This window comes from Gobio gobio (genome assembly GCF_949357685.1).
Source record: "Gobio gobio genome assembly, chromosome: 4".
NCBI lineage: Eukaryota > Metazoa > Chordata > Actinopteri > Cypriniformes > Gobionidae > Gobio > Gobio gobio.
The window spans coordinates 9,146,659-9,290,837 of record NC_137100.1 but is presented as its reverse complement, the minus strand read 5'-3'; the positions used below and the strand labels follow the sequence as shown (position 1 = coordinate 9,290,837).

At 38.7% G+C, this 144,179-nt stretch overlaps 2 protein-coding genes across 2 annotated transcripts; one reads left to right on the top strand and one right to left on the bottom strand.

Moving 5' to 3' along the window:
• Nucleotides 1-56,754: 56,754 nt before the first annotated feature.
• On the top strand, nt 56,755-132,071 carry LOC307124699 (serine/threonine-protein kinase PAK 3). Its single transcript, XM_079814108.1, has 16 exons — nt 56,755-56,985; nt 98,771-98,961; nt 103,482-103,582; nt 105,478-105,631; nt 106,746-106,783; nt 111,385-111,447; nt 114,319-114,471; nt 115,858-116,032; nt 119,284-119,347; nt 122,141-122,189; nt 122,276-122,388; nt 123,372-123,489; nt 123,591-123,690; nt 124,739-124,935; nt 126,270-126,407; nt 130,717-132,071. Exons 2-16 carry the CDS (start codon nt 98,793-98,795, stop codon nt 130,804-130,806), a joined length of 1,722 nt encoding a protein of 573 aa, XP_079670234.1. The 5' UTR covers nt 56,755-56,985; nt 98,771-98,792; the 3' UTR covers nt 130,807-132,071.
• LOC307124806 (uncharacterized protein) lies at nt 78,088-85,039 on the bottom strand (the record flags this gene model as incomplete). The annotated part of the gene is made up of 2 exons (XM_079814254.1): nt 84,916-85,039; nt 78,088-84,766 (listed from the first exon to the last, which is right to left on the bottom strand). Exon 2 carries the CDS (start codon nt 84,067-84,069, stop codon nt 78,088-78,090), a length of 5,982 nt encoding a protein of 1,993 aa, XP_079670380.1. The 5' UTR covers nt 84,070-84,766; nt 84,916-85,039.
• Nucleotides 132,072-144,179: the final 12,108 nt, after the last annotated feature.

Sequence of the window (144,179 nt, the reverse complement as noted above, 5' to 3'; positions counted from 1 at the left end):
GTGGGGATTTTAACATGGGGGATGGAATTTTATGGATGAAAACAAAAATTTGGATGACGGAAGGACTACCTGAGTTTTATAGGGAAATTTTAAGTGCATGGGGGAAAATTTTAACGAAAATTGTGTACAATCCACAAGGGAGAGAAAACATTTTAAATCAACCTCTGTTCTTAAATAATAACATTTTAACCCTTTAAAACCTAAGGGTATTTTTACAATTAATTTTCCGCCTGGTGTTATTTACTAAAAAAGCTTGTAAAACATCAACCCTGTTGTGCACAGACAATTGACACACCTCTTTTTTTCAAGACAAGTTGCTCTGTCAGTATATTTGTGTTGCATTGATGTCACCTGAATGTAAAATAAGTTATGGGACCATAAAGACAAATGAAAACATAAAACGGAAATTGAATCACTCAAATATTTATTGAAAACACACACAAATAAATAAAAGCTAAGCATATTTCCTCTGGAAAACAGTTTGTTCAAGTCTTTAGAGTCCTGGAACTCAGGAATAAACATGATAACTTATACAGAACCAAAACTATTTACATTTTTCCAAAAAAAGTCCAGGCGCTTTTGGCCTCTCTGGATTTTGGATATTTACTGGTGCCAAGCCTCAAAACAGTTCCTATCAGGAACTTCTCCTCAAACTTTCTCCTCAAACTTTTTCCTCAAACTTTCTCCACAAAACTACTAAAAACTGCAGCGCGTCTCTCTCTCTCTATCCTCAACACTAGCCGTGCGTCTCTCTCTCTTCACAATAAAAGAGCTGTGGTTCATGCGTAATGACGCACACCAACGTGGATGACGGATCAGCCTGTCATTGGTCAAACCCTCATCCAAAATGGCAGCTAGCATCGCGCTAGCGGCAAAAATTACGGAAAATTTATAAATTATGGACATCAAGTGGATATATCTTGGATGTAAGCGTTTTGATTTATTGCTGAACAACTCCAAAAAGATGCACATGTTCCAGGCTGGATAGAAAACCTTCTGTAAAGGCTACAAAGACACCAAAGACACCCCCGTGATGGCTAGCTCGTTAGCTTTTCTGCTGGAAAAAACGGTAAGAAAATCGATAAAAGTTTCATGAAATAATATAGATATTTATCGGAGGTGCCGTGTGACGTCGTGGGCGATGCCGTCGGGCTCTGAGGGTTAAAAGAAGAGAAAGAGATATTTTTTAAGAAATGGATGGATGTGGGGATAACTAGAGTAAGAGATGTTCTGTATGAGTTTAAAGAGGGGTTTTTACCAGTGCAATATATTGTGGATGCAATGGAAATGGCAAAAGAAGAGTACCGTAAACAAGAATTAACAAATAAATATGAAATCATTAAGAAAGCAATACCAGAAGAGTGGATTAAAAGAATAGAGACTATGGAAGAAGAGAAAACAGAGAAAAACATTTATGTGAAACTGGGGGAAAAACTGTAGGATTTTAAAGAATGCACTGTAAAAATGTTCTATTGTGTTTTTAGAGATGGTGTTTTCTAAAGAGCCAATTGTAAATAAGTACTGGGTGGAACATTTCAAAGATTTAAAAGAAGAGTGTATATGGCGAAACATGAGAGGGAGATGTGTGGAAACAAAACTGGAATGTTTGGAGTATTTTATAAGACATAAAGTGGTTTTTACAGAGTCTATTTTAAGTAAAATTGGGTTAGAAAAAAGTGCGTTGTGTAAAGTGTGCCAGGAAAAGGAGGAGGGGATTTTACATATGTTTTTATATTGTAAGGAATTGGGGGAATTTTTAAGGAAGTGTAAATGTGTGATCGAAGATTTGACTGAGAAGTGGGATGAAAATGAACAGAGTGGTGATGTTTGGTTGGGAAAAGGAGTGTCGAAACAAAAAGTTTATAAATCTGTGGGTAATGTTAATGAAAAGTGCAATATGGGAGAGAAGAATTGTGGCTAAAAAGGAAAAAATTGTGTTGGATGTTTGGAATGTGTTGAGGAGGAAAACAGAAGTGTATATGGGGAGACTGTATGTGTATTTTAAATGTGAAAATATGTTGGATGCATTTTATAAAGTCTTCACTTCACATGTTTGCTGTGTTTTAAGAGATCTAATGTGGAGTTTGCCGGGGAGTGAAGGAGATTCCTGAAGTAATGTTGGTAAATGTATGATGTATGATGTATTTATTATTTGAAATGTGGTGTAAAGGTGATTGTATAAGAGAAAATTACATTTGTTTTGTATTATTTATTGTATTATTTATTGTATTTTATTGATTGAAAATTTTTAATAAAAAAAAATAAATAAAAAAAAATCAACCTTCGGAGCTGAGGATTGTGGGTTCGAGTCCCATCTGGGTCATTTATGGATAAGGCATCAGCCTTCGGAGCCGAGGATAGTTGGTTCAAGTCCTCTCTGGGTCATTAATGGATAAGGCATCAGCCTTCGGAGCTGAGGATTGTGGGTTTGAGTCTCATCTGGGTCATTTATGGATGAGGCATCAGCCTTCGGAGCTGAGGATTGTGGGTTTGAGTCCTATCTGGGTCATTTATGGATAAGGCATCAGCGTTCGGAGCCGAGGATTGTTGGTTCAAGTCCTCTCTGGGTCATTAATGGATAAGGCATCAGCCTTCGGAGCTGAGGATTGTGGGTTTGAGTCTCTTCTGGGTCATTAATGGATAAGGCATCAGCCTTCGGAGCTGAGGATTGTGGGTTTGAGTCTCTTCTGGGTCATTTATGGATAAGGCATCAGCCTTCGGAGCCGAGGATTGTTGGTTCAAGTCTTATCTTGGTCATCCGAGTCTCTGCAGAATACCAGTTGCAGGAGGACATGCAAGTCATAGTCTTAGAGTTTAAAAATATGATTTAATGCTTTGACAGAAGTATTCTAGTGCAGAAGTACCAATTAATCTAAATTGTTGTTGTCTCTGTGGCCCAGTGGCCTAATGGATAAGGCATCAACCTTCGGAGCTGAGTATTGTGGGTTCGAGTTCCATCTGGGTCATTGGAGTCTCTGCAGAAAACCAGTTGCAGGAGGACATGCAAGTCATAGTCTTATGCTGCGTTCACACCAAACACGAATTGAGCGTCAAAATCGCGTCTACCGCGTCTAGTTTCACGCGCGAACATTTTGAATAAGGCATCAGCCTTCGGAGCAGAGGATTGTTGGTTCGAGTCCCATCTGGGTCATTTATGGATAAGGCATCAGCCTTCGGAGCCGAGGATTGTTGGTTCAAGTCTTATCTGGGTCATCCGAGTCTCTGCAGAAAACCAGTTGCAGGAGGACATGCAAGTCATAGTCTTAGGCTGCGTTCGAAACCGCATACTTCCCTACTATATAGTATGTAAAAAGCAGTAGGCAAGAGAATAGTATGTCCGAATCCATAGTATTCATAAAAGAGTAGGCGAGAACTACCAGGGTTTTGGACTATTTCTCGCGAGATTCGGACATGCGCATACTGATGTTGCGTTCGAATATGCCTACTTACCTACTATATAGTAGGCGAAAACAGTACGTGAAAGGAGAAGTATGTTCGAAACCTCAGTAATCATAAAAGAGTAGGCGAGAAATTCCCGGATGGCCTACTGATTCCGCCCAGATTGTGAAGCACCCATCGTCGGATACTTTTCTATCCCTGCCTTCCCATGAAGCCACAGGAAAGGATACGTCAGGCGGAGAAAAGCGAATCAAATGTGAGTATTACAAACCAAAATCACGGTTCCTTGTGTTAAAAATTGCATTTGTTGGACTACTGTAGAGTAACGTTAAACTGTTGAATTGTTGAAAGTGTAAAGACGACAGACAGTATAGTGTAGTTGTGATTGGGCTGTAAAAACACGTTTTATTATGAATGAGCTCCAGTAACACACACACACACACACACACACACACGTCTCCAAAGTGGATTTACATAAACGATATACTTAAATATAAAGATGCTTACTAAATGTTTATTTAACATCTGACAGGAACATTTTCGATAAGTAGGCTATTGCAGATGACATCACAGCATGAAATAGACATCTGATCAGAGTGATGTGTGTGTGTGTGTGTGTGTGTGTGTGTGTGTGTGTGTGTGTGTGTGTGTGTGTGTGTGTGTGTGTGTGTGTGTGTGTGTGTGTGTGTGTGTGTGTGTGTGCGCTATAATGTAGAGTTCACTGTGGTCAACACTGCTTACTTTACATGAACGTCAGTAATGTTAATAGATCTACATAAAGTAACTAAACATAAGTTATCTTTTTTATTTGTCCATTATACTGTTGATGTATTGAGGAACATTAAAGGGTAACTAAACCCCTGCTCAGAGCTTAACTCCACCCACTGGCAATTTTCAAAAAATGCTGGAAAAGTGGGCAGAGCCCGGCGGACATAGAGGGGACGAACCGAGGGCGGGGCTGAGCGGAGGGCGTGCACCTGAGACCCGCAGGGACGGGTTGATTGACAGCTGTCAGACTCGCGAGTCGCAAAGATGGAGAATGACTGGAGTGACGCCAGCTTTGCAACAGAGCGGTCATTCTCCTACCTTCACCTGAAGTGGAGGAGGGTGGATTGTCTGTAGACATAAACCCGGAGCCTTATCAATGCGAGCCGCTGCTCAAACTGCGTTAACTCCCGATGCCGACGATGCTAGTGAAGCAGCCGCGCAAGAGAACCGACCTAATCTATCTGCGTCCGCGGCAACCACTTGCGTGTCAGGGTTTGAAAGCGCGTCTCATGTATGAAAATTATCTGTACACATGACGGGCGGCAATAAAATCGCAAGAAAAGCCTGACGTGTACTGACAACTTCATTATTTAACCGTATTTTCTTCAATACAATGTTAAAGCATGTGTCAAGTGAGTTTCATTCATAATGTTTCCACTTCATGTAATATGACAGTTCATACTGGAGTAAAGCCGTTCTCATCATGTGATTGGGGGAAACATTTCTGAGGGCGTGGTGAGCTCGTGCCAGGGGCGCGGATAGTGAGCCGTTGGAGGTACCATCCTACGTCACGATGTACCACAACGTCCAATAGGAAAATTCAACTGCAGTAGCCACCGTTCAACCTTAAGAGGGCAGAACTTTGGCGGTTTTACACCATATTTTATAGAATTAAAACACTTTATACTCAAATGTCAAAACATTTACTCGAATCAATGAACAGCATTAATAAAGCCCCAGTATTACAGATCATTAACTAAAAAAAGTTGGTTTAGGGTTTAGTTACCCTTTAACACATCAGCAACTACCTCAACATTTAAGGCTATTGAGCACATAAACTTTTAAGCTTTTATCAAGGTGTTGTTTAAGATACAGGTAACATGAAAGTTGTCTGATGTTACAGAGGCAGAAGAGCACGTGTGTGTTTATCTGGTGGAGACTGGAGAGAGGGTGATGAAGGAAGGCTGCCATCAAAGGCTTTGAGTATACTACAGAAATGAATAAAACATACATTTAAATCTTAAGTTGTATTTTATTTTAATTTCAAACAGAGTTATTTCAGCACTTTTCTGATTCTTGATGTCTGTGCATTTGCTGCAGAGCTTCTGTGGTTGAGCCTTGCTCAAGGACACACTGGTGGTGACGGCTGCGGAGATCCAAGCAGAAACCTTCTGCTTATCAGTTCAGTGTTTAGCCCACTACACCACAAAAGTCATAAAGCTACAATACAAGTAGCATGTAATTGTAAAAATATTAAATCAAATATGGCAAGAAATGGGATGCTGACAAAATGAATTGTAAAATGTTTTAATTAGTCATGGTGATGGAGAGCAGGCACACGGATGTTTGGAGCAGACATCAGCAGTCAGATTGTCCCGCAAATGTTCTCACACTCTTGCTTCAAGGTTGTGGGGTTCAGAAGGGACAGGAGGGACAGGAGGGACATGATGGACGGCTGGACAGGCGAAGGTGTTCACGGTGGTCAACTGCTTCATCAAGCTGTGTTGAGATGGCAGCAGATGTGGGGTTCACCGTCTGTAAATGTGTGATGGTTTGTTAGAACAATACGTTTGAATAAAGCTTTGTTTCATGGTGACTTATTAATTTGTGATGTTTACTTTTATTCATTCTTTTACTCATTAATTCATGTTTCCTACATTGTTGTCGGTAAATAAAATACTTTATTAACTCATGCATTTATTCATTGCTTGACTGAAAATTGGTATTCACATCGGCTGCATTTGTCTAGTGTGTATTCATGCATCGCTATGTCATATGACAACAAGTTGCATTTTGCTTGTTTTACTAAAACAATATAATTTTCAGTAAAAAAAAAAAGTAATATAATTAAGTATTGGTCAGCATTTGTTATTATTATTATTGTAAGTGTTTTAGTGGGCTAGCAATGCAATTCATTCTGGGGTCATCTTAATTTTGAATAGTGATAACTTACATTTTAAGAGTATAAAATCAACAGTGTTCTCCCAAGGTGAGATCTTCGAGCAGCTGAAAGAGGTCGTCGTTGCAGACTCTGAGGGAAACCGCACAGGTCGGGCTGTGGAGTTATTGATGCTTTGAGCTGTTACTGCACCTGTCACTCATAGGCCTATCTTTTATTTTATAATTACATGGTTGTAATACAATCCTAATAATAAAACAAATATCATGGGTTTGCATACATTATATACAAAGAAAAAACAATAACAAGGTTAGATATCTTTGAATAATTCATCATAATGCAATTAAATTTTATTTCATAAGCTTGAGGGATAAAACAGGAGTTAAATTTAAAAAGAAAAAGGAAAATATAAAGGAGATTTAGGCCAATTTTTCTTGTGAATGAAATGTTTTGCATATAAAATAAAGAAATTAACAACATATTTAAGAGATCACGATTGTGGGTTTTGGTAAGGATAAAACTGGGTCAGATTAGTAGGGTTAATATCACAAAATAAATGGGCAGCTGTTTCTTCAACAAGCCCACAAAATTAGCAAGCTTAATCAATATTAAGATATTTATAGATCGATGAATTAAACCTGTCACTCGTCTTTCAAGTTGTTGCGCTTGAGATAACGTCGTAGGTCACATGATAACGTCAACATGGCGCATAAAGTGCGGATCGCATTCATACTTAACGAGATCAGGCAATATAGTACCTACTCTTTTAGAGCTCGTTAAGTAAGTACTTATTGAAAATGAGTACCTACTCAATGAGTATGCGGTTTCGAACGCAGCCTTAGAGTTTAAAAATATGATTTAATGCTTTAACAGTAGTATTCTAGTGCAGAAGTACCAATTATTCTAAGTTGTTGTTGTGTCTGTGGCCCAGTGGCCTAATGGATAAGGCATCAGCCTTCGGAGCTGAGGATTGTGGGTTCGAGTCCCATCTGGGTCATTTATGGATATGACATCAGCCTTCGGAGCTGAGGATTGTGGGTTCGAGTCCTATCTGGGTCATTTATAGATAAGGCATCAGTCTTCAGAGCTGAGGATTGTGGGTTCGAGTCCCATCTGGGTCATTTATGGATAAAGCATCAGCCTTCAGAGCTGAGGATTGTGGGTTTGAGTCTCATCTGGGTCATCCGAGTCTCTGCTGAAAACCAGTTGCAGGAGGACATGCAAGTCATAGTCTTAGAGTTTAAATGCTTAAACTAAGTTGCTTAACTTCTAAGTTGTTGCTGTGGCCTTCGGAGCTGAGGATTGTGGGTTCCAGTCCCATCTGGGTCATCTATGGATAAGGCATCAGCCTTCGGAGCCGAGGATTGTTGGTTCAAGTCTTATCTGGGTCATCCGAGTCTCTGCAGAAAACCAGTTGCAGGAGGACATGCAAGTCATAGTCTTATAGTTATAGAAAATATGATTTAATGCTTTGACAGTAGTATTCTAGTGCAGAAGTACCAATTAATCTAAATTGTTGTTGTGTCTGTGGCCCAGTGGCCTAATGGATAAGGCATCAACCTTCGGAGCTGAGGATTGTGGGTTCGAGTCCCATCTGGGTCATTCGAGTCTCTGCAACCTTTTGGTGAACCAATGGGCTGGAAAGCCTCAGTGGTTCAGGAAGCCTCATTTGGCCATCACTACTGTCATGTAATTTCCCATAGATGTAATGCCATTCCATTTTGTATATATATAGATTTTTATATAATTCTAATTGTAACAGAGTTCGATATGAGTGAGGAAGGAAGAAGGCAGGGTCGGCTTAACGGAGACTCGGAAGACTTTTATTTTCTCACAGTTCACACGCTCTCTTAACACAGCACACGCTCACAGGCGTTTCACAAATAACTCAAAACTTTCTCCAGTATCGTCCAGTGACTCGCCAGAGCTCTCTTTGTCCGTGCGTGTGTCCCTGAGTCTCCTGTCGGTCTCTCTCCCTGAAGCACTCTTCCTGGAGGCTTATATCCCGTCTCTCCACGCCCATTACTGGAACAAGACACAGGTGTTCATTATTTGCACTTGACCCACTTACTGCATACTTGTCTGCTGACTCTGGCTGCGTCCCAATTCGCATACTATCCGTACTAAATAGTATTCGAAAAAAGAATTAGTATGTCCCAAATCTTAGTATGTTGAAAAAAGTATTCCAAAGATTCGCGGATGGTTTACTATTTCCGGTCATAATTCGAAGTGCAGATCGATGCGCACTCTAACGGCTGATATTGCCCACAACCCATTGCGAGATGGACGAGGATTCGATTAGAACTACAATCGCGGATAAAAAGTGTTTAAAAAACTACAAACATGACGGTTACGCGAGTCTGACGGTTAAGTGGAGAGGATTAGATAAAGTGGTTTGAGTGAGCAATTATCAGTATTTAACCTGACGAAAAGATATTTATTCAATATTATCCACATTATATTTCTCCTTCAGCAGCATTGAGAACTTTTGTAATGATACGTTTGGCCATTAACTTTGCAAACACAAGAGAGGAGTCTCTGCATTAAAGACCCACGAAAGGCAGATCAACGAGCGACTACATTTCTCTCCGATATGGTAGGAAATTAAATTGAAAGTGGGGGATTTGAACTGTGACGATGATTGACAGGGCAGTTTAAACGGTGACGGGACGCACGTAACAGAGTCCGTTAAAGATGACGAAGTAGTATGTCCCAAAGCTTGCATACTCTTCTGCTACACACTCAAAAGTATGTACTTTTTCTTCACAAAAAGAGTACATACTTTTAGGACGTAGTATAAGTAGGCGAATTGGGACGCAGCCTCTCTCTCCCGTCACAGACCTCGCTAAACTACGCCCCTCCCGGCACACTAATATAAGATAAACAATTTCAACAATAAAAATAACATTAAAATTCACATGGTTCACATGACTAATAACGTCAAAAGTCAAATGTTTAAACACTAAAACCAATATCGGGGATCCTACGTTTAACTGTACACTCAATTTCAAAATATTTAGAAGGAAAAAATCTGCCTAGATAGAGATTGAGTGATGCAGAATGTAATATAGGCTAATTAATATATTTTGTTATCAATTACTTATAATAATTATTTGTAGAGCATTCAATGCTAAATTAATATATTCATTGTCTGTAGTCGCTAGTATGTTGATCTATCTCTAGGGATATCATTTGCATAAATGTATTTATTTAGTTTTTTCATTGTATTAATATTATCTGACATGGTCCCAGACAGTTTGTGCCTTTCTTGGACATTGGGATGTTTTAACAGTCAAAACTTTTTTTTTTACTATTTATCATTTTTCTTCTTTTTGCCTTCTTCATTTATTAAATCTCTAACAATATAAAAATTATGTCCACATATTTTAGTATAACTTATAATCTGTCATGTACAGCAAGTGAGGGAGAAAAATAATATATTTGATTGATTCATGAATGAATAAATGCCAAATCGCTTTTACAGAACAATGAAACAAATAACAGAAGACTATATACAAGAAAAAAATAAAGACAATAGCTATATATATTTTCAGTCTATTTGTATTCATAAAGGACTAAATTAAACAAATTAATCAAACAATAATAATAATACATAGGTTATATAGGCTATTTAAAACCCTTGTTGCTTAAATAAAGTTTAAATACACTAAAGCTACTGGTTTAAAAATCACAGAATAATTTGTCTAACGAAACACAACCATTTTTATCTATTCATTCTATCTTTAACTCAGCATTACAGTTTACATTAAATACAACATGCGTGTTAAAAACATCCAATTCCGTGCATGCATCGGACATCAACTACATATTTGATTAATCAAGTACGTAATCACTAGGGGTGTAACGATACACCAATACCACGGTTCGGTTCATGTCACGGTTTTGGAGCCACGGTTCGTTTCAGTTCTGTTTGCTGTGGAGTCATGGTTCATGGCGTGCACCAGCAATAATAACACTAGATTCACTTTTAACTTAATAATAAGTACAGCAATAATTTAACTTTATACATTGGCTTCATGTTTTCTTTAGAGCAGTTAGCATGCCTGAGTAAAATGAAATAAATTAAATGTCTGCACTGTAGACTAGTCAGAAATAATCTACTCATTTTACCATTTACCATAATGTAAAAAAAAAAGTACATTTATTTCATAAAAATTGATGAGACACACAAGTAATGTCACACTGTAGCCTACTTAACAAACACATTAATTGTAGGAATATGACTAATACTGATAAATAAATAGGCCTATAAGTTAAAGATATTAAAAAGCAGTTTTTGTAAATACTATAAAGTAGCCACCACACTAATTAAAAAATAAACAAAATAACAAAGTTAAAGTGGCATTTTGTGGTTATGGAAACAACAGTTACCATGGCGATTACACAATACTTCATGAACTGTTAATGAAACATGAAAACTGCTCCTGATAAACAGAATGCACCCCATAACTGCATGCAAATCCTTCTCAATTCACACAGGTCGAACCAGTTACGTGATTTATTGGTACTTTACTTTTATTTCATGAATTACAAATTGACATCGTAACGTTGCATGCTCGTAGTTTTTTTCTCTTGCGCTTATAATATACGGCGTGATAGGAGTGTGCGCTACGAGCACAGTATAACGGCTGACAGGACAGGAAAGCGGTTTTCTGAAGTGAGAGAGATTTTTTATTTTGTAACAAGTTACGAAAATGACGATGTTGCTGGGACTCCAAGGTAGCATTTTGCCTACCTGGCTAAATTTTGCCCTTGCACCATGGAACTTGAGCGATCACCCAAGTCACATGACATAATTACTATTTAATCTAATGTCAAGGAAGAAAACATTTATTTTGTGGCATAAGGTGAAGTGAGAGCTGTGCTGGGGCAGCAGGGGGAGGAGCGCGTTCGGTTCGACATGAGAGTATCGCGTTTTTTTGGTTCGGTTTGAATATCGTTACACCCCTAGTCCTCACGCTACAATTTGCCAGCATTACCCTCCACAGTTAATTTTTACCCGCATTTGGTGGGTTGGCGGGTGTTAATTTCAAACCATATACAGTATATTAGTGCTGTGAAAATGATATATATATATATATATATATATATATATATATATATATATATATATATATATATATATACTGTATATATATTAGTGCTGTGAATCGATAAAAAAAAAAAAAAAAAAATTAATCGCATTTGTTCTGTAATTAATCATGATTAATCGCAATTAAAACGTTTTTCATATTTTGATATTGTAATAATTTCAGTTACTCTCCAAATTAATGGAGAAACAATTTAAAGACAGCATATTTTAAATATTTGTTGTAATGGCATATTTTTATGAATGGCCAGTATCACTGATACTAATGTCTCTATGAAACATCAATGACATTACATTACAGTATAACTGAAAGCTACCAATTTCCACATTTATTAGGCTTTAAAAAGTAACTTTTAATTTAATTGAACTTAAAACAATCTTTACAAAAACCCATTATAATAAATGTTATATTTACCCATGACCTTCCCTGTTAGACATAGCCTATACAGAAATTGAATAAAGTTATCAACACCTTTCTTAACTGCATAAATAATAAATTAAATATAGATTAATCATCATTAAAGCTAAAAAAATGTCTGTTCCCATTGTTCTTTAATGAACATTAATGACAGACATCATCAGTGCTGCAGTCACTTTAAGATCGGCCGCTGCCGAACATGACCCAGATCTGATGCGCTGTCCCGCGCATCTCATTTCAAGTTCATTATTTAACTAATATAAGACTCCTATTATGAGAATACTCAACATAACTGGCATTTTGGCAAAATTCTGTTGTGTTGTTATTTTTTGTTTAAGAGCGAAAGATAACTCGATGTGTGCACGAGACTGGCACGCGTGTGTGTGTGTCAGGGTGTTCTTTGATTAGCTCCCTAGCTTGGTGAATCAGAATATCATGTACATGAATGTGGCCGACTCCCTGATCAGTGCCCTGACTACTGAACTAGGGAGCAGACTGAGACGCACCCACACAGACAGGACACTGACATACAGCGCGTTCTCTTCTGTCTTGTCGCGCTTAAATGGTTTAAAAGCATTTACATGAATAAGAGCGTGATCATATAATGTAACGCTGGTCAAAAATGGATATAAAAACGGACGCTGCGTAAATTGCGTTAAATATTTTTAATGCATTAAACTGAAAAAATTAATCGCCCACGTTAACGCGTTAATTTGCCCAGCACTAATATATATATATATATATATATATATAAATATATTTACAGTTCTGGGATTGAATATAGCCAATCAGTATTTATATGGGGATGATTAGGTGGCCATGATGATGGATAGAGGCCAATGGGCAAATTTGGCCAGGATGCCAGGGTTACACCCCTTCTCTTTTCAAAGGACATTGTGGAATTTTTAATGACCACAGAGTCGGGACCTCGGTTTAACGTCTAATCCAAAGGACAGTGCTGTTTGACAGTATACTGTCCCCATCACTATATTGGGGCCCACACAGCCCACAGGGTGAGCATCCCCTGCTGGCCTCAGTAACACCTCTTCCAGCAGCTACTTACTTTTCCCAGGAGGTCTCCCATCCAGGTCTTGGGCTACAGGGTGATAGCTGCTGGCTGTGTATGTATGCCCCAGGAATTTACCCAATACCGGTTGAGACACCAGCTGGCTTGTCATCCACAGCAGTGTAATCAAATGGACAATGGGTCATATTCCGTTTCAATATGACAGGAACTTCTAGGCGCCCATGAATATTTCCATCAGAGTACATTTCTCCACTTCTGCAACCTGAAACAACACAGAATTCAGATTAATGAATAAATTAGGGATGTGAAGCGATTAAAATTTTTCATCAAATTAATTGTACGATGTGGCAATTAATCTAATTAAATCACAAATTAAATTTGGCTGAGAAATTACTCCCAAAAGATAAGTTAAAGTCATTATTATGCTTTGTTCACACCAAACGCGAATAGAGCGTCAAGAGCGAGTGGTTTCAATGTTAAGTCAATGGAAAGGCGCGTTGACGCGCATCTGGAGGTCCTGCGGCGCGAGAGACGCGTTTCCACCTTAGACGCGATACGCGCGTTACGTGCGAATTGTGCTTTTTGTGCATTCACGCGTTTGAAGCGAATTCGTGTCTGATGCCCGAGTTGAAAAATGTGAACTTTGGCGTCAATTTGCGCGTTAACCAATCAGGAGCCTGCTCGCTGCGGTCACGTGGTGAAGTGATGTGATGAGAAACAATAGTAGTATTTTTAAATAATGCAGGGTGTCATAAAAGGTAGTTTTAAGACATTTTCAGGTGAGAATGTAGTTGTTTAAATGTCAAAATATGTGGTTTATTTATAAAGAGAGCGCCTATTTAAAAAAAAAAATTATCTTGTGTTTTTGGAGTTCTGAGATCCAGGCGATCACCGGGCACTCAGCGCTCATTAACCCCGGCGAGAGCAGCCTTTCCTTTTGGGTGAACTATACCTTTAATGTTTTTTTTTTTATTATTATGTGAATAAATTATTATTATATATAATTATAATTATTATACTCTAAATAAGAAACTAAAAATGCCAGTAGGTGGCGGTAAAAGAGTCATTCATTCATTCGATTCGTTCAAATGACTGATTCATTCAGGAGTGAGGTAAATGGTTCTCTTTATGAAAATGGATGCTGGTTTGTTGGTCCAGCATTGGAAGCTGGGTTGCTGGTCCAGTATGGGATGCTGGTTTGTTGGTCCAGCATGGGATGCTGGTTTGTTGGTCCAGCATGGGATGCTGGTTTGTTGGTCCAGCATGGGATGCTGGTTTGTTGGTCCAGCATGGGATGCTGGTTTGTTGGTCCAGCATGGGATGCTGGTTTGTTGGTCCAGCATGGGATGCTGGTTGGCTGGTACAACATGGGATGCTGGTTTGGAGAAAGATGGGAGAGACATCTGATTATTACCTTAAACTTCACAAATATCAACAAGACCATCATTTATTAAGCCACTAGGCTCAGATGTTCCCTTCCTCCATTGTTGCTTTGTTCTATCTAGTGAGATCTAGTCAGAATTACAATTCAAGTTGTGAAAGCACCACAAGATTTATCTGATTCATATTAATTGAATAGAGGAGCTTTTAAATATTCAAGTCACACTATAGGACTAGTCATAAACTTTTTTTTGTATAAAATATACACCTTTACCTTACACATATATACAAATGTAAATTAAATCTTGCTGAATGTTGAAAATGCCTGTTATTTACAAAGTGCACATTAAAGTCAATGTAAAGCAAAAACCACTGAACTGCTGATTAAAGACTGCTTCATGCCTGAGTAAGAACAAACGTTGTTTCAAAAGTGTCTGTCTGTGTGTGTTGTACGTATGTTAGGCTAATGGTACCAGACAGACCCATAATTGTTCTGTTGTAAAGGTGCAGTGTGTGAATTTTAGCTGCATCTAGCAGTGAGGTTGTGAATTGCAACCGTCCACGGTTCACCCCTCCCTTCAGAAACACATAGAGAAGCTACAGTGGCTGACACAGGACAAAGATGTCATCGTCTGAGACAGCAGAGAGTAGCTAGCGTTCTGTAGAGCAGTTTGTCCGTTTAGGGCTACTGCAGAAAAATGGCGCCTTCACTGTAAGGGGACTTACGGTGTATGTCGATAGAAATGGCTCATTCTAAGGAAATAAAAACATAACGGTTCATTATGTAAGGTCTTTATACACCACGGAAAACATAGTTATGTATATTATATTGCATTTCTGTCAGTAAATCCTCATAAATACTACACACTGCACCTTTAAACCATTTGTGGAGACTGACTTTCTCCAGTTCAATCCGCTTCTTTGGGTCGTTCTGCAGACAACAGCAAATAAAATCACAGCATTCTGTGGAGAAAAATGTGAGAGACGTCTGATTATTACCTTAAACTTCACAAATATCAACAAGACCATCATTTATTAAGCCATTAGGCTCAGACGTTGCTTTTCCTGCATTGTTGCTTTGTTCTAGTAAGATTCATAAATAAAATTGTTCATTGCTGAAATAAAAATCTCACCTTGCGAGAAGCCATCTTTGGTCCAACTGTTTTCTTTGTTCATCTTGTCCATGTCTATTCTTCTTGGAAAGTTTCCCCCGCACAGCATGACAAACAAAAGTATTCCCAATGACCACACGGTTGCCGGTTCCGCGTGATACCTGTCATGGATCCAATATTCCGGGGGGCAGTACAATTTTGTGCCTGGAGGAAAAAGATGTCTTATTTGTAATTTTCCGTTAACACAGCATTTTGACTCAAATATTCATTACCAAGCTAGAAATAAATGTATGCTAATTGATTCACAACGGTGGATCAAATTTTTAACTTTGAGTAATCATATATACCAGCATAGGATGTGTAACCCGCGTGGGTTAGGGTTTCACCGCATCCAAAGTCAATCAATTTCACTTCTAAAGTGTCAGGGTTAAGCAGCAGGTTTTCCGGCTTAATATCGCGGTGGAAAACACCACGGCGGCAGCATGATAGAGCAGCGAATGTTGTTTGCCGCATTATAAGCCGTGCCAAATCTTCATCCAGGATGCCCATGTAGCTCCTTAAAAATTCATTCAAGGGCTGACATGGCATGGGCCGCTCCAGCACCATAATGTAGCGGTCAGCCTCGTCCTTCCAGTCCAGAAGCTGAATGATCTGAGGAATCCTGGGCTCTTTATTTGCAACCATATGCAGAGCGACCTCCAGAGGAACAGGTCTGGAATAACCGTCCTGGAAAAAACACAGTTGTTATGAGAAGTAGAGGGATATAGAATTTAGACCAGTCCTGGACAAACTGTTGACAGTCGTAGTTTGTCTATTGAAAAAACATTTATAGTCTGTTATTAATGATAATATGAGATGTATGAAATTGAAAACAGTGACTGAGAGGAAAAACATATAACCCTTTTCCACCAAGGCAGTTTGAGTGCTAGTTCGGAGCCAGAGCCTAATTTCAAATCGGTTCTTTGTCTTTCCACACCCAAAGCACCAGCTCTGAACCAGGAAAAGTGGTGCTTAAGTAGCACCAAAACATTGCTGGTCTAGAAGTAAGAATCGCTTGCGCCAGGGGCTGGGGGCGGGGTTACCGTGACCAACAAGACGAACACAAATTTGTGACCGCAATTTTAGAAATAGCAGCTAATCGAGCTAATAGCCGCTTGATTGTAATCAAATTACGGCGAGCTACACGAATGCATTGTATTTGCTGTGTTTTGATGCCGATGTAGGATCGTAAAGCCATGTGCATCAATAATAACGCAATGTTCTCCATTGTTGATGGAAGGCTTGTTCGAGATGCATCGGCGCTGCGCAGACCGATCACCGTATGACATCAAAGTACAGCGAGAGCATTCGACTCCTTATGCTTTTGAATCGCTCTGGCGGTAATTTGATGTCATACGCTCATCGTCTGTGCAGCGCCGAACAAGCCTGGTGTGTTTGTGTTTCCCGCTGCCTCGCTAGCGTTGCTGAGAAAGATGAGACGTATACAGTGACGTAAGACTGGCTCTGTGGGGACTCTCTAGCCCGTGAAAAGGCAAACCGGTTCTTAGAAGGCTCGTCAGTCGAACCAACTCCTGAACTAGCACCCGGTTCAGGCTGGTGGAAAAGGGTTTAGAGAGAGCACAGACTACTTACAACGCTGACATATTTTGCATGCACTTTGGAGGCAAATTTCACCGCCACCTGATGAAAAAAAAGAAAAGAAAATGGATTTGCGTTAGAATTGTTTACTAGGATTATTTATTAATTCATTTGTTCAAAGTTCACATATTTCAATCATTAAACCTGAACAGACATGTATAGTTTCATGAATAAAATGTATGTAGTTATGTAGAGCATAACTGACTATTTTAACAGGGTTGACATTTAAAATGCACTAAATAGTGAATATAACACACACTAAAGCCCTATTCAGACGGTAATTGTTTCTCTTGGGGTCATAAGGTATTTTCATCATTGACAGGGGCTAGTCTGTGATTTTATTGCCGTCCAAATCCAGAATGTCAGTGTTTTTCTCCTCCCACCACCCGCGTAAAAATCCCCGGCCGAATTACCTACTGTTTTTTGACAAACACCAAGGTCGTGTGGTAATTGAATTGCCATCCGAATCCACATCTCCGAGTTTTCAAGAATATATCACTTCAAAATTCAGTTTATATCCTTTTTGACCATGCAGAGCACCGTACGGTTGCGCTAATTTGGATGCATTTCAAAGATCTAGACTAGTTTTATTACTGAAATGCTGGCAAGTATTTACAAGAGCAATGTAAATGATGAAAAGTATTTTCATCACCGCTCAAAAAATAAAAATAAAAGTACGTAAACATTTGAAATGGGCCGTTACTACGGCAGCAATTATATATGTTAAAATAACCAAGCAGCATTATGATTACCTCATGTAAATAAGAGGGTGTCTTAACTTATTTCCGCTCATTTCCATGTGGAATAAAATGACATCCTTTATTTAGATTTACAATACAAGACAGAAAACCATTTTAACTATAATGTGCGTTATATATAGGCTATATTCCTATTTTAAACAGTAATAATTATTAAATTAAATATGCATTTATTATTATTATTCCAAGAATATGACACTTTATTTAGAGCATACAATCGTGTTATTGACCACGTGAGCAGCGCGTTCCCAGTATCACAAAACTTGCTCCTACACCGTGAATAAATCACCATCCGAATGCACAAGTTTTATCACTGAGGTGGCATGCAAATTTATTTTTACGGACTTCCATGTGAGAAACAATTACCGTCCGAATAGGGCTTAAGAGTGCTTATAATAAGAGAGAGCCAGACGAGTATAACACAAGAATAATAATTATCTAGATAGATATTGTAAGTAATGAAAATTGATACCTGAAGGTTATCTTTCAAACGAGTCGCTACATGAACAGCTCCAAAGCCTCCTTCACCCAGTTGATAGCCGATTTCATAGCAGCAGGAACTGATCTCTGTTAAAAGAAAAATAAGAGATGTTAACATGAAATATCAAGCAGTGACAGCACCTACTTTATCTAAAACTATTTCAACAAGATTTGTCTGATTCATATATTAAAGCTGCACTACGTAACTTTCTTGTGCTCAAAATTGACTACATTTATATAATGAGCGAGTACATCATGAATCCATTTCCCAAACCGTGGTTTTGTCTTATTCTGAATCACTATGGTACACATATAATAAGTGTTTATATTCTGACTATTTAAGTCTGGTTAGGGTTGCACCGCTGCGGCACAGTACCTCGTCATAGACATAAACAGAGACAAGTAGCTCCGGCTACAATGTTCTTCCGCAAGACAGTCGCTAGAGCGTCTCTTGAGATCAGAGGAGTGAGGTTTACTCACACAACGACTACTAGCCGGCCTCCGTTACACATATACACAAATTTAAATTAAATCTTGAATGTGAAAAGAAAGTTAATTTCTGTGTTATTTATCAACTGCCCTTAAATAAAGCATGTTTTAAAGTTAATTTAAAGTATAAACCATTGAACAGCTGATTTAAGAGAGTGTGTGTGTGTGTGAGTTGGGATATGTTAGGGTTTTGTTAACAAACTAACCCAGAATTTGTCTCTTATCATCCAGCTGCTGGCTCAACCGCGGTGCCACAGTGTCCTCTGGTAATATGTGGCAGACATTGTCTTCAGGGTCAGCAGTGATAGGTTCCTCTGCAGTGGGGAGGACTTCAGGGTCACTGGTAATAGGTTCATCTGCAGTAGGGAGGACTTCAGGGTCACCAGTGTTAGGTTCCTCTGCAGTAGGGAGGACTTCAGGGTCACTGGTGATAGGTTCCTCTGCACTAGGGAGGACATCAGGGTCACTGGTTATAGGTTGCACTGCACTAGGGAGGACATCAGGGTCACTGGTGATAGGTTCCTCTGCAGTAGGGAGGACTTCAGGGTCACTGTAGATAAGTTCCTCTGCACTAGAGAGGACATCAGGGTCACTGTTGATAAGTTCCTCTGCACTACGGAGGACTTCAGGATCACTGGTGATAGGTTCCTCTGCAGTATTGAAGACTTCAGGGTCAGCAGTGATATCCTGATAAGAAGGCTCGCCTAAAGAGGGTAATGACATCAAAATTACCGTATTAATAAAAAACTCATAATTACTTCAGCTATGGCTCTAAATTTTTGACTGTCCTCCAAAAAACCTTTAAACATAAAAATAAATGTAGAGCCAGTGCAGACTCCAATAAACAAAACGTTACATATTGTAATAACACAAACATCTCATTTACCATCATAACTCTGGTCGACGTTTTCATCTGGACCAGAGTGGGTTTTTTTCCTTTTTGTCTGGAAAAAAGCGTACAATCCTAGTAAAGTGAACAGCATTTTGGAGGCTAGCTCAGTGCCTAGGCTACCGTAGACCGCAAGATGTGAAGTGAGATCAACGGGTTTGTTATTTATCTGTGCTGATTTGTCGTGTACAGATAAAAATGCTGTAATATTGGCAAGTATATTGCGCAGTAAATTATGTATTTAAAATGCAAGCAAAGTTGTTGTGACTCAAGTATGAATCAAGCGAGAAAAACGAGAAACACTACAATGAGAAGCAATCAACAGTAAGTTATGCAGACTGAGCACAGTTAAGACTTTTTATACCTGGCTACTGTGACGTCACGTTCTAAATGACATTCCAATGTTGCAGAGAATTTTCAACACGAAAGGTCCATTCTGCGCTGTGGGAGGGGCTTCTGCGAAGCCGCTAAACTCGTGTCCATTATGGAACTTATGAGGAGCAGAATAAAACAGATTTATTTAAGAAATCATCATACCACGCTGTCTGCTGGTGGATCAAAACTTTATTATTTTAAATAAGTGTATTAAATTAATTCACAATATGTACACATTCATTATTAATCTTATGCCTTATTATCCAGCTTATATGATAAAAACGGATTCGTTAATGTTTCTTGTCCTTTCACGTTGAAAGGTACTATTTATTACCATACATCTATTTTCAAATCAAAATAGCGAAATTAGACAAATGCTTATTAGTTTGCCAGTTTATTTATGACGGTCGTTTGACCTTTCCGCCCTAAAACAGTTGTCAAATATGAAATGTTTAGCTACTTAACATCTATTTCGCACTTTATGGGCGTTTACCGAGCAAGCAGCTTCTGTGAACATAGTCAGATTGGGTCGACGATTTCCAGCCCAAAAGCTCACCAAAACCCGCACAAAACGTTAACTGCCAAAATAATATGATCGGATTTTATTACCATGTCAATCATGTTTCATAAGCGCCATTTTTATCTCCTTAAAACAAAATAATGATGATAAAATAGAATGAATTTTCCAGGTAACTTAAACGAATCAAAACAGTGCAAATACATTAAAGAGAATTAGCAAATATTGTCTAAACGACAATCAAGAAATGAACCGATGACTTTAAACCTCGGAAAAACACATATGCGTTATTACACGTCAATAATAAGCCAATTTAAGTGCCCAAAAAGTGATCGAAATAAGCCACAAAATTAGCAGGCATTTCACAATACACGTACCACAGCCAAAATGGGTCATTCATTTACACACAAATAAGAAGAATGCTTGTTGCGCATTAATTTCAGACAGAAGTAATTATGTCTTTCGTGAAATACATATTGTATAACATAACGCAGCATAGCAGTCAAATCTGATTTTGATTCAAACCTCTTTTAACAACAGGAAGAGTAGAGTGCAGTCTGGACGGTTTAAAACTTGTTCCAGTGTCGATGGACGTCCCATAACTGTGCTCTCGGGGTTAGTATAGGCCTGCCTATTTATAAAGAGCCTTCGCGTCATCTCCCACCACATGTGTAATCCATGTTTTGAGAGTTGGGTAACTCTCCCTCTCTTTTAGAGGTAGATATAATTTACTGTGTATTTTTTCACTTTGGCATAGCGATCACTTCAATATTCCGGCGCTAAAAACTAAGTCATGATTGAATAATCACAATATCACATCTGCCTGCTGATCGATGATTGGGTGCTCGTCGTGGGCGATGTCAACCAGCCAGCACTGTGTGTGTGTGTGTGTGTTAGTAACTTTGAGTCAACACAAAATGAATGAATCGCTCTCTGAGACAACCCGTTGTTCTCGAGTCCTATTAAAGATTCGTTCAAAATGAACGGCACATTTCACTAAAAATATCACATTACTTGTTTCATAGACAAAATAATTAAGGAGATTTTACATGATTTATTCAGGTAGATTCCGTTAAAAACAAGCCTTAAAAACTACTCAAAATATTAGGCCTATGTGCATTGTTACCATACTTTACCATACTTTACTGTACATTTTTTACAGTGTGTGAATTATTTAATCACATTACAATCTTATCTGGGGGAGAGCGGGGCACGATTCACCCGTGACAGTGCCCCTGATTACCACCAGAGGGCACTCCACCCCGAACTGTCATTCCATCAAAGACTATACCCATAATCTAATAATCTATACTAAAAATGCTGATGTGTCAAATACTTATTTTATATATATATATATAAACATGTTTTTTGCATGACAGATTTGACAAAAGCTTGAGCTGACAGCATAGCTTGTGATAGGACACAGATGTAAATTTATAGATAGGCTATTTAACAATATCTATAAAACTTTCTTCAACCAAACAGTTTTAATGGGTGAAATGTAAATATTATTACTGAGTTAGAACTATATTTTTATTTAAATTAAAGAGTACTCTATTTAGATCACCACATGTAGGTAAAACATAATATTCTTTCTGTTTGGGACAGAAACAAGATTGCAAACAGAAACAGTACTATTTTTCTTACCCCATTGGCAGATCATTTTGCTTGTTTTAAGCAAAAGCTCACTTCAATTTCATTTTATTTCCCAGAAAACAAGAAAACATGACTTGTCATTTAACTTATCTAGTAAATGCATCTTGATTTGATAATTTTTAGATATATTTAGACTAGAAACAGGACAAAAAAACTAAATAAGAGCATTTTTTGCAGTGCACACACAGCAAAAAGTAAAAAAACATTATTTCTATATCTAGAATGGCTTTATGGTATTTAGTGTATAAACATATATATTAGATATTACATTTCTGACAAATTACCAAGATTACAGTTAGTGTTACCAGTAAATACATGATAAAAAGGGGTGTAACGGTACACAAAACTGACGGTTTGGTACGTACCTCGGTTTTGAAGTCACGGTTCGGTACGGGTTCGGTACAGCAGTTTTACAAAATTGCTTTTTATTTATTTTTATTAAACAGTGGTTTACTGAAAAATGTATTGAATATATTGCTGTAAAATATATAGGGAACCTTTGCTTGCACATTACTATTAAAGGTTAACTAAAGAGCCCAAACTATTAGCCTAAATTCAGTTGCTATTTATTTTTAGATATAATAATTAACACTCATATAACACATTGTATGCCAACATGTAAACTTCTCATAAGTTTTTGCAATAACTTCTAAATCGAATTATAAAATATTTTTTTCTCCAATTCGTTGTTGAAATATAACATTAATCATTTTAGCCTACACAGTGGCTGTCATTTTCATGACAGATTTATTTAAACATACATGAAATAATCAAGACATCACTTAACAGGTTAAGTAGAATATAATGACTATATAGGCTAATATAGGCCTAGTGCATATATTTAGTGAAAGAGTTGATTTCTCTAGTGCAGTTCCCAAACTGGGGTGCGCAGACTGACCACCGGGGGTGTGCAAGAGAATGTTTGTAACGGCAGAAAAATTGTCTCTTTTTAATTTTTACGTATTTAACTTAGGTAAACTTCACATGTCAGAGTATTATTGATAAATAAACATTTCACATTACAAGCTGTAGTAAATTACTAATATTTCCATGTCATTTTACCATTTTACAAGCGCGTCTGCATCCCCCCGCCCTTTTCATTTTAGGTGCTATAGTGATCATTCATTCATTCATTTTTTCGCTTACTACTTTCATCAAAATGGACACCTGGTTAAAAACTGGCACTTTAAAGTAATCAAGGGACAGTGAGCCATCTATTCTACATCGCCATTATCTGTGGATATATGCCATGGCTGTGAATATATGAAGAAACCTGATCAACGGACTCGGAAGATAATGAATGGGGTGAAGAACAGAGACGGGAACAGAGAAACGCAGCGTTTCCATTATAGATTTACGCAAAACTTTTGCGATATTTTCTAAAAGTCGATAAAAAAATATTATGCTGTTATGATGTTATGCGACTAAAACTATTTCTTTTTCCTCTCGTGATAAGTCATTCCAAAAATTATACCACATATGTTATTAGGTTTATGTATATCCCAGCCACCGCACTAGCCATTATTTTGAATGGAAGGAGACGTGTGTGTTATCATTGGTGGCAAGGAAAGCACCTTATACTTGAGCGGCACATGTTTCTCCCTCATATCTGCTTCAAGGTCTAGATAAATTGTGTCATTTCTTTGTTTAGAATCCAATATTCCTGTAATTCTTTTGTCTTTTATGAGTTTAATAAAGAACTCTGCCTCGTCTTCTGTCCAAACATACCACGCCATCTGTAACAAATGATCGACTTTTACATACGCCAGGTAATTGTGACGCATTGCTGCCACATATAGAGAAGAGCGAAATTTTTGAATTTGCATGGTAGTAACTCAAAGGTTTTTTTTTACCACTTCGTTATTTTGGCTTGGAATTTTGTTTGTTGGAAATATAAACTGTTTTTAGAAATGCTTTTAAAATGAAAAACTTAAAATATATTTTTGAAATGAAGACAGCGTTTGGAGTGGAGTGCATGCAAAATAATCTGTTCCCTGAATCCCTTTGTTGTTATTGTGAATGTAAAATAAAAAAATAAAAGTAGACAATTTACTGTTTATATCTTGCACTTATCTGTATGGCTAAAAATAATGGAGTATTGTGAGTTCTTTCCGCTGTCATAAAGGAAAAAATCTATCAAAAGGCGCTGATGCCTTCGTCAGACAGAGGGTTAAAGAAAACGTAGCTTATATAGTTTCATAGTTATGCTATGTTTCAATTTCATATGTTGATTATGAAAAGTGAGCAGCATGAGTAAGGCTACATAATCAGATGCGCAAATGTCTGGAGACATGGAGTGGGGTCAGACATGATTTTGAGCACTTCACTGAGTTTTGTTTTCAAGCAAGTCTTTCTTTAAAATTAATTTAGTTTTGTATAAATTGTATTTTAATTTTTATCAATGTTTCATCAACTATTTACCTGTATATTTAATAAATAAGAAGCAAACCAAGATCTTTGCTAATGGATTGATGTGCGTAACTGGCGTGTTTCCTCTGCCTCCGAGTAAGGCTGAAACTATAGCGTCTTTCTGTTTTTAATACATTTCTTGAATATATGTCTTAATTACAGTAGGCCTATAGATCCATTACCCCAAATTTTGATGATTTGTGTCCAAACATGCAGGCCCATCCATCTCACTAAAAAGTGTACGAAGCAATAGTATTTATAAATATATATATATATATATATATATATATATATATATATATATATATATATATATATATATATATATATATATATATATATATATATATATATATATATATATATATATATAATTTTATTCTTTTTTCACGTGACCGCTTCCCTGTTCAGTGTCTCGCAACATATACAACATTACAGTCGTATTATTGACTGCATGTTGTAATATATTTATTATTATAAAATCATCAGATGTGCAATAAACATTTGCTATGCCTATCCGTTCTGAATAACCCAATGTGTCCAGGCTTCATATGAAAATCAATTATACTAGCTAAAAATCTGAACTAAACAAACATTAAAAAACTACTCACGCCGAGGTTGTTTGTAAGGAAGGTTGTGAATTAACCATAGACTGTAAAGGAATTAACTAATTTCTGTATCCAACCATAGACGTATCCACCACGGCTATCACGTCACGTGACAAAAGAACGAGACCCGAGAGATGAACTGTTTCTGCATTCAGCCTATGGGGACTTGAACGACTCGAATGAGAAGATTCGAGAGATGACCAAATCTTTTCTGTTTCCGGTGACTGCATAGCCTTGCCTATGGGGCTGGGACTTGATGAACGAATCAATTCTGTTTCCTGTACAGAACATATGGGATGTTGCGCATGAACAGTGGACACACAAATCGGATGTGAACCGTTGTGATACACAGTGTGGACATCAATCATTTTAGATCAGGGGCCCGTTCTTCGTACGTCGCCAACTCAGTTAGCTGGATTTTATTGTTGACGATTTGACATGATCTTGGATTGTTTGGTTCTTCGAAGCTCATCTTGAACTTGCTGTCATAGTAACATGTCCGTAAGCTTAAACCTGCTTGGGAGCAGGCTTATTTCATGTAAACAGGATTAGATTGCATCTTGAGGTGATACTTAAAGGTCCCATGGCATGAAATTTTCATTTTATGAGGTTTTTCAACATTAATATGAGTTCCCCTAGCCTGAATATTGTCCCCAAGTGGATAGAAATGTTGATCGGTGTAAAACCGAGTTCTGGCTGTCTCTCTCTGCCTTTGAGAAAATGACAGGCCAGACTAGCCAATCCTGAAGTCTCCTGGTTTGACGTCCAAGCAGGCACGGTTTCCTCCCTTTCCTCCGCCCAGAGAATCTGGCACGCCCATGCAAACGCTCGTCGAGAGATCATTGCATCATTGCTTGTGAATGAGTGAACGCTGGCAGTTTCTCAGTGTTTGGATGTACAAATGAAAACAGAAGTCTTTTTTCAGTTCCTTCTGATCTGTGATCAGTGATTTCTGATGTGTAGCTAATTATTTATTATTCGTGCACACAATGCGGCTTCTCTCTCTCCAGACAGAACGGTGTTTTCGTGTTTTATATCTTGTGAGTCTGTGTTTTTGTACGTCCTCGTCGCGTCTATCGGTTCTAAAATGTGCATACAGTCATGAGTTTCTGCTCAACATCAGCAGAGATAAACCTCACACACGCCGAAGCTCGGCCTTCAACATCCCCGACCCACAGTACTGCATCTGGCCCACAGCGGAGGCACCAAACGCGGCGTGAGATTAAGCAGAAGGGGGGTAAGCTTGAGCATATCTGGGCTAGCCAGCCTAGCCCCACAATAAACTGGATTACATCCGATTACTGCTGTTGTGTCTTTGTTTGCGCTGTGTACTCAACGCGCGTCACTGACGCTTTTATTTTATTTTAAAAATAATGCTATTATCAACACTTACTTTTAACTCGTTCATCTCGACAGCTGTAATGGTACTTTGCATGTGTTACAAAGTTGGTAGAATAATGATGAAGAGACGGACTCGGTGTGACTGTTTATTCAGAACTCTCAGATACAAACACAATAAACTCGCGCTGACTGACAGCGCTCTCATAACTCAGTAGTTACTATAAATAACTTTGTTAGCAATCGCTGAGCTCAGTCTCTGATACATTAGTGATGTCCGGTTCGCGAACGATCTTTCTTTTGAACCAGTTCTTTTTAGTGAACCGAATCAGTTCACCAAATCGGACTGAATCGTTCTAAACGGTTCGCGTCTCCAGTCAGCGCTGATCCATAATTTACTAAAGTTACTAACTTTCTGACATGAGTGACAGTCCCTCCGACTAGAAATAGACTAATAACCTAAAGTATATGCTGTAACTAAAACAGTTCAGACATGCTGAGAACTGATGTGAAGTGAACTCAGGTCCATCCGTCTCCCTGGCAGACTCGTGCCTGCTCGTGCCTCGATAAACCACGCCCCCTCCGCTCATATAAAATGCAAAGATGTCAGCCAATCACAACAGTGGGTGTTTTTACTGAAGTCTCACAGCAGACACGCCTCTTGAAGCAGGGCATTCAGCCACAGGGCAAACAGCAATATAGAAAAAATGCCTTTTATTTCTAAATTATGACATTTTATGATGTAAAAGTCATACTAACAATATAAGTACAGCTCAGGAAACATTATAAAATAATAGAAAAATGCCATGCCATGGGACCTTTAAAATCTGTCCCAGCCACTGCTATTTTATTACAAGAGTGCATTACTGAACCAGGGGCAATAATAATAATTTTAAATAATAATATAAAAATGTTATATTGTATATGTATATGAGAATGTATAATGTTGTGTATAATACTATAGACACAGCCACTTGATTGAGCGATTTATTTGTGATGGAATAATTACTTTATATAATTTTGTTTTTATTGGTTTACACACATGTTGTACAGTTAATCTGAGCCGTGCATTAAGTGATCACGGATATTATGGGAGTGGCTTGATGCAGCGCAAGAGAGGATAATTTGATCTTGACCCATAAGAAACTTAAATACTGTCACGTAACAAATCTGCTTCAAATTGAATAAAAAATTAAATTACAACATTGAAATAAAAATGTAAAGGGTGTACAAATACTGTATAAAATCGTGAATATAAATAATTGGTAATCATGTAAAAAAAAAAAAAAACATTTATCATTTATCTATTATAACTTGTATGTTGGTTTGGTCGTTTGGCTGTTTCCTTATAAAGGTTCAGAAATTTGTGGGGGTTTTTTTTGTGTAATTTGTCAAGTTTTTTGCCAGGTGGCTTTTTACTTATATGATGTCATTACGTTGCTGTCTTGATGCCAGCCAATCGCTGCATTGCTGATCGTGGTTTCGAGTATCGATGCATCTGCCCTCTTCAGGGAAAAAAAGAACGCTCAGTAATCTTAGATCATTTAATCCAGATATTTTAATCCAATCCGCAAATTCGTTTGAAGAACCAAATTAGCCAGAGATCAGTTATCATGATTAAAATATCTGGGATCTGACAAATCATCTTAGATGTATTAAGTGAGGTACGAAGAACGGGCCCCAGATTTCAATCAGATACACAAATAATCAGATTTGGACTGGCAGTCGGAAAATAGCCAAAGACAAACTGAACGTGGTCGTGACAACATGCAGTAAGGTGAACCACTTTCTCTCCATACTTCACACACATGTAGAAAAATGTGTGCTACATTCAGTGTTGGGCACGTTACTTTAAAAAAGTAATTAGTTATAGTTACTAGTTACTTCTTACAAATAGTAACTGAGTTAGTAACTGAGTTACATCATTATAAAAGTAACTAATTACCAGGGAAAGTAATTACTGCGTTACTTTTTTTTTTTTCCAAATGTTCAAATATGTCAAACTTGGATGCCCCCAATATTAGATATGTTAAATGAATGAATTGGACACTAAATAGAATAAATTATTATTATAAAACATTGTACATCAATGTGCACTATTGTAATGTTGCTGTGGGACAATGTGAGAGACACCTATCAAATTCAATGGATTATTATAAATATTATCAGTAGGCCTACTATAGTGTAAATATTGTGTAAATATTATCAGTACTATACTTTCCTTTGGTAGTGGAGCTCACGTTATAACCTGGGTTTTTAGCCGCTAATTTTGTGGCATATGATGATGTGAGGCGCTTCAGAATCACTTCCACCGGCGTGGAGAGACTCTTTCTTCCTGGGCATAAGTTGCACGTTACTTAAAGGTCCCATTCCGCATGATCCCATTGTTCAAACTTTAGTTAGTGTGTAATGTTGCTGTTAGAGCATAAATAATACCTGTAAAATTATAAAGCTCAAAGTTCAATGCCAAGCGAGATATTTTATTTAACAGAAGTTCCCTTTCAAAGCCTACAGTGAACGGCTGGCTTGGACTACATCCTGGTACTTCCTTCTTTAATTACGTCAGTAGAGCAGTAGAACAGACTAACCTCCGCCCACAAAGAAACGCGAAAAAGGGGGCGCGGTCTTGTTGCTGTCCCACGTGGAGAAGCGGACGTGTCGCGTGGAGAAAAGGAACTGTTGCGTTGAGTGTGTTTATCGCCATGTCGTCGAGACGCTGTTATTTTCATCCAGGAGTCAAATCACCTTTGTTTGGCTTTCCCAGGGACGCTGTAGAGATTATTGAACGCATACATCTCTCCGTTAAGAGGCGTGACCTTTCCAACATGCGCTAAGCTGCTGTCGAATCACAACACAGGAACTGCTGGCACCTGCGCTAAGCTGCGGTCGAATTACAACACGGTAAGCGCTTGCACAATCAGAACTCGTTACGTGTTTCTGAAGGAGGGACTTCATAGAAAGAGGAAATCACCAGCCGTTTTTAGGACAGTGAAAACAGCGGTACACAGATAAGTACATTGTATGAAAAATACTGTGTTTTTTTACACGCGAAACATGAACACATGTTATATTGCACACTGTAAACACAATCAAAGCTTCAAAAAAACACGAAGAACGGGACCTTTAAATATTCTTACCTTTCACCTCAACGAGGGAAAAGTAGCGCTTATACTTCCAATTTGCAAAAGCTATTTTTGAAGTCGTTGGACCATCGCTGAATGTGCATATGCGTGTGCGTCATAGGTGTGTGTGTGTGTGTGTGTGTGTGTGTGAACCATAGACCGTGAAAAAAATAGGTGTGAACTCAACCTATCAACTTCAACCTTGTCTCCCACCCACCAATCATCATCAGTTATGTGTACCACCGCACCCACCCCCAACACGCATGACTGGTGCGCGTGCACACGCACACACACACACACACACACACACACACACTCACGTTGCAGGTCCGACTGACAGAGAGCCTGTTCGGATGAAAAGCGCTTCAGTGAGCTCAATAGGGCTCGGGCGCTGCGTTGCATTCTGGGACGTGGCGGCCATGTTGATGGCCTCGCGAATGTAAACATACAGCAAATCGAACGAGGAGAAGCAGAGTTGGGAGAAAGAAAAACTATGTTAAAATCCCGAAAAGGATGTGGAATTTACCGGGATACGTTAAATAGGGAAGCCAGGGACCGGTATATGGACAAAATTGGAACTATTAACGGTTTGGATTTATATGAAATTTGCAGTTCACAAATGGATGGGTTCAGGAGCTGCAGACCATGAAGCCTATGTAACGTTAACCTTTTACCTTGAAGCATTCTGCACCGTTCTGTGTTCTCGGGTTGCACTACTTGCAAATAAACACTGAAAAATATCTGATTGTGTGACACTTCTTGCTTTTGCACATTATACGGTTATTGCGATTGTGTGACACTTCTTGCTTTTGCACATTATATTGATTTAAGTATATTTATTTTGAAGATTGTGGGTATGGATGCAACAGACACTTATGGCTGTTTTTAATGCACATTTATTTTATTTCAACGCTAGGGCTCATGTTTGTCAGAGCACAACATACATACACAATCTTATAGAAGAATGTCATGTCTTCGTCCTTGCTTGGCAACACCATGTGAATCGGTACTTTATCTGACAAAATAGTGTACTTGTTGCGGACGGTTACAATCACCCTTTCCACGTGAATTCGGAGGTGGGCATTTTTTCTTGTGCTCCCCACATCTCTTGCATCAGCTGACAGCGTTCTTTTGTGAAAGCAGGGATCTTTACCTCGGCACACATAAGTCCCACACTGTCCTTTATGTCAAAGCCGCGATCAGCCAACACCATATCCCCAGGTAACAGTTTGTCTTACAGCCGCGATCCAAGCGAGCCGACGACTCAGTTAATCCATTTTCGAACTTTTTCCCATGGCGATTATGTGATCTAGTGTTACACCCCACAATGCAGCAACGGTTTACCATGGTTTCCAATTATAACGCCAAATTAAGACACACGACTGAGAGGGAGCACGTCTATAAACAGTGCGCAGTAGTCCGAGTAGCAGCAAATGAGGCCATCAACATGGCCGCCACGCAAAGTAATGACGTCATACGCCCGAGCCCTATTATAGTAACGCGACTAACGCCGCATTTTTTTCCCTCAGTAACGCTAACGGCGTTGTAACGGGAGAAACAGTAATTCGTTTGATTACTCGTTACTGAAAAAAATAATTCCGTTAGTAACGCCGTTTATCTGTAACGCCGTTATTCCCATCACTGGCTACATTGCAGTGTATCAGTTACTTATGCTATGTATTAAAAATAGTTGTTTTCTTATGTAACTTAGCAGAGAGCGTGCATGCTCTCTCTCTCTCAAACACACACACACACATACACAAACGAACACACACACACACACACACACATTCAGCACGCATACCCAGAGAGAAAAAGTGACTCCGCATTGGTAACCACAAATAATTGTTGCAAAATAAAAGTTTAGGTCCTAGGTTTAAACCTCTTCTTTCTTGTTAGCTTGTTTCTGTTAAAATGACAGAAAACATTTTGAATCATCCGCAATGTTTTTAAAAACTGAACATTGCTGCCCATTTGACTGAACATTTTTGTTTTTGACAACCTAATAAAGTTCCAAGTTACGTCTCAGAATGTGAATTTCTTGTTTGTATTTTCACCATTGTAACAACATAAAATATCACTATATTCGGAACCACCTCTGCACTTCCCCGAACATGCCGAATCTTGTGTTCAGAAAACTGTGCTAAGGTGAGTTTGAGGGGATAGAGAAGGTAAGGGGCAAATCCATAGAGTAGGGCAGGTATGATATCACTTTGTAGGCCAAAAAGAGTTAGCATTTTAGCAAATCCAGTCCCATCGTCCTGAAGTCAATGAGTTTTTTTAATGGGATTTTGGTTAAATGGCTGAAATAAGGTCTGTGGTGAAGACAAGCTCAAGACACTTTCACATTTTATTCTACGACATAAAATACATCAGTATTATCCCACTCATGATTTTTTAAGCTGTTATGTGTTTTGAAAAAGGTTGCTAACAAGTGGATAAATGCGACTACCGAGGTGACATTAAACGTCATCACGACGAACAGGTTGTCACAGAGACAAACTCCGTGATTCCCTCCTCTGACCACCAGAGGGCTCCATCGCCTGAGTATTGACATACTATTCCCCACACTTCATTTCCCATCAGCCCCGTACCTGGCGCTGATCAGTTGCTCCAGCTGTAGCCTATCCTCTGGCCCATTTAAGCTGATTTTCTCCCTTTCATAACTGTGACGTTTTGTTTTGCTACGGTGAACATCTCTGAGCGTTTCTTCCCTGTTTTTGCCTGCCTGTTGTGACCCACTGTGTATTTCGCTCTGTTTCGCTATTTTGCTCTGTTTTGGACTTGTGATTGTTTCCTGCCTGCATTGACCTATAACCGGTCCATCTATCACCATTGTGTTCTCTCCGTTTGCTGGTGCTTGACCTTTGCCTGTACGACCACGTTATTATTAAAGCTCGCACATGGATCCCACTTCGAGTGACAAGTCATTACAGAAAACTTTGCCACCCCACGATCCAGCGACAGTTACCCACCTTACGTCAGCTCTGTCTGCCCAGGCTAAGAAACTCGCTGCAAACCAGCATCCACTAAACCGCCTGACGTCGCACACAGGGGAGCTTGTAAAAGCACTCCAGAGCCTCCATAGCTCTCCACCAGAGGCTGTCGCTACCGCCGAGCCCCGCCATTACACCCGCGTCTGGAACGCCATCCCAAGTGAGTCCCCGTCTCGCGTTTCCTGATAAGTTTGACGGAGATCCGACTAAGTGTAAGGGATTTATCCTCCAATGCTCGCTGTTTGTGGAGCAGAAACCCACACTATATTCCACAGAGGCTGGTAAGATCGCCTTTGTGTGCTCATTACTCACTGGCAAGACATTAGAATGGATTACAGCTGTGTGGAGAGAGGGAAGCACGGCTTTTCCGTCCTTTGATATCTTCCTGCAGCAATTTCGCGAGGTCTTTGATCATCCCAGGGAGGGCAAGAGCGCGGGGGATCGTCTTCTAGAACTCTCTCAGGGCAGAATGGCCGCGGCTGAACATGCACTCGCGTTTCGCACAGACTTTATGGGTTGATGATACTCTTAAAACACTGTTTAGAAAGGGATTACGTCATGAACTGCAATCTGAGCTGGCTTGTCGCGACGAGGGAAGGGATTTAGACCAGTTCATTGAGCTTGCCATTCGGATCTATAATCTTATCAGATCACGAAGATCAAACACCCGTGGCACCCTCCGAGTAACCGCGACTCCACCCACAGACGAAACGGAGCCCATGCAAATGAACACCTACCGTTTATCCGCTGCAGAGAGAAATCGGCGATTGGCTCAGCACCTATGTTTGTACTGTGGACAACCAGGCCATCTACGAGTTTCCTGTCCTTCAAGGCCAGCCCCTGAATCCCAGAAGTCGGTGAATTTTGTAGTGTCAATAGTCGTAAAATCTCCACTACTGCTCTACTGGACTCAGGGGCAGCTGGAAATTTTATGTCCAAAGAATTTGCTCAACTAAACAATATTGCTCTCACCCGCTGCTCTTCTTCCCTAACAGTGGAAGCGATAGATAGACGTCATCTGGGCTCTGGACAGGTGTTATTTATTACACAAGAACTGTTGATGCACACTGGTATACTCCATTCAGAAACGATTAAATTCTACATTTGGGCTACATCACACATACCTGTCATCCTTGGTTTGCCCTGGCTCCGTCGACATAACCTTCACGTCTCCTGGAGATGGTCAGATTGCTCAATAGAACAGATCCTGTTACCCTGAATGTCTCTCTCAGATCTCACCCCTGCCGTTCCGGTCCGTCACTGTCTCGGAAGAAAGCACTCCTGACCTCAACCTCGCAATCGAATACGCTAACCTGTCTATAGCCTTCAGTAAGGCCAAAGCATCCAAACTGCCTCCGCACAGGACCTGCGATTGCGCCATCGATCTGCTCTACTCCTCCCAAGGGTCGCATATTTCCACTCTTTCAGCCCGAGTCAGACGCCATGAAGAAATACATAGAGGAGGAGTTAGCCAAGGGCTTCATTCGACCTTCAACATCTCCTGCGTCTGCTGGATTCTTTTTCATCCAGAAGAAGGATGGAGGTCTTCGGCCATACATTGATTATCGAGGTCTGAACGAAATAACGGTCGAGTTCCGATACCCCCTACCACTGCAGCTCTGGAACAGCTCCGAACGGCCAAATACTACATCAAACAAGATCTACGTAGTGCATACAATCTCATTCGCATACGAGAGGGGGATGAATGGAAGACTGCCTTTTCTACAATCACAGGGCACTATGAATACCTGGTCATGCCCTTCGTCCTGGTCAACAGTCCCTCCGTCTTCCAATCTTTCATCAATGATGTATTTAGAGACATGCTTAATCAGACTGTCATTGTATACATTGATGATATTTTGGTCTTTTCAAACACCTATGAGGAACACGTCCAACATGTCAGGGCTGTACTGCAGCGACTCATTCAACACCAGCTGTATGCAAAGGCAGAGAAGTGTGAGTTTCATCAGACATCTACGACGTTCCTGGGATATGTCATTAGTCCAGAAGGGGTCGCGATGGATGAAGGGAAAGTCAGAGCAGTTCTTAGCTGGCCACAACCCGCCACCTTGAAAGAGCTTCAACGCTTCTTGGGGTTTGCTAACTTTTACCGTCGTTTCATCAGGAATTTTAGTTCTGTGGCCAATCCCTTAATGTCCATGGTTAAGAAGGGAGCCAACCGCCTCAAATGGTCTGACACAGCTCTCCAGGCTTTCGAACAGCTTAAACAACGGTTTGTCTCAGCTCCCATCCTGTGCCATCCCAATCCCGATCCAGCAACCATTTTGTCCCCCAATCTCATAGTCGCTCCTGTCCAGTGGGACATTATAACTGAGATCGAGCAGTCCAACGCTCAGGCTGAAGTTCCCAATGATTGCCCCCCTGGCAAGATCTGGTCCAAGAACAGGTCCATTCCCTACCCAGTTCTGGTCACCCTGGCATTACTGCCACCATCTCACTCCTACAGAACCAGTTTTGGTGGCCCTCCTTGTCTAAAGATACCACTACATTTGTCCACCGATGCCAGACTTGCAACACTCAGAAAACACCACGGCAACTGCCAGCAGGCCTACTCCAACCTCTCCCTATTCCACAACGTCCCTGGTCGCACGTTGACATCGACTTCATTACGAGAAGCCCTCGACTGGTCTGACCCCCTTCCAATGCATTCTTGGATTCCAGCCGCCCTTATTCCCTTGGTCAGGAGAACCCTGTCCCAGCTGTTAATGACTGGCTACGCAGAAGTGAGGAGACCTGGAACCAAGCTCACACTCACCTCCAACGTGCCATTCGTCGACAGAGAAGACAGGCTGATCGTCCCCGCCGCCCCGGCCCTGAGTACAGCCCTGGCCAGTGGGTGTAATTATCCACAAGGGACTTACGACTGTCACAGAGACGAACTCCGTGATTCCCTCCTCTGTCCACCAGAGGACTCCATTGCCTGAGTATTAACTTTCTATTCCCCACACTACATTTCCCATCAGCCCTGTACCTGGCGCTGATCGGCCACTCCAGCTGTAGCGTATCCTCTGGCCCATTTAAAGGGTCATGAAACCCCCCCGCTGCAGCAGGGTTTTTTCACACCGTCGATTTGAAAAGGCTTCTAAAAAGGGGCGTGGGCGACTGCGAAAAGGTGGGATGGGTATTGTGTGGAAAGAGGGAATGGTTTGCATAAATAAGGGTGTGTCATTTGGAGATCATTATGCACAGACATAGGTGACATGGATATCGATACCGACAGCAGCAGTTACAGCGGTTCTGAGACATGTTCTTGGTTCACACATTGGCAATGTTTACAACAGAGAGATGAGATGAGGGATACAGCGAATGAGAGAGCTCTGAGATCAAAAGTGGCATGCAGCAGGAAGAACAGACAGAGATCGCTCGAATGTCATTCAGCTCTTCAGATCATAGGCTAATTCAGTGAGAAATTAAAAGAAATGTTATTCTGTATGACGAAATATTTTGCAAACATATGATAATAAATCTATATTTGTCCAAATATGCACACTGTTTGGCAAGATGAACAACGCGCCGACGTGGTTATGCTCTCATGAGAGAACATGAACCACCCACGAACACAGTCTCTACATGCTTGCGATGCGATAGAGGAGTGGGGGCCCACGGAGATGTACTCGGCGTGGAAGCCTCACTGTAATCATCAGGTCACCCAGGCTTATCAGCCAAAGTAGCCCCTTTTCTGGTGCACCAGAAAATAAACTAGATCGGGGTATAAGCGAATTAACTCAACCCCATTTGAGGTTTCATAGTATCTGAAGCGCCGAGCGACGCGCACTGGGTTGCCCGTGACAACCCACGCTGTCCGGCAGCTAGAATAAATCTATATTTGTCCAAATATGCACACTGTTTCACTAAGAGCCTGAACACATGCAGGTTAGTGCATGTCTGTGACCACAAATAAAACGGAGAAGACGTGGCTTTTGATTCTTGTTGATATTTCATTCAAAATATTGTTCATTACATACAGATCGGTTATTTTGCACTCCTGACATAAATTAAGAAATTAATGTCAACGCTTGCAAGTTCGCCGTGCGATTCCTCAAGTTAATTTTACATTACCGATCATTAAGCAATGGCTTCCACAGACAGCGTCCCGGTTACAGCTCGCTCAGCGCCCTTACTTCATATCAGCGCGACCATCCGCCTCAGCTGTTCCACCGCAGATTAACGGTCTTTACCCACATGAAAGTAATCCAGGGAGCACCTTCACGACACGCTGAAAACAACACCTCACTTTCCTCCTCGTTTTTTCCACACGCTGCTTCCAAAACTTCCCCACCATGTCTCAACAATAATGATGGAAGACGAACCTGACAGAAGTGACTGTCTCATGCATCATAACAAAATTATATGTTATGCATACTACAGCGCAGTGATTGGATTGAAAGAGCTTTAGGTCATGAATATATGTCGAGAATCACTCGAAACGGTCGACGTCAGCATGTTCGAGCAGCCCCATACTTGGGCCTACGGTAGGCTACACGCTGACGTCAGCTTCTGTGACATTGCTCCGACTCAGCTTTTCAAACCGGAAGACAGAAATCGCTCTGAAAAATGCAAAAATAACAATTTTTCACACATGAATAACATTAATGAGTACCTTTAGTGTTTTCAATGATGTGCAGCCTATATATATCTGTTTACATCTCAAAAAAAGTGTTTTGGGGTTTCATGACCCTTTAAGCTGACTTTCTCCATTTCATCACTGCAAAGTTTTGTTTTGCTACGGTGAACATTTCTGAGCGTTTCTTCCCTGTTTTTGCCTGCCTGTTGTGACCCTGCTGTGTATTTCGCCTACGACCCATTGCTGCCTGCCCTGTTGACACTCTGCTCTGTTTTGGACTTGTGATTGTTTCCTGCCTGCCTGCCTTGACCTATTGCCTGTCCATCTACCACGATTGTGTTCTCTCCGTTTGCTGTGTTTGCTGGTGCTTGACCTTTGCCTGTACGACCACGTTATTATTAAAGCTCGCACATGGATCCCACTTTGAGTGACGAGTCATTACACAGGTAAGCTCAGTCTGCTTTTATAGCCTCATGCTTATAATTGTGCTCTAATATTTAGATAAAAACTGAAAGAGCTGTCAGAAGCGAAGTGATGGTGATGTTGAATTAGTGGGACCGTGGTGTAGTTTGTGAGAACAATTAGTGTGCCTCCTCTATTTTAAAATCCACGCTTGATATTTATCTGTTCATGATCAGTATAACTGTAAAATGAAAAATTATTATATTGCAAAAGAATTCTTCAGAGCAACATAAATACAAAAGGTTTAAATGTTTTAAGAACCATTTGTTGAATAACAGCTAAGGAAGCACATTTTAACAATGAAGTTTTGTATTATGGCTAACAGACTAGACAAAGTTAAGTAAAAACAAACTTCAATAGTGACATGAATATGTGCAATAAGAACAAATCATTCTAAAGATTGTTTTGCAGTAATAGTTCTTGATGGCTTTTTGCACAAGCAGCCTGAAAATCCTAATAGATGATCATAAAGATGACATTTTACATATTAAATATTGAATCTATATCATAATCTTTCTATCTTTGCTGATCAAGCTCATAAATCTCTAGCTAACATGGCCGCTAGGTGGGTGAAAGCAGGAGCAGAGGGGTTACCATGACGACTAACACTGATTCATTACTGCATTGCAGAACTGAGGGGCCGTGGAAGAGAACGAGTCAACCAGGTACAGGGAGAGGAGGAGAGATAGAGAGGGAAGGGGTTGTCCTTGGAAGTACTCTGATTTGTGTGTCCCGTTGGCATATGTCCCAAAACGCTTAGCACATCAAATGTGCTATAGAGCTGTAAAAAAAAAAAACGTGCGACTGAATGAGATGATGCGCGTCAGTTTCTGTGTGTACATGTTGTTCAGGATGGCCCATTTCTTGGTTTACTAAATGTCACCCCAGTGTGTGATGGCTTTCATGGCTTCCACAAACCTGATCATATGTATGTGAATGAACACAAAAAAAAAGATGGTTCTGTAAAGGTTCTTTACATGTAGTAACAGTTCTATTTAGAACTGTATCGTCCTGAAGAACCCTTTATCTGCTCAAACATTAAAGAAAAATGGCTTTCAAATGAAAGATTGATATCAAAGGTATCACCAAGGAAGACTTGACAGAGCATCCATCAAGTGCTAGACATATTCTGAGTTACCACATGCAGAGGTTTTTGTCCAATAATATATATATATATATATATATTTTTTTTTTTTTCAGAATTAATTAGGAAATTATCCAACCAATCTTGCGGTACTCCATACTGAACTTGTGATCGGTATGACATCTATTAATTTACTGCTTCAAACTGATAACGGTCAGATAACTATGATTTAAACCATGCTAATGCAATTCCACTAATGCCAACATAATTTTCGGGTCTATACAAAATAATATTGTGGTCGATAGTATCAAATGCAGCACTAAGATCCAGCAATACTAATAGAGAGATAAAACCACAATCCGATGATAAAAACAAATAATTTGTAACTCTGCTAGTCTCTAATAGTATCTAGCATTTTTGACAGAAAGGGTAGATTTGAGATTGGCCTGTAATTGAGTAATTCTCTAGGATCAAGTTGCGTTTTTTAATAAGATGTTTAATAATAGCTATCTTCAAATTGTTTTGTACATATCCTAATAACAAATATGAATTAATAATTTTAAGAAGAGGATCTATGACTGGAAGCATCTCTTTTAGTAGTTTAGTCGGTATAGAGTCTAACATACATGTTGCTAATTAAGATAATTTAACAAGTTTATAAGTAAAGAAACTCATAAAGTCATTACTGCTGTGCTGTTTGGATACGTTAAAGTTGAAGCTTTATTTTTTGTTAATGTATAGCCACTGTATCAAATAAATACCTAGGATTGTGTTTGTTTTCTTCTAAGAGAGTCAAAAAATAAGCAGATCTAGCCATTTTAAAGCCTTTTTTGTATGCAATTGTGCTCTCTTTCTGCTTGTTGTACCACAGAGTTGGAATATTTTCTTTATCCTTCTTTAAGTGCTAAGGAGCAACTATGTCTAAAGCGCTGGAAAAGAGAGAGTCAATAGTTTATGTTGCAACATCGAGTTCTTCTAAGCTATCTTGGATGCTGAGGAGATTAAACTGATCAGGAAGATTATTTATAAAGCAATCTTTAGTGGTAGAAGTGATAGTTCTACCATATTTGTAACAAGGACTCAGCTTTGCAGCCTTGTCTAAATGAGGAATACACGAGACTAGATAATGATCTGAGATGTCATCGCTCTGCTGCAGAATTTCAATGGCATTAACATTGATTTCATGTCAATATTAGATATAAAGTATGATTATGACAATGAGAGGGTCCTGACATGTGTTGCCTAACTCCAATAGAGTTTAGAATGACTAAATGCCAATCCCAAAATGTCTTTTTCATTATCTATCATGGATATTAAAATCACCAACAATTAAGACTTTATCTGCAGCCAGTTGATAGATTTTCTGATAGAAAATCAGCAAATTCTTTGATAAAGTCTTTATGGTGCCTGTATTGCCATTAAGGTCCTATATAACACTTTCATATCATGGTTATTTATGAAACCTTATTGTTCTATTTAGCACCAAAATGGGTTCTGCTATTCTTACAAGCCAAAGAACCCTATTTTGTTTAGAACCATTTTTCTTAAGAGTGTATGAATGTGCATAAAGACACATGCACATTAACTGTGTATGGATGTGTCACATATCTAGTCTGCCTCTGTTGTTTTTGTTTCATGTACTTCCTGGTTTCATTTGTCACATGCTCCTTTGTCTGAGTTTCCCGCCACTTGTCTGTTTCCTTAGTTACCCTCGTTAGTCTAGTTCTGTTCAGCTCTGTTTAGTCAATCATCTCCTGTATCACCTGTCCTTCATTTATCCAGTCATCTGTGTTTGTATTTAAGTTCCTCTTTGTTCATTCATTCTTTGTCTGGTCACGTTTATGTAAGGTGTGTTGCTATGTTATATGTCAGTCTCCTGAGTAGCAAACGTTGTGTGAGTATTCTACTTACCTGTCTTTGCCTTCCTGCCTGAGCACACCCGTAACAGATGACCAGACCTAATACCGACAGCAGCATGGGCCTTATCTCCTGAGACCCAGCTGACCCCAGGACCAGCGGCCAATTGAGGAGTACGTTGAGGAGTTCCTCATCTTGGCACACCAGGTACCATGGGGAGATGGGACACTAAAGGGCATTTTTTGGACTGGGCTGGATAACCACCTGTTCCGCCAGGCACCTACACCAGCAACCACATGCTCCCTGGCCACATACCTTGACTATGTGATGTGGCTGAGTGGTTCTCCGCTTACGGTCGGTGAGGTGGATGAGGACACCACCGCCACTCAGTCACAGTCACCCAGTTCCACTCCAGGCCCAGTACAGTGTCCAGTTATGTCTCCAGCCCCAGACCAGCATCCTGTGGGTTCTCCAACCCTCAAACAGCCAGCATTTTCCGGAACACCGGAGAGTGAAGGGTGGTTAATAAACTTTGGGAGCAATCCTACCGCTCTGTGTTTCCTGGACTCCGCTCCAGCCCTCCTGGACTCCGCTCCAGCCTTCCACGAGGCCGCCCCAGGCTTCCATGAGCCCACTCCACCTCGCAGGACGGCTCCAGCCCACAAGCCCGTCCCATTCCACGAGCCCTCCATTCCACCCCTGAATGTGATGTGTCCATACATAAACAGCAAATTATCTCTGACTGCAGATTTTATTAATAGGATGCAACACTTGTGCAGCATCTTAACCAACATGAAACCACAAATTTCCCCCCGATAGCTCAAAAGGCAGCAGTTACAAATAGAGGAAATGTTTTAAAAAATACAAGTTCTGTACTTAATTGTCTTGGTACAAATTAGCCACAAGAACAAACTAAAAAAAAGTTTATATTGTGCTTCCAACTGTTCAATAAACAGGAAAAAAAAATCATTATTGCACATATCAAAATATGAAGCGAACAAAACAATCATTACAGGCTTGGCCCCCACAATGTAAAAAAGTTGCATTATAATACATGGTAGGATAATATCAACTGTAGATACGTAGTCTTATTGTAATGGACGTAAGCCAGTAAGAACTGTGTGTGTAAACTTCACACCCCTGGCCTCAAGTGGAGCATTAGCGACTAACGCAAGAGGCTGTGGTCTTTAGTGTCCTTGTTAGTGTGCCCGCCTCCCACCTACGTTCGAATCCAGCTTGGAGCGGGTCGAGTAGGAACGGTGATGTTAAGTTGGGCAATGATTTCATGTAAAGAAGAAAAAAAGATGGGTTCACCTTGCAGAGAGTTACCCAAGGAGAGGGCTGATAAAGACAGTTTGCATGGTCTGTGGCCTCTGATTAGAGATCTTATTTAGAAAAAATCGGAGTACTCACTGCTAATGGAGGATGGCACCGGGTGAGCTATAGAAATGTGGTTTAAAACGGTCAATAGACAAAAGTAGCTTAGGCCTATGCCTATATTTATCTATAATGTTTGAGTAGTATTGCTACTTTGCACACTTGGCTGCCTTTCAGAGTTTGACAGAGCATCCCGCAGGGCTTCATTGTACACCTGAAGATTATATTTTCCCCTACTATAACTCAGCAATGTGTAGAAACATCTCAAAGGTGATCCACAGAAATGTGATGTAGTGATGGGCAGACCGAGGCTTCGTGAACCACTGAAGCAGTTGAAGCAAATGTGTCATATTGTTTCGAAGCTTCGAATCAATCTGACACCCGTCTCTACGGCGCCATCTAGTGGTCATTTCCATGTGTTGATCTGAAATACCTTGACAATGATCCATGTAAAAAAAAATGTTTTTAACATCTGTCTGACAACTACATGATCTTGGTTTTGTAACCTGTAGCCTCGTCATTGTAAAGATCTATATATATTTTGTTTGTTATACAAAATGAACATTAATAAAATAAATAAAGCCACAATGTGTCACATTTGTCACAAAACATTTTTATTTAAAAAAATGAATTGCTCTGCTGTTGAAGGACTCAGCTGACTTCTTTTTTTACATATAATTTCTCCAGCCTTTGAAAAAATCCTCTCACAAGGGACACTTGTTGCTGGCATGCACAAATATTTTTGGATGATGTAAATACATGGATGATGTATTGTTGCAGAAGGCTAGCTGCCTATCACAATACACACATCTCACTTTATTTGGTGCTTCCAAATGGAAATGCTCCCACACCACAGATGTACGGCATCTCTTGCGTGCAGCCTCCATTTTTATATATTCTATTAATATATCTATCTATACATCACCTATGAATCTATATCTATATAATTCTATATATCTAACTTATGCTGTGCTATCTATCTGTCACTATCTAACTTAGCCTATATGAATGTGTCACTATATCTATACTATATGCCACTGTCTATACCTATCAGTCAATATATCTAATTTAAATCTAGCCTAAATATAACTAACCAAAGCGCACTATAAATCTCACTGCTATCACAAAATCACTGCTATCACAAAATCACTCTCCTCTCACAAAAACCCACGAGGTGAAGATGGATTTACTTCACTTTTAAACTGTGGTGAATTAGGTTATACAGATGTGCGACTGTGTGGCTTGTTCCCGCCCCCTTTAATCAACGCAGTTTCGACAGGCGCCACCTGATGAAACACTTTGAAGCTTCATTTAGCCATAGTCACGTGACATGGGTGTTTCGAATCACAGTTCGGAGCAGTGTTTCGAAACATCTGCGCTTCGGGATCTCGGCAAAGCCCCGAAACGTCTGTTTCGCGTCTGCCATCCCTAATGTGATGCACCTGACCAACATTTCAAATATAATTGCAAAAGAGGAATACTCATGTCAAGTTGATTATTGATTGATATCTTTTTCTTTTTTTTTCTTAATTTATTTTTTGCTTTTTTGCTTTGTCATTATGGGGTATGTGTGTGTTTGTGTGTTTAGGAATGTGCATTTTTTGTTTATCTTTTTAGAAAATCTAATAAATTTATGCTGCCTTCAAGTGCTATCTGAAATGTCCTACTTCCAACATTTGAAGTCGTAATTACGAGCTAATAGTATTCAAATTTTGACTTGAGAGGGCGTTCATTTAGCCTGGATGCCAGCCGAACTTAGCCCCGCCCACAACATTTTTACTCGGGCAGTTCGGTCTGGAATTGATCGGTAGAGAAGTAATTATGCCCGAACAGAAACTGTTCGGACCAATGAAATTGTCAGGGCGGGCTTTAGACGATGATGGACAGATGATAAACAGTAACGTAATCATCCACGTCATCAAAAGCCGCTTGGGTTGAGTTTGTTCTAATCCTAAACGGAGAACTTGTTCGTATATGCATTCACCTTTACAGTTTCTCTCAGAAATGATGATCGTGTTGGTAAGTACTCTGTGTATCCTTAAATTATTTTTTTTACAACACCGGCAAAGATCGTACACTAATCTTGTTCTTCTAACGTTAGGCTACTTATTCCAGCGTGCGTGCAGACAGGGTTGCTAAGTTTTTACAACAAAACCCGCCCAATTGCTAACGTTCCTCAAAACTAGCCAAAAACAAGCCCAATAGCTTTCCAGGGGGGGTTCTCCGGGAAAAAAAAGGCATTTGGGGGGGGGGAAATATGTGTTATTTTGGCAGGGCTGGCAGCTAAAAATCGGATTCCTGGGTTTGTATATCCCATAATTGGGGTCGCTTCAACCCGCGGACATGGCAACACAGTGCAGTTGAGTCTGTTGACATTTGACAACTAACGTTGTGCGTCGCTCCGTTGCTCTGATTGGTTGTAGGTCTATCCAATTGAGATCTTTCCTGGTTCGGTTGAAACACCCCCCATAATCACAGCCCAACGGAGCGGTCTCAGACTCATATTCTGACTAGAATTGAGTATGACGACGTCAGGCTAGCGTTCATTTAAAATGATCTAGGAAACTATTATTTACAATAATTCCGATAGCATGTGAAGGCAGCATTAGGCCCGGTTTCACAAACAGGGCTTATATTAAGCCAGGATTAGGCCGTAGTTCAATTAGGGCTGTTGTAGGACTGTTGTAATTGAGCAATAATGGTTCTTTGGAATTCGGTGTAAACTACAGTCATTAATTATTCAAGGTCAATGCTGTCTGCTCGAGAAGCATCAGTAAGAGAGATTAATCTGAGGATGTGGGGGACTCCATCTGGGTGGTTCTCTGTAAATGCTCAATTTTGTCCATATCAATGTCTTTATTATAAGGTCCTTTCACATGATTTGTATTCAGGTTTACAAATGCAATGGAACTCTGAGGAAAGCAACTACAGTGTTGCCTATGGCGGTGCATTGCATGCAGATCAACACAATGGTCACAGTTCAAATAATTGTAACTTTGACCCTTTTTACCTGTGACCTTCCAGTGATTGCTGTCAGTGATTACTGACCAATTTGTATGAATTATTTAGGGCTGTCAAAAGATTAATCGCGATTAATCGCATCCAAAATAAAAGTTTGTGTTTACATAATAGATGTGTGTGTACTCTGTTAATTATTATTTATATATAAATACACACACATTCATGTATATATTTAAGAAATATTTGCATGTATATACATTTATATAATCTATAATATATATAAATATAAATGTTTTATATATAAAAATAATATTTTTTTCTTACATGCTTGTGTGTGTATTTATATATAAATAATAATTAACAGAGTACACAAACATATATTATGTAAACACAAACTTTTATTTTGGATGCGATTAATCGCGATTAATCTTTTGACAGCCCTAGAATTATTACATAATGTAGGTGATGTCGGGTTGGAAATCAAAATAAAGACAGACTGATTTTGTGCATATGGGAGCATCCCAAGAGATGTTGTAAGACAAAATAACCCAATAAAATGTACACACGACATTTGAGTGCATATAGTATAAGTGTATAGTATGTCGTTTGGGACACAAGTCTAACATTAGGTGTGTTTAACTTTGTCTGTGGCTGGCCTTACTGATCAGTGAGATTTGTCGCTTGTCATGGTAAGAGTTGATAACGGAGATGTCAAGTTGCATACTTTTAGCTTCCCATAGTGACACTCGCACAGTGTTTGTGTAGGCAACTTTATCACAGATAAAGTGGATTACATGCAATATTTGATAAATACACATATTTATACATTTTTCATTAAGCAACAGAAAAAGTGTTACCATTTTGAGGGGTTGATGAGAAATTATAAATCCTTATATTAGAATTTTTTTTTACCTGGACTATTTTCACTGTACATCTTTGCACACTTTTGGATCACCCCAAAAAAAAAGCTAAGGTGGACGTTTGATGGGAGTATTTCTTTGCCAAAATTAGTACTTCCTGTTAGTCATAAGTTTCGGAAAGTTTTTTTCGATCATGGGTCCGCTTGACGTCAACAGGGCGGAATTTCCTTGTATGGGCCGTACGGACAATTCTACCGGAAGAGCGCGCGCGCGCGAGAGAGAGAGAGCGCGTGAAAGCAATAGGCTACGCCCATCAAAGCGCTGGCTCGTAGGCTGCGCTGCACAGATGATGTGACTTCAAGTAATTAACAATGTCACCAAAAAAGTGTGTTTTTGGTTGCCAGGCCAAGACAGTCCTGTACAGATTGCCAAATAACCCCGCGTTAAGGCAAAAGTGGATGGAATTTGCTTTTCCGGATCAGCAACTGAGTTGCGCAAATATTTATGTCTGTTCCCTGCATTTCGGTGCCGATTGTTTTATAAACAAGGCCCAGTTCGACGCCGCATTTTCTGATCGCCTAATACTGAAGGATGGAGCGGTCCCAACGATAAAGGCCCCAACGTTGGAACCGCAGGCAGTGAGTAAGACTGCTTCAAATGTCTGTTTTTGCCTATGCCCATCAAGTAGCCCAAACATGATCACGTATTGATCAATGGAGCATGCGATGTATAGTGTGTGTACATTTGTTTAGCTGGCCACTATATGTGTATGTTTGTGTATTGTAAAAGCACTCCAAACAACAATACACAAAGAGTGGGGAAATATGTTGAACTAAATAAGCGCGCTTCTTCATTCAAATGCGCTACTATTCCATGTCTTTCTATGTAAACACTAGCCTGACGCGCAAAACCAGTCCGCTTACTACAAATCATGTCTACACAAACCACGCGTAAACACACACACACACACACACACACACACACACACACACACACACACACACACACACACACACACACACACACACACACACACACGATATAATTAAAGTATAAATGTGTAAATAACACAAGCCGCTAAGCATATTATATAGTTAGTGTAACTTATACCACATAGAGATGTCCTGCTCTAGTCGTTTTTGCTGCTGCTTCTGTTCAACTTCAGCCTCTGGGTCTGATTCCGGATCATAGATGTATGGCTGTATCTGATTAAAAGCCATTTTTATGTTGAATAAAGTTTTTTCCCGCTTTTAGGGATGACGCAGCTTTCAGACGCACTCAACACAGTAACAGCGGCGCGCACTCGACATTCTTTAGCTCCGCCCACACGATACGCCCCCCGCCGCACGGCTTTTTTCGGAAAGACTCGGAACAGCGCATCTTCCTTTTATAATTATAATAAAAATAAAGACTTTTCGGAGATATGCAGGATGCAGTGCTACTCTATAGATACTCAAGATTGACATGAGACTGACTGAAACTGAGTCCCCCCCCCCCCCCCCCCCTTTAAGGTAGTGACAGGCTTGTTTGAGATGGGAATGATTATTTTGGCCTTCCCTGTCATTGTTTTGACTGATTACAAGGATTAAGGCACATGAATAAAAAAATAATAATGATGTGCAATGGATCATTTATAACATATTTAATTGTGACTTTTAAATTAAAAACAGAGCAAAGGTATATGTAGAATCTAAAATATGAAGGCAGATTAGTGCCATCTGGTGGATAAATAAAGAAAAGCCTAATACCACTAGATGCCTGTATAGCCTATAAATATTTATACTACGTTCTGTCAGAATACTCGATTCTGATGGGCTGGAAGGTGTGCGTTCAACCCGTGTAATGCACGGGTAGTTCAGTCAGTTTAATCACCGTTCTTAATGCGCTGCTTTTGCTTTCATTAATGAAGCACACACAGAGATTGGAGATTGCGTTGCTCATTCATTGAAACATCTAGGAGGAGAGACTGCCTGCAAATTCCATAAATAAATTTGCTTCACAACTCAATCGCTACATTAGGCTAATTAGCAGCAAGGCAACGTCCCTGTTTTTAACTCACAGCTGAGACGCTGTGTCCTACAGATGAAGGTAATTCAGAATCTCTCTCTCTCTCTCTCTCTCTCTCTCTCTCTCTCTCTCTCTCTCTCTCTCTCTCTCTCTCTCTCTCTCTCTCTCTCTCTCTCTCTCTCATTCATTCAAATAAATGTTATAATTCAATTAAATAAATGTCAAATAAACCACTCTGTTTTTATTTTAAAGTAGATCTAGCCGTAGCTGACGAAAATACCCGCCATTTTAACCCTTCCAATCAAATTTTGCACTGCTAACAACAGCTTTAACTTGTCTGTGTTGGCAAGTAACCATGGTATTAGTGGGAAAATCCATGGCTACCCCATATGAAAATAAGTTTAAATACAAGTCAATATATTTCTGTTAAACTATAAATAGGGAAGTAGGCCTATAGGCCTACGTTCCGTCTACTTTTTATGTAACTAGTCCTAGTACATGGTGTTAGCGGGAAAATCCATGGCTACCCCATACGAAAATAAGTTTATATAAGTCTGCTATTAATATATTTCTGTTTAACTAAAAATAGGGAAGTAGGCCTTTACATTCCGTCTATTTTTTATGTAGTCCTCTTACTTCACTTCCACGGACATAAAGTTTATTTTGACTACAAGCTACATGACATATGTAGGGCCTACTCCTTTGATCAAGATACAGGCTACAAGTATAATTAGCCTACTTAATATGCGTGGCAGTTGTTCTTCTTTTGATTGAGTAGCCTATTTTTTCCACATAGTTTTACATACTGTGTTACATTGTTAGAAAATATTTGATTTATTAAGACAACTGATATGTTCCCAATTCTGAGTATCTGAATTTTTGTGCAGGCTAGTCCACTGGTAGTGTACTGTGTACTCAAATCTACTTTACTCTACTGTAGGGGTCGCTATTACACGTCTTCTGAAATAGTACAGAATCACCGGATCAAAACACAGGTGAAGAAGCAGAAATGATAGAAGATAAACTTACCTACATTCAAGTCTTGATAAAAAAGAATGCATAAAGCTAGAATAAAAAGTTTTTTAAAATGGAAAGAGTTAAAGTACAGTTAAAGGTATTTCAAGTATAAAAAAAATGAATAAATATGTAGGAACATAGTACTACAAAAAATTATAAATAGTAAACTATAATTATGATGTTACTGTATGTTTATTTAAAGAAACTTACAAGTATACTTGCAGTACTACTAAACTAGTAGCTTACTGAGAGTATACTTCAAAGTGTACAATCATAAACTAAAAAATGTGCTACAAAAATTTAAATAGTAAACAAGTTCACTTGTACTACAGATGCAGTACAAATGTGAAACGTAGTTGTTCACTTAAAGTTTACTACTATTACTCTTTCTTTGTCTCCACATCGTGGATTAAAATAGTGTAATATTGTGATTATTTTGTTATATATTGCGAATTAAATTTGAGCAGTGATATGATGACATTTCATATGAAAATGTGTAAAATTGCTACTACTGAGACATCAAGACACAAAGAACAAAGACTACTTGTTGAAAATAGTTACTTTTATGGATGCAAACACTAAATTAAATTATTTTCTTTCAAACATTCAAACCTTCCAAGTTTAAAGCGGTCATGAATTGCCGTGCTTACCTCAGCTCTGCTCAGCTCTTCGCTCTTGTGATGAATTAAATCTGACTCCTGCTGCATTTGTGCCGTGACTTTCGTTCGGCTCACTCACACTTTGTTGAAAAGACACGTTCAGCTTTTAATTGTAGTGTCTATTCTCTAACTGAACTAAATTATTTTATTACTATGAAAATCAAAACAACGGTGGGGGCGGTGTCATGCTGGGCAAGTGAAAACCAGTGGCCGTGGCTTTGGGAGTGGCCTCATTGAGCAGCGAAGAAAGTGCATTCTGGGAGTTGTTGTCTTTCATCCACATGAGACAAAAATGACATTTTCTGTCTTTTCTCAGTCTAGAAGGCACCAAATTCAAAAATAATTTCACATTTATTCTACATAAATGACCCAGTTTAAATACACATTCATCTTCCCAGAGCTGAAGTACCCCTTTAAGTCAAAAACACCATAGACACATTTTTAGTCAACTTTTTATTGGCATATTTTGTAAAAATGTACATTTGGCGATATGGCTCTGTTTTAAATTCCCCATCCTTTTCATGAGCTCCATGAAAAGCCAACAGCAGCAGTTTCTGGGAACAATCTTCCATTTTTTAAACTGGGAGGGCAGCTAAATCCCCCATTTAGAACAGAGTATGCATCAATGACAACAGAATGACATTGATTAAGTTAAACACAGTTAAGGAGGAGCTCAGCTGGAGTAGAGGTGGGTTGCAAAGCAGCGTGCAGCATAAGCAGATTGAACTGAAGCTACGCTTAAGTAAGGCGCCCTGTTTGAGAGTTGCCAATTGAGTGCATAGGAATCGGATCAGCTGATATGGGCGGGGTTGGAATTTTTCCAATCAGCTGATAGCGGAGCTTGACTACGTGGCCTGCCTGAACTAACGCAGAATGCTTGATTTAGTCCAAAAACAGCCTGTATTGAAACCAAGCTGCCAAAATGACTTATTTCAAATTTTGTCTCGGTATGAAGTCATAGTGTGCAGAAAGACCACCTCTGCAAAAGAAGATCAATGCCTACTTCTACATCATTGCCTCTTTAGCCCTGCCCACCGATTCACGCATGCAGAAGGAGGTAAAAACCCAAACACAGGATTTCTCGAACAACAAAACGAAAGAGATGACTCAGAGGATTACAAGACATTGTGGAAAAACAGTCTTTGCATTGCCTTGCAAAGTGATCCTAGGAAATGTACTAAGTTATCATCATAGCAGATCACGTCAGAAAGACGCTGATTGTTTGTTCGCTTCCTTTTACTGCAGATTTCCACACAGTTTGAAGCAGGCTTTTCAGAGAGACTGAAAAAAGGATGATGCAGTGCCAACTATACTGAATCCTACAATAGGCCTACTAATGTCACAACACACAAGTGTGAGTAATAATATTTTTACCATAATATTTTTACCATGTGTCATAGCTTTGTCTGTTACAGATTGTTTGATATGTACTAACTTTCCTTTCACCTTACTGACAATGATGAAGATGAATATAAGAACGAAACAAAAAATGTTGATATATATTAATAATGTTCATTCATAATTCATTTACACCAAACACCGTAAGTTATCCCTTATCAATTATAACAGCGGTAATTCCAAATACTTTATTTTCCTCAAACAAGAATTATAAAGCTTATGTAATACGCATAGGCAGAGCTTGTGTAAGGCTGGGCAAGGATTAGCCTTCCCCTGGCCACAGACTCAAGACTAGCATGGCATTTTTTCTCATTCAAACCACTGCCTGCTGCTTCTGATTGCTGTTAGAGGGAAAAGTTGCCCATAACTGCTGGCCTAGGATCTGATTTCGCTGTAATAATAGTATATTGGTGAAACAGATTTGGCAAACAATCCAGCGCATATCTGTGTTTGCGTTCTAAGAGTGTCAAAGGTTTACAACGTGTTTTTGCAATGTGTTGAGCAAGCTAACCACAAACATCTCACTTGAATGGACAATCAGAGGTGTTTAAGTCAGAATCCATTCACCGTTCAAAACGCAAGAGTTGTGAGTTCTGCATGCTTGCAAATCCTTTCATTATAACAGTGTACACATTAGAATCATTGTGCACAGTTAGCTTCATTGATTATAGCGATTCTTTGTGAGATTGTGATGAACTATATTCTATGGTCTGTCTAAATACTTGATTCTGATTGGCTTTAAGGCAATAAAACCGTTTAATGCATATATTGTTCCAAGTCAGTTTAGTCATAATTCTATATTAATGTGCTGTTTTTATTGAAGCGTGTCACTGGCACCACCAGCCCCTGGTCTATATGATCTAGTTGATACCATTCAACACCCCATGCAGTAAGTTGTAATAGTTAAGGGGAAGGCTTTGCTTCAAATTCAGTTACAATTCTCTGCGTTTGCACAGACAATACAAATGCCGCAAATGAAGGAATGCCCAAGTTATAAAACCTGGCAATGATATTTGTCAATGACTAGCCAGCTGCCAGACAAATGTCTTAAATAGACATTCTGCTCACCCATCCCCAATAGATGCCATTCCTCTGTTAGAATGAACTCACAGCCCGCTCAGGCATTCCCTGCCCTGTGACGTATAAGACTAATGTTACTGAATATCCAGGTCAAATCCCAAATAAGTATAGTAGGAGAGCGGCGAATGGGGTTCAGACGTCTCACACCCACACAACTTTATGACCAGGTCATGGTTTCCCACAGAACAACCTATATGGGCATGGGAGGCTGAAATAGCGGCCACATAAACTTTAAGTGTGAACGTTGTCCACTCACCGTCCAGTCGCTCTTGTAAGAACATGAGTATGACTTGCATGGGACAGTTAACTGGGTCATTACTTCGCTCTTTACACTAGTTTTCAACCACTCTCCATTTGATCTCCCATCACTAGTGGGCTCCACTGATCAGCCACACATGCAGGTTCCACAGCTCTGGACTGGGATTCCATATTGTGCCATATCGTGCCTGGGACAGGGGGTCTCTCCTCAATGGGACGACCCATGGGGGCGCCACCAATAATTCCATCAGCTCCAGGAACCACAGTTGGTTGGGCCATTTGAGTGCTACCAGCAGCACTGACTCCTGCTCCTCCCTGATTTTTTTTGTACCAGGGGTAGCAGCTTCACTAGAGGAAATGTGCACTTGCAGCATCTCGGCCAGTGGTGAGCTGGCGCGTCCAATCCCAGAGGGGGCTATGTCAGCGAAAAGTAAAGTGGGCAGTGAGTGGTCTCCTCCGAGGCAAACCACTGCTGTATTGTCCGTTCGAACAAGAACATGGTGATGGTGAAGATGTGCCAGCTGAACTTAAGGAATTTATGGAATTTAATTCCATAAATTCCATTTATGTGCCATGCCTTCTGTGCATCCGTCTAGGTGGCAGAAGCCGGTCTGCCATTGCAAAAAGGCACCCCAGCCCAAGCTGGCTGCATTCATAGTGACAGCTTTGTGTCGCTGAACCAAGGTTTTTTTAGCACATACCTGCAGCTGAGGATTACTTTGACTCATCTCTTGACGCTTCCAAACGCCTGATGCGTAACATTTGAAGTGGGCGCATATGCAGAACCCCTGATTGGCATACCGCTGATGCAGCTGCTATTAACCCCAGTGTTCAGAGCATAAGAGCTCTCTTAAGAGAGAGATGACTATTGCATTGACAGGGAATCCATCTCTATTCCCAAAAATTAGATGGTCTGTGTAGCAATGTTTAAAGCTCGGAGATGAAGGAGGCAGGAACCGGCGAACATTCAACTAAACTTTAATATCAAAATAAGCAAATACAAAATAAAAGTATCCCGGCAGCCCCTCTCGAACGACTGCTTCATATAAACATAATAAAAACACAACATAAATGTCCCCCGGCCTGGTTCTCTCTTGTCCTTGTTGTCCCTCCTCCTTTTACCCTCCTGGAGCTCCTCTGTGAGAAACTCGAGGCCGGTGTGGTGCGCAGGTGAGGCTTATTATTAACACTAGCGACATTGGCCTCGCTAGGTTCCCATGGCTCTTGGCCGCGCCCTGCTTGCCACATACCCCCATCGCATCGCACTGCGCAGGCTGGGGGGTACCCTAGAGACTGCGCTCATCCCCCCCCTTTACAGGGGAGCCAGTCATGGCGGCCGCAGCTCCAGGGGGTAAGGACAGACAAGGCAAGAGAAAAGGAGACGGAAGGATGAGGCGAGACAGAGACCAGAGAGGGGAGACAGGAGAGAGGAAAATAAAAAAAATGTCTTGGTCCAGTTTCCAAAACGGACTGCCACTCGGTCCTCAACCACCCGGGAGAACTTCTTTGCGATGCCGTGTGGTGGCACTGGATGCCCCAGGTGAACGGCCCTCTTCTCCCCCCGTCCCCTGATGGCTGGTGACGGCTTCTCATCGGTGTCCGGCAGCGAGGCCCCTTCCTGCGGCACCTGGTCTTCCACAAGGGGAGGCATATTTCCTTAACCGTACCCTGGAGTTGGTTCACCCTCCACCTATGGTCATACACATAAATGATCCACAATTGGCAAGTGTTTCAACTATGTAAAGAGATAATCAAATATCTGTAGTGTCTGTGTTTAAACACTAATATAATATAATAAGTACCTCACAAATACATTAGGAATAAAAAAATAATAAGATCCTAAATTACCACGCTGTCACACACTGGAGTATACTTGGTGTAGGTTTGTTGTATTTTGACTCCGTCTCAAACATGTATGGCTGAATTTCACCGGTTGCCATTTTTAAACATTGAAAGTTTTCAAAACAATTCCACATGTGTAATGGCGGGGACATTGAAAATTATTTGAATATGCAAAACTGTTACTCAGTCATAGCAGTGTACGTTTACTTGAATGCGGCAGACCTATGAAAACAGTGTTTCAAAAAGAGGGTCAAAAATAGCCTATTACTTATTCATTAGGATGTTTTTGATGTAAACCCCCCCCCAAACTTGCTAATATTATAACATTTAAAAAAAATGCAGTTCATGACCCTTTTAAACATGTGAAAATAATTAAAAAAAATATTGATAATAACAATAATACTCTTCAATTCATTATTTTATTTATAAAGTGTATTCATACAATTATTTATGATATTTATTTATATGTAAACAGACATATCTCTCACAAAATTTACTGCTGAGCTTTCACTTTTCTTAAAGTTTTCTTAAACTAAATTTATGTGGCACAAGTGGCATGTTGTTACTAGTGTTATTATTTTTTTTATTTTATACTTAACATAATTCATAGGGGTAATTATTCAATAATTTCACAATTTAGATGTACATTTCAGACATTTTCACTAAAACCTGTAGACTATTTGAGAGAAAACATTCAACTTCAAATTCATATAGTTGCTATGTTAATTGCTATGCTGCTAAATTTACCTTCAGATAAATGTTTTACTAGGATTCTGCTTTGTCTGTCTCCAGCTATTCAATTATTCAACTAACCTGCCAAAAAGCATTTTAAACAGAATAGTTGATTTTGGCATTTAACATAAATGACACTTTTTAAAATATAAAAATATGAATAGGAGTGATATCAAAATAAATTTATATACACTAAGATTTTAGCCAGGAGGGCTAATCAAAATGTAAAATTATCGTAAGATGGCCTCTTTAAATAATTATACAATTGTTGCTATGACTACTAATTAATCAAAATGTTTCTATCTAACAAAATTACCCTTAATAACACATTGGCTGATGCATCATCATTCTACACATGCTAAATGCATATTGTTCTTAAGGGGGGCATCCTCCCCCATCTTACCATATCTCAGACAGAAAACAACAGATATAATTTTTTTTTAAATGCCCGTCAGTGTCTGACATCTCTCATCCCCTACTTCACAGATCAGCATCACATATCAGGCCTGTTTTCCCCCAGGACCATGAGGTTGTCAGGACAACCAGTGTGATTCTGATTCCAAGCTGCTAAGATAAGACTCCGCCTCAAGACAGCAGCTGCTGCAGCCATCAGCCAATCAAAGGTGAGCAAGAGGGAAAAAGATGACATCATAGACAAATTAGGGCAAGTTGCAGCAGGTCTTTGTTTGGTGTAACTGCCCGCAGATTAATTGTGGGTAGGCTGGGATAAACACACACACACACACATGTTTGTTTTTGTGAAATGTGAGGACATTCCATAGGCGTAATGGTTTTTATACCGTACAAACCGTATTTTCTATCCCCATACACTGCCCCTGCCCCTAAACCTACCCATCACAGGAGACTGTACAGTTCACTTTCTGTGAAAAAAACCTCATTCTGTATGATTTATAAGCATTTTGAAAAGTGAGGACATGGGGAACGTCCTCATATTTCACCCTCTTTTTGTAATACCTATGTCATACCCATGTCATTATACACATTTGTGCCCTTATATTTCACAAAAACATGCCCACACACACACACACACACACACACACACACACACACAGGTTTGTTTTGATATCTAAATGAGGACATTCCATAGGCGTAATGGTTTTTATACTGTACAAACTGTACATTCTATCCCCCTACACTACCGCTACCCCTAAACCTACCCATCACAGGAAACAATGTTGTTAATAAAAAATTGTTTAGTATGTTTTTAAAGCTATTTTAAATATGAGGACGTATGAAACATATTTCATGTTACATCGTGATACCAGTGTAATACCTATGTCATTATACAAATTTGGGTCCTCATAAATCACAAAAACAAACACACACCCACACCACACACACACACACACACACACACACACACACACACACACACACACACACACACACACACACACACACACACACACACACACACACACACACACACACACACACACACACACACACACCAACATGAACTATTCAATTAGTTTTATTAATGTTTGTTGTATCTTTAGCCAGCTTGCAATTTTCTTTAAATGTTTTATAAATCTGTCAGAAGTGATTTTTGATCATTTTACACATTGACAAAAACATACTGTGGTACTTTGGTACAGTGTTGTTATTAAATGATAATACCAGTTTTTTTGATAGCATGGTATCACATAATGATCATAGTCATATACCATGGTATTTACAAGGTACATCATAGTGGTACCCATAAAAACGAGACAAACAAATATCTACTTAAAACTAAATGTTGTAACAATGTGGTGTTACCATGATGGTTATACTTGTGTTTTTACTCTGAATGAAACTAAGTGTGGAATTAAAAAAAAAAAATCCCTACCTAGCTTCCAATAGTCTGTGAAACAGCAGATCCAGTCTTTCTGGCTGCCGCCCTCCCCCTCTCTCCTAGCAGCTGCCTTTATTAACATGCAGCCCCTTGGCCAATAAGGTTGCGAGGGCTTTGTGACATCACGGGCTAGGGAACAGTAGGCAGGCAGTGAAGCAGGCAAGCAGGCTGCCGACTAAAGCCAGTGAGTCCAGGTTTGGGGGTCAGGAACCGGTCTGACCACAGAATGGAGAGCCTGTGCGTACACTAGGTTTCAGGAAATTATGCTGTGGAGGATGTACATGGAAAACAGAACGAGGCTTCCACGGATACAGCCAGGGAATGTCAAGACATGTTTCAGGTGAGTTGCTTCTCAAGGGCTCTTTTTCTGTCTGCGATGACTCGAATACGGATGAGGGAGAGAGAGAAAGAGAAAGGGAGGGAGGGAGGTGGAAGGAGGGAGGGAGCGCTTTTGCTCGGCTCTCAGCATACGGCCTTTCTAAGGAGGAGATGAAAAGGAAGATGAGGGAGGAAAGAGAGAGAAGTGTTAATGCTTTGTGTCGAGGAGATGCAGTTGTAGAGATGGCACACGTTCAGCTGCCCATGCCCCATTCCAATGGCATTCCAAATGCTTCTTTGTTGATGCCACAAATTAACGTTGTGGGTGTGTGTGCAATCACAGAATAGCAGCAAATGTGGAAACAAAAAGCACTGCTATTTTTTTGCCACTGAAATTCAAAGCTGCATTTGTTTCTGTGTGGATGTGCCAATTCCAAATGATGAATCTTGGTGCTTGTTCCATTGGTGCTACAGCTGGATAGATGCAGAAAAGGATGGATGGATGGTTCGGCAGAAAGACTGATGTCATTGATGGTCGGATATGACCTTTTGTTAGACTGCACATGTCTGTATTTGGGTCTTTTATATAGAACGCTTCAGAATGATTGATTTTTACCTCTGCCAAGTCTGCGCAGACGCACAAGAGGCCACAGACACACACACACACACACGCACACACACACACGCGCACACACACACACACACACACACACACACACACACACACACACACACACACACACACACACACACACACACACACACACACACACACACACACACACACACATAAGCTGTTCCTCATGGGGACCAAAAAATGTCCCCACATGGACAAGGATTTCAGACATTGCCATCTTTGTGGGGTCATTTTGTCCTCAAAATGTAGGGTTTACCTGGACCACACACACACACACACACACACACACACACACACACACACACACACACACACACACACACACACACACACACACACACACACACACACACACACACACACACACACACACACACACACACACACACACACACTTTAGGACTCAGTATACAGCCTGTACCTCTCTCCTTATTGAAGTATTTTTAGATATAGAGTATCAGAAACAAAGAGCAAGGACCAATGATCTGTGTAGTTCTCAACTAGGTGGAGGATGGCATTGTGGGGGATTTCATTCATTAACATATGTGCCCTGTGGGATAGGGGTGTTATGTGTGTGAGTGGTGGAGTGTGTGATCATGTGTTGGGGCTTGTACACAAAGACTTGACAGATAAAGTAGTTATGCAGTAATTAGGGATGTGCTGGCATGGGGATTTTGGCTAATACTGACAACCAAAAATGAATATTAGGTTATGGTTGATAACCATATGATGGCAGATAACCTTTATCTTTTTTCTTGCTTTTTTCTATTTTGCACTAATCTAGAATTTTGTGAAACTACACATCAAAACATTATAACATATAGTGGGAAAGACTGATAATGAAAGTTTACATTTTATTTTTTTTGTCCTTTAGTTTGTTTTCCAATACAATAGATACTTTTTAGCTTTTTGCAAAAAGGTTAGATTTCTATTGACTGTTACCAATATAGTGTGCATCCCTATCTCATTTACACCACACATCAATAGACACTACATCTCTTCAAGGAAGAGGAAGAGATCCTACAGAGAATGTACTGCTTTGTATATGTGTGGGGGTTTCCCTCTCTTAACAGTTAATTTGTTTGTTAGTTCATATATGTTTCTGTGTGTTTCCTGTTTTATGTATTTTTCTGTTTGAGTAAATTTTTTTTTACCAAAGTGGGAGGGGGTATGGGGGCTCACAAGGAAGGGCTTTGTATTTCTCAGTTGTGACCAAAAAAAAAAAAAAAAAATTAACAATTTTTTTTTTTCACGTTTATCAAAATTATGCCTGAAAAACAAAGAATTACATCTTAAGTTTCTCATAAATAATTTATGTATTTTGTTTTCAATTGCAACTTGTCAAGGCGCTGATAAAAATCTAATTGTAAATATTATGTTAAAAAAATTAAATACTGTATGTTAAAATATTTCACTTTTTGCTAACAATTACTGGCACTCATTCAAGTTTTCCTTCTTTTTTTTTTTTTACTGTTGATATCCCTTTTACTTTTGCAATATTTGCTACTGTAAGCCTGGCAATCTGGCCCTATAAGTAGTGTTGTACTACTCGAGACTGGTCTATCACTAAATTGCCGGTGCATTGTCTGATTTAACATCATTAATGTGATTTGCTGTAAAACTTACAGCTTAAAATGCGATCAATAACTTCTTTGTAATGGGATTTCTTTTGTTACTGTGCTGCCGGGTTCAAAATCAATGCGGCATTGTCTCAAAAATGCCCAAAATGAATATAAATGCCCACAAAATTCTGAGATTTAGTTTTTATATATAACATAGAATATAATTAAGCAATATCGCAAGAGCAAGAGAGCTGTTTTCATGAATATAAGCGTGATTGCAAATGATATTGATTTATACAAACGTTCAATACACAAGAAGTTAATATTAAATTACATTTTAAACTGTGTCTTTGCTAATTCGGCAACGTTTCGTTATTAAATGAATCAGCTGCTTTGAACAAATCGGTTGAATAAAGGATTCCGTGACTGTTAAATAATGTTAATGTTTTAATGTTAAATTAATCTGAACATTATTTATGCAGGTGTAATTGTACCAATTCAGATGCAACTTCTGTGCCATTAATTTTTATTGTCAGTGATTTGATTGGTAACTGCGCTATAGTGTCTTACTATTGTAATTGTATTTATTCATTAAATAGAAGTAATTTCTCAGACAGTATATGGATCTTTTAGATTAATTTAAGGAGTCTTGGCCTTGACTCGGTCTCGCCCTGCCTTGGTCTTGTCTTGTCTTGGTCTCAACCCCACAAAATCTTGGTCTTGTCTTGGTCTCGGCACACGCTAGTCTCGGTATCGACTTTAGTCTCGGTTTAGGTGGTCTTGACTACAACACTACCTATAAGCTATCCTTGACTGTTAGAGCACTGCATCACTCATTCATAGGCCCCTGATTAAACTGATTAAACAATCCACAGCAGTGTCCTGATAAGATAACTGTTGTTTTTGTATAACTTAGATTTTAAAATGCATATGTAAACATCAGGACATCCGGTGATGCTGGAGCCTATCCGTGCATCTCAAGCCGAGGGCAGGAAAACACCTTGCATGGGTGGATGGACTGGATGGCCAGTCCATCACATGACTAACACACAGACATACACACTGACCAACTAGCTCACATACACCACCAATTCACACTACAGCCTTTCAAATTAAATGCATATATCTCTTTTGGCTCAAACCTGATCCAAACCACAATCTTAGGTGGTATGAAATCCAATTTTAAATAGATTTTCTGAAATGCTCCGTCAAAAGATGTAGTTTTTCCTCAATCATCATAAAGTGAAATATATGGCTTTTGCTTTATTGTAATAATTATAATTAATAATTGTTACATTTATATAGCGCTTTTCTGGGTACTCAAAGTGCTTTTACATGGAAGGGAGGGGGTCTCCTCAACCACCACCATGTGCAGCATCCACCTGGATGATGCGAAGGCAGCCATATTGCATCAGAACACCCACCACACACCAGCTGATTGGTGGAGAGGAGACAGAGATGAAGCCAATCAGTAAATGGGGATGATTAGGAGGCCATGTTGGTACATACACTCTAAAAAAAAGGCTCGTAATCATAGGGGAACCTTTTTTAGTGCTATATAGCACCAATTTTGGTGCTTCAGTGGTTCTTCAGCGGTTCTTCAGAGGTGCTATATAGCACCTTAGTCAAAGAACCGTTGAAGAACCTCTGAAGAACCACTGAAGAACCTCTGAAGAACCGCTGAAGAACCACTGAAGCACCAAAATTGGTGCTATATAGCACTAAAAAAGGTTCCCCTATGATTACGAGCCAAGAACCATTTTTGGTGCAATATAGAACCTTTTTTTTTTTTTAGAGTGTAGTGTTTATTTATGATGCAGTATGTTTTAAAGTAAGTATTTTTTATTTATTTTTTTGTGATTCTAGGTTTACTCTTTAGTGCAGCTCTTTATATCTCTATGCAAGCCCATGGAGTCTGTCTGTGTCTCTAGTAATTTAGCAAAGGTCATGGTTTATTGGACTGGGGATTTTGTGTATAGATTGGCCTGTGGATACTAGAGGCAAATATTTGGAATGTGCAGAGTGAGTTATGGGGCTAAAGTATGTGTGTGTGTCAAATGTGAATATGTGTGGTGGGGGATTTTCTGAAAGAAAGGATGATTTTCGGGGAACTATAGGCTAAGTGTTTCAGCAGATTGTGAATGTGTGCGTTAGCATATATAAATCTGTTGTCTTTGAGAATTGGGGGGAATCTGTTATGTATGTTGTATGAATAAAAAGCATGTTGTTTGTCTTGGCATGAGTCTGTTCATACATGTGTATGTGAAGAGTCTTACATCTGCTTGGCTCCATAGAAGAAGCTTAGCGATATACATCACAATATAGTGTTTTTTTTTTAATTTTTTAATATATTTTTTTTATCTTTCATATTATACATAACAAAGATGCAGATATAACAAATAATACAATATACATGAGCCTGTTGGGTTACTTTTTGGGGTAATTTTTTCCAGTGTTGGGTAGTTTTTGTGTTACCCAGCTGTTGGGTTAACGGCTGGGAGAACCTCACTTACAGTTTAAACAATACACCCCTCCCCCAACCTTCAACCTAAAAACCCAGCAGCAGGATAAAATAAGTTCTCAGAACTCTGTAGTGTTTGCTTATGTGCTGGTTATAAGGAGTCAGGCTCAGATTTCGGCAAAACACAGGCATAGGAACTAGCACCATTTTGGTAGAAAAAGAATAACAGAGAACGGTTGATAACACAAATGTTACTTTTAAATGTTTATTTCTAAAATGTTTGTAAAAAAAAGTTTAAATGCAATTTCTTTTGGATAGGCCTACATGTATAAAAATTGTATAAAATATGCTATTCAGAACTGTATTAATCCTAAACAAAGGTTGTGTAGTGTAATACACAACATTTTAAAGGATTTAAGTTAATCTGGAAACATTAACCCATATATGAGGTAAAAATGAGCTAGCATTAATGTAAACTTGCATAAATCAACCCATTACGCAGGGTTAAATGAACAATCTAACATACATACATAACATACATTCTCCAAACCGCTCTACAGGGTCGCAGGGATGCTGGAGCCTATCCCAGCTTCTCGGGCCACAGAAGGGGGACACCCTGGACAGATGGTTAGTCCATCACAGGGCACACACACACACACACACCTACAGACAATTTAGTGTCTCCAGATCGCAGACGCTGCAGCAATACATACAAATTAAACAATTTAATTAATCTTTGAAAATGTCATCAAATTAAATGTAAACAATTCATTTAATTTTTGGCACACAACACAGCAGAAGTTTACAGTTTAAATTAAAACATTTACAAAAAATGTGTATTCTATTGTGAGATTTTCCTAAAAAAAAAAGTTTAATAAGCTGTACTTAGGAAATACGTTCTACTTTAATTTCTGTCATCATTTCTTCAAATTAAACCAAACTTTTATTCTGGCGTGTTGTAGTGAAGACCTTCAAGTGTCTGTGTCTATCTGACAAAAGTTTTATCAAATGAAATGGTAAAATGATTGTGAAGTGAAATCTGGAGATAAAGTTCATGTGGAGTGTCCTCATGTAGTGAGACGGCAGATGCTGAAAACACCACAAATCTTTGAACATGTGTTGTAGATAAAACTTGACCACCACTTCTAATTGAAATAGCATTCTTTTTTTGTGGTTTAACATTTACAGACGCTAGTCCAGGGGTGTCCAAACTCGGTCCTGGAGGGCCACTCTCCTGCAGAGTTTAGCTACAATTTGGCTCAACACACCTATTATGTTTTGATACCTGTCTCATTTAACCTGTTTTGTTTTTAAGGACTTTTACCCCCAGTTTCACAGTCAAGGCTTTCAGTTGTGTTAACTGAAAGAAACTTGCACTGATGTATCTTAAAATATGTCAGTGCCATTGTTTGCCATCTTAAGATACACACCAGTAATGTTTTTTTTTAGGGCACATTTATAAAAGTTACTTAAATGTACTAATTGAACTAATGCCTAATCCTAGTTTAGCCTAAGCCCTGTTTGTGAAACCGGGCCATTATGTGTTTCATGTTTCATCCTTTTCATCGTTTTCTGTGTCTGGTTGTAGTCTTGGCTTTATTGTTATTTTGTTCACTGGTTTCCCAAGGTGTGTCTTGTGTCCTTGTTATCTTGTTAGCTCCTCTGTGTATAACTAGTTTGCCAGTCGTTGTCTTTGCACTGGTTGTAGAGTTTGCTTTGTTTCTCTTTTGTTTACCTTTTTGTGTCTTTAATAAATACTGTTAGTAATTATATCCAGCCTCTCCTCTTCCCTGCATCAACTGTGACAGAACCTGCATGGAAGTTTCTAGTATGCCAAGTAAGACCTTGATTAGCTGGTTCATGTGTGTTTAACCCTTTATCGGGCGAAGAACCATATTTGGTAAATTAATCGCACATTCCCAATGGCGTTTACATGCCTCTCCTTGAGCTCGTATAAGCAAATTTTTTCTCCGAGCCAATCACCGGATATCATTTTACATCACAGGTAGTGACACCATTGCATCTGACCAATCAGGTGCCTGGGGTATTTCAAACTTCAGCGTCATTCTAGAATTTGTGAATGACGGATTTACACTCCTACCTACTCCCATAAATGCGGAAATAGCATCAAAACGAACAATGATAAGTTAATGAAACTCACACATTATATGGTTGAATAGTTGTGTTAAATGTTGAGATAGATGATGTTTGCGTAGGATTTCTAGAAATTAGTGAACGCTGTGGCATGAAAAATGGTGTGATCATATTTGATTGGAGAATCGGGATTGGAGCTGAACTCTGCAGGAAAGTGGCCCTTCAGGAACAGGATTGGAAACCACTGAACTAGCCAATATTCATATTTGAAGTGTATGCCCCGACTTTTAATTTATTCATCCAAATTTTGTGACATTCCATGTTATACAGTAAATTCCATTTTGGCCGGATTCCATTTGCTTTGTTACTGCATTGTGGAAATCATAGGGCCCTACTTTCGTTATTTGATTATAAACCACAATGACTTTGGTCTCAGCCTCAGAAATCAAGACTACAGACCGCAGGCTGAACGTCTGGCACCTATGGCACACAAAATAGGAAACACTTGATTGGTCATCGTTTGATTGGTTGTATTCTACAGGATTTCGGGAAAACGTATGTGTCTCGTTCTATAACCCCCTCATGGAAGAAGAAAGCCTTTGGGCCCTATTTTAACGACCTGAGCGCATGGTCTGCACGTACGGCGCAGGTGCACTTAGGGCGTGTCCAAATCCACTTTTGTTATTTTAATGATGAAAAAACAGTCTGCACGACAGGCGCATGGTCCAAAAGGGTTGTACCTAGTCTCTTAATGAGTCATGGGTGTGTTTTGGGTTGTTTCATCTCCCATTCCCTGTAAAAGCCGGTTGCGCTTGCACCCATGGTGGATTCGCTATTTACATGACGGAATTTGCGAGCGGAATGACTTTTTAATATTTAAAAAACTTTTGTGTGCTGCTGCGCGTCCCTGTGTGTGTTTTTTTATTATTACTAACGCGCCTTTTAAATAATACAAAAAATACTGCAGTCATTTTCCGTTGCCTCAAAATAGCAACACGCCAACAATGTGCCTGAACAGACCTTGTTTTCAGACCAGCACGCCCTTGGGCGAACAGATGGGCGCAAGTGCATTTGCTATTTAAACAATGTGGAGCATTTTTTTTATTTATTTTTGGAGCTATTTAAACAATATGGTTGTGAGAATGATAACCGCATCAGGCTATAACTACCTAAAAACACTTGTGACGCTACTGGCATCGCATTGCAACAGGTGTATGATAGGGCCCTTCATGTTTACATCTGGTACAATGAGCGCTTATCAGAATCAACTAAACGCTTGATTTTCAAAATTATGTGATGTTCGCTGCTCCATTGTTACAGTAAACACACACAACGTTCTTGAATGAATAATTTACTAGATGCACGCTAGTTTTGCTATGGGAGGCACATAGACTTTACATTTTAACGCCCCTAAACATGACACGGAAACAAAACGAACTGTGATTGCTTTGCATGTCGGTCAAACATCCTCTTGGGTGGTGCTTGGCCAATGAAAGCTGCAATGGAGTCCAGATCTTCTGCTGTCTTTCTGAAGATCTGTATATGCAAAACTACAATGACATATACAGCAGCTGTTTATTTTAGGCTGCTGCCACTTTAAGACCTAATACACTGATCTAATATATTGACACTTTTTACTTTCACTCAATACATAACCGACTGTGCTGAATATTCTCCAAGAAGAGCATTTTGACAATTTTGTGTGTATTTGACTGTATGAGTGGAATAAGTGGTGAAAACAAAATTGTAGCCACGTAAAGGCAACACTATCTTCTGACTTGGCCTCAGGCTTTGGTACTTCCAAACAGTTTGCTTTCAGTCATTTGTATTTGTTTAAATGTACTGGTTCTCCTAATAGTATATAAGAAGCATTGTAATTTTGTGAAAGTGTGTAACATTGTAAAGCAGTCTAACGATTTACTCTAAAACTTTGTGATGAGTGTTGAGGAATAGCTAATAAAGTTGCAGTGCAACTACCCTTTTCAGCAGCACTGCAGTTTTTTAGCTTCTTTTATAATAAAGTAGCTTTTCCAGCAAGCAGTTTAGTTGCATGACATAATACTACATTGCTATTTTTGTAACATTGCTGTGCAATGCTTGCAGCTTTATAGCTGAGCGACTTGAGACACTAATTAAATATGCTCGCCTAAGTGTCCACTTGTTCTCTCTTATATAGAGCACTGGGTTGCCTGAGATAATTTAGTGAATCGGTTTGGTTGATTTGTAATTGCAGAAAAAGACCAAAAAATTCAAATACAACTCAGATGTCTGTGCTAGAACACAAGTCTGAATAAGGGTAGCTTGATGGTTGATTAACTTATTAGGCACAGTTTTACAGTAGTTTCCCCAACATATTTTTTTAAAGATTATATGCTATTCATTATTCATAGCATTTGTAAATGGACTCTGTGGATTTTTTATCTTCTCTTACACCAGCGGACAATATTGTTTTGTTTACTCAAAACTCAAGCTGCGGTCATTGTACTATAAGTTTCAGAACACAAATTTCCTCATTAGTCCAAAAGGAGCTTTTATTGAAACCAAGCTCTCAAAATGACTTGTTTTAGGCTACGTCTACATTAATCCGGATACATTTAAAAAACAACGGTTTAGTTTCAAAGTGCTCTGCGTCCACACTAGCGTTTTCAATCCACACTGAAATGTCTGAATTAAATTAATCTTATTGTGCATGTGAAAAATCTCATAAACGCGTAAGCAAGGAACACACCAAGCCGACGCCAACCAACTAGTGGCGTCGAAAGCAGACTGCAGAGTCGACATCTGACGTCCAAGTAGCACGTCCATTCTGAGCCTGTGTAAAGGCCTGTGCACACCGGGACAATTATCGCGCGTGCTTATCGCCAGCGTTTTTCGGTGCGTCTTTGTTTTCACACCCAAGCGATTTTCACTGGCGATGCGCTAAGTGAACGTGCAAATTCAGTAGATGGCGCTCCCGGTACACAAGGTGGTGCTGCACCACTTTACACTTCTGACACTCGCTTGTCACAAAGAAGAAGAAGAAGAGAGACAGTATTTACGTTCTGCCAAAACCATTCACACACTTTTTGCTAACTTCTTCTTTGTCTACTTACTTCCTCTTTGTCGTATCAATGTGTGCTCGGCAAGACTTGTTTTGTGCTAGAGCGCCACCAAGTCGTGTTTTACTGTAACTTCAGTAGCTCCAGGCACGTGAACAAAAGCGCCGATCTCATTGTTCGGCCAGTTTTTAACGCGCCACATCAAAACAAAACAAAAAACAAACCAAAGGTGTTTTTTTAATTACGCTTTTACGCCCGGCGTTTTGCGCCCGACGTTTTGTATAATTAATGCCTACACCTTCCCCAACCCTAAATCAACCCTTACAATAATGCAAATATAGTAATTAAATGGTAAATGGACTGCATTTATATAGCGCTTTTAACAGACCTACGGCCATCCAAAGTGCTTTACATTTTGCCTCACATTCACCCATTCACACACTCATTCATACACCCTGACGGCGTTGTCAGCCATTCAAGGCGCCATCCAGCTTGTCGGGAGCAGCTGGGGTTAGGTGTCTTGCTCATGGACACCTCGACACTTGGTCAGGTGGAACCGGGGATCGAACCACCAACCTTCCGGTTTGTAGACAACCTACATGAACCACTGAGCAACTGCCGCCCCATGATTAAATGACGCAATATTGATGTGCGCATGCCCAATGGCCGTAGCTGTATCCCTTCTAGTCTTTACTGTGCAGGACGTGGTGTGATGAAATCACCGTTTCACAAAATGTACGGATTGGCTGTACACACAATAGCGCAAGGGTGTCGGTTTCAGATTTATCCACTCTGGGACCCGGTTTAAAAAAATACCTGTTTCATGCTCCCAAAACGGCGGATCCGTCTGGGCGAAACGTTGATACTATATAAATATTTTACGTATACAGCTAAACGCTTCTCCGTGTGGACAGGGCTTAAGTTTCTCGGCACGATTGAAACAGCAAGAGTGCAGTGTGCAAATGTAATTATGGAACATACACTCACCTAAAGGATTATTAGGAACACCATACTAATACTGTGTTTGACCCCCTTTCGCCTTCAGAACTTCCTTAATTCTACGTGGCATTGATTCAACAAGGTGCTGAAAGCATTCTTTAGAAATTAATATTGATAGGATAGCATCTTGCAGTTGATGGAGATTTGTGGGATGCACATCCAGGGCAAGAAGCTCCCGTTCCACCACATCCCAAAGATGCTCTATTGGGTTGAGATCTGGTGACTGTGGGGGCCATTTTAGTACAGTGAACTCATTGTCATGTTCAAGAAACCAACTTGAAATTTTTCGAGCTTTGTGACATGGTGCATTATCCTGCTGGAAGTAGCCATCAGAGGATAGGTACATGGTGGTCATAAAGGGATGGACATGGTCAGAAACAATGCTCAGGTAGGCCGTGGCATTTAAACGATGCCCAATTGGCATTAAGGGGTCTAAAGTGTGCCAAGAAAACATCCCCCACACCATTACACCACCAGCCTGCACAGTGGTAACAAGCCATGATGGATCCATGTTCTCATTCTGTTTATGCCAAATTCTGACTCTACCATCTGAATGTCTCAACAGAAATCGAGACTCGTCAGACCAGGCAACATTTTTCCAGTCTTCAACTGTCCAATTTTGGTGAGCTCGTGCAAATTGTAGCCTCTTTTTCCTATTTGTAGTGGAGATGAGTGGTACCCGGTGGGGTCTTCTGCTGTTGTAGCCCATCCGCCTCAAGGTTGTGCGTGTTGTGGCTTCACAAATGCTTTGCTGAATACCTCGGTTGTAACGAGTGGTTATTTCAGTCAAAGTTGCTCTTCTATCAGCTTGAATCAGTCGGCCCATTCTCCTCTGACCTCTAAAATCAACAAGGCATTTTCACCCACAGGACTGCCACATACTGGATTTTTTTCCCTTTTCACTCCATTCTTTGTAAACCCTAGAAATGGTTGTGCGTGAAAATCCCAGTAACTGAGCAGATTGTGAAATACTCAGACCGGCCCGTCTGGCACCAACAACCATGCCACGCTCAAAATTGCTTAAATCACCTTTCTTTCCCATTCTGACATTCAGTTTGGAGTTCATGCATTGAAGCAACTGCCATGTGATTGGTTGATTAGATAATTGCATTAATGAGAAATTGAACAGGTGTTCCTAATAATCCTTTAGGTGAGTGTATATTGCTTAAAATGGCTAAAATGTTAATTAGGTCTTCAGAATGAGTTTAAGGGGAAAGAGACATACTATATTATTGACCCTGAAAACACATTGAGATTTTCAGGAGCTTGTGTTCGTGTAGATTAAATACACAGGGAATATTGTTCAAAGTCATACAATCGCCTAAGCCAAGTGTTAACAATCACTTAAAACACATAGACTTGGCACTGGTGTCAGAGCCTGAGGGAATATGATACACACACACACGTGCATGCAAACCCGAAGTGAACCTCTCCCTCACTTCACTGGTCAAATTGTCGCATAATTTGTGCGTGTCTGTGTGCCTTTGTGAGGTGCTAGTAGGGCCCCAGTTGCTATACTGGATTAGCATAGAGGATTGAGTGCCATCTGGTAACCGCCTGCAGAGAGAGACAGAGGGAGAGACAGGCACTTACAGACTCTCACATTCTCTACCTGTCTGCTTCTCAGAGAGTGTACTAGGGCTTTCTCTTCTATTGATTTATTCATCCTGTAGTCAATTTATGACCCTAACTGTGTGTGGGTGAGAAAGAAAGGCACTGAGAAAGCAAATTAAGTAGGTTATATGAGTGAAGCCACTCTCTCAGTTTCAGTGTGTGCTGTTTGTTGTCTTCACACGGCGTATGGAAGACACATGAGACTTGTCTCGTATGTCATATCAAGCATGCTCTTCACTCACACAACACTTTTGAGAGAACTTTATTAGGTGAAAAATTGTTGGTCATTATTTGTTTAGATTATCATAGTTTTAAGCATGTAGTAATTCAAATTTCTATGACTTATTTTTTATATTTTTATATTGAAAGTCTGGCTCTAGAAAAAAAAATCTGTATGTAACCAGCATTTGAAAAGTAATAAAAAAATCAATGCATGGTAAAACATTTTTCCTTCATATTGTTATGACTGTTAATACAAATGTATGTGCGCTCACTCACAATGTAAATGTCAATCAAAAAATAGAGAAAAAACAGAAGCAAAGGGATCAAATTCAGGAGTGGACCAGGCCAAAATAACAAACAAAAAGAACTAGTTTAGTACCCTCTAAATTCCCTAAAAAAGAAAGCATATATTCCAAAAAACATTTTACATAACAAAAAGAAAAACTTCTTTCAGAACATCTTGCTAATTTAACAACATCATATTGTTGTTAATATATATTATATTTTAACGACTGGAACACTTCACACTGCAACACACTGCAAACGCTTCAATAAAACCTTAAATTATGAGAGTTATGTGAGTGTGAAGTAATGTGAAGTATGTTGGATAGGTTGATGGTCAGTGAGATGAGTAATATTACACTAGCCAATATCAGTATGGGGTTAATGAAGGATCAGGTTCCATCTGTTGTGTGTGCAGTTCATATGTGTGCCAATTTTTGTTTTCATATGCATATTCATTTTTGTCCATCTGGATGAGCGAGTGTGTGCAGTAGATGGTAGCATCTTTAGTGAGGAAGGTTTTCATTAGCCTAAGGCTGGTTTAGCTTTAGCAGACCCATTTGCTTCCATAGTGTTTGTCAGTATTACAGCCATCTCAGCAGGGAGTCACAGACACAAACTGACTCTCAGCCATCAATACAGTCTGCCAAATCCCATTTGGCCACCGTTGATTTTCCTGTTCATATTTTGCCCTATATATGTATCCTGTTTGATATATGTTTTTCATATAAACAATTCTACTATATTCTGCCTGTTCCTTTTTTATTTTTTGGTACAACGGGGCTAAAGGCGCACCAGGGTAAAAGGCGCATTTGACTTTATTCTCTTTTAAACCACTAGATGGCACAAAAATTTAGCTCAGCATTTTCTTCACAACAGCTTTTGATGCACGTGGAAATTTGGCTGATTCTTGATGCTAGTTTGATCTTATATTTAATGTAGTTTTAAAGTTTTAAATATCCTAGATTTATGTAGAAAATGAGAATCGAAAAAATGTATGTCTATATTTTTATGCACACCTGCTGTTGGGGCGAAATACATTAATAAACATGATAATAAACAGCCGGCTGACTTTTCCATTTGTTGACATGACATGGTTACATTCAGATGGTAAATATTAGGGCTGTCAACGAATATTCTAAATTCGAATATATATTCGAATAGTTTTTAAAAAACGAATTTCGAAGGTGAAAATTAATATTCGAATAAATAAAAAAATGTGGGGAAAAAAACGCCTGCGGTAGTAGAGGCGTGGCTGTCTCCTTTGCGAGTGGGCGCTAGCGCGCCTGAAGCCTTGTGTAGGCTACTTTGGCCTGTCTCCAGAGCGCGAGCCCACGCTGACTGCGCGCGCTCCTCCCCAAACGGACGAGGCGTTTATACTTGACACGCTCGCTGTTGTGCTTTTCTTTGAAACGACAGATGGCGACTCGGAGTAATTGTTCTATAAACTATCAGGAAAAGCGTCGAGAAGAAGTGGGCTAATGTACACAGGTGACGATATTTATTTTAGTACACTTCACCGAAAACCACACTACAAAAGAATCATGTAAAACAGATCAAAATAAACCTTGATATTACTTGTGACATGAGAACAAAATGTATGTAGAAATGTAACGTTAACTTATTCAACTCAATGTATGATATCTAAATGTTTCCTAATTTCACTAAACACTTTAGTGAGTTTTCACTTAGTTTCGTGAACTTTTCTTTATTAAACGGGCTTTTGTATGCTTTTGTAGGCTCGTTTTGTAAATATAAGCAACTAATTTGTATGTGCAAACTGGACCAGCCTTACTTTGCATCGCCCGCCACAAGCTCTTTGTCTGCAACATAACAAGAGGCCATAACGGAGAAATTAATTTCGTTCATTTGTAAGGACATGAGAGCGATCAGTGTCGTGGATGGGGCAGGCTGGAGTTCTGTCAAGCAATGGAACCGAGGTACTGATTGAATAGATATTGCATGAATGAAGGATAAATGCACTGCTTCCACTGGTTTGATTATTTGACGTTTCATGTCAAGGAAAAGTTCCATGTTTACCACAGCACAGCTCGCTCGGAGCGTTCAATAATATGCTGTAAAACTTATATTAATATTTGTTTCAATCCATAGACCGTAAAAGTTTCAATCACTGAATGAAGCCTGCTATATTTGGGACGAGTCGCGACCTTAAATTGCTTGCACAAAACTCTTGATCAGTCTCAAAATGTGTGTGTGTTCATTTAAACCGTTATGCGCAGAGAGCGTGAGGGCGAGAGAGAGTGAGGTCTGGTCTTTAGCCATTAGTTGATTTACTTGTTTTTGTGTAGGTAATACGTTGTCAAATATGTTTAAACTTAAATAGACTACCTATATAAGTAGTTATGTGTCTTTGTATTCATTTGTCCTGTTATTGACGTAATGCGCGTCATTGATAAAATGCGCAACCAGATGTTCGAATAGTTCGAATATTCGTGCTTTTTTTAGAGGGAATATTCGAACGTCATTTTTGAGCAATTTTGACAGCCCTAGTAAATATCATATATTGAATTGGGTGAGAGATAGTCACCATATTTATAGTGTAACCATCATATTTAAAAATATGATATGAATCATATCATAAAATATCATATTTATTTGTTACTACTGTAAAGCTTTATTAAATTATTATGGGATCTCATTCAATGTTTTTAGAATCTTAAAAAAAAAACTGTATTTTTAAAATGAACATAATATTATAATGACACTATTTTATTGAACAAAAATGAATTCTTTTATTTATTAAAATGAACCGAAAATAGTGCAAACTTTGCTTAAGTGATTGATTTGAACAAGTATTAACTTGTATTAACGTATTAACGTTCCACGAGATCTTGCAAGACTAAACTGTGACGAGATTTCTCGTCGAGGTGAAAAGCTGTCTCGTGTCATATTGTCATGACCTGGTCATGACAGAGTTTGAGGGTGAAGTTAGGATAGAATATGCCAATGCTACGTTTACATTACGCCTTCACTGTAGTTTTGCTTTTTATAGAAATAAAAACAATGTAATTCAGGTGGATAACAGTCGCTTCAATTCCATCAGCTCATCCAACACGAGCTGTTCTGAATCGTACATAGTGTGCAGCACTGATCATGTGATGAGAAGACTGACTGGACTGTGTGCGGAGGATTCGTTGCGCAACAGAAGAGTCAGACAACTGTCTTATATTTTAAAATGCGAAATTGAAAGTGAAAGTAAACGGGAGCGCTCATTCAAACACGATTTCAATACGTTACCGCTGTTTGAAAGCAACTCCTTGAGGCATGAGAATATCTCCCAATATGAAAGCTATCTAGTTGTAACCATCTCTTAGCTCTGTATCATGCTTAAAGAAAAAATTTGAGTACTTTGATTATGGTATTATGGTTATTGTTTGCACTTTATATCTATGATTCATTTGTGGGAAGTAGTTCAGTTTGGAGGTCAAAAGAAGCTCATGTGCAGTTCTAAGGTCTGAAGATAAAATCTTACAGGAGGGAAGCCAGTCAGTTGAGTTTTTGACAAAACCTTTACAGTGCTTGAATATTGTTGTCTTTTACTGCATATGATAATTCATACTCAGAAAGTAGAACTGAACTAAACTGAAGAACGGAAATGACATTCATTACAAGATGTAGATGTGTTAAAACATTTCAAATGCACCTGCAAATTTTTTTCTAGTCATGTATTTCATCATTGAGGATTTCTTAAAAATACTATGTAAAAATCTCGTCTCCTTCTTGTGAATCCAATCTCGTGTCTCATCTCGTCTCGTGAGATAAGTGTCTCGTTACACCCCTATTAACATATATTTTTTCTGCAACAATGCACATTTTTCTTATAGGGTGTTCCTTTTCACCCCTGTTGTATTACTGTATCATAGTTTGTCTTTTACATAATAAATCTGTCACATTATAACCGAAAATACAGTGGAGGGAACCTACTGGTACCTTACCAACAACATAGTGACTACAGTTGTTGTTGTTAACACTGTGAAACCAGAATAAAACCATACTTGCTAATAGTTCATTTCTTTTTGAGACTGTGGCTAATGCCAAGTTACCACATGTCAGATTTACCAAAGAGGAGATTTTGTTAAAGATGTGGTGAAAAAAAGCAGCTTAACTCAATCTAGTAGCCAATGGTTTTACTTGACAAGCCTTATACTAACAGCAATTCAGTATTTTATTTAATCTTCATTCTGGTTGGGATGTACAGTATCTTACATATCATTTTAATCTTAGAAATAACTGTCTAAGGGTTTCCAAAGTGAAGTATGAACATGAGGTTAAATTGGGTATAGAATGTAGTATTTGTTACTTCATTGTAATTTAATTATTTCTATAGTGAGATATTTGTGCAATATTATTTATTGACTGTTTAGTGCTTTAGTGCTAACATTTTATTTGTTATATATTATAAAATCATGGTAAAGATTACTAAGAAGTGTTCCTTGTTTTGATAAAGATTTGGCTTTTGCAGTCAAAGCACTTTCAAGATACTTATGTTGAACAGATCTAGAGACAAGTAGTGGTTTTACAGTTCTGCTTCACCACTGAATTCGCAAAGAAATTAGACTGAAAAAAAATTGCTTAGTTAAAATTAGCTAAAGCTACACAATTGCTATACATTTTGTCCTAACTTAATTTGATTGTGTTCAATCCACTTAAATATAAGTCAAATTGAAGTTTACTTAACCCGTTTGTGTTGAGATTTGTGTTGCATTAACTGAAACTGGGTGGGACTTGTTAGTTCCCAGCATGCTTTGCATATGGCTAAATCAAGAGAGAGTAAGGGCCCTATCTTGCACCCAGCGCAATTGACTTTGTACACCGACGCATGTGTCATTCCTATTTTGCACCCCCGCAAAGCGCGCTTTTCCCTCCACAGAAGCACGTCGCTAAACTAGTGAATGAACTTGCGCTACCTGGGCGGTTCAGCGCAAAAAAGGAGGCGTGTTCCGGCGCAAACAATCCCTGGTGCTATTTTGCTGTTCCATTAAACAATTGCGCCACTGACCAGAAAAAACCTAGTCTAAAGTCAGTGGCGCGTTGCGCGTTGTTCATTATGCTATTTTAAGGGCGCATGCTTGACCATAATGTATAGCGTGCACAACGCGCATACACTTTGCTCATGTAACCTACACAGATGCAACAGTTATTTTTGCAAATCATAAATTGTTACACTAAAAAAATATTAACACATGAGATGACGGAAATCATTGTGGTGTGCCACGAAGATGTGAAAAAATAGGCATAAATCTAGCTTACAAATGATTCAGGCTAATTGTAATAATTAAGGATAAGACCTGTTTGCCCAATAGTGGCAAGACATATATGTATATAAGGACATCTGACAAATTGGTTTGTCCGTCAAGAACCAGGAAAAAAAATCGACTGAAAAACTGAAAGACTGAAAAAAAAAAGACTGTGAAATCACCTTTACCATAATGTACAACATTACAACTTCACTTCTTTGTCTTTCACTGCTCTTACAAGAACATCAGTCTCCTCGGCTGTGAACCGCTCCTGGCGTGCGCCTGGTAAATACGCCATAATAATAGCAATCCATAATGGAACTTGCGCACCTGCTTTTAAAGGGAATGTTGGATGACGCTCGGATTGGTTTATTCACGTTACGCCCAAACCACACCTATGAATAATGAAGCTCCTTCAGACCAACCCATTTTAGATTTGCGCCGGGCGCAAGAGCCATTTATCCCGCAAGGAAAATAGCAACAGCGCCGAGACCCGCCCACAAAGTTACTTGCGCTTCGCGCTTTGACACTTGCGTTTCAGATCGTTAAAATAGGGCCCTAAGTGTTGTTATTTTATATTTAAAAGTGTTATTTTATGTATTTTTGAGCAAGATGACAAAGGGAGAGACTTGATTGTGTTTAATAGTGTTTAATATTCAATTATGTTGGAATTATTAGAACCATTTAAATTACAGTGGGTTACCATTGTGGAGAAGAGTGGAGCATTTGCTGCGGACTAAAACAACTAATGTCATAACGGCTTTGCTGAAGGATTTTTTAATGCTTAGCATTTAAGATGCTAATGTGTGCTATTGCTGGCTAAAAGTCTATCAACTAGCTAGTGCAGTATTATAATTCAGTTGTGTAACATTAAAATATATTAAATTGAAGTGAATAAATATATGAAATTGAATGCCTGAATCATGAGAGCGATATAAAATTAACCTTGAGACTACTTGATTGGGTCACTTAAAATGTATTCATTCCATGATGTTGAAGTTACATGAACAAATTATGTTTGTTTAACTTAATTGATTCATGTGGGACCAATGTACACAATTAAATCATGTTAATCCAATACACTTTTTTTGTTTAGTGTACAAATGACTAAAAAATTTTGTTAAAATGTCGTTGACATTACAGGATGTTACTAATTTGTCAGCATTGCTTTAGGTTTCACCTACCTATTGGTTTTCATTCTGGGATGGAAAGGTTTCAAGACAGAAACCTTGAAATTTTAATCTTAAATATGGTTTAGATGTCATTATTAATTGACAATTACAACAAGCTGTGTGAAGCAATGCTGTTAGTCTTAGACAAATTGGTTATAAAATGGATTTGAATGTGTGTTTATATATTTCCAAATCTGTTGCATGTTTTATGAGCATAATAGGATACTTTAGTTGCTCTCTTAATATTTAAAGTGAGGGGAAGTGGAGGAGATTAACTCGTTCCCCATTCTCAAATATGAGCGAGAGATAAAGAGAGAACGATAGGTGGTTCCTCATTTTCTCACTGACCTTCAGAGAAAGGGTAATGACTTTTGAGGCGTCATAAAGGGCAGTCAGTCTGGTGGGATGCTGCAGGCTGTATGTTCAGTGTCATCTGGTCTATTTGTATATTAAGTATACATGTACGCTCGGGCAGACAGTGCACAATATTAAATATGTACCATATCAACAGATAGATAGACAGCCTATTAATTAAACCCTTTTGCAAATAACCTTTAGCGGGATTATGAATGATTGATCTGTAATAAATAATGGATAACCCTTAAAAAGACCTTTTATAAAGACAAAATTTTGTTATAAATGAATTCCAGATTAATAAAAGTAAAATAATTTTCCCAATGTGTGTGCATCAAACAAATTATTATAACTGTGTAACATTTAATGTGTTTTCACGCTGTGTGTGCTGTCACAGTAGTTCTGATTTACATAATGACACCATTATAATCTAAAATTAAGTTTTAAAAGTGATTTTACTATAAATTAAATCAGCCCATGAATCTGATGAATTTAAAGGATTCATAAAAATGTGAATGTCTCTAAAGTTGTCTAAAAGGAATCGGAATGTGCACGGGCTAATTACGAGCTAGAGGCAAAAGTGAAAAATTTCCATTTTGGTTGAATTTGAGGTTCATTATAACGGCTCCTGAATGTTTTCTCCAGACCAGAAAAACCACGCTTCAACTGATGCCTTAGATGTCTTCAATATTTAATGTCTTCAGGACAATCAACATCAGACACATCAAATGGACACCGTGAAAAAACTGAAAATAAATAAAATTACAATCAAATTCGTGATGAAATTGTTTTTCCATGACGTTGTTCGATTAAGCCCATAGCTTATTAAACTGAAATAAATACACATAGTACCTTAAATTATAAACAAACAATAACCAAGATATAAACAACGTACCGTGTGCTTTCCAATCAGGATTCAGGAGACATTAGGAGACATCTTATTATCAAACAGTCTTTTCAATCTTCGCAGCTCTCAATTCGTGTGCGCAACACCTCATGTTTTTTCCGTGTTCATTCTTATCAAATCACATGACTGGTACGTCTTATGTTACTCATTTTCTCCTGTAGGTGTCACTATTGCTATAGACTATAATTCAAAGCAAATATACAATTCTCAAACAAGTATTCATGAATTACAACATTTAAAACAAACAAAAAACAAAACATTCAAGAAGTGACCAAAATATTCAGAAAGAAAAAATTCTTTATCTACGACAGCTACACTGCCACCAAAATTACAAGGATTTATGTCAGCATTCAGCAATATTTTGATAAACTCAATAAAGCCTGTAATTTTCCTTTAAGCTGTTACTTAACTTTCATTTATCTTTCAACACTTTCACAATCAGTGTTACTTAACTTTTATTTGGACACTATTTTAGATGTCAAGACTAATTTGTCTAACCCCATTTTGTGGTTACTCTCATAAGTTTAGTTGTTTTTCTCAACTATTACTACTACCTTTTGGATTGGACGCTCCAAAAGGGACATTTGTGTCAATCGCTCTCCCTTTTTTCCTAACTTACTTTGTCCCATTTGGAGTTTAACCTTTCGCACAAGCCCATCATCATCTGCACTTGTCTCCACGACTCTAGCTAGCCTCCATTCATTTCTGGGAACATTGTCCTCTTTGACAATTACTACATCTTCAACGTGAACATTTCTTCTAGGCATGTGCCACTGCTGTCTGAGGCTTATGTTGGCCAGGTATTCTTTGCGCCATCTGCTCCAAAACTGCTCCGACAAGTACTGTACTCTTCTCCACCTTTTCCTAGCGTACAGATCTTCACGGACAAATTTGCCTGGAGGAGGAAGAGGCACTGATGTCTTCATTGTGAGCAGATGATTAGGCGTCAAGGGCTCAACACTCTTTGGGTCATTTATTGTGTTAGTGGTAAGCGGACGACTATTTACAATTGACATTGCCTCGTAGAAAAATGTCCTTAATGAGCTGTCATCTAGTCTTCCTTTAGCTTGTGCCAGAACAGTGTTCATTACACTCCTAACGGTCCTTATTTGGCGTTCCCACACGCCTCCCATGTGGCTTGCTTCAGGAACATTCATAAGGAAGTCACATTGTTTACTTGCAAGATAGGTAGAGATCCTCTCTTGGTCCAGATCCTTCAAACCTTTCTCCAGCTCATTCTTCGCCCCCACGAAATTCGTGCCTTGGTCGGATCTAATCTGTCGAACGGCTCCTCTGATTGCTATGAAACATCTTAGAGCATTCAGAAATGCATCGGTAGTGAGATCCTCTAACATTTCTAAATGTACAGCCCTGGAGCTTAAGCACGTAAACAACAGACCATACCTTTTGAATTCCTTTCGACCTTGTTTTGTGTAGAAGGGCCCGAAACAGTCAATGCCAGAATAAGAGAATGGGGGTGAGGGTTCCACTCTGTCAGCTGGAAGGTCAGCCATTCGTTGTTCTTCAACTGGTCTACGCAGTTTTCTGCAAGTAACACAATTTTTGATGTACTTGGCCACTACATTGCTTGCACCTAATATCCAATATCCACTGGCTCTGAGTTCATTCAAGGTCTGACCTCGGCCTTGATGTTGAGTTTTCTTGTGACAATGGTCAAGTATCAGTTGTGTGACAATGCTTTCCTTAGGAAGAATTACCGGATGTTTCACCTCAAATGCTGCATTAGATTTTCTTAAGCGTCCACCAACTCTGAGCAGTTCATTCTGGAGGATAGGATCAAGTTGGTATAACTTGTTATTCTTTGGCAGCTTAGCAGGGTTTTGACTGAGCCATTTCAGTTCTTCTTCGAAGGCTTCTCTTTGTGCTGCTCTGATGAGCACAAGAGCTGCTCTCTCTCTCTCCTCTACACTAATGAACCCTGAACTGTCTCTGTTTACCAGTCTTTTGATCCTTGCAATCGTATTGAGGGCTGTATTCCAATCTGAGAATCTTGACAGTCTTTCAAGAAAGCTGCTTCTTACACAAGCATCTATTTTCAAGACCTTAACCTCAGGGTCACCTACAAGAAGCTCTGGGGGATTTTCATGAGTGATAATCTCTCGTTCCCATAAGAACTTGGGACCTATCAACCAACTTGAGTCCATCAGGTCTGCCACCTTGAGACCCCTAGACGCGCAGTCTGCAGGATTTTGACTTGTTTCCACATAGAACCATTGTCTTGGATCCGTAGAGTCTCTAATCTTCTGGACACGATTAGCTACAAAGACATGAAAACGCCGGGCTTCATTCTTGATATACCCCAGGACTACTTGGGAATCAGTCCAGAAAAACTCCTCATTTACCTTCAGATCAAGCTCTTCTCTAAGAACATGACTTACTGCCGCAGAAACAGTGGCTGCGGTCAGCTCAAGACGTGGTATGCTGAAAACCTTCGTAGGCGCTACTCTAGCCTTACCCATAACCAGCGCACAATGCACCTGTTCATCAGCCACAACCCTAATGTATGAACACTGCCCATAACCCTCACTGCTGGCATCTGAAAAATGATGCAATTCTATTTTCTGGATTCTGCCCATATTTTCAGGAATGAAGCATCTTGGTATTTGAACCCTTTGGAGATTCTCCAAGTCATGGAGCCATGTATCCCACTTTGGCTTCAGATCAGAGGGAAGAGGTTCATCCCATCCTACCCCTTGTTTGCACATCTCTTGGAGCACTCTTTTCCCAATCAAGACATAGGGAGCAATAAAACCTAATGGGTCGTACACACTTGCAACTACTGACAGAATTCCTCGCCGAATGGCAGCTCTTTCAGGAAGGTCAACTTTGAATGAGAACGTATCAGTCTCTGTATTCCACTTTACTCCCAGTACACTCTGCATTGGAAGCTCATTGTAGTTCAGATCTACATCCTTCACAACACTGGCACGTTCGCTCTCTGAAACTGCACTCAAGACTTCTCTGACATTGGACACAAACTTGTGCAAACGCAGTTTTCCTTTTGCCAAGACTTCTTGCGCTTCACTAACCAACTTGTTGGCCTTCTCGATGGAATCAACACTAACAAGTCCATCATCCACGTAGAAATTTTTGCGAATGAAGCTTGCTGCCAGTGGGAAGTCCTTTTCATATTTGCTGGCAAGATATTTCATGCCGTAGTTCGCACAACCCGGAGAAGATGACGCTCCAAAAATATGTACTCGCATGCGGTATTCCTTGGGTTCCTTTTCGGTGTTCCCTTCTTCCCACCATAGGAATCTCAAGAAATCACGATCATCTGGACTGACATGAAAGCGGTGAAACATCTTCTCCACGTCGCAAACAATCGCAATCTGATGCTCACGAAATCTACACAACACTCCAGTCAGAGCATTTGTTAAGTCTGGACCTGTGAGTAAGTGGTCATTAAGAGACGTACCTTCAAATTTGGCTGAGCAGTCAAATACCACTCTTATTTTTTCTGGCTTCCTGGGATGATACACCCCGTGGTGCGGAATGTACCATGTATTGCCTTCCTTTGGTGTGGCCTCTGCTTCCTCTGCATCCCCATCTCTAAAGACACTTTCCATAAATCTCACATAGTCCTCTCTGTACTTGGGATTTCTCTCCAGTTTTCTTTTCAAATGTTTCAATCGAACCGTAGCAAGCTGCTTATTGTTCGGTAATTGAGGATGTTCTCTGAAAGGCAAGGGCATTTCCACATGTCCTTCTCTGTTGTGTTGAGTTTTTTCATCCAAATGTTGAAGAAACTGAATGTCTTCCTGAGATATTGTCTTTTCTCTTGAGTCTGTATCCCGAAAGTCTGCTTCTAACGCCCTGATTACAGAGGCAGGCGTTATGGCTGGGAGTTCCTTCACAGAAATGCGATGACAGAAGCCCACTACATTTCTAGAGCAAGTATTGGGTGTTATGGATCCCACTATACTCCAGCCTAAGTCCGTCTTGACTGCGTATGGTTCGTGATCCTTCCCTGATATCACTTGGGTTGGTTTCAGAGCCCTTGGACAATCATAGCCAATTAGAAGCCCTACAGGACAATCCAACAAATCTGGCATCTTGTCTGCAACACTGAGCAGGTGAATCCATCTCTGAGCCTTTTTGCAAGTAGGAATGCTATCTCGTTCCAAGGGAATGTATTCTCGAGTGTATACGGATGGCAACTCAATGTACTCTTGCAGATTATAACCTCTCACTCTTAACCCAATTGCTCTCTGACAATTCTCAATCGAAGCTCTATCAGTCATTGTGGACAGTTTTAATTTAACAGATTCTTTGTTTGCTTGCAGTTTGTCACAGATGTCCTGATTGATAAATGTATTACTGCTCTGCGTGTCCAGTAATGCGTAGGATAGAATTTCCGGGCTGTCCTTTGTTGCACAAGAGAGCCACACTGGAACGATCATCGAAGTATGATTGCCATTGTCTATCTCCACACTGCATAAACTAGTGGAAGCCCTTTCCTCAGGTGAAGCTTCTGGTTTTACTCCTTGAGAGCGTTCTTCATGAAAAGGAGAGGGGTGACTCTGCCTACAAATGTTGCAAGTAGCTCGCTTTTTACAGTTTTTGGAGATATGACCGATTCTGAGGCAACCAAAGCACATCTTGTTGTTGATGACAAACTTTTTCTTCTCCTCAAGAGGCATAGCTGCAAACTTTTCACATTTGTATATAAAGTGATTTTGCTGACAGCAGACACATTCTATTTGTCTCTTATCCTGATTGGAAAAAGGGCTGGGTTTGGAGCCTTTCTCTCTTTCCAATGCACTCAAGCTCTTTGCAATGGGTTTAACATTTTGCACCAGAGCGCTGGCCTTGAGACGTTTCTGCTCCTTCCCAGGCTTTTCATCCGCATGTTTTAAAGCAAGGAGTGAGGAAACAGGATTACATGCAATACGTGCCTCCTCTGCCACAAAGTCTGAAAACTCAGTGAAATTTGGGTATGGCTTCTCTTCATCTAGTGCTTTCGTGACATACCTATTCCAGCGAGTTGTTATCCAGTCAGGAAGTTTCTGCAGCAATTTCTGGTTTTCTTCACAATCGTCCAAAACCCCCAAACCATGTACATGAGGCATTGCATTTTTGCAAGAGACGAGAAAATCACTAAATTCCCTTAATTTCAGTGATTCTTTAGGTCCAATATTTGGCCAGTTACTCAACTTTGCCCTAAATGCCCTTTGAACTACAAAGGGGTGCCCATAACGTTTGTTCAGGGCATCCCAAGCTTGCATGTATGCATCCTCATCACTCCTATAAAATGTTCCCTCTAGTACACTAAGCGCATCTCCACTTATGTACCTTTTCAGATAGAACAGCCTATGTGCGGGAGTTGTACAGTTCGTTTCGATCAAAGCTTTAAAGCAAGTGCGCCATTCAGTGAACTTGAGTGGATCACCTGTAAACGTGAATGGCTCTGGAGCTGGAAGTTTAGTCATTGCCAGGGATTCTTTTAGTGCTTTCACTAACAAGACCTCATCTACTCTTTTCTCTAGCTCATTTTCAGAGCAAGGTTGAGCTAAAGTTTCTGGGGAAACCTTGGCGCATGAAGGGTAATTGTGCTGCAGTAGATGCTGATGTGGAGGCAAAGTGCTTCTTTCTTTACTATCTCCTATTTCAGCATTCAATCTTGATTCCTCTTCTGCATACACAATGTATTCAGCTTCCATGACTTCAAAATCCCTTTGCTCCTCCAGCATTTTCAACCTCTCTTGTTGGGCTAGCACCTCTTTTCTTTGAGCTGAGATTTCTTTTTCTCTCTTTAGTTCAGCACGCTTTGCAGCTAAGCGTGCCGCTGCTTCCGCCCTTTTTACTGACATATGACTTCCATGCTGACTATCTCTTTCAGCTCTCGACACAGTTGATCCATAAATTGACCTGGCGTCATCTCTTTGCAATAACTGGACGAGTGTTTCTTTTACAGCTTCAGCATCAAACTCCTTAGTGCCAACTTCTGCGCAACGTCTTTTCAGTAGTGCAGTTATTTCACTAGTAACTGAAGTACAGCTATCCATTCTCCTTCTGATATCTTGAGATGGGACGTTCAATGCACGGATACTCTCATATATTTGTTTTAACTCTGCTTCACGTTTCTCTGCCGTTACCATCATGTCATCTAACGCATTTTTAGAGCACTCTTCTTTCAGTTGAGATCGGATTAACTGAGCTTCGGCTTTAAAGTTTAAGTATGTGAACATAAACTTCCGTTCTTTCTTTGCTAACTCGTCACGTCTCAACTCAAGCATTTTTTCTGTTGGACGCCTTTCTCTTTCTGATCGCCTAACTTCTTGCTCAACTCGTGATGATGGTTCCTGGAGTCTCGTCTTATTAACTTCCAGATCTGCATTAATTTCAGCTAAGCGTTCCTCATAGTTTTGTCTGTCTAAGACATCAATTTCAGTTTCTAATTTCCCCTCTAATTGTGCCTTTTCATCTTCAAGAGCTTGAATCACGTGGTCTAAGACATAACTCTCTGATCTATTTTGATCCATGTTGATAATTTGCTTTACACCACACTATTATTCAGCTTTAAACCCTGATAACAAGCTGTAATACCATGTGGAAATTGCAAAATGTCAATTATTAAACAAGTTACACTCTTCTATCAACTTAGAAAAGTATCAAATGCAAATATTTGTGTCAACTATTTGCATACAATTTAAACTAGAATAAATGTTAAGGCAACATCCACCAAGAAATGAGATTTCAAACTGAAAAGATACAGTCTGACCTGTAAATCCAAAGATAGCAACTCTTATAGACAACTGAATTGTCCAACACGTCGCAACGTTGCCGCCTTGTGGCTATCAGTCGTCACTGCAGCACTATATTCTTGCGTTGCTTTTCTGCGCGGCAAGGAATGCAGACACGTGAAACGCAATGGAGTTTCAATGCAACGAAATCGCGTAGGTTACTTGAATGGCGACGTCTTCACTTCCACCAATGGCAACATTTTTCCACCGGCGTTGACTCTTCACATCAAGGACTGGCAACGATCTTTCCTTTTCCATGATGAACTCTTGCACTCTTCCAAGGGGTTGTGAATACACGTTTTTTCACTATAACGGCTCCTGAATGTTTTCTCCAGACCAGAAAAACCACGCTTCAACTGATGCCTTAGATGTCTTCAATATTTAATGTCTTCAGGACAATCAACATCAGACACATCAAATGGACACCGTGAAAAAACTGAAAATAAATAAAATTACAATCAAATTCGTGATGAAATTGTTTTTCCATGACGTTGTTCGATTAAGCCCATAGCTTATTAAACTGAAATAAATACACATAGTACCTTAAATTATAAACAAACAATAACCAAGATATAAACAACGTACCGTGTGCTTTCCAATCAGGATTCAGGAGACATTAGGAGACATCTTATTATCAAACAGTCTTTTCAATCTTCGCAGCTCTCAATTCGTGTGCGCAACACCTCATGTTTTTTCCGTGTTCATTCTTATCAAATCACATGACTGGTACGTCTTATGTTACTCATTTTCTCCTGTAGGTGTCACTATTGCTATAGACTATAATTCAAAGCAAATATACAATTCTCAAACAAGTATTCATGAATTACAACATTTAAAACAAACAAAAAACAAAACATTCAAGAAGTGACCAAAATATTCAGAAAGAAAAAATTCTTTATCTACGACAGCTACATTCATTAAGCCCTCGTCTCGCGACCCAAATGCTCCGGATACTTTATTTGTACGTTTTCTGAGAGGAGTACCTTTCCTTTGTCCATGACATTTTTTTCTCTGATCACTTCTCGACAGCACTTCCCCTCAGCACAAGTTTGGTATCATTTTAAAGAGCAGCATTCCAATTGTGAATATTCATAGCTAATTCTCGATGACATAAGTCTGAACTATAGTGAAATGTGATTTTCAAACTCTTGTTGATGTAAATAAAACGATCTTACTTGCGCTGACTGACAGATCCCAAGCGTATACATACATATACAGACAGAATTACAGTTTTTTATATATATCTGGCGATTATTCATGCAAACATTATCTGTTATGTCTTAAGTGAACGTTTGGTTAACTGTTGGGGAAAAACATCTGATGTGTGAAAATTATAGCCTATTAGATCTCTGCGGTACAGTAGGTCTTAATTTATAGGCTGTCTGTTTCCTTAATGTTAATCAAACAATTAAGGTATCATGGAGAAAAAAAGCTGAATGTATATTTTTCATATAGGTATTTGTTTTTGACTTGGAGTGTACCAAATTTGGTGTTATTACCAGGGATTTTAAGGTATGGTTGCTAAGTGACATTGTTTTGGAACCTTCAGAAAACTTTATCTCGATTTTTCTCAAAATTGACTTTGCTGACACTATCGACTTCACCAGGTCTAGCTCAGTCATTTTTGTGTCTGATTCCAACAAATCATACATCATTCATCATCAGTTTTTTAAACAAATAGAGATTTTGAAAATAACAATAACGCATGCAAATTTGCTCATTGTGACTCATTTTACCAGCATGGGTCACAAATGTTTCAGTGTCTATTCGAATGGTCACGTTTTTTAGGACTTTTATTTTGTTATTGTCATTTGCCTCCAGTTTTCTTCTATTCTCATGGTTATTGATTGTATCAAATAGGATATGGATCTTGCAGCTATGTTTATCACCCTCGCCTGTGAAGGGTTAACTATATTGGAATATACTGCTCGTTTTTGTCAGTTAGCCCAGGGCTCATTTTTGGATGATGAGACTTTGAAATCTTTATACTGGGTTGGAGCAAATTAATACAGCCCGCTGGACTTACCTGACATTAGAGAAGAAACCTGGAGTCTGGAGTATTCATACCCCATGTCGATTTTGTCCACTGCAGATAACACATTTTTTTTTTTAGTTAAAGATAACAACCTTGGGTCAAAAACTGGCCATTCTTTGAACTGGCCGAAATGTCTCTGAATTGAACAGGCACAATAGTAAAATGCCAGTGGCATTTCAAACATATGTTCTAATTTGTCATTTGTAGTAAAAGTTCAGCTGGAAGACAGTGATTAGCACCAAAGCGATTAATCCCTGTCTGATCGCTATCACACCACTTGCTATATGAGGTTCACACAGATGCCCCAGAAAGCAAGGTGTTATTGATAAAATGTTGAGTTTTCATCCATAACATAATTTTGGTTGAGATTGGCATTTCAGTATGCGGTGGGTGTTCAGTAGGTGGTGATGGTACACTCTCCAAAAAAAAAAAAAGAGTACAAAATTGTACCTTTTAAGGTACAAGTGGCCATCACTGGGGTGGTACCCTTAAGGGTACCCTACATTTTTGTCAGGAGTAGGCAAGTTCGGTCCTAGAGAGCTGATGTCCTACAGAGTTTAGCTCCAACCCTATTAAGCCACCACAGTATAAAACCCATGGCTCCCAGCATGCATTGCAGCATTAAGTATGTCACCATTGTTGAAATGGTCATATGCTGATTCTTGATATCTGTGTTCGTCTAAACTTTTTCCCCCTAGATTGTATTTAAATATCAGAATTCAGAATGTCTGATCTGTGGCAACAAAGTATTGTTGGTGAATATTATTTATTAATATTTTTAGTCAGTGATGAGTTTAGTCAAACATTTTTCTTCATGACAATTTTTTGTTTATGGCTTCTTTTGATTTGAACAGATTGTGTGTTTTGTTAACACTGTAACAAAAACCACAAACTCATATAAAAAGCCAAGAGTCAAACTGCCCAACTAAATGAAACACTGATCACCATAATGGTGATCATACATTTGCGATAAAGCAGCAACATCTAAACCTCTGTTAATTCTCAATAAGAGCTTCCATAGATGTCTTTCAGGGTTGGAGCCAAACTCTGCAGGACAGTGACTCACTAGGACCGAACTTGCCCACCCCTGCTCTAAGTAGAGGAAAACTATGGTATAATTGTACCCTAAGGACCAATTTTGTACAATTGTTATATGTTTTGTTCCCCAAGGAACAAAATTGTACCTCCACTGTACCTTTTTTCTGAGAGTGTGACATTGAACTAACATTGATTGATAGTAGATGACCACAAAATCATGCAAGTATTTTTTTTTGTAAAATGCTAGTAGGTGTTCCCCAATCGGTGGGGCGTTTTCAAACCACGTCAAAACAGTTTTTGAAGGGCCAAAATAATTGACCAAAAGATATTTGATTAGATCTTGTCCAACATCCCATCTATCACTGCATCTATTGTTTGAAGTTTTTGAGGTGTTATCAGCATTAGAGGGGCGGATCTCTCTCATTTATGATCAGGCCACTGGGCTAGTGGCCTAAATCTGTGTGCAGTTCAAATGGAGCAGCGACAGTCTTTTCTGTTGGGAGGGTTAAATATGGCCACTGTAGTGTTTCCTTATCCCCGAATGTAGCATTAAAACTCTGACCTATTTAAAGCTGAGCACAGACCAGCGAAGAGAGAAAGAGAGAATATGAGAGAGATTCTGTGCATCTCTCATCTCTCCCTTGATGCATTAGTCTTTACTCCCTGTAATATCCTTTTGAGGAAAATGAGCAATACAGAGACAGTGATCTGAAAAGAAACACAATAAACCATGAATCAACTTCGATGTTATGCACATTAGCTGTGTTTAAAAATCTAGGAGCTGCACTGCTGCCCATTGCCTACATACTGTAGACAGCTGCTTAACTAAATTGGAACCTCAGAAATGATTTTGAAATGCTCTACATAGTGATCAAATCTACACATCAAATAGAAGACTGTTGGATCTAATATAGTCTGATGTTAGCATATTGCTCAGCTAACAATGTGATGTTCGATGGCACTGCATTGTGGAATAAAGTATCTCATACAATGTGTTGTGCTTGTCTATTGCACATTGTGGAAAATTAAGTAGGTTACTCGGGTATTCTGTATATAGGTCAATGATATGACATGCGTATTTTGTGCATTTCCTTTTAAAATAATTTGATAATTTCATGAAATATATCACTTTATTTTATAAAACCTCTTTAGTTTGAATAATACATATTATTTTATGTTTTGTTATCTTAAATCCCCCAAAATGAACAGACAACTATATAAAATGGTGTCTTAATAATAAATAAATAAATAAAAATTGCTAATTAACTAAATACTATGGCATCATTTTAGGTTTGAAACCTTTCATATAAACAAATTTGATAAATATCAGTAGTTTTAAAGCAATTGAGATAATTGAAAAACTTTTTCCCACGCTATAAACCCAAATAAGTTGGCAAAACTCTAAATATTTGAGGTAATCAGTTACATCAAAATGTTTCAGTTAAAAAAAATAATAGTTGTATTATTAATCTTGCACAAAACAAACATTATATAACACTTAATTTGAGCATTTTCTCTCCCTTTTGAGTGTCATGGCAAAGCATGCTGGGAAATAGAAATCCCAGCCCAGTTTCAGTTCAATTTAAGTTTGTCTAAATTAAAATAAACAAGTTCATAAAACTCAAAACATTTCAGATTACATAAAATGTGGCAGTTTTGTGAACTCAAAAGAAAAAGAAAGTTCCAAATACTCATAAAAGTGTATTTGATTGAACTCATTTGTTTAATTTAAGTTTACCCTACTCAAACCAATTTATGTATAACCTAAAAATGTTTCTGTGGTGAAGTAAATACTAGAGAAATAACAAATGTAATTTCTACATGAAAAGTTAGTTCACAATAGTATTATATAATATAGAGAAAGAAAAAAGAAGTAACTTTTACTTGCTTTTTTGCAGTGTAGCGTCCACACCAGCAGATGATAATGTATTGTTTATTTTAATCGTGCCCTGCAGTTTTGTCATCTTTAACTTTAAATGCTCATACTCTTTAAAGCAGGATGGATTCTGATTGGGAGTCAATGTATTTATCATTCATCAGCTGAAAAAAAAATCATATTATATAAATCAAAAAGCGATATTGTTTGTTTTTCTGTGCTGTTATAATTATAGTTGTGGTGTGGACTCTGCTATGCTTTTAGAACGATATCTTTATCGTTATATCGTCCTCCGCGCCTTCTCTCCCCCACGTCCCCCGCCCGTCTTTTGGATGAGACGTTAAACAGAGGTCCTGACTCTCTGTGGTCATAAAAAATCCCAGGATGTCCTTAGGAAAAAGTGTAGGGGTGTAACCATGGCATCCTAGCCAAATTTGCCCATTAGCCTCTGTCCATCATGGCCTCCTATCATCCCCATATACTGATTGGCTTCATCACGCTGTCTCCTCTCCACCAATCAGCTGGTGTGTGGTGGGCGTTCTGGCACAATATGACTGCCGTCGCATCATCCAGGTGGATGCTGCACATTAACTCCCCCTTCCGTGTAAAGCGTTTTGAGTACCCAGAAAAGCGTGATACAAATATAACAAAGTATAATTATTATTATAGTTATCGTCATTAGTGTGAGCTAGCCTTTATTCTCTGTTTGGTAGCATTTTTATTTTACAGTCCAGTTCCGCATGTACATACTATGTACTTATTATACTAATTACAATAACTAGCTACTAACCCTGAACCTACCCCTAAACCTAACCTTAACCCATGTAGTTACCTTATATTACCCTGTACTTTGTTAGGTAAGTACATGGTAAGTACACCTACTGTAAAATAAAGTGCAACCCTCTGTTTTATTTGATGTTACGCCTAGGGACATTTTATTTCTGTTTCAGGGATTATTTCAGTTTTTTCCCAGTGGGAGAATTGCATTTAAGGATTTTACTTCAAAAAAGTAACATATTAATGCATATTTTTGGCTTTATTTGTGCTGTGTGGTAAACATTTATAAAAACAATAAGATTCTCAAAGCAGGGCCGTGTTGTGAATCTAGTCATGGCTGAAGGGGTTGCAAGCACTCTTCTTTCCGGCCGTACTGAATAAACTGAGGGAAGGAAGACAGAGCTCAGACTCCTGCACAATTTATTATTGCTCTTTCTCGTGATATTACTATTATAATGACTTTTTATTTACTTTTTTTTTCTTACATTTTGTTCTTTAATATTTCTTTTTTATTTACTCTGTGTTCTTTTGTTCTTCATTTCTGTTATGTTGCTTTGCACCCTATTTTTTAATTTGGCACTGTTTTATTTGAATGCAGCAATGCTTAAAATGCTTTGGCAATACGAATGTAAAAATATGTATCATGCCATGTCTTGAAGATGACAGAAATGTACTCAAAATGCACGTAATCACCAATAGTTTCATTCATAGAATGAACCACCTGATGACAGCCGGTAAAAAGAGTTGTGGGAAAGTGTTTGGGTGTATATCTGTGTGTGCTGGGCGTGGTTTGTGGCTCTCACAGGGAATTCTCATTCTGTGAGACCTCTGGTTTGGCCAGAAAAACGACAGTTAAAGAGTCAGCGCCACACCTTACTGCACAGCAGAGGCAAATACACACAAACCGACTCCATGCGTGAATGAGTTCATTGCTGTTTAGGAGTTTCTTATTCTTTATACTCTTTTGTCATTTGTTAAATTCAAATCTATCAAACGATCAATCAATCAGTCAATCAATACACTGTCAAAGGAATCAATACCTGTCAAAGGTCAATTGGTAAGAATTCTGGGATCGGATAGGGTCTTGATGTGTAGTATTGCAATGAGCACCTTACTGCTTTTTCAACAAAACAAAAGGCAGGGATGTGGCCTGATGGATGATCCATGTGCTCTTATGAATTTATCTTTGATGTTATTATGGAGTTTTTTTTTTTATGATCCAGCCTTCCTAAATATTACAAAATTGAACATTTCTCTCAGATGGAAGGGCCACAGATTGAAATATTAAGATGACCTACTACGTCGCAAAGCACAATCTATGTAGTTATAACACATTTTCCTTGCAAGTTTCAATCTTTATTCATTTTATGCTTCTGTTTTCTGCTTTATGATGGAGCAGCTTAATGACAGAATAACTTCTTACATGTTATGTTGTGTTTGGTTTATGTTTGTGGTCAGTTTTTGTATATCAAGATAACAACATGTAGCCTACGCTACTGGCTGTATGCAAAGCAGCTGCTATGAGTTCAAAACAACTCACTACCCTCATAGCTAGGGATCTTTCAGTCTGAAAAAATGTTAACATGGCATTGGCAGCAGAAAATGGGATGAGTAGCAATCACCCTTTAAAGCACTGTGAAAGACATAATCAAAACTTACACTTCAATATTTGTCTGTTTATTATTTAAAATATTTGATTGTTTATGTTTGTTATTTTTTAATATTTTGCCATTTAAAAAGTACTCCTTTATACTTCATATAATACATGACTAAGTCAATCGTTTTCTATTATACTCTACAGTTATATATTGTTTATGATTTAATTATGTCATTTGCCAGGCTTCATGGGATGAGCAGTTCACACACAGTATTGTCTGTGAACTGTATATGAACTGTACTGTTTTTTCAAAATCTTATTGGCCGTTTCTCAATACTGACTTGCGTCCTTGGTAGTTCAGACTTGCCAAGTTTGACTCAGGAGAACGAACTCCCGAGGACGCATGTCCGGTAATTCTGCAAAGGTACTCAGCGTTCTTGATAGCGTCACTCAGCTCACTCTGGCTACTACAGTTATATCTGTATGTATTTTTTACGCTAAAATAAAACGAAATATGCAAACACCACTCTGCCTCTTATCATTTTAATTTAAAAAAATATTAAACATATTAATAACAACACAAATGTAGGGCAACGCATACATTGATTATCTTCACTGCATGTATATTTATAAAAAAGAAATATAAAACAATATAAATTAATATAAATATACAATATAAAACAACCCTGCCTCTTTTCGTTTACATAAAAAAATTTTTTTTTTAAAACATATCAATATGTGGCTCAGACAATAAGTGTGCATATATATATGATTGTCACTGTAATAAAATTAAATATGACATAAAACACAACCCAGTCTCTTTTTGTTAAATGTCAGTTTGTGTATGATCAATAATAGCCATTATAAAAGTATAAGTAAAACGTATAAGATGCTATACAAGAAATAAAGCAAACAATTCAGTCAAACAAACAGAGGCAGTGCTAGTAGGCTACAACGATAAAGTTAAATAACCTAAATATAAAGTTATGAAACTTCACTTTTCCCTCAGCCAAAACGATTTGCCAGGGAACAAATGATAGATTCATGAGACTAAAGATCGCCCATTCTACACAAGACAAATTATATCTCATGTTTAACCACTACAGAAACATCAAAGCCGGCGGCAAACGTCAGAAGGACTAGCCAACGAAAGGCTGCTCTCCACGGATTAATGAGCGCTGAGCGCCCGCTGATCGACTGGATCTCACAACTCCGAAAATGCCAGATAAAATGTTCAAATAGGGGCTCTCTTTATAAATAAACCACATATTTGAGTTTTAAACAACTACATTTTCACCTGGAAAACTCTTTAAACTACATTTTGTGAGTGTCACATGTCTAGTCTGTCTCTGTTGTGTTTTGTTCCATGTACTTCTTGGTTTCATTTGTCACATGTTCCTTTGTTCTCTTTCCCGCCACTTTCTCTGTTACCCTCGTTAGTCTAGTTATGTTCAGCTGTGTGTAGTTATCATCTGTGTCACCTGTGCCCCTCGTTTATTTCAGTCATCTGTGTTTGTATAAAAGTTCCTCTTGTTCACTCTGTCCTGGTCCGGTCACCGTTATCCGTTATCACCGTTATGCTGTTCCATTACCAGCCCTGTATGTGTTTCTGTATTCACACTGAGTAAACTACGTTTGAGATACTCCTCTGCCTCTCCTTGTCTTCCTGCCAAGCCAAACCGTAACAGTGAGACAATAACAGAAGTATTTTTAAATTACGCTGGGTTTCTCATCCGCTATTGACGCTTGTTGTTTGGTGCGAGATGCATTCTGGGATACCTGTCTGTCTCAAGTCCACACAAGTCACCTCTCGATACATCCTCGATAAAAGGGGTGGATCAAGAACACATCCGGGATTTGAACTGTACTTGGCTAGATGTGAACTTTGATTTGGAACAGTACTTGGGCAGCGACTGATGATGTTTCACGAGAACACAAGTACAGACAAGAACACATATTGAGAAACGGCCATTGTCTAGTTTCTTTGCCTGTGTAGTCCCTGTGTCTTTGTAGTTGCTATGGTTTCTAATTGGTTGATTGATCAGTCCCACCTGTGCCTTGTTTCACCCCTCATTTGGCACTCCTGCATTTTTGGCTACGTCCGAAAACCTAGTCAGCTGACTCGTTGCCTCGCTGCCTTATCAGACTATGGCTTGTAAGGCAGCGTTTGAGCATGAAGGCAGCTCACGAAACTGATTTCGGACAGACTTCTTAGGCAGTGTAACAGTTTAATGATCTACAGCAAAATAGAGAGAGCTTTGGTGAGAACTAAACACATATTTAATTACTACATTAGTAATTTCTCGCTAGAAATGACATCATAAGTAGAAAATGTTGTTAAAAAACGTACATTTACACACAAACTGACCAGCATACGCAATTTTCGGACGCCATCTTTTTTTCCAGCTCAACTGTCAAAGAATGGAAAGCATAGGATTGTGGGATATCAAAGGCAGCGAAGGATACAAATATGCTGCCTTCAAAAATCGATCAGATGAAGGTATCTCTGGAGACAGGAAGTGAAGCTAACATTAGATTTGGACGTGCCTTGGTGCCTTCCTGCCTTGAAATGTGTCCTCCGAAGGTAGCATTTTCCAGGTTTCAGACGCAGCCATAGTGTGTCAAACCTGAGTTTTGTTACCTTCTATTAATAAATATACTGATTGCAATTAGATCCCATACTCTCCCTTTTTGAACCAAGCCATGCCAGGGATTAATCTCTGAGCTGATTGGTTCAATTCATGGTTCAATACTTTTTATTATCATTAAATCCCTATTGAAAATTAATGGGAAAAAATACTATTGGAACCAAGGCTGCTGAAATGTAGGCAGTCACTGTTGTGCTCTATTGCCAAGATGCATGACCAAAAATGAATGAATGAATGAATGAATGAATGAATGAATGAATGAATGAATGAATGAATGATTGAATGAATGCATGAATGAATGAATAGTGCCTTTCTTTTGTTTGAATTTGCAGTTGGCTGTGGCCGATAAACAGTTGCAGTTGTGTTCTTTGACTAATGCTTGCTTATCGGCTTGTCTCTCTCTGAGCCATCATATATTTTGCTATTTGATGAAAGAAATTGTGGTAACACTTTTCAATAAGGTTGTATTAGTTAACATTAGTTAATGCATTAGTTTACATGAACTAGCCAAGAACAACACCTCTGTTCAGCGTTAGCTAATCTTTGTTAACGTTAGTTAATATAAATTCAGCTGTTCATGGTTCGTTCAAGTTAGTTCACAGTGCATTTACTAATGTTAACAAGATTTTAATAATGCATTAGTAAATGTTGAAATTAACATTAACAAAGATAAATACATGCTTTATAAGTGCAGTTCATTATTCGCTCATGTTAACTAATGTAGTCAAATAATGTTAACTAATGAACCTTATTTGAGGTTGATGAAATTGTTTATATCACAGGTTTTTTTTTTTTTTTTTCTACAGTGTTCACTTGGTTGTAAGCTTTTTCCAGAGTTTAGATTTGCCATCAGTTACTGTAACATTTTTACATGTTTGTATATGTGGAAATTGGAAAAACCAACAAAGTGTGTTAATGCATACTGTACATACACTGCACTGACAGGCTTATGCACGTCATTTCTGATGTATATATGCTTTCATAAAGGCAAAAATCTATGACATCCACAGGGTCACAGGCTAATTACAATTGATTACTTTGTAAAGATAAAACAGCATCTGTGTTTGTTTGTGTGGGTGTGAGAGTGTTTTCCTTCCAGTGAATGTTGGAAATGTTATGACTGTTCAGTGTTTGATAAACAATTCTTATTTTAATCACTTTCAGAATAATGTTTGAAACAAAAAAAAAAACGTTTGAAAGGTATACATGTGTGCCTTATTTGCCCCTATAGATATGAAGGTTGTACCTAAATGGCAAAAGGTTACCACCCCAGTGACATCTTTTTAACTTTACGTGATGGAGTAGAGATTCACAAAGAGATTTTCAAAGGGTTTTCTTCAAAAGTGAAGTGTGTAGCTCTTTTTTTAAAGTATGTTCTGCTAGACTAGCTTTTGTTCAGAGACAACTATTAATAAGCCATTAATAGCTTTATTTACTGAAGAGTGTAAACACTGTGCCTCTTTCAAAATTACACTAAACCAATACAATGGATTTGGGGCAGTTTTTGGGGCAGCATCATCTGGCCCTGTCCCAAATGCCACCCTTTGCCCTGTGCTCCTCATCTGATTAGCCTCTTTGGTGACCTAATACTGCATAGGCTCAGCAAATAGTCTCAAACAACTTGTAACCAATCACGTCTACGTGCAGACAGGCTTTAGCATATCATCACTACTATGCTTCTAAGCAGGGAAGTATATTTTTCTGTTGATATGAACAATCTGGTACATTTTGCAATATAGCGGGTGAATTATGAATATGATGTAGGTATTTCACAATGTTATGATGAAGTTGTTCAAAGCATTTCTAAGGATGCTGATTTTTAGCAGCTGTCTGACTCTGAGGTGGCTTGTGTAACATTAGCAGTTTGATAACATAGTCAAGCCAAAGACTAATCATATGAATTAACGTTATGTGTCCGAAGTTGTAGAGAGCGATAAAACGCATTACCATTCTGATACATCGACTTGTACAATCACCGAAAGGATTATTAGGAACACCATACTAATACTGTGTTTGACCCCCTTTCGCCTTCAGAACTGCGTTAATTCTACGTGGCATTGATTCAACAAGGTTCTGAAAGCATTCTTTAGAAATGTTGGCCCATATTGATAGGAGAGCATCTTGCAGTTGATGGAGATTTGTGGGATGCACATCCAGGGCAAGAAGCTCCCGTTCCACCACATCCCAAAGATGCTCTATTGGGTTGAGATCTGGTGTCTATGGGGGCCATTTTAGTTCAGTGAACTCATTGTCATGTTCAAGAAACCAATTTGAAATGATTCAAGCTTTGTGACATGGTGCATTATCCTGCTGGAAGTAGCCATCAGAGGATAGGTACATGGTGGTCATAAAGGGATGGACATGGTCAGAAACAATGCTCAGGTAGGCCGTGGCATTTAAACGATGCCCAATTGGCACTAAGGGGCCTAAAGTGTGCCAAGAAAACATCCCCCACACCATTACACCACCACCACCAGCCTGCACAGTGGTAACAAGGCATGATGGATCCATGTTCTCATTCTGTTTACGCCGAATTCTGACTCTACCATCTGAATGTCTCAACAGAAATCAAGACTCATCAGACCAGGCAACATTTTTCCAGTCTTCAACTGTCCAATTTTGGTGAGCTTGTGCAAATTGTAGCCTCTTTTTCCTATTTGTAGTGGAGATGAGTGGTACCCGGTGGGGTCTTCTGCTGTTGTAGCCCATCCGCCTCAAGGTTGTGTGTGTTGTGGCTTCACAAATGCTTTGCTGCATACCTCGGTTGTAACGAGTGGTTATTTCAGTCAAAGTTGCTCTTCTATCAGCTTGAATCAGTCGGCCCATTCTCCTCTGACCTCTAGCATGAACAAGGCATTTTCACCCACTGGACTGCCGCATACTGGATGTTTTTCCCTTTTCACACCATTCTTTGTAAACCCTAGAAATGGTTGTGCGTGAAAATCCCAGTAACTGAGCAGATTGTGAAATACTCAGACCGACCCGTCTGGCACCAACAACCATGCCACGCTCAAAATTGCTTAAATCACCTTTCTTTCCCATTCTGACATTCAGTTTGGAGTTCAGGAGATTGTCTTGACCAGGACCACACCCCTAAATGCATTGAAGCAACTGCCATGTGATTGGTTGATTAGATAATTGCATTAATGAGAAATTGAACAGATGTTCCTAATAATCCTTTAGGTGAGTATAGACCAGCCTGTATAATTCACTCTTCATCTTCTTATGAATCAGTTTCTGGTTCAAACATATATGGCTGAGTTGAACCAGTATTTCCACTTGCCATTGTGTAGTGTTTACTACAGTAAAGTTGAGTGAGTGGATCAGGCATTCTGACCACATGTGATTGGGTGGAGGCAGGGCTAATTTGCATATTCATGGCTCCACGTATACTAAATGAAGCAAGGGTGTAGAGTTACATTCATTTTAAGGCATGGATAATTTTTTTTTAAATTTTGGTGATCAAATATGAATTTTAAGGGATAAAATGATTGACTACAGGGGGACTTTAATGTAGTGCTGGGTAAAAGATATTTGAATTGATTCTCATTTTGACAAACCGATATCAATTCTTAAATCCCAAGAATCGATTAGTCGTCCTGTTTTCAGTTGATGAATAAATCGCAATAATTTTGTGTTTTGTTAGTATTGATATGAAACAAAGTTTCAGATTTCAAATTATGTCCATTTTATTATGAAATTCAAAAACATAAATACTGTTTTGGCGCTGTGGCATGAGATCGCTCTAGCGACTGACGAAGCTCAGCTCAAGAGAAGCGGCAGCGCGGAGCTCATGTGAACTGATCTTCTCTTCCGCCTTAATACCAGTTACAGCATGAAATAAAGTGTTTGAACCGTGGAAAGACATCAATAAAGCAGCTTGTAAACAATGTCGCGTATAACGTCACATTTACCTCAGAAAACCCATATCCAGTGTCCATAAACTCGTTAGTCAGATAGAAAAAATAACTCTAGAGAGGAGCATTTTGCTAAATATATGCACCATATTACAAATTCATTATAATTTTTTAATGTTCTTCAATATTTAATGCATGTTTGAATTAATCTGGCATGTTTTTATGACAGCCACCATTTAAATATTTATAATTAAAAAGTAGAAAAGGAGAAGAAATATGATTATGTGATTAAGTTAATATTATAACTTTATTATAATAAAAAACATATTGAGTGTAATTTAAGTGTCTATACAATTCAGAGTTTTCCTTGAGAAAATTTGCCATGTACTGTAGCTGAAATATCCAAAATAATCAATATTGAATCAAATCGAATCGGAATCGAAATCAAATCAAATTGCAAGCTTGTGAATCGAAATCTGTGAATCGTGAAATTTGTGTCAATACCCAGCCCTACTTTAATGTATAGAATCTTGTGAAGTGTCTGCCACTTTTTCAGTGATCATATGTCTGAAAAATAGACTTTACAAAAGCTCTTTCTTTCTGTCTTTGCAGGCCATAGGGAGTGCAACTAAAGATGTCCGATAGTGTCGATATTGAAGAAAAACCACCTGCCCCTCCCTTGAGAATGAACAGTAGTTCCCGTGACCCTTCCTCAGTACTCAGTTCCAAACCACTTCCAATGGCTCCAGAAGAGAAGAACAAGAAAGCCCGTCTCAGGTCCATCTTTCCCGGGGGAGACAAAAGTATGTGCACCCACTTGTCCCACACAGAAATAGTACTTCTGTTTTCACAATTTTTGCACTGATTGTGGGGGGAAATATGCAGAATTTATTTAAAGCTACACTGTGTAACTTTTTTAGTCTATTCTTAGCTAAAAACACTTAGTTCTTTCAAAAATATATGTGCTCATTAATGTATATTTACTTCTTTCAAGTAATAAAGTATTCTCGTAAGTGTATAATATGCCATTGAAAATACATAAGGTAATGGGATCTAACGGTGGTCGCCATGTTGCCCCTCCATCTTGAAAGTACATTAGCCAAAGAGGGACATACCCGTAAATTCAAGCTTCGCCTTTCGCGTTTTAACCGGTTTTAATATGGCACTGTACAAAATTCTCTGCCTCGCGCATGTGCGCGTCAACTTGTTCAGACTTGTCTGGTGCATGTGCAGAGAGTTTTCATCTCAGCAGCGTCCAGTAACAGAGTTATATGGAGTTTTCCTGCCTTGTTTATTCCTCAAAAGTCTGTTTTTCCTTGTGTGGTATTTCTGTGCGTTAATAATAACTCCGTAAGTAATAATAGTTATTTTCATTGTAGATGTGTTTCAGAGTGTGTCATCGCGTAATTCAGTTGATGTCACCTCAGAAGTATTTTTGTGTCAACATACAATAGCGTAATGCTCACCTATTTGAATAATCATTCAGTTATTTTGTTATCAACAATGTTTATTCGTTTTTAGAAAATATTTGCTTGTAATGTATGTTGATGGAAATATGTATCAGGTCTGATCGGCATATTAACAATTGTTATACAGAGCGCACTGCAGTGCTAACGTTAAAGCGCCGCACACACTTTTGTAACCGGACACCGCTTGTTAGCAGCGGCAGCTCAGCTCCTTTTAATGCAGCTGCATTTAGCGCCTATATATGGTACAATAAGCTCTGGTTTACGGTTACATTATACAAATGTAACTTATAAGTATAGATATACAGTTCAGTGTATGTATATTTACCATCCTTATTTGTTCTCTCACAGAAACCACATTTATGTACATATCCACGCAAACCTGTTTATGCCTTGCAATTGGATGACTGAATAAACATTACTATCATCAAAGTTCACTCTGGATTAGCTGCAGTTCTTTCTAGCCGAATAATTAGGCCAGTTGAGTTCTAACCATCCCACTGCGCACAGAATATCCCACAGGCACCGTGTCGAATGTGGACGAGGTCGAACTAGAAGCATAGGACTGGAAGCCATGTTAATCTTGGACTAAATCGGCCACCGTAGGAGTTGAAACGAAATCGGAATTGAGAAGAACAGAAACTAAAATTCACTGGATGGTCATATACCTTTTCACCACTAGATGGGGGAAAATATCACACAGTGTAGCTTTAAATAAGGTAAAATTATTAATTAAATTAGCCAAAATATTTAATAAAAACATTTAGGTGATGAGTAGAACTTTGAAACTGACAGACTTTCAAAACTGTCTTTTAGATTTCAGAGCTACGATAGCCTGACGTGGTCATACTTAGATTCTAGACAGAATATGAGTCTGATACTGCATTGGGCTGTGATTATGGGGCGTGTTTCAACCGAACCAGGAAAGAAAATGCCTCTGCACTCAATTGGATAGACCTACAACCAATCAGGGCAACGGAGTAAGTGACGTGTTGAGCGACGCATTGTTGTCAACCAAACTCAACTGCACGCACGCTGGAAGAAGTAGAAGAAGAAGATGAGTGTAAACGATCTTTGCCGGTGTTGTAAAAAGAATTTAAGGATACACGGAGTACTCACTAACATGATCATCATTTTTGAGAGAAATAGTAAAGGTAAATGCATATACGAACAAGTTCCCGGTTTAGTAAACAAATTCAACCCAAGCGCTCTTTGGTGACGTGGATGCTGACGTTACTGTTGATCTGTCCATCATTGTATAAAGCCCAACCTGACAATTTGATAGGTCCGAATAGGTCTGGTTCGAGCATAGTTGCTCCACAACGGATCATGTCCAGACCGAACTTCCCGACCTCAAATGTTGTGGGCGGGGCTAAGTTCGGCTTGCATCCAGGCTAGAGCTATGTCCGAGGGGAAGATTTTCAGTGAATAACTTTTATTCATAATTAAATAACAATATTTTAATGACAATTCAGTCCTAGCTATCATGAGACTTCTGAAGATTTGGAATATACAGTATAGTGTAAAAGTATAGCTTTGTCATCTGTGAAATTTAACAGCCTTAGTCCCATTCATTTTTATTTCATAGCAGGAATCAGATTTCATATTTTGTTAATCAGGGGCCAAGCACCGAAGGTGCTTAGGCACCTATTGTATCCATTCTCGTATTATTATTTTTCCGCCATTGAAGTCTATGGCAGCCCATAGAACTGTTTACGGGAAAGTTGTAACGATTTGACATTCTGATAGAGGACAGTCCCAACATTAAATACACCAATTTTGGTGTCTCTAACTCAATCCCTCTAGCGCCACCACATGTCCAAAGTTTCACTCATGTTTATGTTAATAATTTTTAACAGAAGTCTAGAAACAAAATTCTGTTTTCCTCTGATTCCTCTGATTCCCGGTTTGATCGCACCCTATGACATCATTTTCCGTCATTATAAATTTCCTGCCATTTTTAATTTTCCCAAAAAAAAACTACTTTTGCAAACTCGTCCTAGACGGTTCGTCCAATTTGCACGAAAATTGAGCCAGATCATCTTCAGGCGGTGCCATCAAAAAGTTATGGAATTCAAGTTGATTCGTCAAATCGTTTTCGAAAAACGCTCGAACAAATTTTACGTAGCGGTTGCAAAAATACACATAAGGCTATATCTCCGCAACACTTTATTGTATTCAAACCAAACTTGGTACATGTCGTCACGAGCATGACCCGAGGCAAAATGCAGTGTTTCGGCGCAGCGCCACCTACTGGTCTGGAGATACGAAAAATGGCTATTTTTGCTTATAACTTCTGAACCGTTTGGCCAAAAATCATGGTCTTGTTAGATTCGGGACATTATGTCGAGTCGGCTGATATCCAATTTTACCATATCGGCCATTTTGCCTGTCGGCCATTTTGAATTGTGATAAAATGCTGTATTTTATGAACACATGAACGGATTGTTACAAAACTCGGTATAGGTCATCAGCACAATGCCCTGAAGGAGCCTGAGAAGTTTCGAAACAGCGCCACCTAGTGATTTTTTTTTTCAAATGCTTATAACTTTGGGTGTGGTTGACTTATTTTCATGGGAGTAACTTTTTTTGGCACCTGAATCCTTGCTGAGTCCAACGATACCAGACTTGCAATGTTTCGGCATATGGTTTGTGCAGCGTTGCAATTAAGCGCTTATAAAACATTAGCTGATATCTTCGAAATCGCTAGTCCGATCGAGACAAAACCAGCGTCAGAAGTTCGGAAACATAGGTCGATAGTCACGGTCGTGAACCCAAATGTCAAAATATTGATAGTAAGGGGTAGTAAAATCCAATCAAAGTCAGGTGTCAGTCATTTTTCACATGTTATTTTTTCATTTAAATGTCTATAACTCCAAAACCATAGGTAGGAACATGTTGAAATTTGGCAGAATTGTAGAGATGTTCATCAATTGTAAATGGACCAAATTTGGAGTCTCTAAGACCAACTCCATAGCGCCACCACCAGTTCAAAAATTCAACATTTAAACTATTATAACTTTTGAACCATTTGATATAGAGAATTGAAACTTAGTACACCTGATTCCTCCTGATTCATTTATTATTCATTATCTTACATCAAAACTCTGCCCAAAACTATGACATTGGCTCTATACAACTCAATGTATTATTGTGGGGTTTCAACATTTTTGCGTAAAATTGTCTCCGAATGTCGTTACTCATTTTTGCAGTTGGTCTGCTGCTAGCTTCCTTGTTTGCTTCTGTTGCGCTTGGCCCCGGTATTGCTGCTTGCAGCTATATTTATTTTTGTTTGTGTATGGAGTAAAGAAAATAATTTGAGTTAATAAAGACAGATTTTTGTGTTGCTTTAAACTGTTTACTGTCCCTTTTTTATTTGATACAAAATATATGTTTTCCAAAAATAATTTGGACTCTAAAATTGCTAGAAAATTTGAGATCACAAAAACTGAGCCCGCTAAAAAGTTTTAAAGCACCGTTTCCATGGTAACACAATGTCCAATATCAAAAAATTTTTCACAGGGTGAATTTTGGGTGTTTAACTTTCGAATGATGCCTAATTTATTATGATTACTAAAATATGTGATGCCAGACGTCCCACTACCAGGACACTGACAGGCTAACTAGCTTCACCAACAAGACTTCCTTGGTTAGCCAGCTTAACCAGAAAGGTGATGCTGCTTATCTGGAGGTAGATTCACTCAAACCAGAAATGACCAGTATAATCCACACTGGTTTAAGCAAACCAGCAGAGATGCCGAATGACTATACTGTACAATTATTGTACAACTGAATGGAACTGTTTTGATGAGATGATCTGAAAGGTTTAAAAGTGTGTTTGTTTCTCTATTCAACAGCTAATAAGAAGAAAGAGAAAGAGCGTCCAGAGATATCCCTCCCCTCTGATTTTGAGCACACTATCCACGTAGGCTTTGACGCCATAACGGGGGAGTTCACTGTGAGTTCACCCAGTCTCTGGGGTTTTTTCATTGATGTGTGAGAGTCATTTTTATCTGTGATGTATGATTCATGTGGATGGTGTTCTTTTCTGACATTTTGCGTGTGTGTGTGTACAGTATGTATGGATATGGCATGTGTGTGTGTGTTGTAAATAATAGCATTAAGTTATGAAAATCAGAAACCATATGGAGGATTTTCTAGAACAATGCCATAACACTAACATTGTTTAGTGAAGTAAATTCAACCTAGCCTGGTTCCGCCCTCCTACGTGCTTCCGCTCAATTTTTCAATTTTCATTTTCCTTCAGTACTCCGTTTGGGTTTGCGGTATATTCGCTGGTTTTCTCCAGCCAAATTTGAACGGGTCCAATCAGGGAATGAGTGGCGTTGATGTTGTGCACTAGTTTGAGTTGTTGATCAGTAATGGTGATGGAGAAAGTTGCGAGCGAAGCCATTCGGTCCATTGTGGCAACGCTGCTGAATATCCAGAAGTTAAAGCCGGAGCAAGAACATTCTTTGCTGAGTTTTGTTGGTGGCCATGTTGTGGCGCTCCTCCCCACGGGGTTCGGGAAAAGTTTGATTTTCCAGCTCGCTCCGTTAGTGGTGAAGGAGTTGGCTAAGGCGAACGCATGACATATGTCAAGACCAAACCTTAGCGATTGGTTATGGCAGATCCAGAATGGCTCTTGGCAGATCCAATAGTTTTAAACTTCAACAGACTACCCATCTTCAAGGAAGTTAATGCTTGTCATTGGAGAGTGGCCAGACTCTCTGTACAAATTAAATGTAAAGTCCATCCATTATAAAAGTAATCCACACGGCTCCGGAGGGGTTAATAAAGGCCTCCTGAAGTGAAGCGATGAATTTTTGTAAGAAAAATATCCATATTTAAAGCTATAAAGTAAAACATCTAGCTTCCGCCAGACCGCCTTCCGTTTTCAACTTAAGAAGAAAGTATAACGCCTCACGCAGTTAAAACGCTCACGCTAAGTCTGACGTCATACATCACACTTTTTCCGTAAGTTCAATACGGAAGGTGGTCTGGTGGAAGCTAGATATTTGACTTTATAATGTGTTAAATGTGTAATTTTTCTTTCACAAACCCATCGACTTGCTTCAGAAGGCCTTTATTAACCCCCCGGAGCCGTGTGGATTACTTTTATAATGGATGGGTGCACTTTTTTGGGCCCATTTACTGCCGTTATATAGCTTGGAAGAGCCAGGACATTTTTTTATATAACTCTGATTGTATTCGTCTGAAAGAAGAAAGTCATATACTCCTAGGATGGCTTGAGGGAGGATCACGGGGTAATTTTCATTTTTGGGTGAACTATCCCTTTAAATGTGAATATTTTTCTTTCACAAACCCATCGATTTGCTTCATAAGGCCTTTATTAACACCCCGGAGCCATGTGGATTACTTTTATAATGGATGGATGCACTTTTTTCGCCCCATTTACTGCCATTATAAAGCTTGGAAGAGCCAGGACATTTTTTAATATAACTCTGATTGTATTCGTCTGAAAGAAGAAAGTCATATACTCCTAGGATAGCTTGAGGGAGGATCATGGGGTAATTTTCATTTTTGGGGTGAACTATCCCTTTAAAATAACTGCAGCTTTTAATGTGGCACTTTAGTGTCTTTAGCGGGAGAAAGAAGGAATGAGCACAGAAACGATGCTACCGTGGTCATTATGTCTCAAGGTCCGGTTGGAACCAAACCAGAGTCTGGACTCCAGAACCGAATCACGATCCGATAGATGTTGTTGATAGTGTCACCTGGTTCAAACTTCTTACTTTTTTCATTTATGTGTTTGGTGCATGCAAAAGTTGTATGATTTACTCATATGTCCATTTTTTTCTGTTTCCAATTCACAAATGTACACAAACACAGGGTATTCCAGAGCAATGGGCTCGGTTATTGCAAACCTCCAATATTACAAAGCTGGAACAGAAGAAAAACCCTCAGGCTGTTATAGATGTTCTCAAGTTCTACGACTCCAAAGAGACTGTCAACAACCAGAAATACATGAGCTTTACGTCAGGAGGTGAGGCACACACACCCACTCAAATACACACGCATATATGCAGGGGTGTATCTATAACAACTGATCTATAACAACTGATCAATAACAACTGTATCAATCACAATTGACTTTTCCGCTCAAAGAACTATAACGCTATAAATATAACAGTTCATTTGAATTTAGTTGTCACTTAATTTTTTAGTTCTTAATATTAGCCTCTTATTGGAACACAATATGCTTATATGGTCTAAGTCAGTGTGGTATAGACGTTTAGCACCAGTATGTGTGCGGGGTTATTCTATGCAGGCTATTTGTGGTCATGGTTAGATACTCTCATTTGTTGTAGATTTTAAGTAGGCTAGGATTTCTTCTTCTTTTGCCACCCCAATGAAATCTCTGGGTCTTAGCTTGAAAAATGTATTTTAACGCCCCTGCATGTATGGGTTATTCTGATGAAATGATGCTTGTTTTATGATGTATAGTATGTCTCTATAACTTAATATGCATGTCATTGACAGGATATTAAGTATTATTTTTAGGACACAATTTTTTTGTATATGAAATTAAATCATATATAAATCATATCATTATATCAAAATAAACTCAGTAGTTCAAATCATAGTGATCCAAATTAAAATATATGAATTATTCTTGGTACAACATTACAACATTAAATGGAAATAAAATGATGTGGTGCAGTATTTTGCTAGATATTTGCTAAAATGTTGTTATCAGTAAAACTTTTATGAGTTTTTAGTAACCTTCAACCCTGTAATGTTTAACCCTAAAACTTATTGGAGGTAACAAATATGAATGTTTTAAACAAAACATGTTTTCAATAAGAAAATAGTTTTTTTTTTTTTTATGTGAACTTTATTGTAAAGCACACCAAAACTGAGCTGTATCTATTTGAATGATATGAATATATAATTATATGAATACCAAACCATGATATAATAGTATAAATAGCACACATGGCTTTTTTGCCAGAAAATCCCAAAACGTATGCAAAAAAGTACCTTTAGAATTAGTAATGGAATTTAATGAGAGTTTGACTCTTCTACATTTATATAATTATATTATAAATTAGTTTGCTTGAGTAAGACTCTGACTAATGGAATGTTTTTGCTTCCAGATAAATCCGCTCATGGTTACATTGCAGCCAATACTCTGGTGAGTGTTTTTGTTTTCTTTTTTTTTCCTCCTTATTTTGTTTCCCAGTTTGACATTTTATTTCAATTTAGCAATTCATCTTCATGAATTAAAGAATTCATGATTCAAGCATCCAGTAATGCCATGTCTACCCCTCACAAACATAACCGTTAATAACATGGACTAGCTGAATTGCACATTGTCTTTATGTAACCATTATGTAGTTTTATGAGCCGTTCCTTGGACACAGATTAAGGGCCAGATTTACTAACAGCTTGCGGCAGCGCAAACTCTCTTTTGGCGTTAAAAAACTAATGTCAGGATTTACTAAAGACACACAGTGAAAAATTAGACCTTATTGCATGTGCATTTGTGGGAGTTTCCCTTTCAGGCGCAAAATGTGCGATTGGAGAGTATTTACAAGAATCATGCAAGGTGATTTAATAATGTCTTCGGTAGTCAGTTTACTGGTATTTGCGGCATTATTTAACGCCTAAAAAAACATGCCTTAAATCGGACTCTAATTTGCTTGGTATATTGCGTTGGTCATTATGGAAATGATCCGGCTGCGACTGTGTTCATTAATATGTGCATTGTCAGTAGATCACGTGCAGAACTTTTCACTCCCATCTGAGCTTCTATGGGATTGAACTCTAACGCCAACTTGCGCTGTTTTAGTAAATGTGGCCTTAAATAAAATTTTTACTCAAAGATTCTGCAAAATAAAAATAAAGATCACTTTTGCACTAATATTGTGATAATAAAGATCACTCTTGTGCATCTAGTTAACTTCAGTTTAAAATCTTCCCCATCACCAGCATATGTTTCAAACATTGATGTTATTGACGGTGTCCTCCAACACTGCCAGATGACTGTGACAAAACTGTTGTGTTGACCTAGATTCAAAGGTGATTTTAAACCACAGAATTAAGCAAACACATATCTTCTTCTTCGACCATTATCTAAATAACCGTTGCTGGTTTTGATTTGATTTGCCACCCACTGAAAAGTATTAAAAGACGTATAAATTATGCATATGTCTCATAGCGTGTTAAGGTGCTAAAGCTGTTTTTGGTGGTCTATAAACATCTTGACCAAGAGGGTCTACCAGACTCCACCAGTTGAGTGTATACAGCTAGTAAACTATCTAGACCAGCTAGACACCTTGCAAGGCCAGCTTAAACTGGTTAAAGCTGAATTTTACTGTAGCAGTGGTCAAGACTAATATAATATCATAATGATACTGTAGGTCATGTTGTGTAAACAGTAGGTGGCATACTTCTTAAATTGTGGTTAACTTTTTATAATTTCAAATTGTATTCAATTTTCCATTGAACTCAGCACCTGGTTCCATTGTATCTGTGTAAATCTGTCATTTTTCCTCTTGTGAAATTTCCAAACTGAACACATTACCTTAGGTTAAGGGCTAAATCCCATGTCTGACTGTCTGAAATCCAGGTTATCATCTTGACTGATGCTGGAAGCAGTGTAAAGATTCAGCTTAACAAGTGCTTCATCTTTAAACTTTAACAGTAACGGTATCAGTATCAAAATCTATCAAAATGTTTTAGTTTTTAATCCCCCAAAACACAGTTGTCCTGCAAATGAATGGCCAAAACTCATAAAAAGTTTTCAGTTTTTAGTTGAAAATGGTGTCATGTAAACAGCCTCTAATTTTCGCATGGCTCCTTGTACAATACTATTTTATCACCTAAAAAAACACTTTTACCATAGTGCATGATTTGTAAACTAACTGGTTGGGGGTGCAAGGAAAAGCTCTTCAGAAAAAGAGCTCAAAACGTGTGTAAAAATAAGGTATGGCATTGTCGCTTCAGCAAATGCGTCTTTCATGATTTTTTTTTCTTTAACACTACTGGCTGGGCTTAGGGTTAGGTTTAATGCAGGGGGTACACATTTTTCATGAGTATTGGTTGATTTTACTACATGAAGAACTTTCTTAAAGGGCATTGAATAGGCTTAAGGGCATAGTTTCCCCAAACGTTATTTAACAAGTCCAGCAGACATTATCACTCCTTTATTCATTAAATAATTTTAAAACATAAATGTATGTAAACATTTACTGGAATTCAAAACAAATAAACCTCTGTGGCGACTCCTAGCAGGAGCAGCCGAAAATGAGAGTGAGAGAGAGTAGTTTGATAGAAAGTACAGTACTTTCCAGAAATAAAGTCACACCAGATCCAAACTGCATTAAGAGAAAAAAACACTGATAAGTTGCATTTTATTATTACATTCACAAATAAAAATAAATGTTTACAACACTTTTAACATGTATTTTAGTTTTAATAAAGCCTACAAATTGAACGGTATATATAACAAATAATGAAAAATATAGATATAATATATAAACATTATAAAATTATATAAACAATTTAGTGTCATTCATTATAAACAACAGTTATTAAAAAAAATATTACCAGCATGTGGGAAATGCACTACATGAATAAAATTGACATGCCTTACCTTGCCTATAACAAGCACAAACTGTTTAAGTTGAATGAGAGGAAAGATAAAAGCTGAACGCCACAAGATAAAATATTTCTCTACAAATGCACTAAACACTCATTTCTAATATACATCATTTACTTAATTTGAAAAGCAAATAAAAACAGTTAAAAATTATTTTGATGTAAAAATATGTCTGATCTACATTGTTTTTCTGTTTGACCATGTTTAAAAATGAAAATATATGTATTAAATTTAACAAAAGAAGGGGAAAAAAATGAGAGAGGGTGAGATGTGAGTGACGTTTTGGGAAGAGAAACAAAAGTGGAATATCTTAATTTGTCTATTGAAGAAATTATGATCAATAATGCCTATAAATAATTCATATGTTTCACAGTTAGTTCACAAACTAATTTCAAATGTTAAAATGCCTTAGATACCATTCTACAAAAATAGTTTGATTTCAGCTCTTAGTTTTATTTCTGTTCTTAATTATATACAATTGGTAATTTGCTGTTTAGTAGAAGCACATAACCCCAGTTCATTAGTAAATCAGTAAAAGATTAAGCACTCAAATTAGGAATAGTTAATCTCTAAAACGTTGCGAGCAACAGTTTTAAATTGCAGAAATATTGAACGATTTAAAATCAGCTCATTGTACAATCCTTATAAAACAACAAATGACATTCACTCAGTCCGTAAGGGAGTAATCACAAGCATCAAAGTTCAGTTCATAAAGGGCAAGACGCCATTTCATTTTAAAGAGAGAAGATGTAGGGAAATTCTTACCCCTAGAAATAGACTTTATTCGAAATCTTTGGATAAGAGAACCATACATCCTTTAAATTTTCCCCAGCTGATGACAACAGATTTTTTTTTTTTTATGTTTGGTTGTCTGCATTTTTGTTTGATGAAGAAATAGGCTGTGATGTCAAGTTAGCAATGCTAGAAATTATATGTTGTGTTTGTGCGCATATTTGTGTGCACTTTGGTTGCTTGATGTTATATAAGTCCCTTTCAGATGTTAAAAAATGCAACTGATATTCCAGAAAATACAGTAAGGGGTTTTAGCTATTCATCAGCAGATACTATAGAGAAGTGTGTGTTGTGATGCACTATTCATCAAAGCATTGATTATTTAAGTGTCAGGGTCACTTAAGATGTCCAAAAGAACACAGATGACAGTTAAACACTCCCCAGATTAATGTGTGTCCATCTCAAACTGAACAGCTCTTCATCTGACATTTTATCTGGCAGAAAATCCAGTTTTGCTGGCAGGATTGATCTGATCTTTACACAAAACAACATGTCCTCCAACCAATACGCCTATATAGGTCGTTTGTCACTTCCCTGTAATACGAGCCATAGGAAGGTTTACTAAAGTTGCGCCCCTATCGACAACAGGACACTTTCATTTAAATACATTGTTCCCTTTTATTTGCATCATATTTCGGGTTTTGCGTAGCTCAATTGGTAAAGCATTGCAAAATACAACATCATGTGATCATGTGATCATGCAATCGTGGGTTCGATCCCAGGGAACACATGTGCTCATAAAGTGTAAATGCACTATAAATCACTGGGTGTGTTGTGGGGTGGGTGTAGTTGTTAATAAAAAAAGATTTTTTGCTAAATGGAAATATGACAAACGGTGGTAAAAAGTCCACACATTGCATTTAAACGCGCATTTTGATTGGTAACGACATTTCATGACGACAGACGTAACACAACACTGTCATTATTTTTATGCCAGCTAGAGGGCGCATGACTTAAACACGTAAATAAAGGTCGTATGGTGCTTGAAAACCGAACCTATAGAGTTGTTTGTTTTTGGAAGACAGTCTGACACAAAGACATTACGGTTCATAGTCACCAAACCATCAAGCTGTCAAAGTGGTGGCAAATGAATGCCCATATTTAGACCCCAATAATGAAGATGCTCACTTCTTTTTCTCAGTTGTATTTCCTCCCTCGCCCATTATTTTCACAAGAATCTCACCTCCAAACCACCTTTCTCTTTTGCCTACCTCCCTCCTGTCACGCTTTCCCTCCTATCCTCTGTTGCCTGGAATCCATTTGTATTGTTTGAATACTTTGTGGGGGTTTTTTTGTGTCAAGTAAAATATCCTCCCGTTCTCAACCTTATCATCATTCAGAACCGCCTCCTGTCTTCCGGGCCACCTGTCAGCCTTAGAACCTGCAGCGCATTATTTGACAAGGTAAAGCTTCACCTTTATACTGTACGGCACTAAGGGAGCAGCATCATTTGGCAAAGCTAATGCCTCTACTGTGCAGCCATGAACTTACAACTTCACAGAAGCAGACACACAACATTTGGGCATATACATAAACACATTACTGTACACAAGCTGACCCAACAGCCCAAATATGTGCTTTTCCACAAGCTAGTTTTTATAGTCTGCACTTTACAAAAAGTTTGCAATGCTGCACACTGCAAACAAATTTCTAGATCTAACTAGAAACTCTTCATAGAGTATGTAAAAGGCTTGCCTGAGCTAGTAATATGTCTCAAAGTTTCATTTCTCATCTAAAATGAAAATGGAAGATTTAGGTAGGATGCACAACAAAACATATTAACAAAGACCCCATGAAATGGTTTGACGAATGCATTTTTTCTTTCCTGTATTTCAAATTATATGTTATGTATTAAGTGAAATTCACAAGATTTTCTGTCTAGGTCAGAGGATTACTGTCAAGGCATGACTGCTACTTGCTATTACTTGGCTAGCAGGAGATTTTTGATTTCATATATAGTTCCCCAGCAAGCAATAGCCGTCATTTCACTGCCTCGGTTTACTATAGACCCGATATAGTCCAGCTATGAGTAACCCCCTTCTAGCCAAAATAGCCTTGAATTTGGTTACATGTTGTTTTTGCCAAAATAACTTGTGGGATGTATGATATTCCATCATGCAAGCAAAGCCAACAGTGATTACAAGGTGTTTGGTTTAATTTCTTTGGTTAGACGTCTATAAAATATTCACTGACAGTCCAAATTTTTGCCTTATTTTAGCCTAGACATCAGGGCTGTGTTTGGACGGCTATTAGTCGTCTTTTAGATGCAAAATTGCTTGCTGGGTCATTTTTTAAAATAGTTTTGCCAACTTTTAGGAATTCTCTCGTTTTTATTTCTTGGGGTTTTAAAGAGGAAGAAATTTAGGGACTTAATGTCAGTTTAGGTAAATTTGATGATATTCTTATATTTTTTCCTCTGATATTTAATTTCTCTGATTTGTACTCTAGTACTCCATTTAAATTTGCCTGCTAGCTATAAAAAAAATGCTGCTTGCCTTATTAAATACTCCCTAAACCGCAGTTGACCATGGAAACATACAACAACAGCATCACGTGCATGTAAGTGTGTATGTGTGTCTTTTATCTTTCGCCATCCATCTCATACCAACAGGTGCTGGACGCTTCTGGAATCTCTTTCTTATATTTCAGGTTTAGATTTTTATTTTTTATTTTTTTTGTGGCCTGACTTCCAGTTTCTAATTGGCTGAGACAAATATGAAAATGCATGTGATGCTTAATCCTGTATCGTGTGACCTTTACACAGATGAGGCTGCTGTCTTAATTCAGATTCACCTTGTAGAGCATATGCGTTCATCTAATGCTTACTTTTTAGGAAGTATTATGCTTTGTTTTCAGTTGCCTTGGATGTTTTAATTACCATGCATTTTGACAAAACAAGTGCTTTGAATTGAAAGTTCAGAATCTACACTTAAAAATAAAGGTTCTTAATTGGCATTGATGGATCCATGAAGAAACTTTAACATTCAATGTTTTCGATTGTTTTTTTAAATGTTCTTCTTGCTATAGGGTTCTTTTAAGAACTTATTCACTGAAAGGTTCTTTGGGGAACTCAAAATGTTTCTTCTATTGCATTGTTACAAAGACCCCCTTTGGGAACCTTTATTTTTAAGTTTCTCAAGCCAAAGCTTCTTTTAGCAGTAAAAATGTCAAGTCCTTTCATAATTTAATCATCACAACATCGAAGCTGGTTTTTAAACGTGGATCCCAAACCTCACTTGTGTTTTCGATATGTGTGTTTGTACTGAAAGGGTTAGATTTTTCTACGTTTGATAGTAAATGATGGTAAATCTTTGAGTTTTCACTGATCCTGTGAGTATTTATTCCATTATGATCATGCCTTTAATAATTCCAGTGCTCTTAGTCTCAGTTGACTTTATAAAGTGTCTATGGCAGACTTATGAACTACTTTAACTGTACAATCCTATTCCAGATATACATACCAATCAGACATAGCACAGCAATAACAGTATAGTAATAGTCCTTGGTAACACGTTATTTTAAGATGACGTAGTTGCATGTTACTAAATTGTACTTACTATAATAATAACAGTAAATGATGCATAAATACAAGTAACTAACTCTAAAACAAACCCTATCCATATAGCAAGTACATGTAGTTAATGAAACTAAGCCTTAAAATAAAGTGTAACCTACTCTTTTAACCAAGTCTTGCCAGCAAATTAAAACACGCAAAAATGCACATCAAAAGAATTATGGATTAGCATACTTACATACATACATACTTCCTTGTGCTGCAACATATAGCATGTATGCTGTGCATAGTATATGCCTACACATTTAAAAAAACATAGATGAAGTATACAACACTGCGCTGGGTATTTACAATGTGTGATGAATGAACCAGAAATAGTTACAGCAGTTTTGATCAGACTGACAAAAGTTCAACAAACAAATTCATCTAAAATTATTAACTATAACTGGACAAATTGACTGACAGTGTCATGTGGTAACCATGTAAAATACTACAGCCATTAACTGGAACAGCCTCAGTTCACTCAGGTCTGCTGTGTTTATGATGTCGCCCTCTAGAGGTTGAAATGACTGTAACAAAGTTTTACAGGCCTACCCATGACAGCTTGAATTATATATGTAGAACATTGTGCTCTTGTTTAAATGTGCTAGTTATGAAGGCTATAAATGAGCAGTACAGGGATACATTTGTAATTTATTGATTGTGAATCAAGTGCTCAACCCTGTTTGCACTCTACTCATGTGTCTTTGTGGGAGTGCAGCCAGGGGCAAAGACAACTTCTGAACCTCCCATTGCACCTCCGGTGTCTGAAGAAGAAGACGAAGAAGAGGAGGATGAAGAGGAAGAAGAGGAGGAGGAAGATGATGATGAGGTTCCACCCATCATTGCTCCACGGCCTGAGCACACCAAATCTGTTAGTACAGCATATTTAATTTGTAGAATAGATGTAGAATACATTATGAGCAAAAAAACGTGTTAAATAATGTACAAAATTCTAGAGTGAGATGTCAGACTACTAGGGTACTTTCTCAGGAGAAAAATCTGAGAAGTGGGAGACTTGAGGTGTGTTCACACTTGGCAGGTTTGGTTTAATTAAGACAAACTCTGGTGCGATTGCTCTGTGTGATTCATTTGAATAAGCGTGAGCGCTGCTATCCGAACCCTGGTGCGCACCAAACAAGAGGACAGCGAGACATATTTTCATGGGGTCTCTAGTGCGGTTCGACTGAAATATGAATGCAACACGGACCAAAGACATCTACAGGATGTAACGTCACAAGATGTGACCCTAAAAAGGACAGAATGCTCAAGGATACCTGGTTCTTCTAATCATAGGAGCTGCACTGCCCATTACAGTTCAGTTTAAGTGCCAGAACCGCTTCTCCTTGCAACAGATCTTCACTTGTGTGTGCGACGGAGGAATTCCTGGTGCTGTTTAGATGAGCTCTAAAGAGCTTACACATTTGATGAGCTCTTCACAAGTTCTCTGCTGGTAAAAAATACCACCGTATGTACACACATAGTGCATTTAGCACACAGCAATGTTTTGGATGTTCAGTAAGTTCCGTCGCAAAATATACATCATAAAAGCTGTCCAATCAGGTTGTGACCTTATCCTTATGCCCTTTGTTTTATACCGTTAGGTGGAGTGTTAAAGTCGGCATGAAATCATAATTGACACTATTTACTTTGTTAGTGCACATTACTAGTCTTGTGGTGAACAATTGATCCATGCTAGTTGATTCCCAATTTTTTTTTTGTACATTTTTAATTTAACATTTTTTAGAATGGCCTTCCTTCAAATCATGGTGTCAGTTTGACGGCTTGGGTAGAACATCCCCTCCAACTGACAGTCTGCTGCGAGCTTTGACAGCGAGCTGAATGAAACGCCCACTTTTATAGATCCAATCAATTCCCAGTGGGGAAAAAAACAACCCACGTCCTAGTGTGAACACACCCTTAAAGTCTCTATGTGATCTCTATTTAATCTTTTTGTCTAGGACAGGGATAGGCAATGTCAGTCTTGGAGAGCCACAGTCCTGTGGAGTTTTGCTCCAACCTTGATAAAAAAAACTGCCTGTAGCTTTCTAGTACCCCTTAAGACCCCTACGCTTGTTCAGGTGTGTTTGATTAGGGTTGGAGAAAAACTCCACAGGACTGCGGCTCTCCAGGAACGAAGTAGGCCAACCCTGGTCTAGGAGAAACAAATAAGAAACGTATCATATCTCCTTTCATCCCTCTCAGTTTCTCTCTCCTATGTTTTTTTATGCATTTAGTCTATCACTGTATTCTTTTGTAGATCTACACACGCTCTGTTATTGAGCCGACTGCACCTCCTGCTTCTGTCAAAGAGGTCACGACCCCTCCAGAGTCACAAGTCCAGCCGGAGAACACGTCTAGTACGCTGTACCGTCACACTGACCGACAGAGGAAGAAATCCAAGATGACAGATGAGGAAATACTGGAAAAACTCAGTATGTGGGCAAGAGTGTTGATTTTAGCTGTATATGAGGTGGTAGAATATTATTTATTTAACTGTAATAAGATACTTTAGCAATATTTGCTTTAAGAGCACCAGAAACTTTATTTCGATGGTCCACTTTAGACATTTTAATAACTGTAAGTACAGTCAAACCAAAAATTATTCAGACACCAGATATCATTTTTTTATTAGTGGGTGCAGGACACTATAGTTAATTTATGTTAGTGAGGATAGCAAAATAAAGGATTGTAAATTGTGACATATTATACCCAAAAAATCTTCATACAGTGGACTACCAGTTAAATTTATAACAATTTGGGACCAAAATTACACTTTGACCTGACCATGTTTTTCTTAAGTACTTAAGTGCTTAAGACCTTTTACACCACAGACTGAACAAAATGAAGCATTGCTTGGTCATTGGTTGACCTAAATTGGTTTTATCTAATTGTGTAATTTAACAGCTGACAGCTGATTAGTTGATTGTAATCCATTTCATACCTTTCTATGGTAAGTTATCTGATCAATTTGTCTTGACACAGTTTAACTCTGAGTTCTTGTCATATTTTGTTACCATTTTCTAAACTATAGCGAATAAACTGTGATAATGTAAGAATGTTGGAGGTGTCTGAATAAATTTTGGTTTGACTGTAATTTTGCAACTACGGGCCCTATTTTAACGATCTGAAACGCAAGTGTCAAAGCGAGAAGCGCAAGTAACTTTGTGGGCGGGTCTCGGCGCTGTTGCTATTTTCCCGGCGGGATAAATGGCTCTTGCGCCCGGCGCAAATCTAAAATGGGTTGGTCTGAAGTAGCTTCATTATTCATAGGTGTGGTTTGGGCGTAACGTGAATAAACCAATCCGAGCGTCATCCAACATTCCCTTTAAAAGCAGGTGCGCAAGTTCCATTATGGATTGCTATTATTATGGCGTATTTACCAGGCGCACGCCAGAAGTGGTTCACAGCCGAGGAGACTGATGTGCTTGTAAGAGCAGTGAAAGACAGAGAAGTTGTGTTGTATGGGGATGGGAGAAACCCACCCAAAATAGCGTCGGTTAAACAGGCGTGGGAGGAAATAGCCACAATTGTTTCATCAGCTGGCAATGGCATCCCCAGGACGTAGCACCAGTGCCGCAAGCGCTACAATGACATCAGAAGACGGGGAAAGTCCAAGCTTGCCAGCATCAATCGGGCACGCCGTGTAACGGGAGGTGGATCTGCCTCTGACGCCAGCAGAGGACATCGCTGCGTCCACCCTCACCGATTTTTTTCCTGGTTCTTGACGGACAAACCAATTTGTCAGATGTCCTTATATACATATATGTCTTGCCAGAAGTTGCCACTATTGGGCAAACAGGTCTCCTTAATTATTAGACTTCAATTAGCCTGAATAATTTGTAAGCTAGATTTATGCCTATTTTTTCACATCTTCGTGGCACACCACAATGATTTCCGTCATCTCATGTGTTAATATTTTTTAGTGTAACAATTTATGATTTGCAAAAATAACTGTTGCATCTGTGTAGATTACATGAGCAAAGTGTATGCGCGTTGTGCACGCTATACATTATGGTCAAGCATGCGCCCTTAAAATAGCATAATGAACAACGCGCAACGCGCCACTGACTTTAGACTAGGTTTTTTCTGGTCAGTGGCGCAATTGTTTAATGGAACAGCAAAATAGCACCAGGGATTGTTTGCGCCGGAACACGCCTCCTTTTTTGCGCTGAACCGCCCAGGTAGCGCAAGTTCATTCACTAGTTTAGCGACGTGCTTCTGTGGAGGGAAAAGCGCGCTTTGCGCGGGTGCAAAATAGGAATGACACATGCGTCGGTGTACAAAGTCAATTGCGCTGGGTGCAAGATAGGGCCCTACATGTCAAAGTTATACATCCACACAGAAATGCAAGTATAAGTAATAATATTTTAATAAACCGATCGTTCATTATTAGTTCATTGATGTGGTATGATATGGAATGGAGACAAAATTCATGAACGACAGAGCTGTGTTGTAATATTGTTTTAGCCACAATACTTAATACATAATTGTCAAGTTGCTTTAAAGGTTCCCACTTTTAAAGGTTCTTCTCAAATGGCAGATAAGAAATTTTGAAAGAATGAATTCTAAATGAATGTGCTCAGGATTCTTACGGAATTTCATCATAATTAGAAATCTTACTGGATCATTTTAAGAATTTTGGTCCCACTTTATATTAGGCGTCTTTAACTACTATGTACTTACATTTAGATTAATCATTTGATACAATGAACTTATTGTGTACATACATGTTTTACATTGTACTAATATTTTATACAAAGATACCTTCATGTAGTTACAGCTGTAATTAATTAATGCAGTTAATTAAATAAATTAATTTCTGTAAATACATCTATAATTACACTACTGACCTTCCCTTACCTTATAACCTATACCCTTAAACCTACCCATACCACCAAACCTGTTCCTAAATACCCGTATCACACAGCAAAAGTGTTTTGCAGTACAACATGAACACAATAAGTACATTGTACTTATTTTTTTATCTACGTACATAGTAGTTAAGGACACCTAAAATATAGTGTGACTGGGATTTTCTTTTGGTATTCCAACATAGCATCAATGGAAATGTTGCTGGTGTGTTCCTGTAGCTCAGTTGGTGGAGCACAGTCCTAGCAACAAGTATAAAATATATAGCTGAAGTCGCTTCAGATAAAAGTTCCTTGCAAATGTAGACATGTAAATTATTATTATGATACCCAATACAATAAAATGATAATTTATAACTTTTAGGAAATTCTTATTCCATCCCATTAGTATCCTTTGGAGCTGGTTCCAAATTCTGAGAAAATGTCTATACGTATTTTACGCACATTTGTTTCGAATTTTTGATTAGGAATGCAGATCTGGTCTCTTTTGTGTGCACTCTGTGAAACATTGTCTTTTTTTTCATTTCACTCTACACATGTGATCCAGATTACCGACAGCACTAAGCACTAAAACAGAGATTATAGTTCTTATAACAGACAGAGATTACTGTTCTTACTCTGCCAGCAATACTCACAACAGACACACTCAAACAGATCTATGCCTAATGTCACTGACCATTATTAACACTTATTTATATTGTTAAACAAACTCATCATGCATCTCTTTTCAGCAGTTACCGGTCTCCAAAAGCTGTGTTTCTATGTATTTGCTTCTATGTGCATATAGTCTTACAGGGCTCTCCTCTTTCTTCCAGGAAGCATTGTTAGTGTTGGTGATCCCAAGAAGAAATATACACGTTTTGAGAAAATAGGACAAGGGTACGTTTACTCACATCATGCACACATACACAGCCACACCACACAGTAACTCAAAGACATTTGGATATGAGAATATCAAGGTTCAACAGAGAAGAAAGACAGGAGGCATTGGATGTCAGGTTTAAGAAATCAAGAATAACGCGAGCAAATGAAAATTTAATTCAGACATGACTACAGGCCAAAGAGAGGGAGTGTGTTTTGAGTTTATCAGCTGACCTCCTCTCAATACAGCTATTTACTCAAAAAAATATGGAACACAAAAGGCTGTTTTTAAATGTTTTCAAATATGTTCAAACTGCTGTTTTCCATAAAAGTAGATACTGACCAGTGACTATCAATTTCCAAAGCAGTCCCATAAAATGATCATAAAAGTAGCCCATATGACTCTTGGCCATGTGCTACCAAGCGTTTTTTCCGAGGCTAGTGTATTTTTCCAGTTGTTTTCCATAGAAGCACCACGTTTTTAAAATGCCAGGAGCATAACAAGTCACTGGAAAGCGTTCTGTTCAGTCGCTGAGAGTTGAAGAATGTTCAACTTTGGGTAAAGCTCAGTGGTCATCTCTGTAACGTTCTACCCAGCTGTCCAATCACAGTGGAGGAGGGGTGGGACATATACAACACTCACCAACTTCCACATTCTGCTTGTACCTATACTGTTTTCCAGGTGTTCTAAAATCATTAATGTTTGCATGATGGGGAGTCAATTCATCTAGGCAGTTTTTTTTAATGTTTTTTTTTTACTTTAACTTAATTTTTCAGTGTTTTTTTTATTTATTATTCTCTTTATTTTTTTAACTTTAGTGTCCCTGCCGAAATGTTTTTTACATTATTTTTCTCAATTATTGCATAGTAAAATCCTTAAAGGGTTAGTTCACCCAAAAATGAAAATGATGTCATTAATTACTTACCCTCATGTCGTTCGACACCCGTAAGACCTCCGTTCGTCTTCGGAACACAAATGAAGATATTTTAGTTGAAATCCGATGGCTCAGAAAGGCCTCCATTGGCACAATGCACTTTACACTCTCAAGACCCTTAAAAGGTACTAAAGACGTTGTTACGAAGTCCATCTCATTACAGTGGTTCTACAATAACTTTATAAAGTGACGAGAATAGTTTTTGTGCGCAAAAAAACCCTAAATAACGACTTAAATCATGATGACCGATTTCAAAACAAGGCATCATGAAGCTTCGAAGCGTTATGAATCAGTGAGTCGATTCAGCGGTTTGAATCGCCAAAGTCACGTGATTTCAGCAGTTTGGCGGTTTGACACGCGATCCGAATCATGATTCGACTCGCTGATTCATAACGCTTTGAAGCTTCATTATTTTGAAATCGGTCATCACTATATAAGTCGTTATTTAGGCTTTTATTGCGTACAAAAACTATTCTCGTCGCTTTATAAAGTTATTCTAGAACCACTGTAGTGAGATGGACTTTGTAACGACGTCTTTAGTACCTTTTATGGGTCTTGAGAGTGTACCGTACATTGTGCCAATGGAGGCCTTTCAGAGCGATCCGATTTCAACTAAAATATCTTCCTTTGTGTTCCAAAGATGAACAGAGGTCTTACGGGTGTCGAACGACATGAGGGTAAGTAATTAATGACAAAATTTTCATTTTTGGGTGAACTAACCCTTTAAACATGCATAGGATTATATTTTGTATTACCCTTGTGCTCCTGCATAAATGTTGTCAGACCTGTACATATTCTTGTCAGTTGCTGGCAGTCCCTGTATTCTGAGCAGCGAATACTGCTCCAGGATCAGTCCAAGGGTGTTTCCATGTGGCTTTAACCTGAATGCATCTGATCCAGTTGCACCCTTGCTCTATTATTCATGCACCCTGATAATAATCAGTGGCCTGGTGCCCTAGAAAGAGAGAAATGGTGTGTGTTCATGGATTGACATGACCAATTAATACTGTCCAAAGGAGATATACAGCCTCATATATCAAGCAGAGCAGCAGCTTCCTGAAGCGTACACCTACTGTATGAATTATGTACGTATTACTCCTATATGTGTGTATTAGATAGTGGGGAATTATACTCTGATGACACTGGTAAGATTATGTTAATAATCTTCATGCATCCTTTTTTTTCCCCTGCCTTGTTTAAATACGCCTGTATACTGCTATGGTTATAGGTCAGTCAATGTAGAGGTCAAAGGTTAGATATTTCATATCTCTGTGAATTTGTGTTGGATTTGATTTAATCTCCAAACAGCAACTGCTAATACCATCACTCACAATAGTATTATCACTACATTATGTTTTACTCACAATGAGTCAATAATCAAAATGTGCCTTGAATATATTTTATTTCCATTTTATTTAAGTATTTATATGGATATGATTAACATGTCAACTCCAAGTATCATTATCACAATTTTAGCTTAAAATGTAAATGAATACATAAAGAAAAAAATATATATGTTAGGTTATGTGACTGCTCAATCACCCATTGTTCTTTATTTATTGCCTTTAATAGTTCATTTTAAATGGTCCTGTGTTGTGACACATGCATTTGTAAAAACACAAATGTAGTCTTCCAATCCATGTGAGGTCAATAAAGCTAAAATAGAAAAAAGTTGTTTAGAAGATATAGTATATCGCACAGCAGGACATGCCAACTACCCACACATATACATGTACATTTTTCTTGAGAGGTGATCTCTAAGGGCATTAAGAAATCCAGAGCTGCCCTCTATTGGTCACTGAATAATGTATGAGTCCATGCTAAGTCACTACAGTATAGAAAAGTTTTAACCTGCTTCTCCTCTGTGTGTTTTAAGGGCGTCTGGGACAGTATACACAGCTATTGACATTGCCACAGGACAAGAGGTAAACAGATCATGAAGAAGCCTCCACATTTGCCTCCACATGGCCTCCTGACCTTTGCTGACCCCTCTTCCTTTTACTTTGTTCAGGTGGCCATTAAACAGATGAATCTGCAACAGCAGCCAAAGAAAGAGCTCATTATTAACGAGATTCTCGTGATGAGGGAAAACAAAAACCCCAATATAGTCAACTACCTGGACAGGTACAACCTTCAACATTAGTATATATTAACTGATTGCAATTCAACTTTTTTTTTTTATATATTTATTTTATTATTAATTATTATTTTAAAGACTTTGCCTTTATTTATTAACAGAACATTTCTGTGTAAATTGTTCATGGAATTTTTTATTTTTATTTTTATTACTATGAAATTATTAGCAATTAGCAATTTAAAAATAAATTAGCTATTTATGAGAATTGGTTTACATGTTATTGTATTGTTTTCTTTTCTTTCCTGAAAAGAGGAAATTAATGAATATACCAAAATGTACTAGAGGAAAAATGTTAGCCTGGCTCGCCCTCCTACGTACTTCTGCTCAATTTTAATTTTCCTTCAGTACTTCGTCTGGGATTGCGGTATATTCTCTGGTTTTCTCTGTCAAATTTTAACCGGTCCAATCAGCGAACAGAGGGAGTGGCTGAAAACGATGACGTTGATGTCATGCGCTAGTTTGAGATGACATACGTCACGACCAAACATTAGCGATTGGTTATGGCAGATCCAATAGTTTTAAACTTCAACAGAGTACCCGCCTTCAAGGAAGTTAACGCTTGTCAATAGAGAGTGGTAGGACCAGGCTAGCAAAATGTGAAATTAATCATGATAATGCCAAAAACGTAAAACTTAACTTAATTTTGGTATAATCGATTGCCATCATTTTAATGTCATTCTTAATTATGTCTTGTGCAATATTATATTCTTATGTATTGTTTTCTCCCTGGGATTTAATGTTTCTGCTTGTAGTATTTACACGATGTGTTTTTGGATAAAAGCATCTGCTATATGAATAATTGTGAATGCCATTAAAAGACTTGTAACTTTTTGCCCAACCTGAAACACTGAAAACTACCTATAGAGATACTAATCCTTAAATTCAGGTAGCGTATTACTATCATCTTACTTCTCATTCATTGGTCAGGTTGGTGCCTGTAATATAAATTGTCTTCATCTTTCTGTCTCAGTTATCTAGTAGGAGATGAGTTGTGGGTGGTGATGGAGTATTTGGCAGGCGGTTCACTTACCGATGTGGTAACCGAGACCTGCATGGATGAGGGACAGATTGCTGCTGTGTGCAGAGAGGTAACAAACACACTCACATTACACTACAAGTATTTACACACCTGCAGACTCTGAATTACTATGAAGATCTGATCTGACTCTTTATGTATACGTCTTCACAGTGTCTACAGGCTCTGGACTTCCTCCATTCTAATCAGGTGATTCATAGAGATATCAAGAGTGACAACATTCTGCTGGGCATGGACGGTTCAGTGAAACTGAGTAAGTTACGCACAAAGCAAAACTTATTTTATAACTTCCTCTTTAGGGGCCAGATTTACTAACAGCTTGCGCCAGCGCAAACCCTCTTTTGGCATTAACAAACTACGGTCAGGATTTACTAAAGACACGCAGTGAAAAATTAGCGCTGAAAGGGTGTGGACAGGGTTATTTTTGCGGCTTATCTAATTGCATACGCATTTGTAGGAGTTTACCTTTCAGACGCAAAATTCATGAGAGGAGACTGTTTTCATGTGAGGTAAATTACAAAGGTTTGCGCTCTGCAATTGTTTACGCCATTATTTACCGCCCAAAAAAAGCATGTCTTAAACCAGACTCTAACAAGTAGATTGTGCTGGCCATTATGGAAATGATCTGGCTCTGTTAATTAATTTGCACGTCGTCAGTAGATCACGCGCAGAACTGTCCACTCCCATCTGCACTTTTATGGAATTGCGCTCTCACACTAATTTGCCCTGTTTTGTAAATCTGGCCCTTGGTGTGTTCATACTTATAGTTTGGTTCGTTTAGTTTGTTTGAGAACTCATGAAGAGCTTATAAAATGTGTAAAGGCATCAAAACAGTGGCAGGAATCCGTCATACACACAAAAGAAGATCTGGTGCGAGGAGAAGTGGTTCTGATCCCTGTACCGAACTATGATGGGCAATATCGATGAATATCACTTGAGCATTCTGTCCTTTTGAGGTCATTTTTGGTTTGTTTACGTCTTTGGTCAGTGTTACGTTCATATTTCATTCGAACCGCACCAGATTTCATTTGGAAGCGGACTGAGAGCCATATTTTCCAGGGTTCAGGCACCAGGGTTCAGATGGCAAGCGTTCACACTTATTCAAATTAACCGCACTAACAGAGCAATCACACAAGAGTTCTTTTTTTAATTGAAGCAAACATGCCATGTGTGAAAACACCCTTATTTTTTATTGCGGATATTGTTTTAAACATAACTCACAAATTCTTCAGAAAATGTTAATGTAATTTCCTGCTATGCAATCAAGACCGTCTTAACCCCCTCTCTCTTTCTTTCTAAAGCGGATTTCGGGTTTTGTGCTCAGATCACACCTGAGCAGAACAAGCGTAGCACTATGGTGGGGACACCCTACTGGATGGCCCCAGAGGTCGTAACCCGGAAGGCCTATGGCCCCAAAGTGGACATCTGGTCCTTGGGCATCATGGCTATTGAAATGGTGGAGGGAGAACCACCATACCTGAATGAGAACCCACTCAGGGTAAGCTTTATAAAGCAACATTATACATTTTCTGTTTTTAAAAAAATGCTAACTAATCCTAAACACAGTCATTTCTAAAACAAACTGAAGCTGATTAATCTTTCTTTTCTAAGTACAGTAGTTTACTTAGTTAAGGTTTGTCTAAGCTGTAAAGCATCTGAGTAACACAATGGTAACACAAATGTCTCGATCGCTTAATAATTGGTGATTGCCTGTTGGAGGCCTGAGTAAAACATACCCCCGGTTTCACAGACAAGGCTTAAGCCTAGTCCTAGACTAAAATGCATGTGTGAGCAGTATATTATCTTAATATATATCAGTGCCATTGTTTAGTATCAAGATGCACACCAATAATGTTTTTTTTTTCTAAGGCTTGTTTATAAAAGCTACTTAAATGTCCTAATTGAACTAAGGCCTAATCCTGGCTTAATCTAAACCCTGTCTGTGAAACCAAGCCATAAAGTGCCACTATTATCATATTTTAAAAGTTCCTAATTTTGCTTTAAAGGTCTCCTACAATAGGTTTACATGCATTTAAGGTCAAAAAACAAAATATATCATAATATACATTGCAACTTCTCCCCTTTTCTCACAGTGTCTGAAACATTTAGATCAAGCATTCAATCTCTCAAAATCCCTCCTTTCCGAGAGCTTCCTCTGCTCTGATTGGTCAGATGGACCAATCGTGGACCAGTCTGTTGCGATTGGTCTACCGCTTACAGCACGTGTTACCATATCTGAATTTCAGCTTCCTCCGCACTTACGAACATATTAACCATACAGTAACTACGTGTCTGTTTTACCATATCAATTGCAGCGCGAGTCCTCATCCTTTGCAAGTGCATGCAAAGTGTATCTTCTCGACATGTCGACGACATGACATGTTGCTACAAAATGTTGATTCTCAGCTACAACTACAGTGCGTGAAGGCGGGTCAAAGGAATAAGTAGACATTGTTCGCAGGTAGCCAATGGCATTATATATTTATTACAGTCCTACGCAGATGTTTAGGAAGTGAATTGCTGACAATTCATTTCTGCAGTTCAGAATTGATTCTTACAGAATTGATTCTTATTCTTAGACTTTATTTGTCATGCACTTTGATCTTTAAAACTTTGCAGACCTTTTACATTCACAAACAGTTATATTACACACTGCATAAAAGACAATATTCGGAAAAGCATAATAGGGGCACTGTATTCAATTTAAATAAAATTGGGAGAAATAACATTAATGTGTAAACATTTCCTTTTTTTGCTGCATTGTAACATGTATTGGATTTGTAGACTTTTCTATAGTTATTCCACTACATTAATGTTCTTCCCTTGTGGTAGGCCCTATATTTAATTGCAACCAATGGAACTCCAGAGCTACAAAATCCTGAACGGCTATCCTCTGTGTTTCGAGACTTCCTGAACCGCTGTCTGGAGATGGATGTAGACCGGAGAGGGTCAGCAAAAGAATTGCTGCAGGTAACAAACTATGCTTCAGACATCTGTATAACTGTAAAAGTAACACAGTTTTTTTACTACATTTGTACACATTACACAGTACCTCATACTGCTCCATATTAGCACATTTAAAGGTGTATAGAAATACTTTGTTTGCCCATTGTTTAAACTACACTTTCAACTGACAAGCTGAAAACACCAACATTGTCAGCCAAAGTGCTAGTATAAGACTGGTGAATTTTAGCAGGCATGACTGTTTAGCAGTGGTTGTTTAGTGTTGCTTTCCACTGATTCTAATAAATGCAAAGTCAGTACTGAATAAATCATTGGGTACACTTAAAAGTATACAGTAACAAAGCATTAATATAGATGTGGGCTTTTGTAACGCAAATCTCAGACATCCTTAAAAGATACAAGCGATAAAATGGCTGGATTGAGATGAATCTGCTGGATGAGTGTTTTCAGTGTTTTGGCTTACTAATCTAGCTGCTTTAGACTTAAATGACACTGTTTCCAAAATGGCAGAACAGTGGTATGTGGAGGTGCTGGTGGTCGAAGAGATGTGTCTCTTCTCTGGCAAACATCAGCTCCCACTCGGATGTCCTGGCCTTTGCTGCCAGCTAAGCCGTGTAATTTCACATCTGCTCTGATCAGCAAATCCTATATGGCTGCCAGTCAGATGGATACAGCTTTGCATGGCTTATCAAGCTGACATTTTGAAGGAGATGAATGAGGGCTCTGGTTTAGCTGATGAGGCAGTTAAAGAGCTCAGGTGAGCTACTGACTTGGCGCTGCTAGCTAACAATTGGACCCAAGTTTGAACACAAGATTTGATTGTTTCAATAAATCTGAATGTTGCACATTTTCATATTCAGATCATCCAGAGACACAGGCTGTTCCTCTGGTTTGCTTTGGGGGAAAACCTTTCCTTATGAAAAATATGTTTATTTTAAAGAAGTTAAGTGTGCTATTAGTATAGTTCTTTTAAACTAAAAATAAGAAAGTATACTTTGTCTACTTTTTATGTACTTCTCAGAGATATACTTAAAACTATGCTTAAGTATACTGCCGTACAAAGGCTAAGTGCAGTAACTACGCAAACACTGAAACTGAGAAAAATGGCTTTAAAGTTTTTACACCAGCCAGTCAAACATGTTGTGGGTAGATTAGTGGTAATGCATTCATGTATTGCCTTCTTAGGAAGAAATTTTTTATAGATAAAAACCATGACCACCGATGTGATCTTTGACCCCCAAAATGCAGATACTGCACTCTGCCTTTGGATGACCTTAAACAACTAAAACACTATTGCAAAGGCAAAGTGCAGTATCTGCAAACTAAATGTGTTCATCCAACTTTTTTTCATGCTTCTTAATACATGTTTATAGTAATAATAAACTTTATATAATACAGAGTTTTCATTTTCGGTTGAACTATCCCTTTAATATGACCATACATCATTTCCTAGAATTAGAGGTTAGAGAGTAAGTTAACTTACGTATTTCTTCTCCCTTTAGCCTAACTTCTAAGCTATTCTCAAACATGTACATTTCCTGTTTATGCTATCTACACCCTTAAAGCTATAATTAATAATTAAAATATAATTAGTATGTATTCTTAGCTAGCCTATCTGTGAAATCCAAAAAACTGATTGGCACTTTTTTTTTTGTATATTAAGTAGCCTACGAAATTAGTGCGTGAAAATAGAGTACTTTCAGTACATTATGCAAGTGTACTTTTTCACCTAGTGTGCTTGCTGTCGGCCCGGCTGCGCTCGTCCGGTTGTCCGGTTGTCACCTGCTGACTGGCGCCGCTAACTTTTAGAGTAACTTTGTCTAACAAGATAACTTTACTAGACCCAGCTATCTTTTGAAGGAGTAACCCCTGTCAATACAATTGGATTAGCAGCCTGAAACGGAGAGATGTCCGAATCAACAAACACCAACGTGATTAAATCGGATTATCTTTACGTTGTCAGAGGATATTGCCTTTAATAGAGCAGCACAGGTTAGTCAAAATTTGCTAGCGGCTGGCTAGTCAATGTTAACTGAATATAAAGCTGTCAGTTGCCTTACTATGAGTTATTATTTTGCTATCTTCCTTACCAGTCTTTGAATATTTGCGTTTTAACGCTCAAACATCATATGGCTGTGGGATTGTTTCTGTGTGTTACGATCGGGGCAAACCGCATAAGTTGAAACCGCAGTATCTGCTGTGTCAAGAACGGGGAAACAAAGCTAGAACGCAGTAACATCACTTACTGCGGTTTGCCTTGGTATTGGCTTGGATTTTGTAGTTACTGCAATTTTGACACACTCGTTTCTCTAAAACTGGACGAAATTGAACCAGCAAACTTTGTCACAAGACAGAACAGATGTCACAAAGCCCATTTAAAGTCTTAACTCAATTTTGACCAAATGTGTAGTTACTGCGCTTTGCCTTTGGACGGCAGTATACTTGACTTATCCTGACAGAAAGGTCTATATAGTTTATTTGGTCTATACATGTACACAATCGGTTGATCAAAATATACTTAAAAGTATAAATAAGTATTCAAAGTATACTTGACTTTTAGTTGTGTTTAATCTTTTGATTGAGCAGCCTATTAAATACTTTTTTCTGACCCACTTTATATTAGGTGGCCTTAACTACTATGTACTAACATTTTAATTAATCATTTGATACAATGCACTTATTGTGTACATACATGTTTTATTTATTTTTTAAGTAGCTGCTTGTAACTACAACTGTATATAATTTCTGTAGTTACATTTATAATTACACTGCTGACCCTTCCTTTACACCTGTCCCTACCTTTAATATTATCCGTATCCCACCTCAAGCAAAAGTATTTTGCAATACAATATGAACACAATAAGTACATTGTACTTATTTTTTGATGTAAGTACATAGTAGTTAAGGCCACCTAATATAAAGTGGGGCCCTTTTTTCACATTTATTAAGAAAAGAGTATCTGATTTTTGTTTAGACTAGTCCACTGGTAGTGTACATAGGAATAAACTTCAAATCTACTTTACTCTTTCCCTGCCAATTTTCTGGCTATCCATGTTTTCACTGTTATACGGTAGGGGGCGCTATTACACATCTTCTAGTACAGAATCTCCGGATCAAAACACAGGTGAAGAAGAAGGTGAAATAAGTGATGGATGATGACATACAGTAAACAAATGTAAATTAATGTGATCATCAAACATTAAACAGCATATAAATCCGCCTAAAGTTACCGAATGAAATGTCGAACCCATGAAGATGAAACGACTGTGAAGCTTTGGGGGTGTTGATGGACTCAATCTACTCCATCTATGCTTTGCTCATCATTCTTAATCCGATCCAGGCATAGTTTTTGACAAAAAGGTGATTTTCTCAGCTTTTTGTTTAAAATGTTGCTTTTTTTTATCAAACTTACCCGCATTCAAGTGTTGATAAAAAAAAGGATGCATGAAGCTACAATTAAATATTTTTACATAGAACATAGTTAAAGTGCAAAAATAATATTTAGATAGTAAACTATAAGTAGGATGTCATGTTCACTTAAAGAAAACTTACAAGTATAATTGCAGTATAAAACTGCTAAACTAGTAGTTCACTGAGAGTATACTTCACAGTGTACGTTCATAAACAAACAAAAATTTGCTACAAGTATTCAAATAGTAAATTACTAGTACTTATAAGTTCACTTGTAGTACAGATGCAGTACAAATGAAAAAAGTACTTAGTAATAAAAAAGTAATAGTACACTCAAACATATACTTTTATATACTAAAATGTGGGCCAATTTAGTCCCAAGCAGTATTGAAATAGTACACAAGTTTACTACTAGTACATTGATATAAGTATACTTACTACATAAAGTATGCTTAAAAATGTGCTTGAACTTTACTTAAGTATACTTCTTTTTCGTAAGGGTTATCAATTTCTGGTTCTTCCATTTGGACTGGCCCTGGCTTCTTGAAGCGTATGGATGGCGCTCTGAGTGGCTCCAGGGTGTGCGGGTTTTGAACTACCTCAATGACTGGCTCATTTTGCACTGGAAAATTGGCTCATTCTGCAACCATGGGAGTTAGCAATTTGTCATCGCATCGGAATTTGGTTTTCAACAATTTGCACAGTCTTGAGCAAAGGCTAAACCCTCAGAAGAGCATGCCACTGCTTAGGCAGTAGACTTTTTTTTTTTTCTGGAAGTGCACTTGAAAATAGATCTGCATTGCTCTCTTAAAATTGTAACAGATTTCCAAGGTTTTAAAGAAATATATAGACCAAAATGGATATAAAAAGTGAAGTTTCCTAAATGTATTCTTTGTCATTACAGCACTCATTCCTGAAGCTTGCCAAGCCCCTCTCCAGTTTGACTCCGCTGATTGTAGCTGCTAAGGAAGCCATCAAGAATAGCAGCCGCTAGGATGTTCCCCCTACAACACCCCCCACCCCCACCCACACACACACACACACACATACACATTCATACGCACAGAGTGCAGGTACAGTGTGTTTATGTGTGATAGCACAATTACACAATATCTGAATCTGGACACAAACAATAACACAAGCACATGCTTGCACATGCACTTGCCCTTATAAGGGGAATTGACAGCAATTCAAGGCCTTTGGAAAGGGATTGGCACCTGCTGCCTGCCCTCATACACACGTGATGTATGGAACTGCTGCACCAGTCCATCAGTGTGTGTTCACCTCTACACGTCTGGAAAGGAGACAAACTGAAAAACAACTCCTGTGTTCCTTCTCTCTGGAATGAAAGATGATGTGGATTACAGTAGACCTCTAAAATCATCCAATCTCTTATTTAATCTATTCTGTACTGTCTTGGATTACATGAAACCTTCTTTGGGTTTTACAGAGTTTTTCCTGTGCCTGAAGAAGTGTACCTCCAAATCTCGGGATCTCCTCAAGACATCTGCATGACTGTCTACCACAGATATTCACAGCAATCATTTCCTTTCTACACTGTGTGTGCGCAAAATCAGAGAGCATACGATAGTATGAAAGAGAGAGAGAGAGAGAGCTTGAGAGCAAGAACAAAGACGAATCTCACAAAACATGTCCAGGTAACATTTCATCCCAAAATAAAAATGGGGGGAGTGGGGAAATGAAAATCTATTCTGCATAAATTAAATTATGCCTATTTTCAGGACTATTAATACTGAGATTTTTTGTTTTAAGACATTATAACTTTCAAATTGTCAGGGCGGGCTTTATACGATGATGGACAGATGATCAACAGTAACGTCATCATCCATGTCACCAAAGAGCGCTTGGGTTAAATTCGTTTACTAAACGGAGAACTTGTTCGTATATGCATTCACCTTTACTATTTCTCTCAAAAATGATGATCGTGTTGGAAAGTACCCCATGTATCCTTAAATTCTTTTAACAACACCGGCAAAGATCGTTTACACTCATCTTCTTCTTCTACTTCTTCCAGCGTGTGTGCAGTTGAGTTCTGTTGACAACTATGCGTCGCTCAACACGTCACTTACTCCGTTGCTCCAATTGAGTGCAGAGGCTTTTTTTTCCTGGTTCGGTTGAAACACGCCTCATAATCACAGCCCAATGGAGCAGTATCAGACTCATATTCTGACTAGAATCTGAGTATGATGACGTCAGGCTAATGCATGCCAGGGCAGTAGTTGGTGATGTCACTTTGTCAAGAAAAACCCCGTAAACACGTAATACGCATGCGTGAACATGTAATATACATGACCGTTTGCACAAATTCACGTTTTTCATTTTCAGTCGTGAAACGAAAACCTTTAAAGGTGCACTACAGTATGTAACTTGAGGTTACTAGAGGTCGCCTATTCAAAACAAAGGCGTAGTTTGATGACACCAAGTTTGAGCGCAGAATCTTGGGACATGTGGTCTTCACCTCACAGCCGGTGGAAAAGAATCGGGATAGGACTCGGGCAGAAATCATGTTCATGGATGCGATTATTAACGTTACTGTAGTATGAAGCAGAGGTGTTGTGGAGCTAAGCAAGGCCACTGGAGCGATTGTTAATAAGATTAACACAACACACGCCTTGCGAGCAGCGGGACTTTTATTATGCCACAGTCGCCGGCGCCATTTCCACTTTTCCGGTCATGAGTATGAGGTAACGCAGCTCTGTTTATCATATTAGATACATTTGAGTGTGTTTAAATGATGTTATGACGTTACTCTGTGCGTTCGTTCGGCGGCTGCTATGACACTTGTTGCACACTACAGTGAGAGTAAAGCGTTTCGGCAAAATAAAACCGTAAACCGAGGGTAATGCTGATATGACGCAATTGACAGGCGACTCCCTCCACGTCCCGGTTCCTTGATTAAAATAGAAATTTTCTCACAATTTACAAATAGTTGGAAACATTTGGGATATTGTAAGTACTCAACTGAACAAAATATATAACACTGGCCTATTGTTTTTTGGATATTTTACTTAACATTTTTACATAGTGCACCTTTTAATGGTTCCTTAAACAGGCTTCATTTTCTTTAAGCAAAATATATTTTCATATTTCTTGTGATTTTGGAGTTGAATGTAACCTGGACAAGTTCTTGAAATGTTTCATTTTGACTCGCAAAGATTTGATACAGAAGCCACTTTGGTACTGTATTAAACAAAAGATAAAAATCATTTGAAGGCAGAGTGTCTCCTGACTTTGCTAGAAAGCACCTCTCTCTCTTTTTGTCACTCTCTCAGAATGGATTCACAGACTGTGTTTTCTTGTGCAATATCTCTGCCATAGGACCCAACATTTAGGCATGAATACCACAACATATAGGTCTATACTATGCATTTTAAGAGAAGATGAAAAATGCTGAAAACCAAGCCATGAGGAGCCAAATGTAGAGCAGGCTAATGTGCTACTTCGTGGGCATTATGGAGTATGAAATCCATGCTGGTGTTTTGACGATGTGCTCATCACACATCGTTAGAAAACATTCTGTACAATCTTTCAGAGAGCAGTGATTGGCTGAAAATATTTGCATGATGAAGGGCCATTCGCATAAGACTCGTTATTGTTTTTTCATTGTGCACATGCGGCACACATTGGCGTCAATCTTTGTCTTGCAACATGAGTGCCATGTATTTAGGACTCGAAGCTCAACGCAATTACGCGGGCACTTCAAGCTACGCAAGCCCGATTTCAGTGTCAGAATGCAATTCATAATGCAAAGCGAGTACACATTGCATTCTCATTGCCACAAGGAGTTCACTTTGAAGAGAATCTTGCTGAGCAAATTGCATCTTATGTAGCCAGCTACTTGGAATAATAGCATTCAGTTTGATGAAGGATATTTAAAGATAACACTACTGCCTAGAAAACTGAGGTTTATAAAAGCAACAGTAGCACAATAATGCATGGTATGTATTCAACATTCAACATACAAGGTATGTACGCAATGGGAGCGTACATTCGCAATGTGTTGGCCAATCATTCGCATCAGTGTTTGCATACTTGCGTAGAGAATGTTCTGCCCAAGACGGTGGGTTGCAAACAGTTCTACTCCATTCCATTGATAACACTAGATTGCATCTTGTGTGAATGGTCCCTAAGGCCCTGTTTACACCTGGTATTAAGATGCGTTTTGGTCGATCGGATCACAGGTGGACCTAAATACAGCTGTAAACAGGGTCTAAAAGGTTTTGAGCTTGCCCACTTTCGACCACTTCCAGAGGTATTTGAAAACGCATTCGACTGGATTGCTTTTGTAGTGAAAATGCTCATGTGGTCGAATGTGTTCAAACAGCCACAAAACACCCCCAAACAGCAACATAGTGTCGGCCCAGATCCGGCCCACATCTGGTACGCATGGAAACTATGTTGGTGTCTGGGCCGCCTACTGACCTAATGAGTAAACATGGGAAGCGCACTAGCCAGACAGGATTTAACCTTTGTTGGCTGAAGACCCAAGATTGGTTTGATGAAAAACGTACCAAGCACAATGCTCTCTCAACGTTCCTGATTTCCAACACACACTCGCAGCATTCGGCTGGTCTCGCGGCTGTCAGAGTAGAAACGAAAGCTGATCCTCTCCTCAAGTTTTTCCGTCGTCTCTGTGCGAGTATGTAAATTGCGCAAGCTTATTTTGTCCATTGGATGAAAAAACCCATGCATTTACCCGCCCATAGACCCTCCTCCCGAAGAAATCAGGACAGAAGGGGTTGAAAGTGGACAAAAGAGACGGATTAAAACACCTGGTGTAAACGGGAATGTGTCTCCCTCGTCTACTCGAGATCCAATCGACCGATCTTAATACCAGGTGTAAACGGCATAAGAGAACAGTCTGTAAATCCAAATTGTTGGCGCTCTTTAGTTTTTAAGACTTTCTGGTTTGCGACAAACATCAATAGGGGTGCTATTTCTGATGCCTTTTTCAACTACGGTCACAAGTCAAAAATGTTTGATTTTTGCTGAGGTTATCTTAATTCTCCCTTGGTTTAAGAATATGGATTCATACAGTACATGAGTAGTACAAGTCTTAAGTGTACGCCCTTGTAGAGGATGTAGGTGTCTGATAGATCACGTCGACTTGATATCTTTCTTTACAAATGAGTGTTTGTGTGAGAGTTGTGCTATGTTTGTGCGTAGATAGGATAACCTCAGCCTGCTTTTAGTCTGTCTTTCAAATCACTGTGAAAATTCAGGATACTACACCTAGACTACCCGACCATAGACAGAAGGGTACTAGAGTAGATATAGTACAGTAGTTAGCGACAACCATAGACATCTAAAGGCATGGGTAGCAATCTAAATAGTGCTACTGCTTCCGTGTATGTCGCGATGGATGTCCCAACCCCACCTACAGTGAGTATCAAAGCAGGTAAATGGGAGTGTCGTTTTATCGTAGGAACCAGTTTCATGCATGACATAACTGAATTACTTTCCTTCAGCTCTGATAACCTTTGATAAGTTAGCATTACAAAAGGTATTTTGAGGATGATATTTAATGTACATTGTTGTGTTTTGTTCTTTTTTTAATGAAAACCTTACGACAGGCTGCTCTTTGATATGTATTTGTAAATATTGTGCACCCTGGTTCCAAGAAATACAACTGATCAAAACTATGATGGGCATGGTTGAGCAAATCCCACAGATAGCAGCATCTTGTGCCTGTAACGGAGACTACAGCCCCATTATCCAGGCTAATCCGACCACCATAAACACTCACCGAGCGACCTATACTGCAGCCTACACCCATGTACCGGAGCAGATGTACAAGGAGAAACACACCCTCAAACACAATGCAAAATGATTTCTATCTTGAGGACTTCGCTATTGAAAGACCCTTCATATTCAATCGGGGCTCGGACCTGATGCGAACTAGGAGCACATGAAAACGTAAAAGGTCGGAAAGCGCCACGAATGTGGAAAGCGCAACGACTCACTCCAGGATTCCTCTTGTCTCTTGTAAAATCCCCTTTTCTTCTGAATGTGTGAACCCTGTACACGTGCTGTGACAAAATCCCTCTATTGGTGTCTAATATGAGAACGAAACAAGACTGTACATGCTTACAAACACAAATGTTTTCTTTTTAAATTATTATTCTAATTATTACATTCGAGAACTGCTGGACTCATCTCAGCAAGCCCCTCCCCTGCTCTTTGAATGAAGGCTGGATGCGAGGCGTATGAGAGAGGGGGGAACTATTGTTTTGGATAAGCTATTTTAAATTGTGGTTGAAGCAATATACTTTTTGAATTCTAAATTGTGCATGGCTGTGTCTTGAGTGTAAAACAAAAAAGCTACAGTTTCGGAACTGGACTGAAATTTAAAAAAATATATATATAATAAAAAAAGGAAAAATCTTGAACGGAATGTTGGTTTGTAGTCAAATATACATCAATCCAAAAGCACAATACCTTCTACAGTTCCAGTGAATCATTCGGCCGCTGCTCTGCTAATTCATTCATGGATCTCTTTCCCTTGCTCTTTTTAGCCAAATACTAATGGTTCAAAGGATGCAATGTAACTTTTCAAATTTAAACCCTAACCTTCTGAGTTACCCTGTTTCTTGTTTTACCTGAATGTTTTATTCAATTTAAGAGAGCTGTTTTCTTGTCTTTTCCCATAGGTCAACTACTGGAACTATAAGGAATTCTATTGATTTTGTACATTATTAAATTATACTGTTAAACGCATTGTTATGGCCATAGCCTTGTGGGCTTCAGCACTTTGGGTGTCATCTACAGTGCGTGCAGGATTATTAGGCACGTAGATTTTCTGATATTCTTTGCCAGGCACATTTTACGGACCCACTTTATATTAGGTGGCCTTAACTACTATGTACTTACATTTTAATTAATAATTTGATACAATGCACTTATTGTGTACATAGATGTTTTTACATTGTACTTAAAAATAACTGCATGTAATTACATCTGTAATTCCTTTCTGTAGTTACATTTGTAATTATGCTGTTGACACTTTCCTACCCTTAAACTTACCCATACCACCACACCTGTCCCTAACTTTACCCGTATCCCACCTCAATGTCAGCAAAAGTGTTTTGCAATACAATATGAACACATTAAGTACATTGTATGTACATTTTGATGTAAGTACATAGTAGTTAAGGCCACCTAATAAAAAGTGGGGCCCATTTTACTAATTCCAAACCACATTAATCTTAATAACTACTATTCATTTTGTATTTAATCATTTATAAGTGAAATAGAATTGTTTATGAAGGCTGGAAATGTAAAACGCCTTATATTCTGGTATGCAGAATTATTAGTCACGTTTTCTTTTACAGATAAAATGAGCCAAAAAAGAGATTTAACTCAGACTGAAAAGTAAAAATGTATTAAATGCCCATGAGAAGGATGCAATACTTATGCAATACTAGACATTGCAGTTAAGGCATGACCATTGGACAGTGAAATGCTCATTGGGTCAGCAGGGTCAGACAAAAACAGGTGGCAAAGAAAAGACACATGTTCACTGCATAAGAATTAAGGTGAAGAATTGAGTGTGAAACCATCAGGTACCCTTTAGTCTCGAGCGCCACCATTTTCCAGAACTGCAACCTACCTGGAGTGTCAGGATCTCAGAGACTTAAGTTGGGTAAAGAATCCTAAAAAACATTACCCCCACTTCATAACAATCACAAGCTGAAGTGTTGTAAAATACATGAAGACTGTCTTTTTATAGGCTTTATAGGTTGAGAGTGACTCTTGAAGGACCAGCATCACATCCTCTTGTTCCACTGTTTGAAGAATTCATCTGCCAGTAAGTTTTGGGAATTCATTTTTAGTCCATCTCCTATCCTGACCTGTAGTCCGTTTTACAGAGATGAACTAAAAATAAAACAAGCCATTAGTATGAATGCACGTAGACCTTGTTAGACGCTTTATATTTACTTTTGTAATGATTACGATTTATTTTTGCTGGGTGCAGTCCCGAAAAATTGGCATGTGGCGTTCTGCACTTCTAGTAAGTTATCTGAAGTTTTAGAGTAAAGATAAAGCGTCTAACAAGATCTACTTGCATTTATTCTAATGGCTTGTTTTCCCCCTCAGCATATGGCGATTATGACGTTTTTGTGGGCGTTCCCAGTAATGCCGACCAAGTCTATTTTCAGGCGCTGCGTAATATCAATGCGCCTGCTGCACCCATGGTACGGCACAAAGTTCCTTGATTCTTACGCAGGAATGAGAGAATAGTTCCTATCCATATCGGCCTAGAAAATCGTTAATTTTCATTTTCCGTCTGTCTTAGTACACGATGTAACTATACACATCACAACATGTAAATAGGAAAATGTTGGCGTTATTTTGTCACTTATTGAGCAGTAGGCTAGCTGGAGCTGTTTACCTCCAGTCTTTGTGCTAAGCTAGGCTAGCGGTGGGTGCGTCAGACAGAGTTATGGCACGCACAGAGATGAGAATGGTATGTATGGACTTATCTAACTCTGGGGGATACGGTGAATAAGCTAAAGTCCCAAAAATTCGGCGTGTTCCTTTATCCTTGATCTAGACTAGCCTAGCAATCTAGACGCACCCTAGCGGCAGAAAATGTATTTTGCCGCGAGTGTAGTCTAGCAACTCTCGGTAGACCTGAGAGCTGGAAAAGACAAACTCTCGTCAGGCCAATCACAGAGTGTGTGGAGTCGGTGGGCGGGCTTAACATAATGACGGAACGTCACGGCAGAGTTGCGGAGGTTCTGCGTGCTACTCGTAAACAAAGCTGGCTAACAGCGGTCTTTTGAATCGGCTTTGGCCGCGACTCTGGAAGACTTGGAGTTAAGCTTTTCTTTGAGAAAAGAACAAAGAACGCCACTGAAGTCATTCTTCAGAAAAGATGATGTGTTCGAAGTTTTGCCTACCGGATACGGTGAAAGCCTATCAACTAACGTTAGCTCGGCTTCACCTTTTTCTTTGTTCTGGTTGGTTGTGGTGCTCATGGCGCTATCCAATTGGGTGCAGAGGGAATTTGAAAGATAACCGTTTATCCCGCCCCTCGGATTGAGCCCTGTCAATGGTGACTTTCCAGACCCAACATCTTGATGTGGGTCTGGCTTGTCAGGCTAGCAGAAGACACGAGCCGGGTTAAATCCCAGTTGAGCAGGTGGGGTGTGTTGTCACACTGCGTTACAATGAGCCCCTATTAGAGCCCCCCTCTGCTAAATGATCTAACACTCATTTCAAATGCAAAGATGTCAGCCAATCACAACAGTGGGCGTTTTTACTAGGGTCTCACAGCAGACACGCCCCTTGAAACAGGGCATTCAGCCAGAGGGCAAACGTCAGTATAGAAAAAATGCCTTTTATTTCTAAATTATGACATTTTATGATGTACAAATCATACTAACAATATAAGTACACCTCAGAATACATTATAAAATAAAATAAAAAATCCATGCCATGGGACCTTTAAACTGTCATCGGGTCATGTTACATTGTGCCCCTCACATGTTACTATGTACACCACCTATGGGGCATGTTGTCACATTTCACTTCCATTCTTTTGGGGTAAATCATGAAAAAGTATACACTGTATTAATGAAACAAAACCACACAATTGTACTAGACACGTGTGCAATTAATGTGGGAAAAAAATAAATACTCTGAACCTCAAGTGGATTTACACAAACTGAGAAAGTAAAAAAAAAAACGTTAGGTTGTGCCCCGCTCTCCCCTACATGGTTGTTCTCCACACAGAAAGCACTGTAGCCAAAATACAAGAAACTCATTTAGCCTTTTCCAGGGCCCATATTATCAAAATAAAGACTTCTGGGAGCCTTTCCTCCTCCTCAACATAAACAAAGCTGCAACAGTTGATTGCATGACGTGTACAACATTCCACGCTTTGTTTTCTCAGTTATTTAAGTGCGTCACCCTGGTATTTCATGTGCATATGTCTTTTTGGAATTATCAGTGTGCGCACACCACTCAGTGTCATATAACAGAGAGGCAGACAAAAGGAATGCAGGTAACATATCAAAGCAGATGGCAGGCAATATGCCAGACTTAACTTAGAGAGAGTTCTTGGTTGGATTTAGGAGAGAACGAAACTATGAAGGCAGGTCAACACAAATAAAATAGGGAGTCTGGATACACAGGCTATGGTAACTGTAAAACATTTGCATCATGCTGCATCTATGCCACTAGATGTCAGTACAACACAACACTGTTACTGTAGATGCTGTAGTTTTGTTTGTCTAGCTAATTTGAATGTTCTTTTTCTTATTTGAGTTGTAAGTTGATCATTTAATCTACTATGAGTGGACAGTTTACATATGTTATTTACAACTCAATTTACTTAGGTGGTTTTGTGCATTGTTGCTGTACTAGACTAGAGGAGACTGGGAGCAGTTTGTAGGACCTACTACAAGTGGACAATCTTCATTAACCACAAGCTGTGGTTTCACTATAGGCAACATACACTGTACTTTAGTGATTTAATGCATCAACTAAAGATATTAAAATTATTAGTCCAGGAGCGTTGAATCTTGAAAGATTTGCTTTCAGTGTGTTACAACAAACACCAGCAAGTGACAGAAGAGTAAGAGTGGGCACAGTGACCTTGATTTGAGTCAGTATTAGCTACACAATGATGTCATGAGGAGATTTTTGCACAGATTATCAACATCAAAACAGCTATTCGAACAAATAATGCTGACGTTTTCACAGAAGCTCACATTTCCCACTAACACGGAACATTCAAACGTTTTGGCAAGATTCTCTCAAAGTTATGAAGAAATGTTATTCCAGTAACATTAATACAACGTTTGTTAAACGTTATCTGGTCTTTAATATTGTCAAATCTTCATTTATATATTGTTCGTGGACCTTTTTTAATTTGTTTAATAATGTTCAGAGAACATTCAAAAGTAACATTCCCATAATTTTGCAAAATGGAAGGTCCACTTAACTTTCACATAACCAAGAGAAAATGTTTTTAAAGAACTGGATGTTTTGAACATTCAGAGAAAATTCAGAAAGAACGTTTTCATAACTTAATTTGAATGTTGGGAAAATTGACATATTTTGTTGGCTGAGAATGTTATCGTCTGACTAACAACGATTAAGGCCATGGAAGTTTGTGGTTGTTTTATTTTTTTGTGGTACATTCAACATACAATAGTAAGCAAAAAAAAGTAGCAGGAAATATATAAGTGTTAATATAGTTCTGAAATATAAACACAGGTTTTACCAAATCTTTCTGACACACTGATATTTTAATTTTAAATGCAGTTTTATGAACGCAAATTGACAAAGACAAAGAATAATAAAACAATCCTGTCCTGTTTAAGTCCACACATCTTCTGCTCTTCTGAGAATGGCCCTCACTGACTCCAATAATTGAACCTGAAGACAAGATGTGCAAAATACAAAGAGCTAAAATCACCTGAACAACCTCTTGCCTGAGGCTTGTACAGACTCTCCAGAGTAGATTTAGAGTTGACAAAACCATACAAATCCATTTCTGTATTAAATCAGGTTCAGCATGCTCACAACACTCTGTATAAACATTATTTGACGGCACAATTCACTTCTCTGTTAAAGATTAAGATTGTTCTGAAAAATATCATGAATTTAAATACATTTACAAGACAGGAATAAAGTGAAAGTGACACATATAAAGTGAACGTTTGAGTTACGTTCACAAAGAGCTCTAAGTTTAAAAAAAAAAATTGCACTGATCAGGCATAACTTTGACAGCTGAAGTGAATAACACTGATTATCTCTTCATCACGGCACCTGTTAGAAGGTAGGATATATTAGGCTGCAAGTGAACATTTTGTCCTCTAAGTTGGTGTGTTAGAAGCAGGAAGTTTGTCAAGGGCCAAATTGTGATGGCTAGACGACTGGGTCAGAGCTTCTCCAAAACTGCAGCTCTTGTGGGGTGTTCTCGGTCTGCAGTGGTCAGTGTCTATCAAAAGTGATCCAAGGACGGAACAGTGGTGAACCGGTGACAGGGTCATGGGCGGCCAAACTACTGTAGCTCATATTGTTTAAGAAATGAATGCTGGTTCTGATAGAAAGGTGTCAGAATACACGGTGCATCGCAGTTTGTTGCGTATGGGGCAGACCAGTCAGGGCGCCCATGCTGACCCCTGTCCACCGCCGAAAGCGCCAACAGTGGAGACGTGAGCATCAGAACTGGACCACTGAGAAATGAAAGAAGGTGGCCTGATCTCATGAATCACGTTTTCTTTTACATCGCGTGGATGGCCGGGTGCGTGGCGTCACTTCCCAAGGTTAACACATGGCATCAGGATACATTATGGGGAGAAGGCAAGCCGGCAGAGGCAGTGTGATGCCTTTTGCAATGTTCTGCTGGGAAACCTTTGGTCCTGCCATTCATGTGGATGCTACTTTGACACATACCACCTACCTAAGCACTGTTGCAGACCATGTACACCCTTTCACCCTGGGTGGCTGTGGCTCTTTCAGCAGATAATGTGCCTTGCCACAAAGCAAAAATGAATCAGGAACGGTTTGAGGAGCACAACGAGTTTGAGGTGTTGACTTGGCCTCCAAATTCACCAGATCTCAATCCAATCAAGCATCTGTGGGATGTGCTGAACAAACAAGTCCGATCCATGGAGGCCACACCTCGCAACTTACAGGACTTAAAGGATCTGCTGCTAACATCTTGGTGCCAGATACCACAGCGCACCTTCAGGGGTCTAGTGTAGTCCATGCCTCGACGGGTCATGGCTGGCAGCAAAAAGGGGACACAATGCTATTAGCATAATGTTATGACTGATCATATTTAAATGTATGAATTTTAATGCAAAGTTTAATATTAATTGTCAATGTATATCATATTTATATGAATATATTATATGAATTATACATAAATATAACCCATAAAATAAATATAATAAATAATTAGCAACAAAAGACAGGCAATTTAATCTCACTCTAAACTTCTTTCATTTGGAAAGTGGTATATAGGGGGTGTGGCTTTATTACATCACATATGTCACTTTGATAAAAAACAATCCACCTTCTTGAGCCTTACTTGGGTAGCAACTGAAACCGGCTTCATGCAAAAGGCCTCTGGTGTTCTGGATTTCTCTTAACCTTCTCTACTGATATTTCAGATGCCCAAAGGCTAGCTGACTCTTGCATTGTTCTTAATGGCTTTGCCCTAGTTTCACAGACAAGGCTTAAGCTAGTCCCAGACTAAAATGCAGGTTTGAGTGGTTTTGAGTGAAAGCAAATTGCACTGGCATATCTTAAAAGATGTCGTGCCATTGTTTTGTCTCAAGATGCACACCAGTATTTTTTTTTTCTCTAAAGAACATTTATAAAAACTACTCAAATCCCCTAATCCTGGCTTAATATAACCCCTTTCTGTGGCCTTTGAGTTCCACTGTGACACTTTGAAGACCTTATGTAGCACTGCTTCAGCAGCTAAACGCTCTTCGACAGCGATGCCATAGATAAATACGTCACTGCAAAAAGGAAGTTCAAAGACAAAACTCTAAAGATGGCTGCGCTCTTGTTTCTCTGGCGCATAAGGTCTATATGCCGTGTCTCCTAACAGTATGTGTTTTTCCAATCCAAGATGCTCCCACATATAAATCTATAAATCTCCCATGTTCATCCACTTGAGTAGAGATTTTTGTCTGTCTGTTAATGTAGTCCATTCCGTTGGTCTTTGGATCTTGTTATGACATCTAGCTAATGCTCCGATCACTTTATCTATGCCACATATCCTTAAAATGTGCTCTGTGCTGTTCTGCTTTCTAATGATTTGGCCACTGACAGAAAGAAAATGTACATGTTTTTTGAAGAGACATGTCAAATATGCCTACAATCGAATTCTGGTTTGCCATGTACCCAGTGTTGTCAAGTCTGCGTTTTTCCCATGGAAATGGACTGTTTTTTTAATCCGTGGGTTAAGCGACAACAAACCTGGTTCAGCAACTGTGGACAAGTCCTGACTGTTTCTATAGTAACCGGAGCTTCTAACGCCAGCTGCAGTGACGCGGTGACGCAACCAATTGGCCAATGGCTCCTTTATTCAGAAGGCAGTGCTTTTTTTCTGCCATATTGTGCGTTGCAGTTTCTTCCTATTCATAGTAGCTAATACGAATGAACTGTCTTGGTATATAGAGCCTTTGTCTTTCCTCAAGTCTTTGTGCACAGCCCGTGTCGAATGCTCTACTGAGACATTCACATACCTGAAAATAAAAAGCCACGGTAATGTTATTAAGTGATTCTCAGTCTGTCCGTATCGCTTCACTAAGAGGCGATGTTGATGAAGTAGGTGTTGTAGCTATCTGTGTCTGTGCAAATGTATTAATCTCT

Coding starts and splice junctions, on each gene's coding strand:
- LOC307124699 (XM_079814108.1), top strand. CDS start 98,793: ATGTCCGATAGTGTCGATATTGAAGAAAAACCACCTGCCCCTCCCTTG. Junction 111,448..114,318: donor GCAGCGCATTATTTGACAAG/GTAAAGCTTCAC, acceptor GTGGGAGTGCAG/CCAGGGGCAAAGACAACTTC. Junction 116,033..119,283: donor GGAAATACTGGAAAAACTCA/GTATGTGGGCAA, acceptor TCTTTCTTCCAG/GAAGCATTGTTAGTGTTGGT.